At 32.8% G+C, this 144,179-nt stretch overlaps 1 pseudogene; it reads left to right on the forward strand.

Moving 5' to 3' along the window:
* The first annotated feature begins 18,214 nt into the window (after window positions 1–18,214).
* Window positions 18,215–93,917, forward strand: LOC149552127 (inorganic pyrophosphatase TTM1-like; annotated as a pseudogene).
* Window positions 93,918–144,179: the final 50,262 nt, after the last annotated feature.

Here is a 144,179-nt window from a genome sequence, read left to right on the forward strand (position 1 = left end):
TTCAAAGCCAAAAATACCTTCTCTAAACAATTGCCTAGACCTCTTCTTATCTAGCTTCTCTAAACCCACATAACTATCACACATGGACAGTTGGCATGACATAGTTACTTCATTTCAAAGGTTTGTGGTCTTGTTTGGATGAGGATTAACCTCTATTTTAGATTCCATTTCACACATTTCAACACAAAAATAAGATGGATGATGCCATGGGTCTTATCTCTCTTAGTATTATAGACAACTTTTAGTTTCATCTTGATTGAGTGTACTACTCCTTGGGAGATGTAGCTAAAGTTTAAGACCTTGTTTCATATAGTCAATGAGTTCAAGGAACTTCAACTTGAGGTAGAGCTTATGTCACTTGTACCTAATTCATTTCCCACCATTGAAGACTTTCTAATGAAATTCAAGAAATAGAGATCATTGTTACAGGGTTGTGGCAAGATGAAGAGAGATAAAGAGTTCATTTTATTAATCCTATCTAAGCTTCAGGGAAAATTTTATATTTTCTCCTCTAATTTTCACTTCACTATGGATGCATTCGGTACTAATTTCATCACGGTAAAATTTGAGGAATTATGTGATCATTTGACTAGAAAACAAGCCAAGCTTTCCTAGTTGGATTCTTTATCCAGATCAAAGATCATGACATTGGTTGCACAATTAGCTATAGTGAAGAAGAAGTAGACACCAAATACCAAGAAAGATTTAGTTGGTCATGAGTATTCCTCCAAGCTATCTACACATTCTCCTTCCAAACCATAATCCAACCCTAAGAAGAGTAATTCTTCTAAGTCTGGCAAGTCTCCCTCCAAGACTAAGAAGTCCACAAGTGATCCTTACAATTTTTGTGGCAACGAAGAACATCCAATTTCTAGATGTTGGAAATAGTTAGAGGCTTTAAAGGATGCCATAAATTAGCATCACATCTCCTCTCCTCATCCACCTTCCTGGAGAAGGATCATGCTCTTCATGCACGAGCCTTGTCTTCAGGATTATTTTAGATCATTGATTTTGGTGCTTCACACCATATGAATCATTCAAAGGATTTGATCACAACACTTATTCATAGTGCTACATCACATATTGTAGTTGGTGACTCTACATAGCTCCCAATTCTTAGTTCAAGTTCTATTTCACTAGATGGTGGTTCTCTTGAGAATGCTCTTCTAGTTCTTGACATTTCTATGAACCTTCTTTTAGTTTATCAAATTTTCCTTTCTAGCTCTTGTAAGATAATTGAGTTTTCACTATATGATGTGGTTTTTCAAGATCACTTTGATCCTCATCCAGTTATTTCTACTAGCAGTGTGAATCTCTACTCTCATGTATACTAGTTTGATGGCTTTGAGAGTTCAAATGGTTTGGATTCTTCTCTTATTACTCATACAAACTCTATGAGCAAGCTTTGGCATGAGCTTTTGGGCCATGTGAAATACAACTATTTATAATAGATGAGTACACAAGCACTTATTTATGGGCTAAAATAGATCTCTTTCACTGATGGTGTTTGTCATAGATACATTGTCAACAAACATCATGAATATCCCTTTCCTTTGGGAATAGCCACTCATGCTAAGGCACCCTTGGAGTTGGTCCACAATGATCGTACATCCATTCCTACTCCTTCTTTTTCAAGTGCCTACAATATGCTCACATTCCTTGATGACTTCTCTAGATGCACTTGGGTGTACTTTCTCAAGTACAAATCTAATGCTTTTTATTCCTTATGAATCTTTAAGACATTTGTGGAGAAGCAATCTAGTTTTTCTCTCACACAAATATGCACATATAATGGGGGGAGTATTTGAATCAGGAATTTAGAGATTTTTTCACTAAGCATGTCTTACTACATTAGCTTTTAGTTCCACACACCCATCAACAAAATGGTGTTTCTAAGAGAAAGATCATAACCTTACGAGAGATGGAAAATTGCATGATTTAGTCACTGGATATGCAGTCTTCATTTTGAGCTGATGTAGTCAATTGAGCCAACTACATCTAGAATTAGATGCCCTGTAAGGCATTACAACAAATAACTCCTAAGGAGGCTTGGTCTCATGCCAAGCACAATGTTTCCATATTTTTAGTTTTTGGCAGTAAGGCATAGTATTTTATTCCTAATGCTCAGATAAAATCTATGGAGAAGAACAGTCAACCACTCATCTTTGTTGGCTACTGTAAGGATGTGAAGGTGTATAGGTTGTTTGATCCTAAGTCCAAAGAGGTCTTTTTTTGATGATATGTCTATTTTGATGAGTGATTCCCCTTCCAGATTCTCCATCCTTAGATTCCTCCTTATTGCCTACTCCTTCCTCTTCATCTCTTGGGGGTGTTCCATCTTCAGAGGATGATGTAGATGATGATCCACCACATCCATCTTCTCCTCCACCACTAGTTTCTCCACCTTTTCACACATGGTCTCATGTTATAGTTGAGTCAGATGGTCTTTTGGAAAGAGATTCTATAGATACCCATCATACTCAAGCTTAGGCATCTAGGTCTAGTCTTCTAAGTCGTGCTATTTTCATAGATCCTCAGAGATTTTCAAAGGAAACTGGACATCTAGAGTGGGATTTGGCTATGGATGAGGAGTGTTCTTCTTTGATGAAGAATCACACATGGGATCTTTGTACTCTTCAAAAAATAAAAGGAAGAAAGTTGGTTTGATGCAAGTGGTTGTACCATACCAAGTATGTTGCAGATGGTTCTATTGATAAGTCTAAGGAACATGTTGTTGCAAAGGGATTCTCATAGGTTGAGGGTATTGATTACTTTGATACTATTTCCCCCATCACCAATATGAACCCTATTTGTTTTGTCCTTTCACTAGAAGCTTCACATGGATGGCTAGTCTTTCAAATGGATGTGAAGAGTGCATTCTTGCATGGTGATCTTCATGAGGAGATTTATATGTAGTAGCCTTAGGGATTTTTGCAAGACTCTTCATTAGTTTGTAGGCTTTGACATTCATTGTATGGTCTCAAACAAGCTCCTTAGGCTTGGTATGAGAAGATGGACTTGTTGTTTCTTATGTTCACTTCACACACTATCATTCTAATCATACAATATATATTCAGTGTCAAGGGGTTGATATTGTGATACTTGTGCTCTATGTTGATGATCTCATCATTACTGGTTGCTTATCCTCCATGATTTGGAGTATTTAGAGAGCATTGATGGAATAGTTTGAGATGATAGATCTCAGTCTTCTACACTATTTTTTGGTCCTACAAGTTACTTAGACTTCTAGTGGCATTTACATCTTGTTGGTAAATAGATTTTTCTTTTTCTTTTACTCTTTAGATGCTAAATATTTGTGAACAATAACTAATTACAATAGTTGGGAAGTTTTTACTAAGTGCTTAACCTCCCTCTAAATTATTAGGTACAACTCCCTTTTTAATTTTTGATTTGCAATGAATTATGTTTGTTCCTAAGTCTAAATGGGGTATTTTATTAACCTGAGAACAAGAAAGGTGAACCAAGTTAGGCCTAAATAGGAACTAACTTAGGTGAGGATTTTAGTCTTAGGATAGTCAAAATTGTGGATTCATACATCTTATAAACTTGCAAAGTTTGACAATTTAGTAATGAATACTATCTACAACTAAACTGATATTAGTAAGATTCTAATTCTAAGGAATGGAAAAGACTAACTTGAAAGAAAAGCATGGAAAAGATTCTCTTTCAAACTTCCAATAACAATATTATTATCTTCAGCTAGCTGTTTTGAAATAGGGGAATAAAACTTTGTTCATTCCTTGATTTAATTCAGACCAAAAGAGAAAACATAAAACTAATATAGGAATGAATGGAATAGAAAATGATTGACACAAAATACCCTCAAATTGTCTTTGCAACATCAAGTATTTCACACCAAAAATTAGTTGACCTTTTATTATTATTTCATTTTAGTACAAATAGGATTCTAAGATGACTATTAAAAAATGGGATTCAAATCAATTCGTCTCCTCAAAATTGACAAATGGCAAGGAGCCAATTGTTAGTTACAATCATTACATCATAATGTGAAAGGGTGGAATATGAATCACTTTGCCTTCTTTCATTTTTCTAACTTCACCCTATAGGCTTTGGTAGAAACAATGATTGGGATCAACTCCTCATGTCTATGAACATGAATGTTAGTGTATCTCAAGAGCCACTTGGAATTATCTTAGGCTAAATCTTTGGCAATACTCAACCGCTCTCATATTTGCTCCATAGCCACATTTATACACCTACCAAGTTTTTGGAGCTTGAACACTCTATTTTACTGATCATATGATATCTCTGTTAAGCTATCTAGATAATTGGAGAAACTCTTTTTCATGATAACCACTCCAATTATCCCTTTTCCTTGTTTACTAGCTTGGGAATCTGTATGTAGACATCTTAATAGTTCATAGTCTCTATCTCAATCCTTTTTAACTTTAGCTTATGTTTCCTTCAATCCTTATTTTGCCACTAGGATCATCTCAAATTTGAATTGCATGCTCTAAAGGCCATTCAAATAAGGGCTCATCTCCCCAAGGTAGGATCTTTGCCTCTATAGATTCCTTATCCTTCATATGAATGATCATCTTCAACAAGGAAATGCAATCTTTGCTTTTAGCTTTCCCTGCTGCTAGGGTAGCTCAGTTAGCTGAGATGTTCTCCTTCTCTATTTTGAGCCTTAGTACTACATTTCCAATTTGTTCTATGATTAAAAATCCCTCAAACTTGAGTTTTTTGCTCCACTCTCTACCAATTTGTCCAAAGTTCTTGTCTTCCTATAATTGGGAGATGATAGCTTGAATGTTATTAGCAATAGGATCACTGGTGGTTGACATTCCTGATATGCTTACAAGTAGGGTGACTAATTTCCAGATGAAGCCTTCATTCTAACTTTAGCTAGCTTAAGACTTTTCAGTTTCATCTTTATCACATCATTTGTTGACTTCCATAGGCCCACTTAGTGTAATGTCTAACTTCTCTGAGATCCACAAAATGTAAGGTGGAATCCTCTGTAGACATGTCTTCAATCCTCCCTTCTTTAGTAGGCTTGGAAATCTCCATAGTTAGATGCCCTGCATCAGGATCTTGTCCAAGAATTGATAGGGTCTTTTGCTTCTTGACTTTACTCAATGTTGATCCTGAGCAGATAGCTAGAGATAAAGTCTCTTTGTTGGGAACTCCCTCTTCTTTCCTCTTCCTCTTTTTGTCCAAGGTGTCCTCTAGCCATGATTCTATGTTAATCACCTTGGATGTAGTCCTGATTGTGTCTATACTGAACATCTTTCTTTTGACCAGGGTTAATGTCTTCATAGTTGAAGAGAAAGGATTCTTTGAGACCTTTCTCTACTTTTGTAGTCTTCTTTGTAGCTTCATTGGACTTAGTAGACTCACTTTTACTACTTCCACCATCTCCAACATACACCACTTGTACTTGGGGACTACTTAGTAGGAGTAGTGTAGCCCTCATAGATGAGATCAAACTACTATGGGGGAAGAGAGCCACTGTGACTATGTTATCTTTCAATTCCTCCACCTTTTTCTTCTTGGCTTCTATATTTGTTCCAATTACTGGTAGAAAACTATCTTAGCAAGTTTTGGAAAAATGAATACTCTTGTTAGGGAGTTGGTCACCTCCACCTAATGGTTGTGTAAGCCCTTGAGTAATAGACAAGGGTCTACCTAGTGCACCACTCTGAGAAGAGGAATTCACTGCTACTTTTGGAGAAGCCTAAGAAAATGTGCCTTTGCTCTAACTTCTCCAAGATGGGGTCCATTTGACCCATTTTTTGGCCCTCTTGTAGATTTGAGAAATCATTATATCTATCTCTTCCCCAACATCTTCATTAGGCTCTAAGCTTATGGGAGTGCTTCTAAGCTTAGTCAGGTAAGTGTTGCTATACATATTTTACTCATAATTTTCCATCCCTTCCACATCAATGTTAACTTTGTAGATTCTCACCTGATCAACTATTAGTTTAGTGAAGTTTTGATCATGGCTCTCAAACTCATCGTTGTAGTCGATCCAATAATATTCAATGGTGGTGATATGTTTTATCACACTTCCTATCTGCAAAACATCCCTGGCATACCCATTTGGGTTGAACATGGGCCTTAGGACTTTGTATATGTCCAACTTATACTTATTCTCAAATGCCTTCAACATATTATTTGCATCAGAGTAGGTGTCACAGCTAAAAGAACCCACCTTCATGTAAAATTTGTACCCTTTCTTCTTCAAGCTCTCACTCAATTTGTTTACTTGAAGAACTTTCCACACAACCTTGATCAGCATGAGCATGTCATCAGGATACCTTGGTAGCTTCAAGGGGAATCCATCAAAGGCTGCAAGATGCAAATAAGAGAAAGATGAGAATTAAATTAAATAGCTCCCAAACTAGTTGATAGTGGCCATGGCTCTAGGATTGAATCTCCTCTCTAGGCATCCTTGTAACTCCTTGCAAATCCTCATAGTAAATGCATCATTTACTTTCGCATACTCTAGATAACTATTCTATAAATCTAAGCATGGATAAAACTCATAAGATTTCACATCATAAGGAAAAATCTCTAGTCTTGGGACACTGGGCCATAGTTGCAATGAGGCCAACATATAAATTAGGAAAGAAGACATATAGAGCATATTATAAAATTTGGCCTCTAGGAGAGTTTTGGACATAATTTCAGTTACCTCTTGAGCCTAATCAATGTATTGAGTGTCAAATAAAATAACTTGCACTAAAAAGAAATACTGCTCAACAAAATTCAAAGCTTCTACCTCACCTTTCAACCTATGTAGGAGAACCAAAATATCAATAATCTCTGGTTTGAGGTTGGTCCTGAACAAGGTTTTAGGAACATTACTCTTAGCACCTCGTGGTTTTTAGAACCATGTCTACATGATTTCTTTCCTCCAAATCATCTTCTTTACAGAAAACTCAAAGAAAACTCTCCCAAAGTTCAAGTCTAAAAATTCTTCCTATTCTAGTACATGGAGGTAATTTACCATAGTTTTCCTATCAATTGAAACTAACGCAATGTCATGAGGCAACACAATCTACCTTATCTCTGGGTTATAATGATGTATGGACTTGTAAATCAACTTTGGGGCTTGAACTGCAACCAAAAAACTAGTGGCTTCTACTAACCTACATCCCCAGAGTTTTTTGGTGATGGGGTGTATCCATTCAAACTTTACCCTCCTTTAATAATCCTCCATATCAAAGCAAAGGGAAGTATATGTGAAATTTTACAATTGGGATTTAATTCCTACCAATCCATTGAAACTTGTGAATCTAATTGCCACAATTTTGAGAACAAGATTCGAATTGAAGATGACAAAAGGAATAATGAATATAACAATTACTATTTTTTCAAAAGGCTATGTGCATTAAGAAAATAATAGTTCAAAGAAAAAGTGGTAGCTTATTCAACTGTTTATGCTTCTATATATGGGAGCCTTGATTCATCTGTTGTTCTTCAAAATTCATGCCACATGAATGGAATTTAAGGAAATACCCATTCAGTAGTAAATGTGAAAGCTCAATGGACCTTTTAGGGGTCTTTTCACTATTCCGTTGAACTTAATGGTAACTTTCTAGAAACACATTTATTACTTTTCTATTTTTCATAAGTTCTAGAAAAATAGCATCAGGGTACTCCGTGGGAGAATGTTCACCAATTGCGATCCTAAATATCATCTCTTTTCAATAATGGTTTGATTTTCTTTAGTATCATTCTAAGATGTTCTAAATACAACTTCTGAATCCAACTTGATCACTAACTTGATTTTTCTTTGAAATTTGGGAAACTATCTTGATCGATTAAAAACTCATCGAGGAGAAGATAGTTTCTATTTCTTCATTAATTCCTTTTACACTTGGATTTTGTACAATCCTCCTTTTTGAAGTTGAAAATTTTTATATGAGGTGCAAAGACCTTTCCAAGGACCAATTAACATATCTTTTTAGTCCAAACTAACTTTTCAAGAAAACTAACTTCATGGGTTGAAAACCGACCTAGGAGAAGTTAGTCTTCAGTCTTCTGCCAAGAACTATTATGTGGGTTACAATGAATTTGAACCATTTTCAAGATTCATAATTGTAGATGAAACATTTATTGTATGCATGATGCCTTGTTACTTGCATTTTTTTGATGTGTTTGCATCATTTAGTGCCCTTCATGGGAAATCTTCCTCATGGGTAGGAAACCCACTAAGGAGAAGATGATTTCCAAATTTTTGCCACCATCAGTTTTTCAAATAGTGATAAGCCATAAATGGATATAGCATGTAGTTAATCTATGAATGAATAAAATGAATCTCCACTGGACTAGGCACTAACCTACCCATGAGATCACTCAACAAAATTGAAAACCCACCTAGCTATGAATAAGGTGAGGAGAAATAGGAAAATCCAATAGAGACTCACCTAATTTAAAGGGACCTAGACCTAGACTCAAATGAGACTAAAACTACACTCTTTTCACTTATATACAAAAACTTACTTTTTCCAATCTGTTAGAAAACAAAAAGTGGGCAACACATCTATTAGTAGAAATATGCTCTTGATATGCTCTGACACTTCAACAGGCTTGATTGCAAGCCTGCCCCTACACCATTTTAGTCAAGTGTTTTCTTGTCTACCACTTGTCCTAATACTTTAGTGGATCCCACTTTATACTGATAGTTGGTTGGTAGTTTATTGTACCTGACATGTACTTGTCCTGATCTCTCCTGTGTAGTTGGTCTTTTTTCTTAGTTTTCCCATGATCCTCATGAGAGACATTGGCAAGATACCAAATGTATCCTGAGGTACATTTAAGGCTCTACACATTTTGGTATTTACTACACTACAATATCCCCATGTTGGCTTTATTGACTTAGATTGGGTCAGTGATGTTGATGATAGGAAGTCTACTTTTGGATTTGTTTTCTATCTTGGCTTTGGTCCTACCAAGTGGTCTTGTAAGAAGTAGTCTACTATTGCACTATCATCTACATAGGTCAAGTATTGAGCAGTGATGTTAGCTACACTAGCACATTTGGGTTCAATTTTCTACCTAAATCTTCAATGATAGGCCAATTTGGCTTGTCAAATTTTATTTTTTTTTAATATGATCCCAAAAATGTCAAAATTTTGATGATACTTAAGTATCTTGTCAAAATTTTGACAACACTTAAGTTTCTTGTTGAGGGTTTGATGAGACTTAAGTACTTTTGTCAAAATTTTGAGTTGTCAGGATATAAAGAAAAAAAAAAGTGAAACTTCATTTTAGTTTCACGTGGTAAAGTGTGGTGTAAAAAAGGGTTGAAGGGGAACCACTTCTTAGCACTATTCTAAAAGTTAATAAATTTTGATTTTTTACATTAACATGGTACTAATCCTCCCCTTCTTATCATCCATGTCTTTGCTAGCATACAACCTACAAATTTAGGATGCGTGGGAGTAGTAGGAGGCTAGGTCAGTATAAGTGTGTGGCTTACATGTTTGTTTCTTGTTTCTTGTTTGTTTTCATCCAAATCAAGTAATATTGTGGTCAATTCCTTGTGTAATCATGAGCAAATCATGTCAATTCACCTTTAACTTCATTGAAAATTGAACTAAAATTCTTGATAATTTTTAATATTTGATCCACACCAATCATTTTATATCAAGAAATTTTGCCTCATAGTGATAGGGAGGTTGCATGAGATATAGCAAAAATCAAATAATTAAACCATGGTATAATAGATTTACCTACAACAATAAATTGTATCTTTGTAAAAATAAACATACCATGAATGTTTCCATAATCATTTTGCTAGTAAACCATCTACCATGGAGAGCACACCGTGAACCAACTACAAATGTTGCAGTGTCAAAATACAAGTATACATGACCAGCGCTATACTTGCCAAAAAAATTGTGTCCTCAAGACCATATGTAAGATAATAACTATGAATTCAAAAATAATTATGTAAAGATAAGTGCACTATTTTTGGTACTAAACTAGTTGTTTGAATGTTGAAAGCTTATAAGGTTGGAGAGGAGAGCCAAAAAACTTGAGATAAATGGTTTTAAATTAGATTAAATAACAACTAAATTTCTTGATTGAGTAACAACTTTTGGAGACAACATCTATGCAAAATCACCTTTAATTATGCTAACCACCACAAACACAAACATATAATTGACCTTTTAGTTTTCCTTCTCGATACTTCTCTTGAGTGTTAATTGTGGATAATGATTATAAATCATGGTAGTAGGATTAGTGAGTGAAACTTCTATCCTTAGAGCTATAAATGTAGCTTGGGTAGAAAAGGTAGACTAATATAACCTCAAAACTAATTTCATTGTTAGTAATTAGGTGTAAAAGTTGTCATTGATTTCTTTTTCGCACTTAATTTTATCTTTCATATTAAAAAAGGTCTTAATGAAGATGATCATCCATGACTCCAATTGTTTAGCTTTACAATGTTTGACACTTTTCTCGGGAGGGTAACACGGTTCTTAGCATCCTCATGGAAGAATGCCTTTTTCAAGTTTGGTTTGTCAAAATTATGCTCCTTTTTAGGCCTCTTCATAAGTTCCTCATTGATATACATGGTGGAATCCTTCTCCAAATTGTAGTATCTATCTCCAAGGTCCACAATGACCTTGTGATACACCTTCATAGGTGGGGGTATGTGAACCAACAACTCTACATTGTGTGAGGTGATGTCCAAGATCACTTTCACTTCTCTCCCAAAGACTTTCATTTGATCCACTTTGTAGTTCTCTACACAGGCCATAACCAAATTCAAAGACTATAGGGAAATAGGAAAGCCTGTTACATTTGTTGGCCCAATATAGACCAAGGAGGTGGTCTTGAATGACATCCCCAAAGAGATTGGCTTTTTTGCTTGTGAACTCGCTCAAATCCATGTCCCCAAGTACTTATCAATAATCTCTTGGTTCCCATTACCCAACTTGAAGGGCTTTAGGTTTCCTTAAAAATTGTACTTCATTGTTGTTGTAGTTGACATATCTCCTTTTGTACCTATTGGAATTCTTTTGAATAACTAAGAGGGGGTTGAATCAATTATCCAAGGTCTAGATGTACAAATAAATTTTTTTAATGCTTAACAGATCCATATCCATAAAACCATAATATACATGCATCCATTAGATCATACAATATCTTAACTTAGTAGGTTACTTTCCTAGGTCAAAACATCTTTGCAGAAATATAGACATGAAATACCATAAGCACATTCACACAATTTAACATAAAGATTTTATGTAGAAACCAAATTAGGCAAAAAATCAATAACATGCTACCCAATTTCACTCTTCTAAAGTGATGCCTATGAAAGGCCAACCCTATTAAATGTTACAATACACATTGTTAAATGTGACTTAGTTAAAATATTTCAATCACCCTATTAGGAATGATCCTTTTTTGAGGACTTTATAACATTCCATTAGAATGTCACCTAGTTAAAGGATTTCTAAATGACTGTTAGGTCAACCTTAATCCAAAGGATTTTATCCATACTAGTACAGTTGTTAGAAATTAATAGTAGGACTTGGTCTAATAAAAATTTACAACTCACTTGTAGATTATAGATCTTTGATTTAGCCCTCCATTATGCTTGGCATTCATACTCTTCAACTTTGATGGCTTGTTCACCCTTCATGCATTCATCCCTTTAAGCCTTCTTGCTCTGTATACCAACTGCAGTCTCTTTTGTTTAGCCACTAGATGAAGCAATACCCTAGAATTATTTTCTTCCTTAGGTTCATGCACATGAAAACATTTTATTCTATCCAACTATCTCTATAAATAGAGAATTTAGATCATTTGTCGCTTAACCATAATCATCCATTTTAGGGTTAGGTAAGATTCAATGAATCTACCCTCTCTTCCATTTGAGTTCCTCTAGAAACTTCCTCTAAAATCTTCCTTGAATTTGACTTAAAATGGTTTACCTTGAATTATGTGTCACCAACTCATCATATTTATCTTCCACATGCTTCACATAATTCAAGAAATCAAATTAGCTAGCTCAAATTCATTAAATCTTTGATTTAAAACAGTTTATTGTCACTTGACATCTATACTATTATGTCACTTGACAAACACTAGTTCACTCAGAAAACACTAAAGTTTATTGATGCTCAACACCAACTAAACTTTACTTGGCATATAATAACATTCACTCAGCTTGCATTGTGTGTCTTCTTTAGTCAACACCTCTTGATTTTCACTTGACTTCTATTATTTTCTACTCGGCTTGCACTGATTCCTTGGCAAAGCTTAGTAGACACTTTTCTTACTTGATCTTCTTCTAGTATTTTCTTGAGTAACCTTTCATTATAGACTTTAAGTAGATAAACAATATACTCTAGTATCAATGTCTTACTTGGTCTTAGTGCTCCTTTTATACACTAAATAACTCAACCTTTCTCTAGGTTATCTTGTTATCTCCTCTTTTCAAATCCTCTTCATTAATCAACTAAATGATACTATTTGGACCAAAAAGAAATTGTCTCACTAGCAAGTAGCAAGTTTGACATCATTGACAAAATAATGATTGTTCGATTATAGGTTTTACACTTCAATATAATCTCATTTCAATAGCACCAAGCAAGAGGTAATAACTATTTGTCTATATATTCATCTAACTATCTTCCCACTGAAAGCAACCTATTCTAATGCATCATTAGCATCAAATGCTGAAAAAGGAACTTTATTCATTCACCTTAAGCCCTTACCATTCTTAGAAAAAAATTATAAGAAAAACAATATATTTGGCCTTCAAGGATACTAGAAAATGTGAACATATTGTGGTTGAGGATTTTAGCATCCTTGACATCTCATAGAAATGACCATTTATTTATAGCACATACCCTTTCAGGGAATTAGGATGTTCTTATCCCTGACCCTTTCAGAGTTTGAGGGTGGTGATACCCCTAAAAAGTTCAATGTAAAGATTTTAAATCCTTTTGGTATAAGCATAGGGTGAACCAACAATAATGGGTTCCACTTTAGTGGGATGAAGGAAAAAAAAATTGCAAAAAATAGAAATCGTATTTTACATACGTTCGCGCAAACATTTAAAACATGTTCACAGCGAATATATTTTAAAAAGTGTTCGCTATGAACACATTCAAAAAATTTAAAGAATGTTCACATGAACATTGTTAATTAATAATGTTCGCGCGAACATATTAAAACTAAATTCTAGCATAAAAATGTCATTTTTACCCCTTCATTGTTCATTATAATAGCTTTGAATAGAGGTTGGAGCGAATGTGCGATATTGGTGAGCGTCCCCCCGTCATTTTCCTTCAGATTCTCGTCCTCGCACTATTCAGGTATGTATACTATTATTATTTTAATTTTTTTTACATTTTTAGTGTTTTCAAAGCATATTTTAATGTTTTCAAAGCATATTTTAATGTTAATTTAATATGTTTATTGTTTATTTATGTTAAAATTATTTATGTTAATTTAGAGAACATTGTAAAAAACATTATAGAAAACATTAGAAAAAATTTTTAGAAAACATTAGAAAAACATTAGAAATTTTATAATAATATAACATTTAGAAAACAAATTTAGAAAAACATTAGAAAATTTATAATAATATAAAATTTAGAAAATGAATTTAGAAAAACATTAGAAAATTTATAATAATATAACATTAGAAAACAAATTTAGAAAAACATTAGAAAAAACATTACATTTAAATATTAGAAAAACATTAGAAAAATATTAGAATTTTATTTATTTTTAAATAGTTTAGAAAATATTAGAAAACTATCAGAAAATATTAGGATTTAAACATTAGAAAATATTAAAAAAAATGTTAGTCTTGAAAATTAGATAACATTAGAAAAATATTATAAAATATTAAAAATATATTTAAAAAACAATAGTGTAGAAAATAAAATTTAGAAAAATATTAGTTTTATTAGAAAAATATTAGTTTAATTAGAAACACATTTTTAGAAAAATATTAGTTTTATTTATAAAAACATTAGAAATTTTTTTGAGAAAAATATTAGTTTTATTAGAAAAACATTAGAAAAAAAATATTACATTTTTAGATATTAGGAAAACATTAGAAAATATATTTAAAAATATTAGTTTGAAAAAGATTTTAAAACTATGAGAAAATATTAGAAAAAACATCAGAAAATATTAGAAACATATTTTCAATATTCATATAAATTTATTAATGTTTATGTACATGTTATTTATCTTTTAATGTCTTAATCTTTTATGTTTATGTATATGTTTTATTCATGTTTCTGTATATGTTATTCATCTTAATGCCTTATTCATGTTTTCAACATTCATCTTTATGCCTTAATCTAAAGTGTGTAATTAACTATATTTAATGACATACATCTTAAGGGGAGATCCTAAATTATACATAAGAATGTAGATTAAAATGTACATATTTTATTTCATAGATATATGTATATATGTTCATGTTAAATGTAGACATGTATGTTTTCAATATTCATGTTTATGTATATGTTAAATTCATCTTAATGCCTTAATCTAAGTGTAATTAAATGACATGTCTTAAGGGTCCAAATCCTAAATTATACATAAGAATGTAGATTAAAATATATTTTTTATTTTGAACATAGATGTATTTATATTTGTTCATGTTAAAAGTAGACATGTATGTTTTCAATATTCACATTTTTATATGTATATGTTATTGATCTTAATGTCTTTATCTAAGTGTAATTAACTATATTTAATGACATGTCTTAAGGGGAGATCCTAAATTATACATAACAATGTAGATTAATGGATATTTTATTTCATAAATGTACATGTAAATATGTTCATGTTAAATGTAGACACATGTATGTTTTCAATATTCATGTTTATGTATATGTTATTATTTTTAATGCCTTAATCTAAGTATATAATTAACTATATTCAATGACATGTCTTAAGGGGAGATCCTAAATTATACATATATAAAAATGTAGATTAATGCATAGGTAAGAATATAACATACATGTACATAAGAACATATAAAAAATATGACCTAAAGAATACATGTTACAACATTTAATTAATAAAAGTTAATTATAAGAACATAACTTGATTATATACAAACATAAAGAATGTACATCATATAAGAACATAAAGATTATATACATAAATACATAACAACATTAACAATCATAAGAAAACATAAACAATGTTTGGACATAACCCTAAAACTAACTATAACTAGGCTAAAAGATTACACTAATCATAACCCTAACACTAACTAAAACTCTAACCCTAATTTATTACCCTAACTTGAAAACTCTAACCCTAATTTCTAGCGCTAACCCTAATTTCAAACTCCTACATATATTTACACTTTCTTAAGACCAATTATATATACATCCACACTAGTAGCTCGAAAACAAAGAGAGGTGCCTAGATCTACTTCTATTAAATATGTTAACAAAGAGAAGGAAGATATTATAGAAGAAGTTCATGCAAGGTTCACAACATTGTCTATCCATTTTAATTCTTTTGTATCTACCTAACTTAGTCATCACCATCATACTCATGGCTCTAAATGATCTAATTGTAAAGTTACCAGTGTTATGTTGCCCCTGGAAAAATAATAGTCAAAATGGAGTATGCACATGAGTTGTATTTGATATACCTAATCATTCACCAAAGATCATAATTCACAATTCCTTACTGTAAGTTTCTTCAATCCTCAACTAGATTCAATAAACATGATTTGATACCAAATGAGAGAGCTATAGAAATGTTTTGAATTGCACTTCTTAGAAAATTATAAAAACATATTACTTAAATAGAATAAGATGAACCCTTTATATTTCTTATACAATTAGTAATCAAACTACAAAATAGGAAAACTATATATATTTTAGAATTTAACTACTCCAAATATTTGATCTAAGGGATAAAATAAGATCTAATATCTTTAGATCATCTTATTTTATATATATTTTAAATGATGGATTATGGACCAAGGCGTTCAAATTAATAATTGATTAAATGTTTAGACTAAACTTAGAAGGATGACCAAATTCAAGTTATGAAAATTACAAACATAAATAATCCCCCAAGATTTTGGGAGTGTATAATTTCTCCTAGTCAATAATAAATAACCTCTTCTTGAATCTTTAACTCCTAGCCAAAGGAATATCCTTTTGATTCCCTCAAGCTTCTTGAGCCACATGTCAAGTATATGTAAGAGATACATGATATAGATAGCTAGGTAATTTTAATTAACTTCATGAGTATTTTGAGTTACTTGCATTACTAAGAAGATACCATTTCTAGGCTTAGATAAGGCTCTAGAGTCTAGAACAAATAAAATTTTCTACTTTACCAATAAAAAAGGGCATACCTAGAGATAAGAAGAAGTCCAGGATTGGAAATGTGGCTATGCTCTCCTAAAATTTTAACACCCATTATTATAGGCTCTAAGAACTATTATACCCCATTTTGGTGATTTTCAAGTGTAGATGTCTTTAATGTGTGTTTCTTGAATATATTGTTCGATTTCACTCCCTTCTTTTTATAACAATGCCAAGACTTGGCTAACTAGGTCTACATTTAGGTAATATTTAAGCCCAATGTGAGGGATCTTCTTCCCAATCTTTATGTTCTATCATGCTTACAATGTTGAATCCAAAATTTATATAAAAGGGGTTTTCCTCCTTTCACTTTCGATAACATGAAATCAATAGATCAATAAATTTAAATCTTCCATGAATTTTTCAAGTTTTTGTGTAATTGAAGACTTGTACTCAACATTTGAAGGAAAATGCCCAATTAAGGAACTTGAAGTCTTCATTTTTTTAAGATCCATTCAAAACATAGAAATATTCTACATCTGATGTACATTTTTCTTCATACATGATTACCAATTAGAATAATTCTCAAGAAATAAAGAAGATCTAAATTTATCCATTCTTCTTATCTCTTCTTTTTCATTGATGACCATAAAGAACACCAATATTCTAGATCTAAGATTGGAAAGTGTATATATAAACATGCATTTAAAAAGAAATCCTTGATTCAAAAATAGATTTCAAGCACATGTATTCGACCATACTTATGGATTTTATTTATTTCTTATTACTAAGAAGATACCATTTCTAGGTTCAAATCATGAAATTACTAAGAAACTATCTATACCAAATTTCTAGGTTGAAATCATGAAATTTTTTCTAGGACTAGGTTGACTAGATGTGATCCCACTCAAGGTAAGTTTACTCTTTCTATCTCACCTCTTGTGCCTACTTTTATACATTAGATGCAATATCATACCTTGCTATTTTCCAATTTCTTTTTTAGTATCACAAAATACTTTAATAATTTAATATATCATAAGCACATATTTATCTTAAAAGGAATACATCCTTGAATCTATATCTTGCACTAGAATCCCTCTATTCATTTTGGGTTGTGATAATTCACATTTGGTTTGAGGGTGAGCCTCAGATTGAGGTTTTTATGTTTTTATCACACCTAAAATTTGGTGAGTGATCATCACCATTTCATACTTCTCAAACATTCTTAGTTTTTATCATTTTCATCCTCAAATAATTAATATTTTCAAAAATACATTTCAAGTGTAATTCCAACACAATGACTTATCATTGATATATTGTGATGCTAAGTTGTCACAAAATCAACAAAGGGTATAAGTGTCAAATATACCCCTTGATGGATGATGATACTATTGCACAAGTGCAACACCATCGATTGTCACAAAATTCACAAGTACGATAACCAACTTTTGTGACACCACACATGATGTCTCAACAGAATGAAAGTAGATTATCATAAAATCGAGCAATATTTTGAATTGTTCAAACTTTTAATTGCATATTAGCAAGTTTTGATGAGCCACTCACTAGCTACTTTGAATCTTCATTAAAAATGACAAGTCTTAGAAACAATTTGTTTGCATGCAATTACTTTGAACCCTAATCTATCTCATGTTGAACCATTTAAGTCATTTACTTAGGTACTAATCTTTAATTCCTAAAGTCTTGAAAACCCAAGAACTCCCTAAATAACTCTAACTCTCATGTATGTATATGTGATCATATTTAAATATTATCAGATATGTACATGTTACAGATTATCTATACATGTGATGTATGTTCAATTACATGTATAATTTTTAATTTAAATAAAAAATTGTGTGTACAGTAGACTTAGCTCTTGATACATTTGTACAGATATGACTTCACATGATCAACTTGCTGCAGCTTTTGGTGTGGCTCCTTTTGCAACTCCTATCGTAGCTCCTGTTGCACCTCCTGCTGCAGCATCTGATGTAGTTCTTGTTGTGGTAGATGCAGTTCCTGTTCTGACTCCTCATATATTTTTTCATGTCATTCATGATGGGGCTCATGCTACAGCTCATGGTGTACCTCATCCTAGGGCTCATTGTGTGGCTCATTTTGCAGCTCCTAGCGTAGCTCCAGGTGGTGTAGGTCCTAGTGTGGTTCCTAGTTTGGCTCCTATTGGAGGTCAAGCTACACCTATAGCTCCTACTGGAGATCCTACTACACCACCTCCATGCATTGATATTGATGCATTATTTACATTTTCAGAGCAAGAGGTTGCTAGACTACAGCAGTCTATATTGTCCTCTGATGATGGTCTTTATAGAGACATATGTGCTACTATATGTAGGATTTTATAAGATTTGAATACTAGATTTAGAGATCACCATTCATTTACTCCTGACATATTAGCTTCCATATCTAGGGAGCTTAGGGCTGAGATTTCAGGAGATGCATCTTTTGATGATGTCTAGAGGGTGGCCCCCAAAGACATCATCAAAAGAGATATCTTTCCATCATATGAGGGAGCATGGGGTAGGGTGAGAGGCTATCAAGTCACATGATGTAGAGATCATGTTATTGCTAGCATGATCTATCCTCATTTTTTAGCTATACATGGTCATTATCCTAAGGATGACTAGATACCTCTTTATTTTGCACAACAGTTGTATGCTCAGTTCCTCATGGGGCTCAATGTCAACTACTTGGAGATTCCAAATTATTGTAGATAGGGGCATGGTCAGATTGCATATCATGACCAGTATCATAGTGCACAGCATCTACCACCTCCAAATGTCAGACATTTTGTTAAACAGAGACTGCCTCCAGTGACTCTAGCACTGGTGCTTATTACAAATAGAGTTGTCATTTCTTCCCAAAGGGGAGCAATTGACACTATTGGACATATTGATACTAGTATCACATCTGATTCTCTTGGTCATTATATTCATAGTCGACATCCTCATCCACCTAGTCGACCATCTTTAGAGGCATCTAGTAGCACCTCAGGCACCTCCTCTAATGATGCATATAGAGCTGCTGGGCTACCAGTACAAGGTGATGTTCATGCTTTTTTAGGAAATCACACATATATGGATTTAGCACTATGTTTTTTGGAGAATTTTTTGTAGAGTATCAGTTATATATTTGATACACAAGGGATGTCAATTCACTTAGTGATGGATGCCATTAGATAGCATCAGAGCCCTATAGTTCCATAGACACAGGCTGCCACGCCAATGATAGATGATACACCTATACGTAACTCACAATATTCGGCACCAAGCTCACAACACTCTACAAATCACTTGGGCATATGAGTTAGAGATGTCAAGATCATAGCTGAGGGTCTTGATGATTTTTGTGAGTAGTTACGAGGCCTGTCTAAGATTGATACTAGTTTGAGCATGGGTATTTCATCATACATGGACATGTTGTTCCAACCTGATAGCATTGATTTTACACCATTACCCAACTAGTTACACAGTCCACTTCACTCATCATTACTAGTAGTTGGACATGGTGCTAAGGGTGGTTTAGTAGGTGTTAGAGTTTTAGGAGGTGCATCAATAGATGATACAATGGAGTTTGCTAATCATCTTCCACCTTTGAAGACCTAGGTACATATATACATATATATATATACATACATATATACATACATACATACATACATATATATATAATTTATTTTTAAATTTAAATATATGAAATTAAAAAATATGAATTTTTATTTAAAAATTCAATTCAGATAGATATTTAATTTAATCTTTAACTATAATAAATCATGCAAGCACAAGTCACTTAGCACATGGTTACATCTAGTATTGGTTCAAGATATCATGTACGTGAGAGAGATGATTCTATTGAGACACCCGGTAGTTCTTAGGTACAAGTTTTAAATATTTTGTTTAAAGTTATTTATGTTTCAAACTAGATATATATATGCACTCATATTTAATTTGAATGTACACACATGTATATATATGTTTAGATATAACTCTAATGTCTATATATATTTATTTGTGGGCTCGATTGATGCGCCTCAAAAAGAGGATGTACAAGAGACTTGATTAGAGGGTCATTTTGTTCATATGCATCTTGAGGGGTCCCTCTACTAGTAGTAGATCTTTATATATCTTTTGATGCATGCTTATATATTGGAGACAGTTTACATACACATATATATGTGTATTTTAGTACCTTGATGACATGTATATAGATGTTTCACTATTTATTTGATTATTTAGTACTTCAGTAGTCAGATGGTCACATGTATATATGACTTTTTATATTTTTCTACATACATGTATTTATTTGAGATTTATAGTTTGCATATGTATGCATTTCAATTGTAGAGATGTATTAGATATAGATGTTTATTCTTGAGACGTGTATATGTGTATGTGTATTTTTTTTGTATTATAGCTATAGAACATGTTCGTGAGACGTGTACATGTATATACATGTGTTATTTTTTTGTATTATAGTAGAACATTCTTCATGAATTAGATTATAGCTTCTAATCTTTAGATTTTATTGTCATCATTATAAAATAATCAAATCAGCTTCTCTAAACACCTACTTCAATAGTTAAATATTCAAAGAAGTTCCAAATTGATCTATGAACCTAATTTAAAATTTTGAAAAATAATAATAATTTATAGGTTGATTGAATTGAATTAATATAGGTGCTTAAAACTACTAAATTACCCAAATGATTTAGATTATAAATTTAAAACATTATATTTATTTACATAATCATTATATGAAATAAACAATTAGTAGGACTAAAGATACATAAATTTGGTAAATCAATTAGTAGGAATAAAGATACAAATTTGTTAAATTGATTAGCAGGAAGTTAGAAACATACATATTTCTTAAATTATCAATTACTAACCCGCTAAAGATAAATTTTAGTTTTATGTGGATAGAAATATGTTAATTAGGTAAGCCAATACATTATTTTAGAAAACTTTTTTAAAATATAATATTTAAAAACATATTAATTTAAACTAATTTAAACTAAGAGTATGACCGTAGATGTAATAAACTAACATTAAAATATATAGTTTTTTAATAAACTAATGATAACTATGAACTTATAATCTTACAATTCTAAAAACACATTTAATTCACTTATGAAATTCAATACTTTGAAAAAATGTTGATAAATGATTTTTTTTTTAAATATTAAATTATCTTTGATATATACATATCTATCTTTAATGATTGTGTAAGTTTGAACTAACTTGTATTGCCTATTTATATCAAGTTGTTAAATTATTAAATTCATCCATTGTACAATTAATTTATTGTTAAATTATATAATTTTTTAATATATTAATGATAATTAAGAACTTATGATCGTACAATTAAAAACACATATAATACGAGATGAAATTCAATAGTTTGAAAAGAAGTTTATATTTAAGAATTTTAACATATTAAATTATCTTTGATACATATCTATAGATAATGATTGTATAAGTTCGAACTAACTTAGCTTATTTATATCAAGTTGTTAAATTATTAAATTCATCCATGGTACAATTAATATTATTAATTGATATAGTTTTTTAATAAACTAATGATAACTAAGAGTATGATAGTACAATTTAAAACATATTTAATTCAAGATGAAATTCAATAGTTTGAAATGAAGTTGATATTCAGATTATTATAAAATAAATCTCAAAGGTCAATTCAACCATGATGTACACTTATAACAAGTAATATCTTTTCATGATCTTCAAATTGTCTAGTCTCCACTTGCGATGTACACACTTAAGTTTGACTAGATGTAGACAAAGCTCGGTAGCAATGACTAGGTGGTTGTATTGTAAAACCTTGTTGTCAGGTTGATAATCAACAAAGTGTATTCCATGTTGGACTATTTTGTCTTGCTTCAAATATGTTTCCTCTATCACAACAAAACCTACACTACAAATTTAAGTATTTTAAAATTTGATAGATATAATATATATATATATATATATATATATATATATATATATATATATATATATATATATATATATATATATATATATATATATATGAAGTTGCCTATGGGAAACAAAATTCCATCACTCTCTTCAGGGTTATATAACTTTGTCCTCTTTGCATTACATCACAATAAATAATAACTGACACCTTCATGATTTACAAGCTCAGCAATCACTGCAAAGACATCTCCTACATAACAAGTATACATGTGTATGTGTACAATACATATATAAGACAACTCAAATTGATAATTAAATAACAAGTTAAGATTAATTTTTATGATACTTACCCACTTTTACCAATCTAGAGATATGATTATAATCATTAGAAATCAATGGAATATCATCAAAATTTTCATCATCTTTATCAAATGTATTAGTAACATCAAGTGGTACCAAAATCCATGCACCTGTATATAGACATATTTGATTTATGCATTTTTCATAATCTTCATCAATGCAACTGTCACAAAAACATGAATATTCTCTTGTCTTCAATGTCCAATTGCAATTATTTGTACTAATGACTAAATGTAAGGAACGTGTCTTTTCTATCCTCCTACAACCAAGCATGTTTTTTCTACTAACACCTAAAAGTTCATTAAATTGAAAATATGGACAGATTAAATTTAAACTTCAATGAATTGAAAAATAAAACATAACAATAAAATTTTATAACTTAACTGCATAAAAATTAGACAAATGTACACATCCATACTTGTTATCTCCCAAAAGACTCTATATGGTACCTGTTGATTTGTTGTTGATGATGTCCCAACCTCATCTAATGCAAAATGTGTCTTGCACCATTCAAAAGCATCATGTGCATAATTTACATGAACTCCTTGATAATTCATTTGATACTTTTGCAAAGCATGTTTGATGCAAGCTCCAACACCATCATGTTCACCTTTTCCATGGCCATTCTTGAAGAAATTCCATATGTGTTTTATATTATCATTGCAATGATATCTACATAATGCATAAAATGGTGTAGATGATTTGAATTGTGTGGCACATCCATCAAACCAAACATAATGTTTATCAACATTTATGTTTCTTTATTTCAAATAAGAAAATAACATATTGAAGCAATGTTCTACATAGTGAATGTCATGGTCTTTATCATCACTTATATAAAAATGATATTCCTTTTTAAATACTCATGCTTGAATAGTACTCTGAACACCATCCAAATCTAATTGTGCATGTCTATAAAAAACAGGTACCATAATAGTGACCTGCTTAGAAAAGTAATATTCTGATTGAATTTCTTTTTGATGAACAAAGGAATAGTTCTCTACAAAATCAACAACTGATACAATCGTTCCAAGTGGGAAATCAGCTCTCAAAGTTTGAAACTATTGTGCTTGCCACTTTGCAAAAAATGCGTGACGAATATAAGGTTGAATCAAACTCTTAAATCTGTCCATAAATGTTAGAACAAGTAACTCCTCTTCAACATATTCCAACTTTTTTGTCTCTTTCCCCAACTTTGTTTCATTCTTGACATACTTGTAACTTTTGTAATTCAATTTTTTTGTTGCATCAACGTTTTCAATTTTCAAAAGAAATAGAGCCAATTCACCACATGTTTCACATAATCCTTTGATACAATTTATTTGACCAACTGGATCATCTATTTTGTCATATACAATGGATGATATAAACTCACTTCTCCTACTAGGAGGAGCAACATGAAAACCATATGTATCTTCTACAAACTTTCAAAATACCTGATAGTGGAGATCAAACTCAATATTATGATGACAAAAACATGTTTCAAACACTTTATTTGAGCTCACAAAGTATGGCTTCAATTTTTCAAACAATTTTTTCCCAACTTTTACATTAGGATGTTCACTATAAAATGACACATATAACTCGTGTTGTGTCCAACCAATGTTTTGTATGATGTTCATATTGACCAAATGCAATCCTATGCCTGATAACATCTCTACTATTTGATGAAGGATGAGTGTTATCAATCCAAATTGATATGACTAAATTTTTTAATGACTCTTCAATCCTATTAGAATGAGGTGCTCTACACATAATTTCCCAATTACCCTCCATAGTACTATCATCCACAATTAATCTTCTCTTAACATATTAACTCATTGTTTTCCTACTAAAACCCATTTTAGATGAAATTGAAGATATTTGTCTATTTTGGGTGATATTCTTATTTACAACAGACATCAGCATCACTTTTCTTGCCATGGACTTATCTTTAGTTTGAGAGTATTTTCTTATGTTTCTCAAACCTTGTTTAACATTTTCAATCAGATCAGTTTGCATGCTAGAAAATCTTCTCTTCTTTGATGTTGTGTCTACACCTAACAATTTCAATGTTTCTTGCAACTTCTTTTGTGTAAGAAAAAGTGAAAGTAACTGAGCTTGTTCAAGTGTTTTAGTGTTATCAAATTGAGTCATAATTTCTCTTATCTTCTTATTCATTGACCTTTTCTTAGACAAACTTAATGGTTGAACAGTAGTTACAAGTCTTCTCAATTTATCCACATCCATTTTAAGTAAATAATCTAATTTTTTTGGAGAAATAGTATTCTTTACAGATTGGGAAATATTTAGGAGTTCATCCATACTAGTTCCTACACCTGATCCTAACCCTTCTCTGACTTTTGTTACTAGAATTTCTACAAGGAGTGATCTTGAGCCTTCTCCAACATTCATTGTTAAAGATTCTATAGGGAAAGATTCTAACCCTTCTCTGACTTCTATTTTCAAACCTCTATATTGAGCGATCTTGAACCTTCTTCAATATTCATTGTTTGAGATTTTGTAGGGAGTATCCCTAACCTCTCTCCCATATGCACTTCTTCTACTTCTGTTGAGCCTTCTTCAACATGTCCTTCACCTTGTTGCTTGGCTGCAACAAATTTATAAATAAATCAAATTAGATAAAAAATAAGATTGAAACATAATTAAATTCAAAACCATAAAAAAAACTAATATATATAATTACATACCTTGTTTAATTCAATGATAACGTGCCATAGCTTTTGAAGATTTCTTTATTCTGTTTCATCAAATCTCTTCCTTGAATATTTTTTTTGCCTTCCTTTCTTGTTTCCCATTATTAAATCATGAAAAAAAAAAAAAAAAATTACCCCTTGCCTCAAGATAAATTTTGTGCAATAACTATATAAATTTTGCGCAATAACTATATAAAAATGTCGTTGTACGAATTCACAGTATGGCTTCACTATTTTTAAGCTGACCTATCTAAAGCCAATGTCAACATTTTTATTTTTTACATGTGTGCACGAATGCCAAATATTAGATATGTTCATGTGAACATGTCTTGTTGAGTTTCTGGCAGTCAAAAATTTTTGGACCGCATGTTTGCTGCAAACATGTGTTCACAGTGAACATGCTCTAAATGTTCACTACCAACATCATGTTCGCACGAACATGTAAAACTAAAAAAAATTAGGCCCTTTTTTCTTTAAATTTTTTTGGCTTTTTTGACACCCATAATTCTAGATGAATGATCTCCTACTATAAAATAAAAAATGCCAAAATGTGCTGCTTGAAGCAAGCTTTCCAAAAACTATAATTGTAATACATATTTTAATCATTAAGACTTTCAAATATGAGTTTAACTCATCATAGGTTCATTACTGATTGAACATCAACTGACTTTGACACTTTGAGAAAATTAGTAAATTAGATCCAAAAAAAAATTTTAAATATCTAGGAAATAGCTTATTGAGATAGCTTTCTATTCAAAAAAAAAAAAAGATTTATGATAAATTGACTTCAAGTTATTTGTGTCAAAATGAACGTATGTCTGAATTACGATTGGTGTCACTTCAAAACTTCATAAACTATACAATATTCAACCAAATTGAATCAAACCAAATGCATCCTCTAGATATTGATGTTACAAACCCAACACCAAAAGAATTACCTCATTATCTTTTCTAGAAAAAAAGTTATGTGTGCCAAGAGGACTGTCACTCTTTAAAAATATTGAATTTTATTATGTACCACTTTTTGGAGGAGAAGAAAAAATTGACATAAATAAATTTTTTTTAGATTAAAAAATATGTTTAAAAAGTAGGAACAGAGTACTAAAAATCACTAGTTTATGTCATCTTGAAATTATTTATATTTTTAGGGATATAGTCACTCGAACGTGAGGTTTGTTTCAAAAATATTGATTTCAATGTCAAAATTGGTCAAAAAGTGGAACCCATTATTGTGGGATCACCCCATACTTTTGTAAAAATCATATCTGGGGATTAGGGATATTGACATCCCTAATCCCTGTCATGTGTTGGGACTTCAACTTCCTTGACAAATCTTAGAATCTAATCTCAAAGTACTAGTCCCTTGACCATTGATAAAGCTTTGGACAATTAGGCATCAGGAACTTGTAAATTTAGGACATATAATCCTTTAATCACCAAAATATCAATGGTGATCTTTTAGTGTTTGGGGGATAAGTGTTTCAAAGTTTCAAACTTAGTCAAATTGTGATCAAGCAATCAAAATTTAGTAGTTTTTCTTGTTATGTTTACGATTCAGAGGATTGATTTTAAATTGAATTCCCATGCTCCTTTGAGTTTTTTAATTGTTCATCTCACAAATTTTCCTAAGGCATAGATTTCCCAAGGATCCTACATAATTTCTTAGGTCAATAAGTGACAAAGTGACACTTTAATGACAACATGATGGTGTTTGGCCAAACCCCAACTATTTTTGGTACACAAAAAAATGTGTCTATACTCCATTGTGACATCATAACTATTCAATGCTACTTTCATTCTCCTCCATTTGTAGTTAACATTCTTGGTTTATAAATGACTTCTTTAAATTTTAAACACATTGAATAAAATCCATTTAAGTTTTCTCAATGGGACAAGCAAAGCATATAACAAGAAATTTTTTAGGAAACATTCATTTAATAAGAAAGTTTAGATGCATAATTTCATCATCTAAAGACATTCTTAATGATATTGTACAATTGATCTAAATATTCAGCCTACAAAAGTAACAAAATTGTGAATGTTGAAGACTTTAATTGTATCCTTAGCACAATGTACTCATGATTAAGAGTTCTTCACTACCTATGGACTCTATTGAATGTTTAGTGATTGATGCCTTTGTAGATGTTTGTTTCATTCTCATCTGTGTGTACAAAAATTTCACATGTTATTATGGTATGTTCATTTCTTATGGATTAAATCAAATTAGTTGTAGGTTAAATATGGATTAACTTCCATATATTCTCCAATCAAAACTAACAACAATAGGGAAAACATATGACGTCTACGCGTACAAATGATTTTCCACGAAGACACTACCTATATCTTTATGTAAAGTGGAATATTTATGTCTATATAGTGATTTTTTTAATGAAATCTTTTCTTATTATTATTATTATTATTATATTTATTTATTTATTTATATTGTATAATTTATTTTATTTTTTTAGATGCCACCCTTACTGAAGAGATATTAATATTTTTATTTTTTATTATATACAAGATAGTACTAATCATTGTATGTTTATACTTGATATAATTTTATAACTTGAATATTTTCCTGTGAAGAAAGTCCACACCTAACAATATGAACTAAGAACAAAATAAGGTGACAATTTCTAGATTGTGGTCTCAATTCAAAAGAAAGGGTGATTGAATATGTTATTATCCTTTCAAAAAATGCAAGGGCTTAAAGAATCGAGGAATTCTAATCACAATAGCTCAAAGACATTATAGGAAACATGATCACATTAAAGGGGAAAGGAATTTCATCCTTTAGTGAGTGTGGATTTTGAAATGGTGGAACATGGAGGTGTGAATATAGAACCAAAAGGTAATGCTCCCATGGAAGAAGATGATCCTAAGGTAGAGAATACAATTGAAGATGATGGTATTGGCACAACTGATAATGTGCTAGAGAATAGGATTGAAGAATATGTTACTGGCACAACTGATGAAGATGATGAAGATGATGATAGCCATGCATCTAATGATGATGATGAAGAGAACCTTGATATACCTATAATTGGAAAGGCATACAATCCCCTATACCAAGGCTCTCAAACAACACTTATCTCTATTGTATTGTTGTTGGTAACCATCAAGGTTATGAATGATATATACAATGTAGCAATCTCACGTATGCTAAGGTATAGTGTCATTTTGTCATCTTAGCATACCATTAATGTTCTTTATATTAAATTTTTCCATAGGTTGATAGGTGAGTGTTTGTTACCACCATCAAACATTTTATCTTGCTCTTACGAAGAATTATCAACCATTATGAAAGATATTGGAATGGAGTATAAAACAATACATGCATCTCCCAATGATCATATTACATATCATAAAAAATATGAATTTGTAACACAATTCCCTAATTGTCACATTAGTAGATATCGATCAAATCAAATAGCCAAAAAGGTATCTTACAAGATTCTTTATTGCATTCCTATTATTCCACATCTGCAATGATTATTCAGGTGCACTAGCTTGGCACAATTTATGGATTACCATGCATGCAATAGAAGTCAAGATGATATTATGAAAATGCATGTGGATGGTTTTTTATTTAAGAACATAGAAGATAGATGGTCATTATTTATATAATAATCTCATAATTTGAAGCTTTCATTGGTAGCAGACAATGTCAATCCATTTGGAGAGATGAGATCTATTTACTTAGACTAGCCTATTTTTGTTATTAACAATAACATTCCTCCTTGGATGTCAGTAAAGAGGGAGCACATAATGTTGGAAATTATTGTACCAGGTATTTTCTATTTAATATTCATCTAAATTAATTTATAAACACAATATCAAAATGATCATAATACATATGTTTTGTTTATGCTCATTCAACTAGGTAAGCACCAAGTGAAAGATATGAATGTATATATGGAGCCCTTGATTGATTGGTTTTTGGAGTTACGGAATGGGGTCGCTATGTATGAAATCTCTAAACCAATTGGTGAAAGATGATTTCAATTTTGTGCAATGCTTGTATAGACAATACATGATGCCCTTGGACTAACACATTTTGGTATGTAAAACTGTTAATGCATATTTTTGATATGTACTAGTGCTAACTCATTTTCATTTTATGTTTAAGTTGTGTGTGATGATTGTAAATATGAATCTTCTAGTACACATGTCATCAATTATTCATGATCTTGTAGGTCTTTAGACAAAGGGAAAATTTAAATGTTTAATTTGTGGTCTCATTCAAAATATTTAGAAAAGGTGTTCGATGAGCATAGACACTTTCTTCACAAAAATCATAAGTATTGAATTATCGAAAAATACATTTTCAATGGGAAAGAAGAGACAACATCAAAGCCATGAAGAATGACACCCCACATGTGGAAGTTGGAATACACTAGAATGAATTGTCAACATAATGTCATTCCATCTAATGTAGATTTTTATATGAAATTAAAATTTGGATACTATCCATTATTTAGTAATGATGTAATTGATGTCTGTGAATTTTGTCAAGGCATTGATGAACAATTTCCAAAAGGACTTAAAAGCTATCATAGACAATTTATTAGGTTGGTGTACTACAAGCAACTGTCAATTATGCATTTTTTTGATGCAATGCATATTGGAGAGAATGTAATAGAGACACTATGGAGAATATTGGATGGAAGGCATGAAAAAGAAAATTTGGTTAAAATTTGTAATGACATTGATGAATCCAATTATGCATTGAATTTTTTCCTTGAATCAAATAGCAATGAAAATTAGATTAATACGAGTGACATTCCTTGGTTATTAATATAGCAACAAATTGATGCCATGTTTGAAGCCATAAAAAAACTAAATTTCCCACAGGATTTGCTACAAACATAAGCAATCTCATATTAAAGAAAGGTGATTTTAGGCTAGGGTTGAAAATGCATGATTGGCATACCTTTGTCAAGGTAAGTCATGTTCTTCTTTATTTATGATAAATTTATAAAACATCATGTACTTTTGATTATTTTATTTTATAATATATTGAAAAGATCATTTTATTACTATTGCAATACGTTCTACCTCTATCTCTCCCACACAACTTCGACAACATGAGTGTCAAAAATGTTATTAAATGATCTTGGGAAATACATGAGGTTCAAAGTGTTATTGGTTAGATTTTTTGTATAGATATTATTTTACTTTGGCATTCCACATAAATCAGGTTGGTTATTTTTTGTTAGACATGATCCAAGAGGAAGACTAGTAAAGTATAATGTGATTAAAGAAGAAGATACAAAAGAAGTGAAAGATGAAGTAGATAATGATGATGGCAAAGATGAAGAAGGAGGTGGTGGTGGTGGTGGTGGTGGTGGTGGTGGTGGTGATGGTGATGGTGATGGTGATGGTGATGGGGATGATGGTGGTGGTGGTGGTGGTGATGGTGATGGTGATGGTGATGGTGATGGTGATGGGGATGATGATGATGATGGTGATAGTGATGATCATGGCCATTCTAACAATTTGGAAGATGATGTTCATGATGATGAGATAGATGAAGAAGATGATCAATGACATGATCATTGGAAATGTATTAGGTGCTGATTAGGTTGAAATATTTATTACAATGCTCAATTCTTGGTGTCGATTACTTATAATATATTTTTTGTAGAGGCAACAAATTAAAAAGTATACAATGACTATGATGTATGCATATTGTTCATGTTGTCCTCTACATAATTTATAGCATAAGTATCATATAATTTGTAATTAAATTAACACAAATGATTTACATATGCAAGAAACTATGTCCCTTTAACAAGGATCATACACAATGACATGGATAGGGAGGTATACATTTATTACATCCTTGCTTTCTCTTTACCTTCAACATTAACTTTAGGAAAACTTCATCAATATTAGCCTCGTTTTATAGAAAAATATTTTTCACCTTCAACTATTTCTCTAATTTGATGGGATACAGGTACCACCAAATAGGTATATGTCATATTTGTCTTCTTTGAGTGAGGGAAATGTGGGAATAGAAGAGGATAGTGAGACATGTAGTAGGTCTATAAAAGAGAGACAAACTAGAGGTCAAATGATTAGAAGAAAAATTAATAAACACATGTAATTTTTCCTTGCTCAAGGGGCATCGTGTTCTTATGATGATGAGACAAAGGGTGACATCAAGGTTACCATGAGCTACACATATCTTTAGAAAGAATGGGTACCCAAGGAATTACCTCCAATTAACACTAAATTTTGTGTTAACGAGAGGATATATCACATAGCTCCATCATCATTACATGGTTTGGGCCTATTTTCCATGGATGACATAAAGGTCAGTTATAAAAAAATTTGTTGAATTGATGGAGTATGTAGGACCTTGTTGCAATTACAATAATTGGATGCGGATAGTTCAATATAAAAAAAGTATGTGTAGGTATCCACTATCAAAAAATTATCTACAATGAAAAGAAAATAATCAAAGTAAAAGACTTGTTGTGTACATTGATGGAAGGCCAAAAGAAATAGGGAACATTGTAGGTTTTATAAATAGTATGCATCTTGGGTCAACTAATAAGCAACCCATTTGCATTTTCAAGGTGTGTGAGAGAAATTATGTTTTTGTATATGAGATAAAATCAATAAGTTTAGGAAAGACTTGCTAATAGATTACAATTTGAATCACATAGATACAAAGAAAGTTACTATCATGGGACTTGTAAGTACTAGATATGTAATATTTAAACTGATTACTTCTAATTAGAACTCAAATATATAATATACCATTTTATTAATAAGTATTTTGCTAAGTTGACTATTCCTTTCATTATGTGATTTTTTTATTTATATTCTTTGACATAGGGTGACATGGCTAATCTATTAGATGACAAAGGCAGGGATGTTTCTCCACCCCTTCTCCAGTACAGGTAAACCTTTTGTATAAAAATTTGAGTAATTATAATTTTACAAAATGTCATATTATTATGTTATTTTTGTTAAGGGGTTGGACTTTTTTTTATTGCTTTACTAATGTTTTTGTCACAATTTGATGCTTAGGGAAAGGGAAAAGAACATATTACACAAGAGCAAATAGTTGTTGATATGGCAGCCATAGTATTATGCGATGATGACATTACATATACCAATGACCCTATAAGAATGTGCAAAAAGAGCCTTAAGAGCATCAATCTCCAAATTCTTGGGCTTGTGATGGATCCAAATCTAATCAAAGAAAAAGAGGCAACAATAACTAAATTGTGTTAGAAAGCATATTGTCTAGAAGTAAGCAACAATTAATCTTTTTCTAGGATGATAGTTCAATAAAGCTTTATGTTTTATACTAATTTCTAGATCAAAATATGTATGTTTTGTTACAATAATTTTTGAGACCTTACTGATTTGTTCTACCTAATGAGGGTGCTAGTGTAGCTACTACATGTATGTGATTTCAATTTTAAATCATCAAAAGGAACATTATTCTCTTCATGATTATTATTGATAGTTTTATATTACTATTGTCATATTTTTTCAATCTATATTTTAAAAAGAAAATACATTGTATATAAATGTGACTATTTTTCAAGTGTTGATGATGTGCATATGCCTCTTTTCACAAGGTTGGAAAGCACTCTAGGATTGCTAACTATAGGATTGGCAACAAGGAACATGCAAACATCCACACCTACTACAACTAGAGCTAGTAAATCCTTGTTTTTCTACATTTTTTTATGTGTTAAATATGATTTGATTTGTAATTTCTTGTTCATTTGATCATAGTATGACATTAATTAACTTTTTATAGGGACATGTACACCTTCTCATGATGATAGAACATATACCAATACTAGTGATAATTTACCCGCCTTTCCTAGAGCAACCCATGATCATTGTTGATGATTGAAAAATATATGATTCCCTTAAAATTGCCTAAGATTCTAGGTACTTTAAAATTGTAATTATTTAGAGTGTAATTGTAGTTTAGTTACTCATAGCTCATTTTTTACTAATAATCCTATAATTATTTTGTAGAAAATTATCCTTTTATGAAACTTTTTATGATTTAACATTGAAGATATTTGGACCCACATTACATAAAAGGTGTGTAGCTTCATATAATTGGTTGCTACATTTTTCTATTCATTCATTTGTTGTAATATATTCAAGGTACATAGCTTGAACTAAATATTTTATCTAAAAATTTTATTTTTTGTTAAAAGGTACAATGATCAAGGCCTTGAATTAAAAGATCAACTCATAAAACTATGGAGGAGCTCTTTGGTCAAAATATTTTGAACAAAGTCCAAATTCTTAAAAAAATCTTCCAAACATATAAAGACTGTGAGAGAACAATATAGAAGGACTCTAAAGCTCAACCCAAAGTATGAACATCCTCTTATGGTTCTAGAGTTGGAGTGGAATAAAATCATTAAAGATGCAAAAGAGATAAGACTAAGATAAAGGAATTAACCCACTATCCCAAAAAAATAGGTATGTGGTAGTATTAATGTAATTTTTGCTCTTTATATTTATATAATCTAACATATTTCAAAGTTTACATATACAGGCTATAAAACACATCAAAGGCTACACAAGCTAGGAAAGAGAAGGTTGGTCAACATCGTCTTGGCTCAGGTAGATATATGAAAATTCACTCACAACTTGTAACTAGGAGTAAATAAAATTTCATATCAATTGTTTGATATAAAATAACAAATAAGAAATACATTCAATATTGATGATATTATGCAAAAAATTCAAGGCATTAAATTTAATTTAGCACCCACAGAAGAGGACAAACAAATTGGATTCAAGCAAGGCTATAAAGAAGTGGTTTCCCACCACTACACAAATTCCAATGGCCAAAGAGATGTAGAAGATTTTGGTGCACCGGTTCACACACAACTAAATAGGCCTAATGAATAATAACAATAATTGATAACTTCATGATAAATAATTTATTTGATGTTAATTTCAAACAATGATAACAACAGACATGACATTTCATTGCAGTCTTCTACTCCTTACATAGATCCTACTCATGATGACGAAGGCACAGATCCTACACATGATGGTCTTGATGTGCATCACAATTATACAGGTACATATTAAATTTCTATTGAAAATTAATTATGTAATTAATAATAATATTTAACATCTTAATTGTAATTGGTCTAACCTTTATGTGATAGTTTTTGAGTATGCAGAACATGATGTTAGTGTTGAGCATGTTGAGGTTGGGGCTGAACAAAATGTGATAGTAGATGATGTGCCACTATCAAGTAAATAAAAATCCATGTTATGTTGTTTAGATTAATGAAATACTTATAACATTTGAAAAAAAAATAGAATTAAACCCATTTATTTCTTATTCCACGGGCACATTAGCCTTGTCCCCAAAAGAAGAAGAGGAAGTCGCATGTCATAAGATAAAGACCACAAGAGCCACATGAGAATTATGAAGATAGTCATGATGTTCCTATTAGCCTTCATCTTCAACAAAAGAAGAAATGAATGTTAAAAACCTTGTTTAATGATGAAATTTTTTATGAATGTTAATTATTAATTAATTTTATGTCATGTTATTGAAGCTTGTTATGTGATTATAATGATTGACATGTTTACAAATTATTGATGAATATTTATACTTATTAATGAATTATATGTCATGTTAATGAATGTTATGTGAATATAATGATTGATGTGTTTAGGAATTACTGATGAATGTTTATATGTATTAATTAATTGTATGTTATGTTAATAAATGTTATGTGATTATAATAATTCAATGATATACTTCTTAAATGAATGAATGGAATATTTACTTAGTTGTTAATGGGAATTTAGAGTGATTATAGGGGGATGAGTCCAAATGAACTTCCACCTTAACGTGGTTGCCCTTGTTAAGTAGAGAATATGAAAGGATTCTTGAAACCAAGTGAAGCTCAAACTAACCCTATTAAAACTATACACCAACATATTGTCCTGTCAATTCTTCCCAAATGCCTTACCAACTTGACACTATAATAAATATTCACTAAATCATCATAACACCTTCAAAATAGGATTAAATAGATCAAAATCATTTGCTAATAAATAAGACCTTTATTAAAAAACTCCCAATGGAAGTTTTACCATTTACATCACAATCTGATTTGTATGTCATATTGTGACTACGACATAACAGTGACACATGAAAGGATACAAACCTTCCCAATGCACACTTCAAACCAAATAAATAACCTCAATGCACTTCAAGGTCAATCATAGTGTTTTGTTCCCAACCATATAGATCTGACCTTTAATGAATCAATATATTACTATGATTGGCATTGTCATGGTCAAGATAGTATGAAAATGTATTGTCTACACAAGGACTCAAAACAACTTAAAAGCCATTTCCATCCAATGTGAGGGTTCATCTCATTAAACTTCATGGAATAATAGGAGATTTTCATTTCTTCCATGCTAATGTTGACATGTCTAATTGACTCCTTTGGTCATCACCAAACTCCACCTAACAAACTTTTCTCAACTTTATAAAAATAGCCAATCTCACTGCCTAAAAATAATATTCTATTGTGAGATTGTACACATGCAAAGGCATTTTAGGGGTAAGATGGCTTGGGAATATTCTTCCTTGGCATTGTGAACATTCAATCCTTCTTACTACTCTTCATCTGGTCAGATATGTTCATTTTCATCATCACAACTGCATACATCTATAAACTCACCAAGTATGCTACCCAAAGACACTCGTTTGTCTTGTTAACAACAACATATCCATTCTCCATTCTTGGAGAATAAAAAACCTCCATTATCTTCTCATGACCCATCACCAACACTATTACATCCTTTTCACTAAGATAATTTCTTCTACCAAATTGTCACTTACCTCATGCCATTCCTTTTGGCATTTTAAGTCTTCAATCACATCAAGGTTACATCATTAGCCTCCATACTCTTTGTCATAGGGGTACTCTCTTCCATTATACCCTTCTCCTCACTTAAAGGACTCATCATTATTCCAAACACCACTAACTCATCATACTCAAGCCCCATAGGGCTTGCTTCCTTGTTGTCCTCACTAGCACCTTTGTCTTCTGCATCTACTTCAATACCTTGAACCTCTTTAGCACTAGGTTCTTCATATTTTTCACCATCCATCACTACTTAAAAATATTTAACCAACTCATTTTCAAGTTCTTTATCCTTTTGCTACTTCAACTCCATCTTCTTCTCTATGGAATCAAGCCTCATTATCTATCTCTTTCTTGGTAGTATAGCTCTACCTCTTTTCCTCACACAATTTTTTCCTCTTCTCATCTTGCTCTCTTTTCTTCTTTCCATTACTCAACATTCCCTTCAATTCTTTGTATGCTTCAAGTATATTTCTTTCTAATTTTATCAAACCCATCTTTTTCTTTCATAGACTTCCTCTTAACCTTCACCAACTTGCAAGGATATATTCCCTTGCTCTAATACAACCATGATGCAAAGCATAGTGGTTCAAAACATTTGTCCCATGTACAAGGATATATTCTTTAATTATTCCAATGAGATACAACTCCTCACATCAAACATATCCTCTTAAACTACTAAATTAATTGAACCAACACCAAGTCCCTTAACTAATCATCCAATCACTTAATGACTCTATTAAGACCTATTAATGATTACAACCTATCACAAAAAACTTTGTCCAACCACCATGCTCCACATATTGGTTTTCCATCAATATTTAATTATACCTAAGTACAAATCACAAAACAATTTATTGATTGTCATCCCTTTATTCTTATCACAACTTCATCCTTCAAATGTGTTAGAAATAGGGAATACTAGGGGGTGGGGGGTGGTGTGCTCAATCAATATTCTACAAACTTTTGTCACCAACTAGATATTATTAATTACTATGAACCATGCATAAGAAAGTAAACAAGTAATGTTGAATAGAAATAATAACCATGCATAAGGAGAACTCATAACACCATATTTTATTAACTAGGGAAACCCTAGCCAAGGGAAAACCTTGGTGGGGATGATACCCACTAGATAATATATTGATATATATGTTCCTTGTTAGAGGATGGACCCTGTTAGGAGTCAATGAGAAAATTTAGTATAGAGAGTCCTTGTTAGGAGACTTTGAATCCCTTTTAGGAGATTCCAACCATATTAGGATTTATAGTATAGTAGATGCTAGAAGAGCTCACTGCCCAAACATGCACTTCCAATTACAAGAAGAGCTCACTGCCCAAACAAGTAATTAGTCTTTAGGTACATAGGTGGTGTGTCTTCTTTCTTGACTGATCTATGACCTCATCTCAATCTTGGATCAAAAAATCAGGCTCTCAAAAACTTTGCATATATCACTTCACAAAAAGTTCGCATATCACTTATTACAATTCAATTGCACACTTCTTTTCACAAGATGTCCTTTGCATAAATACCATGCCTTTTCAAAAAAAATTGGTAGGTTAGCTAAGACCATAGTATACTTTTCCAACTTCAAGTAAACATCTAGGATGTCGGCCCTAATTGATCAAGTAATTATTTTGTAAATAAAATAATTCCTTTCCTTTGATTTTTCTATTCTTTTTCACTAGGTAAATCATGAATATCTCTTTTTCATATTTTTTGTACTAATGTATGAGGTTATACACATCATCATCAACATGTATGCTATCTCCATCTAACTTTGCTAGTCATAATATGACATGAGAAAAAATTTACAAATAAAAAAATATATTATTGTAAACCAATTTCATACTTAGACAATTTTATGAGTCTCAAAAGCTAAGTATCTTTATCTATGAGGTTAACTACAAGTACATTGTGTGTTGATATTAATGAAAACAATTACATCACTACATATAGCCAATTGTCAACAAAATGTGTCCTAATTCCACAAACTAGGACTCCAAAACCCTTGACAATTGTTTCTCTAGAAACAAATATCATTCGAAAGAATTCATTGTGCTTTCATCCACAAACAAATATGATTTAGGTACTAGCAAATCAAACATGAAAGAACCATTTTAAAGCATTTTTATATTATTCAAAACATATAAATATGCAAAAACTTGCCCTTAATTAATGCTCAAAACTCATTTGAACATCACATTTGTCATCAAGCTTTGACATCTTTTATAGGCCAATACAATCTACTGAAACCAACCTCCCTTTGTAACTACCCTATATGCATAATAGACTGATTTTGTTTCTTAATCCCTTATGTTGTGAATTTGACAACTTACACCATTTTTTCAACTTCAACATGTATTTCTTATTCCATTACATCAAATAGCCTCTTATTACCCCTTTAGACTCAAACATCAACTAAACTCTAATGCTATCCTTGAACCCATCTATTAGCCCTTGTTAGGCTTATTTTCCCATATTGGTAACCTTTAACATTTTGACATATTTTTTATTCAAACTTCATTCAAATGGCTCTAATGGTCATGATTACTTTGTTTTATGACCTTAAAGTCCTTATCAGTTTTCATTCTTCTTTTTGGATCACCTTGTAACCCTAGTGTTCCTCTTAACTCCCTACACCAACACTTCATACTTATATGTCCTTGAATTTGACCCATTGGATCATAAATATATCAATACCCTCTCAATAAATCAAAATTTGAACCATCTAGCCAATGAGAGAGGTATTTAATGAGATTTTTAAGGAGATTACATTTAGATGTTGACAATGTTGTCAAGCAACATTGAAATTTTTCTGCATTTTGCAACAAAATACATCCAAACCATTTCAAACCTCATATAATAGGTTCAATATGAATTGAAAATGTTCCCAACACCTAAGAATGCCAAATTCTACCCTTATCCCCTTGACTAGTTTGACCATGATGGCTTATATATGCAACTTAGGCAAATGATTTTATAATTTGGGTAATTATTACATATAACTTGTTCCATAAATTTTTATTTTGGATTAAATCTATATTTTGGATTAATTTGTTTCATCTATATTGGTTTCAGGCAATGCACAAGGAGACCCTAGTTCAATATGCAATCTTAATTGATATGCATAGGACATCAAGTAGAGCTCAAAAACACATGTTTGTATTTTGTATAGAAGTCATTAACGTAAATGTGTTGCATTTTTTGGCTCAGCCTATTTTCCATGCATATGGAACATTTTTTCATGTGCATTCTCAATTTTAGAGTGGTTTTAATTTCCTTGTTAAAAGTATTTTAGTTATAAATTATTTTTGTATCATGTCATCATTGTATCTAATAGGCATTATTGTCATTATTGTAGATGGGGATGCTCCAAATTTGAAGTCTCCAACATGGTCGGATCACTTTTATAAAAAAATAGGGATTGATCACTCTCCCCATAAAAATGTTGTAAGCACCATCATTGCACGTAATCATGTCTTTAATAGATATATCAAAGAATGTGTGGTCATTCATGTGTTGCTTCTCAGAATGTTTGTTTCACTTACTCTTTGATAGAAATCTTAGTTTTCTTTGGTAAAAGAAATTAGCTTGCAATATGTGAAGGATTTTTAAAAAATCACAAGGTGAATAGATACTTTCTTACTAACAATGAAGTTCCATTTTGTATAATTTATCAAGTGTAATTAAAGGGTGTATTATTTTCATTTTGCTAAGAAACTGAAGGATTCTTTGTTCATACAATTGAAAATGTGAGGAAACATAAAAGTGAAGAATTCCTAGATTATGAAATATCAAAGCATCACCAATTCCACACCATTGTAGAATTAGACAATATTAAAAAATAATCTATCAAATTATTTAGTTATCAACTACCAGGTATCTAGCTTCATTTAAGAAACAAAATAATGCACTAACACAAACCATGAAAATTAACCCAGGTTGTATTATGTAGTAAATGTGTTGTATCTTGATTCAACCCCTTAACTTCAATCTCAATATCCCACTTCATGAATTCTTTTACATCTCTCTCTCTCTCTCTCTCTCTCTCTCTCTCTCTCTCTCTCTCTCTCTCTCTCTCTTCATGGAATGAAGCCTTCAAGGTATTGTGGGTGTGTTGGAAGCTCCAACAGTTTTCAGGGTCTTCTCCTTGTGGCAATGGTCACATGAGTCTTAACAAGGGCTAGGTTGGAAGAAGCTACCAAAGCATGCTTTTTCATTGTGATGCCTCACCCTGACCCTTTGTAGCCTTAGTTGTTACACTATTATTTTGATACTCACAACTCGAGATGTCGAGACATTATCTGATGCTTAGAACATATTATATTATTTCATGTTGTGTGATGTTACTTCCAGATATTTGATGTTCATCATTTAAGGTTTTAGGTATAAGTATGTTGATGAATTAAGTAAAAGGTAGGATTAACATTTTGGTTTAAGATATTTTAAATGGTTAAGAATTGAATAGGATGAGAGGGACCCTGATTTTTGTTATAGATGGATGTTTTAATTTATGTGATTCCTGATACATATATATACATATGTACATGTGATTTTTGGGACTACTGATGTGTGCAATGAGTGTGCAGATATTTTAGCCAAGACAACTGATGGAGGAATAGAACTGATCCCTATGTGCTAATTTTGGAAACATTGTTGTTCATAATTCAAGTATTTTAATTGTGAGATGTATGTATGTATTTTCCTGTGATTAGTGAATGTTAATGTTTGTAACTGTGTTCTTTTAGTGTCACTTGACACTCGTAAATTGTTTATGCTCTTCAACGTGCTAGTTAGGGTTAGCTGTGTAACACTTGGACCAATTCAGATTAAGTTAGTATCTTTTGCTAATTTGGTTCTTAATCGAGTTTAGTCATCCCTAATCCAGATTAGTGCTTAATCTGTATTTTGAGTTGTTGGATGGTTCTATTTAATTCCTAGCTTTTGTTTGGCTCTAAACCTATTCCTAAGGCTTTAAAACATGAAATAATTATACCCAAGGGGTATGGGTATGGGTTGCGGGTCTTTTCCAACCCCTAAGCCCCTTTTATTGACTTTTGAGATCACTCAAAAAGTCTCTTTTTGCCTTTGTGCAAAAATTGACTATGGCTACCATGAGTTGTCTCACCTCACCTCCACTTAGTGATTAACCATAGTGTGGGTTGAGTTAGGAGTTTCTAGAATTGTAAGTGGGTGGGAGAAGTTATTGATCCTTTTGGTGGCTGAGTTTGAGGCTTATTTTAGAGGCCCTTCTTGGAGTAGTGGAGGTTGTTACCCAATCTCTACATTTAGAGAGGAGTCTTGGAAGATTGGAGCAAGGAAGGGAAAAGATCTACTCAAACTTATTCATTGCCATTACCTCTTTGTGAAGGTAGGAATTTTCATCTCCCTTATTCAGTTTTCATGTTTGTTTCATGCTTATGCTACCTTGTTGTTGTTTGAATGTTTGTATGTTTGTGGGTATGTTGGGAAGATTTGAAAACCATGTTATTTTGGATGATTTTCTTTCATGTTTATGTTTACAATTTTTGAGCTTATTTGTCTGGGTGTTTTGGCATTACTCACCCTTGGAGAGGGCAGAAGTGGCCAATTTTGAGAAAGGTCATTTTAGTTGGACTCCAACAGTGTAGAGTCTCTTCTCAGGATGACAAGAGGGAGAGAGGGTAGGGTGTTATGGGCCCCTACCTGTCAGCACAAACCACGTATGAGTTTTGGCATGTGAGAATGGAAGAATGGAAGTTCTTGATTTATAGCCCCGATTGGGCACTTGGTTTGGTGTTGTGTCTGACATCTCCTGTTGGAAAAATCCACCTTTCCCTTGTTTTGATTCATTGTGAATCCTATTGTGGAAGCCTTGTATGAATATACATGTTTGATTTGTTCTTGATCATGCTTGTGGTCACCTGATCAGATTTTGTTCCCTCCATGGTTCTAGAAATGTGTTACAGAAATTGTTATAAATCCCTTGATGAGGGTCATGAAGAAAATTCAATTAAATTTTTGTAATTTGGGATTGATATCCTATGAAATTTTTATTTCAAACTTTGTTGTAATGGCAACGAAGCTAGGTTTTCTTCTTGGTTCTTTCTCGGCTGAGCCTTTGAATCAGGTTTGCCAATAAAAATGGTGATTGAGTATAATTGTTTATCATGTGATTCAATCGTAATTTTAAATTAGATGGATGCACATCAAAAATAAGATGTTCTGATGATGGTTTAATTGAGCAAAATTTTCAAGTTTTCTTATATGTTCAAAATGAAAATTATGTTAAGGAAAGAAAATAATGGCTAAGGTTGATATGTTTCAATTCAAGTTGTATAGGAGATCAAATAAATATGGTGTTAATGTGACACAAACTATTGTATCAATGTTTTAAATCTATTCAAAAAATATACACCTTGAAAAAAAAAAAAAATACATTGCTTTGTAAATCTATACTTAGTAAAATTTTGACAAAAAAATGTATTCCAAGAGAGTAAAAAGCTCTCTGAAAAATGTATGGAGTGAAATTTTATTCTTCCAAGTGTACAGAGCATATTCTTGAAATGATTCCTTTCTTAAGCAAATACAATAACATAAATTAAATAAGAAATTAATGTAATCCTATAAACAAATCCGTTGATGCATGTAAACATATAAAATATACTAAATTTAATAATTATATTTATTTGCTTAACTTTTCCTACCATATTCACCTAATAAACTTTTTAAAGTTATTGCTCCTTTCTCTCTCCCTTACCCTTGCCTTATTATCCTATTGGAAGGCTAGGCATGGGTAACCCCATCCACCTACCATAGTAAGTATGCATGTCAAATTGACATGGGCATTAAGGGAGGTTGGTGTTGTACTTGTTTTAAAAAAATTGCTTACCTTTCAACTTTCATCCTACTACCCTATCCCCTTTCCCCAAGTGCTAGCCCTTTTTAAATCCCCCACTCACGCTTTGGAATGGGGCAGGCCTACACTGACGGGCTTAGGTCAGCGATCAGGCCTCATTGGGCAGCGCATTGTCCTTAAGGGGGGGCGACCCACTGTCTTGTGACATGGGAAGGAGGATAAGACTTAGGTTAGTCCTAGGGGTACTTTGGATTAGTGTTTGTAGGTAGCATAGGGATTTGAGTAGTTGCAGTCTAGGTTAGTTATAGGGATAGCTTAATATAAATTTATTTTCTTTAATTGTTTGTAGTATGTTAGTTGTTAAGTAAGTTAAGCTTTAGATTGATTTTGGATTAGTAAGTAGATGTAATAAAAAAATCTTTGGAATTTAGTTTGTTGTAATTTAAATGTTAAAATTATTATTATTATTTTGTTAAGTTAGAATTAATTGTTAGTTTAGTTTAGTTTAGTTATAGTTTTTTTTTAAACTGAAGTTTTAGAATATGTTTTGTTATGATTTAGATAGTTGTCATTTTAATATAATTTTGTAATAATAAGTTTAGTTTTTTTTTATATTTATGTTACTTTAGTTTGTTTTTTAATATTATTTAGTTTAAATCTAAAGGGTAGTTAGATAGTTAAGAATTGTTAGAATCTGATAAGATTAATAACCCAGAAACCTAGTGCAAAGAATAAATATCTAAACTATGAATGCAAATGATACAAAATCAAAATAGCATCATAGAGTTAGTCTCCAAGAGAGTAATGCAAATGCTGGAAGCAAAATAGCATTAAGAGGATGCAAAAACAAGAGATGCAAATACAAGCTAGGTAGCATGCTTATATAGGCTAGGAAGAGGGAGGAGGTGGCAACACCAACCAATGAGGAGCAACCATCTATCAGACTAAAGATAGCAAAGTATCTTCCCAAGATAGCTAATGGATGCTCACATGTAGGAAGGTGACACCTCACAACCATTCACTTAATAAGACATGCTTTATTAACCTAAGAGAGATTATTAAAAGTGTAGGAAAAACCTAGCAAAATAAGAAAAATAAAAAACTACACTAACACCCTCCCATAAGAGAAGCTTAGGTGGATGTAGAAATGGGTCCCGACAAGTCAAGCCTGATGAGGTACCCATGTACATAAAATTCCCCCAAAAGAGAGAGAAAAGAGACTCCCCAAAGAAAATTAGGACTCCAAGTGAGAGGAAGAGGCCCCCCCAAAAGATGAAGCATCCCACACCCCCAGTAAAGCTTGCAAATTTTGTCTAGTAGATCCACTTACATCGAACAAGTTTTCTTCCCTTAGGAAAATAGACAAGATCACAAGTGTGGTTCCTCATCAAGGAACTATACTCTTCCTACATAGCTATATCCCACTCAGAAATACCAAAAGCCTCATGAAAGGACTGTGGATTTGAGGCAGTAGAAATGAAGATATGTAGAGCATCCTGGAATTGTGAATGAATCTGCTTGGTGTCTGATGGATCCCCAACCTAATCACTTGCAAACTGCAAGGTCTGTCTAGCCCAAAGTGGAACAGAAGATGGAGAATCTAGAGGAGAATCATCAACTTGTAAATGATGACTAGGAGAGGAAGGAGGTGAGTCCTCTGAATCACTCTTTGCATTAGAAGTGGAGGTAGAAGACTGCTCAAATGAATCTGACCCATTAGAAGATCTATCATGTATTCCAAGTGACTCCAATGTCAAAGTAGAAGGAAACCTTGTGACCATGCTTTGTTGGTTAAGCTGATGCAAGTAGTGGAAGTTAAGATGGCCAAACTGCTCATGCCATAATCTGCTCACATCATTAGAGTGAGTGAGTGAAATAGTCAAAGGAGGATCAGGAACAATGTGAGAAAACATATAGAGTCATGACTGATGATCTGCTCTCCCAACTGCAACTGTAGAATCATTGTACAACTCACATATCTCCACTAAATTAGGAGTGAACTCAACTTGCTTGCCTAAACTTGTGTGAGTGATCTGGTGTACCGATAGGAGATTAGTTGACAATGAGGGTACACAAGGAACATCATAGAATGTGCCATCCCCCACATCAATAGACCCTCTCCCACACACCTCAACAAGAGTTTTATCACCCATCAAAATAGAAGGCATAGTACACGGCTCCAAGGATGCAAGTTCTTCCTTAGATAAAGCCATGTGGTGTGAAGCACCCGAATCAAGAACCCAAGTGGATGGTGAGGAAGCAACTGCAAAAAGGGCCTTGCCCTTTCCTTTCCCCTTGCTGTTTTCTTTTTTCTCTTTAGACCCTTCATTAGAACTTTGTTTAATAGACTCAAGAACACTGATATTATTCTTCTCAAGAATGTATGTCAAATGATCAAGTTGTTTCTGCAAACATTTATGTTCATCATGACTAGGTCTTTCAAAATAGGCACATTTGACCTTTTCTTTCTTAGGCTTATCACCCTTGGAAGATGGTGTATCAATAGTTGCTTTTGAAGAAATCGATATCTGATCCTTCTTCTCCTCGCTATTCTTTTGTTTCTTATCCTTACTATTGTTGTTACTATTTTGTCCTTGTTGTTCTTTTGTGCCTTGGTTGGCAGCTAAGGCATGTGACTTAGAGGACTTAAGAGTGCCCATCTGGATTAGCTTGTCCTGTTCTCGAGTGAGATTGATAGCAAAATCATCTAAAGATGGCATGGTGAATTGAGTACCAAGTGCACCCTTAGTAGCATAGAAGGTAGAGACAAACACAGAATATTCTGAACTTAGCTTAGAGAGAATACTAAGAATTAGTTGTTCATCTTTCTTTTCAATTCCACATTGTTTTAATTGCAGCCTTAGTGATTTTAATTTGGTGAAGAAATCTTGGATTGTGTTGAAATTGCCTGGACTCAAACTAATTAATTCATTTTCCAACATATGACCCCTCATTGAATCTTGTGTGCCAAATAGTGTTTCTAGCTTTGTCCACACTTCATTTGTGTATCCAAAGACTCAATGTGAAATAGCAAGTCAAGAGAAACAGACAAACACAATGTTCCAAATGCCTCATCACATTTGTTAAACCACTTAGGCTTATCTTCATCTTTAGCAGGTTCAGTTTCAAGTCCCATAGTTATCCTATTTAATCCAGCTTTCCTTAAGTGAATTTTCATGCGTGATTTCCACTCAAAGTAATTGTATGGAGTCAGGATGGGCATATTTGTTTGATCCATGATGAAGAAATGCTAAAAAGAAGAGAACCTAGCCACGACAATGCCCCCCACTTTTTACTTAATCAAAGAACCCCCCCCCCCCCAAAGAAATATGATTTGGCACTTTATTTTAGTGCATTTACAACTACCACTAGAAAGAAATACTTAGTGGTCTTGATTTCAATGCATTACAAACCCTCATGAAGAGCATATGCTAGAAGTGAAACTTGGGCACAATAATCAAGGAAACAAATAGTACCACTGCAATCTACTCAAAAAATCATGCACTTTCAAAAAAAGAATCACCTCGATACGAGGTCATATGAGAAAGTTATGATCCTCCAAAGTTTTCAAAATGAGAACTGTGCACAGTCATGACTGAGAATCTGCAATTTTTGAATAATTCATGCATGAAAATAAAAAAAAAACTCTAGTAGTGGATAGAGCACAAAAAAATAGCCAAGTTCATAACAAGAATCATCAAAATCGGAGTCCATATGAGCAAGAACGAGACATTTGAAAACTGCGTTCAAATCTGCGATTGCCAACGGAGAGGGGCATGGTTGTAGCTTTGCATGCTCGATTCTACAAACTATACACCTTGCATGCAAAATCTAAAAGATACCCAGATGGTTTTTCGAGGCTGCGAACAAAACTCAAAAAGCATTTTTCTTGCTGATGTAGAGAAGATGTTGTTGTAGTGTAAATCAGAGGCCTGTAACAGTAAAAAAATGGCTCCAAAAATCAAAAAATGACCCTAGCAACCAGAATATGACATGCAAATGCTGGATCAACTTCCTAAGTCCATTAATGGCATGCTGGAACCTGCAAAACTGATTGAAAACTCCAAATATGCAAGTTGGTTGTCAGATTTGAGATTGAAACCCCAGAGAAAAACTGCTTTTGTCAAAACTTTTCTGATTCTCAGGATCATCCAAAGATGCAAGAGAAGAGCATACTTCATTTTTCAAAAAATTACAATAAAGTTCATTTGCCTCCCCCCCGAATCTCTCAAATAAGGAAACTAAAATCTACTCTTGCACATAGAAAAGCTCTGATACCATGTTAGAATCTGATAAGATTAATAACCCAGAAAACTAGTGCAAAGAATAAATATCTAAACTATGAATGAAAATGATACAAAATCAAAATAGCATCATAGAGTTAGTCTCCAAGAGAGTAATGCAAATGCTGGAAGCAAAATAGCATTAAGAGGATGCAAAAACAAGAGATGCAAATACAAGCTAGGTAGCATGCTTATATAGGCTATGAAGAGGGAGGAGGTGGCAACACCAACCAATGAGGAGCAACCATCTATCGGACTAAAGATAGCAAAGTATCTTCCCAAGATAGCTAATGGATGCTCACATGTAGGAAGGTGACACCTCACAACCATTCACTTAATAAGACATGCTTTATTAACCTAAGCGAGATTATTAAAAGTGTAGGAAAAACCTAGCAAAATAAGAAAAATAAAAAACTACACTAACAAGAATTAATTAGTTAATTTTGTTTCGTAGTTAGCGTTATTTTATTTCAAAGTATATATAAGAATTATTTAATTGTTATTTGGTTTGATTATGTTAATTGTCGTCCTTAATGGAAATATCTTAATGAAGTTAGATTCTAAATTTAGATCTAATTTAATTGTTATTTCTTTATTGTAATCATAGCATTTTCTTAAATTGCTTAAATTATTATTGATAGATGTTTTTTTTTTATATAGCAAAGAGATTATAAAAATTATTTTTTTATGTTAACCTTGTATGAGATGAAAGATGTTATGTAATAAATGTTAAATCTATCTTTAATTAGATAGTTATAGAGGAAATTTAAATGTATTATTTTAAGATTAATCTGAAACAAAATAAACGCCGATATCAACCTAATAACAAGAGCATCAAATCTTAACGATGTATTCCTCCAAAATTTTATAACTTAAAATGTAATGTAATGAACCCTTTTTCCTTCATTGGAGATCACAACCTTATCGAACTTAGAGCATTTTAATTATTAATTCAAAAAAACAATTGTGTGTTTTTGCCCTCGTAGTTTGGGCATGACAGTCATGAAGGCCCAAGAAATCAAGGGTTGTGATGGACTTTGATAAGAATTTCCTTATAGAAAGACACTGGGAGAAGTCTTGCTTTACAAGTTTGTTAGTGATTTTTCTTTAACTATGGTTTTCATTGAAATTTTGAAGACCATTAGTTAATGTTTTAATGATGCCTTTCATCATTGGAATGACAAGCTCGTTGATAAAAATCTCCTAATCATTGATATTTCAATGAGGCCTTTCATCGAGGGTATGGAAAGCTTGTTGATAACAATTTCCTAAACTTCAAATTTTAGATGAGAACTATCATCGATAAGAATGTTGTAATTGTCAAAGTTTTAACGTTCCTAGTAGTGGTCTAACACCACTTCATGATAGAGATTGGGATCATTTTCAACAAGGTTGTCTGTTGATATATCGACAGCCTTACAATACATCAAATTTTGATAAAATCATAGTGACGCTATTTTTTGACCATTGTCTATCAAAATATCGACCAATGCTCATCATAAAATAGGTCAAAATTTACTAGTGTTAGGAGATTTTGTGGCTTCAACAATTGATGACTAAGTTTGGGTTTCCTCCTAATAGTCCCACTATGCTTTGGTGTGACAATCAAAGTACCATACATATTTCTCATAACCTAGTGGAGCATTAGAGTACGAAGCATATCAAGATCCACATGCACTTCATCCAACAATTGATTCAGGATGGTGTTCTCCTCTTGGAGTACATTCCTATAGAAGTGCAAGTTGTTAACATCTCACTAGCACATTTGCATCCATTTTTATACCAATGCTATGAATCCTCTTTATTTTTTGTTTTCATTCCTGCATTGGTTGAAAATTTATTTTTTCCCCCCCTTTGGTCAAAATTTCGACCAACATCAAATTACCCAAAGTTGGTCATAACAAATTTTTGACTAACCAACTTTGGATAAAGATGATGCAAAGACTAGAAATGCCAAATATTTGCCCGCATTTTTTGAGGTGAGTGTATGCCAAATATGTTTGCCTACATTTTTTGAACTTGGGTGAGTGCAGTCAGATTGGCATTTTGCATTGGGTTTGCCTATTTTGTTTGGTATGAGCACGCCATGATATTAGTAGTGGTGTTAATGAGGTCTCCACATGTTGAATCATGTTGTTTATGAGGGGATGCATAAGTTTTAGAGAATTTGACTACAGGAAGTTGGAGTTTGATGGGCAGAAGATATGGTTGGGAAGGCAGGATGAAATTGTGTCTTTTTTGGCCACATTTTCTAAACTTTGGTGAGTGCAAATATCAGATTGGCATTTCTCATAGGGTTTTCCCATGAAAAAATTTTCTTGCAGGTGCCCTATGTTGACTTGGCCCAGTGTGGAACCATTCTTTCAATACCACCTATGATCGACTAGTGAGAGTGAATAGCATTCGGGTGCTTGACCATAGCCTGTGTTAGATACTTGTTTCTCATTCTCATCAACATGACACACACGAGATTAGGATAATTGGTCCTCAAGCTATAGTGCATTTGCTTCCTAATGAGAATGAATTAGGAAATTGGGCATTCTTTTCTCATATAGAGGCCCTTGCATGTCCGCATACAGCAGTATTGCATTTGCTTCCACTTTTATTAAAAGGTAAAATAGTATAGTTGATGTGTTTTCATCATCCATTTAAGGGGAAAACTCCTTGTTTGGAAGCAGTCTATTTAGCTTAAAGAAGATCTGACATAAACTCTTCCAATATTGTATATAAAGCTGGATAAGTTGCTTCAAGATAGTTCAAAGAGTATAAACATAATTCATAAAGTTGAGCCGATCAATACGTTCTTGAATCAGATGCAAACAAACAAAATTGTTTTCCCAAATTGGAAGTAGCAGTCTAGAATAGTAGTTGAACAGAGCATAACTTAATGGGTATTTATAAATTGATTATTACAGGGTTTACCAAGCAATATTGAAAAGTGGGTCCTTTTTCTTAAAGGAGAAATTTTGCATTTTCAGGGCACACGACTCTTACTAACCTAGTTAAGCATTCATGAGCCACCAAAGATCATTATTCAACATAAAACAAGCAAGGCTTCAGTGTGGGCTTGTTGGATAAGGTATGCACAGTTGGAAGACAAGGAGCTCTTTTTGTACTTTCTAATTTATGGTTTCCTTCAGTCATCCATATTAATTACAACTGCATAATCAAGTGAACATACCATCCTACAACATAGTTTGTAAATATACTTTTGTATACATTTCCTAAACACTAGCATAATACCAAGCAGTTGTCAGCTGCTTTTATCAATGTTTCAAATATGTATCTAGCTCATTTCAAACATATTCTTATCATATTGTTCTTTTGGACCCTCTAATAACATGTGTTGGTATTGATAATCACCCTTTCTGTAGTTAGCAAACACAAAAGAAATTAACTATTAAGGTCACTCAATAGTCATTCTTTGAACATTTGACAAGAAATGGACTTTTTGTAAGCTTCCTTCATAAATAACTTGACCAGTTCTTGAGAATAGTGCATACTAAATAGAGAATGAGTAGTCCAATCTCTTGAACTCCATTGTTAAAAATTACTATCAGGATCACAAATAAAATCCTAACCATTCCAATGTGAATTTAACATATGTGCACCTGCATAATTCTTGCAAATGCACACTCTTCCAATAAATCCAACAGACCCCTTCACAATTGGTGACTTAGTGCATACTACTTAGAGAATGACACTAGTACATTAGGCCCTCATTTTCAACCAAAATTTTCGACCAAAGGCCTACTTGGGTTGTTAAATTCTTTTTTTTTTTGAAAAAATGGGCCCGATATGGTCAAAATTTTGACCATGGTTAAATTGGTTGTTGAAATTTTGACCTTCAGAACATAAGATGTGATAATAAAAAAGGTCACGATAGTGTTAATTTTGTTTTGGTGCGCGCGGTGACTGCAGTGGGTGGGAGTTTGGTGCAGGGTCAACAAGGTTTGCGGAACAGCATTTTATAGCTTGTGTTTTACATTAACAGGTGTTGCTTTTGCCTTCTCTCTTTCCTTTTGAATGTTTGCCATCTCTTCTTTTCTAATTTCTCATTTTCTGCAACATTGTCAACTAGTTTTTTAATCTTCTTATTCCTTGCTTTCTTTGTTAGCTCTGATATAACCATTGCATACTTCTCTTCACATGTTCCAAACCTTTATGCCTTCAGATCAATAGGACTCTTTAACATTTCCTCAACATATTGATTTGTAATACCAAGGATGATCTCATATCCCATCGGTTGTATCCCCATTTCTCTCTATTTAACTTCTTCAGTACAACACTAGTTATTTTCCACCTTGAAGAAAATATAATTTGCATATCTCTCAACAATCTCTCTAGGAATTCTTTCTCTTCTATATTCTCTTCTGGAGCATCTAAAACTATCCTGAAAGTAGAATATCAATCTTATCTTATCTTGAGACCAATAAAATTGTGATATCTCATATGCTGCTGATACATCCTTTTTCCAAGTAACATCAAGATTGAAATTCATCAAGTAGATAAATATGTGCACAATCAAAGAACCATACTTGAATGTATTTGATCTTTTCTTCTTGATCTTATTAAGCTTTCCAACAAATTAGTTCTCAAAATCTCACAAATATCAAACATATGTAATCTTTCAACATTTGCTAAGCTATGTAAATAATAGTTGCTGAAATAAAATTAAGGCTCCTACTACAACATACCTTGTAACCGAGAATCACAAAGGAAAGTTTGGCATCTAGTTGAGTGATATCATTGATTGTCATTACTCTCCAGCCCATCTTGGCTTAGTAAGCTATTTCGCAATCTTTTTTTTGGTAGGTTTCAGATTAGGGGCCACTGGTGGCACTAAATCCAGTGACTTCTTGAATTATCTCCTTTGAGATCTTGATTGGCTGATCACCAATCCAAATAAAATGATGATGATTTCTGCTTCTGGTTCTTTGAACTCCATAGAGTCTTTAAATTTCTTGTGAATATCCAAACTACCAATTTCTCCAATTTGTAATTGATGTATGCATGAATGTCCTCAACATGCATCCACAATGTTGCACATGCAAAAATGTGTCTTCAGGGTCATCTTCTATCGATTTAAAATTGGTGCAATTTGAATTCACACCTAGGTTTCTCCAAATCACTAGTAATTTGTGGTGTATCCAGAGTTATGTTGAAGATAGATGTGATTTTCTGTATTGACTACCTTTTCAACTTTGCTAGGGTTTTCTTGTAATTTTGATAAATTTCTCAAACCAAACATGAAATCATGTTCTCTTAAAAGCTCTCAAGTTGTATTATAAAGTAATCTGACTTCTTATCCTCTTTTTACCCTTTGATATGATCAATTCGGTTGTTAAATGTTGTTCATGTTGTAACCTCCAAAAGAATGATAAAAACTAGTTTACTAAAAAATCCTTTGTGATCATCGATATGACAATATCTCTTCCTACAATCCAAGATGTAGCATTCTAGGATCAATCTCCAACTAAACTTAATGCTACATCAAAAACCGATGCCATCTCCAAGGGTCTTTAGATTTTATGCTATATTCTCCGCATTTAGGTCTTTGACCTAATTAGGTTGTTGATGAAGAATTCACATCAAGGACTAGTGTGATATATCATGTAGAGTCTATCTACTCTCTCTTAACCCATGTCATCTTCATTTCATCCTTTACTTCACTTACATCAATTTTCTTTCCTCTATCATCACTATTTGCATTGCTCTTCTTAACTAAACCATTTATTCTTGTTTCATTACCTCTATCTCTACAATTCTTAGCAATATGTCCATAGATATTGCATTTGTAATAAACAACATTCTAATTTACATACCTTTGATTGTTCAGATTAGTCCTCAACCTGAAATTTCTTGCAATGTGTCCAAAGTTGTTATATTTGTAGCATGTATGGTTTCCTCCATTCCTATTAAGTCTCACCTCTGGTCTAGATCTGATCTGCATTCTCTGGATCTATGTCCATATTGTCAGCTTGGGAATAATATTTGGAAAAGGGTATAGCATTTGAATTTCTTTGGCATTCCTTTGCCTTATGATCAAGCTTGTTGCATATAAAACATTTTCCATTGAATTTCTATATGTTGGTCTGATTTGTAGGCATCTCATTAGGTTTCTCAATCTAATATGCTCTAAATTTTGTAGACATATACTTAATTTATTTAACATATACTTAATTTATGATATTAATTGCAATTGTCACATGTTGTAATATAATAGTTTTGAATTTTGAATGCTTTGCAAGAAATATTAAATGTTGTCTAGGAATTGCCTGAACTAAAGTTTAGAGCTGGCTAACATCTTATGTGAATTATTTTCTAGGGATGTTGAAGTTCCATCATCTAAGATTTTTATGTTTCAGAGACTGATCAAAGCTAGTATTTTATGATGGTTTTTAATGTTTCTTTTGCATATGGTACCCATTTGGTGATACATAACATAATTAATTGTACTTGGAACAAATACAAATGTCAGTTTCACTACCATTTCTGTGAACAATATATTTGTTGTGCTCACAATCAATGTCCCTTACTAATGTTTTTCATCCTAATTGTATAAACTTGTATAAGTCTTTTCTTGTGAACCATATTGAATTAAAGGATGCTTTTCCTTGAACAAGGTTTTTATGATTTTAGCAAATGTATAAACTATTACTGTTGGAGCTCTATTTCTCATGATAGATTTTGAGTTTTTGATCACTTCATGTATAAATCTTTCAGGCTCTGAAGAAATTTCTAGATGGAGATGCCATATTAACGTTAGATCCAAAAATAAATAGAAACCCTACTACAAACTTGGTGATAGAGAAAGTGCTATTAAGGAGTGCTTAAAAGGCTTGGCAATGATTTGATTTTGATCAATCAGGTATGCTTCATGTGTCTACACTTTTTCTACTCATAATTTAGCTCTTGTTTATGGCCTATTATTATTATGAGCTTTATAAGTTTATATAGTTCATTTCTCTATTAAAAAATGCTATTACATTTTGATTTTCTTTGTGTTGTACATAATCCAAATTAAACCCATTTATTTCTTATTACAGGGCCGCATCAGCCTTATGCTTGAAAAAAGAAAGGAAGCCTCATGTTATAAGAGTAGAACCACAAGAGCCATAGGAGAATGTCGAAGATAGTCATGATGTGCCTATTACCGTCATGACTATCTTTGGCATTCTCCTATGGCTCATAAGGGATATTAGCTAGCGAAGATGATATGTTAGCTTTTAATATGCTTCATCGATGAGATTGCATTATATGAGATTCATTACTACACTCCAAAATGGGGTCATCTTCAATCTTCAGAAGGTTGAAGATGAGCCCATTCCCAAGTGTAGTAATGAATCTCAAAGATCCTTCAGCCCGAGCATATCATGTCCTTTGGATGATCTTTCTGAAGCTGCATCAACATTGTATACTTCAGGTGTTTGATTCTTCATCTTTCTTCTTTATTATTCTATAGAACAATTCTTATGGTTTAAGTTTTTTAGCATCAATTTGTAATTTCAGCTGGAAATCTCTATATATCTTTTCTTTCCAGACAGGGTTGCTTATTTTTTATGCAAATGTCTTTGCTTTTGCAACTTGGACTTGAATTCACCACCAATGTTCTTTATACTCAGCGAACAATATATTTGTACCAAGTATAGTGCATTGTAATGGTATTGTTCATACAATGTTGATGTTTACTCAAGAAGACTATTTTTATTTAGTTTTATTCGCCAAGTTTCCTTTTCAACTTGATTTTGAGCTAGTGACACTTGAGACTCAAATGCCTACAAATGCTTCATGCAGTGTACAGTCTCAAGCCCTGATCACTAGGCAAGCTCCTAGCTCTTATTATAGTTTTCTTACTACAATGTCACATCCAGTTTGCATGTGATTCTATTGACCTAACGGATCCTTAACCACAAACAACAGTAGTCTCCTCTACCCAAGATAATACAACTTTGTTTGGATTTAAATAAGAAAATCACAGCAGCATTATTAGTGAGGATATGTGTCTACTCAGAAACTTCTTATCTAAGAAAGCCTTCCTCAGGGTTGTGAGCTTGTGTACTTCTCCTTTAGATCAAAGTTTCAATGCGAGCATGTTGCTAAGACCCTGCCCAAGGTTACAAATGCAAAGTGAACTAGTTTTTAATGCTTCTCACTAGTAATAAAGCATGTTTTATTAGCCCATTATCTAGCTAGTTCACCTTTATTTCAAATTTAATGTAGGGACGAGGAGTTTCTTGGTCAAGGTCTTGCATTGAATGATGAATTAGATTGTGTGCTAAGGAAATACGACTCCATTACTATAGGGTCTCCTGTGACATGAAAAAGAACATCAACTCATGCGACTCCTCTTGTTAGTGTCAACTCATACAGCGCATGATGCATCTTTTCAATACAACTTCGTAAGTTACATTTTCTATTTATGATTTTCATTTGGAATCCATTGTTTTAGTTATGAGATGAATTTGGTAAAATTCTTTTTTAAATGAGTGAAAACTCCAAAATACTAGGATGTCCTTTGTAAGTTATTATTTTGAATACAGTTTTAGTTTTGTAACTTGATATTGTGAGTCACATGTATGAAATTTTGAGTGAATGATGTTGAAAATTGTTCATTGGAAATATAGGCACAACCCTGATGGAATGGAATCCTGAAGAAACTAAAAGAAGAGATCAAAGAAAGAAAATGAAGAGATGAAGATGATAAGGTTACCATACTTTTTTTTCTTTTTAAATCCGAGTTGTATTAGAATGCCATGATAAAATAGATTAGAGAATATTAATACATCAAATCATTTGCTATCCTTTATGTTATAAATTAGTATGAAGTCTCTTAATATGAATTGATCCATACTTATACTTGAGAGAATGTTCATTGCAAAATAAGAGTTTTTAAACTTGATATTTTTAACATATACTTGATGTACGGATGCACCATTAAGTTCCCCATTATACATGCTTTAGAAAAAATTCAAATGCACCTACTCTACCTCTGCCTACAATGTCGTACTCTAGATTCTAAATCCTCAAAAACCACAATGTTCTTTTTAAACAATCTAGCAAAAATCATGAATCAACAATACTTTATACTTCCTCTGAACTATACCAAGTATGTGCGCCTCAGATTTTACAAATTACTAGCCAACAAATGAGGATAGAGTATAGGAAATGACATGGTGATAATTCTAGGGGAGACCTCAAGTAGGTGAAAGCAGGAGACTAAGCCTCAAAGGCAGCACAAACAGAGCAAAGAGAACTAGATCCCTTACGAATTATGACATGAAGAAGATAAAAGGGTGCAATAAAAGCAATGGCAGAGACAATGACAACCTCAACGCATCTATACTTTCTTTTATAGGCCCACACATTAAGGGTCTACTTTCCACCACTATTGAGACTCTTTATAGCCATTTTCCTCCTCCACCATGTTTTCTTTGTTCCTTGCAATGTCTCAAGGGAAGAGCATCAACCTAAAAGTACTACTTGCAACAAAGAGAAGCACCATGCAGTTAGGATAGAAATGGGAAAACTTATGGTGCTACAACAATATAACCTTTAATATAGCAAGAAGTCCATATTGGGAAGGAATGCTATACACCTTAATAGTTGTCAACAAGGATTTTGAAACACTAGTGGTTAAGGATTTAATGGTTCACTACTAGAGGAAATCATGAACAAATATACTACTTTTAGTTGATGATCACCAAAAATGTATGGTGAAGACAGGGCTGCAACATTTTATAAAATGGCTGCATAGATGGGAAGAACAAGATCCTTCTTACCTTTTATGCAGCTTCAAAGGATACATTAAGGTTCTTCAAGTCCTTAGATGTCTCACATGAAGTCAAAAATATTGAGACTTTGTAACAACTTGTTGGACAAAGTGATTCAATAGGTTAGGGTTGAGAATTTTGCCAAGTCTCACAAAACACCAACTGTAGTCATGGAGTGACTTATTCAATATAGGCATCACACTATTTGTTGAACTCATAGTGCAACACATTATCTGGATCTGATGCTTAAGGACATCGAGAAGATTAAAAAGGGAAAAAATATGGATAAAGATAGTAGACAAATTAACAAACTTATCTACAGCCATACTTGGGTCCTTGACTCCTTAGTTTGATGGGAAAACATACAATGTACATGATTTGTCTCAATCATATAACTAATTATATATTCTTCATATTAGTTATTGTCGGTGTATTTCAAGTATTCTATAAAATAGTTCACATGCCTTGTGTATGATATGACATTTTGCATTCATCCTACACTGTCTCTCATCTGGCTGATGATGGATTATGTAGAGTGATCTAAAACCATGATGCTAAAAAACACACAATCAAATCCAAAATGAACTTGCACTATAAATGGATAGTGGAAATCTGATATTGGTAAAATTGCATGTATGTCTACTAAGACAATCACAACTTAAACATATATTTGTCTTGGTAGACATGCATGCAAAATTAACAATATTAGATTTCCACAATCCATTTGTAGTGCAAGTTCATTTTGGATTTAATTGTGTGTTTTTTAGAATCATGGTTTTAGATCACTCTGCGTAATCCATCATCAGCCAGATGAGAGAGTGTAGGATGCATGCAAAATGTCATATCATAGGCAAGGCATGTGAACTGTTTTATAAAATGCCTAAAAAAAATTTACACGTAGCTATTGGTGGAAATTTCCACCTTCATTGGTCAAAATTTCCACCAATGCCTAAAAAAAAATTTTTGACTTTGTTGGTTGAAATTGCCACCAACACCTATATTTTTTTCTACCTTTGTTGGTCAAAATTTCCACCTTCATTGGTCAAAATGTCTACCAACGTCTAAATTTTTTTCTACCTTTGTTGGTCAAAATTTCCACCTTCATTGGTCAAAATTTCTACCAACGTCTAAATTTTTTTTCTACCTTTGTTGGTCAAAATTTCCACCAATGCCTAAATTTTTTTCTACCTTTGTTGGTCGAAATTTCGACCTTCATTGGTCTAAATTTTGGCCAATTCCTGATTGAACCTAGACAATGGCTTTGGATGGTTTTTGACCAATACATTGGTCAAAATTTTGACCAACCCATTTTGATCGAAAAAATATCGACCAATGGGTTGGTCGAATTTGGTCAAAATTTGGTCCAAAATTGGGTCAAAATTTTGACCAATAAATGTCAAAAAATGAACCCAAATGTACTAGTGTCTTCACTTAATCTTATGCATCACCACACTATCTTCAATTGTCCACCATGCTTGGGGTGAAGCAAGTTTTCCTTGGGGGGTCTTAGTGATACCTTCCTTAATTTCATGTTTTTTAGCATGTTTTGTCATCTCTTTTTGGAGTAGAGTTTTTTCCATGTGGTTTTCTCTATTTCTCCACTTTATAGAGATTTGGATGTGATTAGGTACCTAATTAGGCATTTTTGTTAGGACCCAAGTTTCCTTTTGCATTGTAGTTTCCTTACTTTTGTTTGCATTGTTTGTAGTTTCATTATCGCTCATCTTGAGGGGGGAGGGTAGAGCAAAAGGTTTATTATCTTTTACTTACTCTTAAGATTTCACTATTGAAGTTTTGACTTTTGTCTCTTCATGAATGTGACATTTAATATTTGTTTTATTTTATTAAATGTCACATTATCTCTTTAGGGTTTCCTTTTTTAAATGGTTTATCTCCTTTTATAAGGATTGATCCCCTTGTATTTTGTAACACTTTTAATTTTTTATTTTCTCTCTTGAATATGTTTTCATCTTTGAGAGCCACTCTTCTCTCCTTTTCTTGTCTCTTCCTTGTAACAAGTTACAAGTATAAAGTTGTGTCACCTTTTAGGCTGACTTATCAGAACGACTGAATTTGAGTATTTCTATCCAAAAATCAATTTCATTCAAACATATGGTCTAGATAAACTTATTCTAGCTAAGTAATATATGGTTCTAAAATTTTCCAATTAGGAATGTCTATTAAATGCATGTTTTATACTAGTTTGTATCCAATTACTAAACAAATAAAATTATTTTAAAAAATTGACATTTCAATGATTCTTACAATTTTTTATCATATTTTTTTAGTAACATATAAACACCATTTTATAGAGCTCAAAATCAAGAATATTCTGATATAGAGTTTATAGTGTTTTAATTAGATATAGTATATTGTAATTAAAGAGTTCTACAAGAACATATTTTAACACTCGAAAAGATGTCAATTTTGAGAAAGAAAAAATATTAAATCATATTTTAAAAAAAATTAAATTATATGACATTCTAGAGGAGAGAGTCCTCTTCAAGAATGTATAATTTTTCTATTGGTTGGAATGGGTTTGCTTTAAAAAATGTGGTGGGAGATGAAAACTATCAATTTCAGGTGAGTTGAAATTTGAATCATTATAAAAGAGAAAATATAGGTCTAAAGTCATTTTTCATATTTGATTGTTCTAGCCATATATGTTATATATAACATAGTTTGAGCTCAAAAGGAAATAAGTTTATTTCCATATAGTTTTGTGGTGGGAACTGAACTCCTAATTTTTAGCATTTTTTAGCAACTAAAAAATTATTAATAAAAATTAGGAAAATATATCAATTCTTATTCCAAATAATTATTAAAAATTATAATCCCAAACTTCATCCATTTCTACACATTTCATTAGTTTACTTCATTTTCAAATTCTAAATAATAATACAAATTTTATGTCATTGAAGGTGAACAATTATAGTTTTGTTAGCCTTTTCCTTTACAAAAGGGTGATATAGGTTTGTGCTTTTACCCATTTACTTGCAAGTGATCTTTGTGGATTCTCTAGAGTTGGGTTTTGCATCATTTGTACACCAACTCCTACATAAAAGACATGATGTATGTTCCTAGGGGTTATAGGACCCCTATGACATATGTCATTATATAATGTGCCAATAGGGTTCATACATACCCTATAACCACTTTCAATCCATTCAAAAACATGATGTATGTCCCTAGGGCTCTTAGCACCCCTAGGAACATATGTTCTCATATAATGGATCGAAAGGCTTATGACCAATTTCAATCTATTTAAATACATGATGTGCATGTCCTTAGGGGTCATAATACCCCTAAGAACATATGTTATCATATAATGGGTTGAAAGGGGTCAAAGGGTACTTTATGACCCCTTTTGACTCATCTAAACACATGATATATGTTCCTAGGGGTCCTAGGAGCCCTATGAACATATGTTCTCATTGAATGGGTTAAAAGGGGTCATAGAACACATTCAAACACATGATGTATGTCCACATATGTTTTCATATAATGGGTTAAGAGGGATCATAGTGTACTCTATGACCCCTTTCAATCCATTCAAACACATGATGTATGTCCCTAGGGGACCTAGTAAGCCTCGTAATATATGTTTTCATACAATGGATCAAAAGAGGCCATAGAGTACCCTATGACCCCTTTTGATCCATTCAAATACTCAATAAATGTCCCTAGGGGTCCTAATACCCCTAAGAATACATATTGTCATATAATGAGTTGAAAGAGGTCATATGGTACTCTATGACCCCATTTGAATCATTTAAACACATGATATATGTTCCTAGGGTTCCTAGGACCCTTAGGAACATGTGTTATCATTTAATGGGTCAAAAGGGGTCATAGACTAACCTATGACCCCTTTCAACCAATTATATGAACACATATGTTCCTAGGGGTCTGACCCCTAGGGACATAAGTCATGTGTTTGAATGGGTCATAGGTTGACCTATCACCTATTTTGACTCATTTGAACACATGAACATATCTTATCATTTAATGGGTTGAAAGGCCCTACTACCCCATTTGACCCATTCAAACACATGATGTATCTCCCTAGGGTTGTTAGGACCCCTAGAAATATATGTTGTCATATAAAGTGTCGAGAGGGTTCATATTTGATTATTCTATAGAAAATTTAATATAATGTATTATTATGTAAATAATATGACAATCCAGACTATGACAAACAAAAAATAATTATGTTAAATCAATATCAGGGATAACTTTAAGAAACCCCTCCCTAGAAAAATATGTAAAATGCTAGCGAATTTAACATTAAATATGCAGGAAAAATTTCTAATTGAGGGTAATTTTTTCTTTCAAGGAAAGGGAGAAAATTATTTTCTATTAGCGAAATTTTCCTTTTCGTATCAAAATTTAATAATAATTATGGTGAATTAAAAAATAATAATTTGGTATGCAAATAAATGTAGGTGATTTTTTTTGTCGGTCATAAACATTTTTGTAATGTAAGAGGTGAATTAATTATTTCATATAACATAAAATATTAATATAGTTGGATAATGTGTATTTTCCAAAGAGAGATCATTTAATTTTTTGGTGAATTTATAGAATCGTAAGTGGTCCAATATGAAATGGACAATCTAACTATTTAAAATCAATAATTTAAAATTATCTTTATCTCATCATCTCTATCTCTTCCTCTCCATCTTACTTTACACACACACACACACACACATCTCTTGCTAATTCACACATTCTCCTTATCTACCTCCCTGTCCTTTCTTTTATAGTTTTAGTATACACTCATTTCTCCATTCCTATTTCTATATTATCTTACCCCTATCTTTGTCATTCACCTCTCACTGTTTATATTCTATTTACTCTATTTCTCTTTGATCTTGTATATATATTGATCTATACTCTATCTATCAACTCAAATATCTTCACTATATCTACTCATCTCTCCACTTTGTACTCACCTCTTCATATACCTCCCCATCCTACTTCATTCTTCTTTGACTTCCCTTCATATTTATTTTTGTCACACACAATCTCTCTCTCTCTCTCTCTCTCTCTCTCTCTCTCTCTCTCTCTCTCTCTCTCTCTCTCTCTTGCACGCATGTGCTCGCCCACACACACACTCTCTGTGTGGCCTCTCTCCCCTTATCTCTCCTTATATTTCCCTTCCACTCTAATTATCTTTTCATAAATGAAATGGACAACCTAGCCTTGTGAAATGCACACAAATGAAATGGACAACCTAACCTTGTGAAATGCATACAACATATTGTATTTCTATAAAATAAAATAAAACAAACATATACAAATCTATTGATTAATATAACTAAGCTATTTGATAAATGTATCTTTGTAAAAATGTTTCATTTTTTCTCTAATCATATTCAGGGTTGTTTGCTTTAAATTTAATTGAACTCTTCTCTAGCTTTAATCATTGCTAGAACTACAAAAAAAACTCTCATCTAAATTTATCCTTACTAATAAATCTATGTTTGAATTTTAGTCGCAATAACATCCCACATATAATCGAGCTTTGTTCCTAGGAGACAAATCTTGGACTCGGTGTTGATGGTTCATGAGGTTATTCATTCTTTAGAAGCTTCCAAGCGGGAAGGTATGTTGCTCAAACTGGATCTTTCAAAAGCCTATGATTGGGTGGACTGGTCCTTTCTTGGAAAGGTCCTTCAGGCCTTTGGTTTTGACAATAAAGTGTGTAAACTCATTTCTCAATTGGTGTCTACCACCTCTCTTGTTGTTATGATTAATGGAGCTCCCTCTAAGTTCTTCAAACCTTCTAGAGGTCTCAGGCAGGGAGACCCCCTATCACCTATCCTCTTCATTATTTTAGTTGATTGCATTGGGAGGCTTATTGAACGTAAAAAGTCTGATGGAAGTCTTATAGGGATTAAGCCTTCTTTGAGAAATGACCCCTTCACTCACCAGCAATTTGTGGATGACACTATTATGGGGGGGGAAGCTTCTGTGAAAGAAGCTAAGACTTTGAAAGAGGTTCTTGATACTTACTCCAGAGGGACTGATCAGCTGATTAACTAGAACAAAAGCTTGACCTTCTTTGTTAACACCCCTAAAGTAAGACAAAGGAAAATTACTAGAATCCTTGGTTGTGGGGTGGGCTCTCTCCCTTCATCCTATCTTGGACTCCCCTTGGGCTCTTCTCGCCCTGACTCTTTCTGGAATGGTATTCTGGATAGATTCAACAAGAAGATGGTTGGATGGAAAGGTGCCTCTCTCAGCCAAGCTGAGAAATGTCTATTGGTCAAATCCACTCTTCAGAACCTTCCCATTTATGCTCTGAGCCTTTTTGGAATTCCTGTGAAATTTGTAGAGAAAATGGAGAAAATCCAAAGAGACTTTCTATGGACCGGACTGGAAGGAGAGAAAAGGTACCCTCTTGTTGCCTAGGAGAAGGTCTACCTCCCCAAGAGGTATGGAGGTCTAGGAATCAGAAAGCTTACCCATCTCAATAAGGCGCTTCTTGCAAAACAAATTTGGCATATCTTCAATAACACTGGTGAATGGAGAGACATTCTAGAAAATAAATACCTCAGAAGACCCTCTCTCCATTTTACTTTATTCAATGAGGACATCCCTAAAGGGTCGACTATTTGGAATGGTATCCTAAAGGCTAGGGACCTGGCTAAGGCTAGGGTCTCTTGGAAACTAGGCAATGGGGAGGATATTCAGTTTTGGTCTGACAAGTGGTTATGTCAAGGCCCACTTTCTAACAACCCAATTTTTGAGAGATGGCTGCAAGAATGCACGGAGCTATATGGGTTTAAAGTAAGCAATTATAGGGTTGGTCAGGAATGGAGAGACCTTTCCCTCATTTTTGAGGACTTGAAACCAATAATGACTATGCTTAACGCTTTGATCCCTAGTAATAATAAGGATGAGATGGTCTGGAGGGATAATCCCAATGGAAGTTATTATGTTGCTTCTGGCTACAACTCTCTCTGGGGTTTAAAGGAGAAACCCCCTTGTGCAGATGCTTGGCTCTCGGTTCTCAATCCTAAGATCAACATATTTTATTCGTTGGCCCTTCAGAACAAAATTCTAATGCAAGATAACCTCATGAAGAGAGGCCATGTTATGCCCAGCAGATGCCCGCTCTATAAAAACTAGTCTGAGTTAGGAAATCATATCTTTATTCAATGTGACTTTGCTAGGGAGGTGTGGAATTCTCTTAATTAGGATATGGAGATTCTCTGGTGCTGGCCGAATAACCTCATCAACTTTTTCAGTCATTGGAAAAGCCTCTGTAAAATTACAGGCTAGCAAGATAATTATGCCTAGTTTTTGCCTCACTTCTATTGGAGTATCTAGAAGGAAAGGAACAACAGAATCTTCAGGGACAGAGAGGAGCCAGCTATAATTCTAGGAAGGAAGATTTTGAAAAACATAAAAGAAAACCTTCAAGTGATGAGGGAGGGGGAAGTTGATATAGGGGACAGGAAGACGGTCAAAGAAAAAGACAGGGATCCCAAAAGACAGGATGCCAGATGGATTCTACCCCTGGAAGGATGGTCAAAATCCAACTTCGATGGCACTTCTAAGGGCAACCCTGGCCCCTCTAGAAGTGGTGGAATTATAAGAAATAGTGGTGGGGAGGGGATTGCGGCCTTTTCTCTCCTGCTTGGAACCTAGACCAACCATTTGGCTGAAGCCAGAGCCGCGTGCAGTGTGGTTAAGCTGGCTTTTGAAGCTGGAGTTTCCAAACTTTTGCTTGAAGGGGACTCCAAAAACATAATTAACAATATTAATGGTATCTCCCCTCCCTTGTGGTTGATTTCAAATATAATTGATGAGACATGTGCCACTCTCACAAAATTTGAGAAGGTCCACGTCACTCATGCGTTTAGAGAGACAAACCCAGTTGCTGACTGGTTCGCTAAGAAAGGGGTGGGAGCAGACAAAGAGATGATCTGGCATTCCAAAAAAGATATCCCGATGGAGGCTAAGTCACTAATCGAGCTAGAGAAAATCCATGAAAGTACGGGTCAATCTAACTATAATCATGTTTAATAAAGAAAGAATGGATGTTGGTACGAGAAATAATATGTTTCTTGGTTTTCGTATTCTCAAAGGATTTTCTCCATCTCTTCGATACGTTTGGAGGATCGTTATCATTTTCACTCGCTATTGTATCAGAGAGGCGAACGATCATGAACCCAATAATAGAAACAAAGCCAAAATATTGGCTGGAAAATATTTGCAGAGATTGGGGCTCATGAGAATTGTTGAAGAAAAAATGGATGTCATGATTGGAGAATGGAGCAGAAAGGAGCCAGCAGGTGAAGTGGAGAAGTTGAAGAATATGGGCAAAGTCTGGAAAAATTTGGAAAAGGGCAGAGTTGCGAATTTTTTTGAGAAACTCCATGGTTTTGACCCTGAGGTCACCAACAGCATGGTGAACTCATGGAACAACAGCAAGGTCAAGGTGAATGGGGTTTCCTTCCAAATCACAGAGGAGGTGGTTGTAGAGGTCACTGGTATCCCTATGGAGGGTTTCAAATTCTACAGGGACAAGAAACTTTTGTCCAATGCGGTTAAGGAGTTCGTGAAAAATTTTGCAGAGATGAACAAGCTGGAAAAGAAAGAGTCTTTCTATGTGATGGAGACTATAAAGAAGTTATGGAGGTATGTTTTATATGCCCTCATTGATTATGTTACCCTAGACCCTAGGTTTGATTGGGTCAGAACTCACCATTTTGTGATTTTAAATCATTTTCGTCATAAGAAAAGAATTTCCATACCCTTTTACCTTCTCACTTCTATGAACAAGGAAATCTGTAGTTTCAAGAAGAAAGCCACTATTAACCCTGCTTTGCATGAGGGATTATTGCTCCTTGTCCATGAGCATTTCAAAGCTCAGTCTATATGCAAGAACCCTCCTCATGTTGAGGATGTTGACGAAGGAAGCTCTAGCTTTTCTTCTGACTCTGATGACATTGAGAGCACTAGCTCAGAGGAGGAGAATGTTTCCTCAGGAAAGAAGAAAAAAGGTCAAGCCAGGAAACTGTCCATTGCTACAACTCCCAGTAGGAAAAGCCCTAGGGATCACGGCCAAACTCATGCAAAAGAGGGTTATGCTAAGGAGGAGGAGGAAATGGATACGGAAGATTCTGACAAAGTGTCGGAGGAGGAGGTGGAAGAGGAGAAACTTGGGAAAAAATGGAAGAGGGAGGTTGTGAGAGATGAGGAGACTAGAAATTAGAGGATAGATGCTATTCCTCTTCCCCTCTCCCCTGTCCAGTCTCAGCCTCCTTCGGAGGAAAAAGTGAATGTCATCACTAGCAAGAACGAGGGGGAAATGCAGGTCAAAAATAGGATAAAGGCCTGGTAAAATTTTAATGCGAGGACTGCTACTATGGAGATTTTTAGGGAAGCTATGAACCCTCAGATCCTGGTGGACAACCTGGAGCAACCTAGGCTCAATGAGCTTATAGACCCATCTATCCTAGCCATCTCGGACAACGCAAGGGAGACTGGAATGAACCTTCTGAATAATGCCCGTAGTAGTATGATTGACAACTTCAGATCAATCAAATGGCTCTTCCATGAGCTGGAGGAAGTTAGAGAAAGGGTATCCTAGATGGAAAGTATTAAGAATAAGATAGGTAATGACAGCTAGGAGGATCAAGAAAATAGAGAAAGCTTAAATGAAAGGAGAATAAGAAATCTTGAAAACTATAACCACAACCTGGCAAGTCAAATGATTTATCTCCTGAGTTCGATGAATGACAACATCCAATCCCTTGCTGGTAAACTTAAGGACAGGGGCTTGCTGGAGGAGGGAGGACAGAATAGGGATAAGACCAGGTCGGATGATGACAAGGCCACAATCAGTACTCTCACCAGTATGGATCAGGGCATTGAGAAGGTCCAGGATCAAATGGCAAAGGAGCAGCAAAAGATAATCAAGGCAGCTCAAACTATGCAAGAAATGGAGAAGATAACTGAAGACTAGTTTTCTTGTCCTTTGTCTCTTTGTCTTCCTGGCTTTTGGCTTTTCGACAGGCTTTTTGTAGTCTATTTTAGTTTTTTTGTTTTTTGGCCTTTCTGTGGGCCTTTGTTTTGGGCTGGGCCTTTGGGTCTTTTTTCAGCTGTTGGACCTCTATTTTGGCTGGGCTTCGTTGGCTTATTATCAACCTTGTTTATGTAAAACTTTTGGGTTTCAAGATCTCGTAAAACCTATTTTTCTTATCAAAAACATCCCACATATAATGAAAATAAACCATATTAAAGCCTTTCAAAAAAAAATTATATACATTATAAAATACCAATTTATATCATTTAGAAATAAAATTATTCAAGAAAAACTTTTAAAATTACTATTTAAAACAGTTATTCTTCTTGCTATAAATAATTTCTAAAACATATTAAATTTGAAAAGATATAATATATCTAAATTTGCCCAAAATAAATAATTATAATTATTTAAAATAATTAAATATAATATTACTTTCAATTTCAAAACTTATTATAAAATACAATAATTTTAAGCATATAAATATATATACATAAGTGTAATTAATTTGAACAAAAACTAAATTTAAATTTCTAATTATTAACTACATTTATAAAGTAACATACATTATATAGAACCAACTTGTATAGATTAAGGCTCCAGTCAAATGGGAAAAGGCACCAAAATTTGAATTTCTAAGGAAATATATTAGATCTTTGGAAAGATCCACCATATAAAATTAGAAAAGAAGAGAGTAATAGTGAGAAAATTTCTTTAGCCACTAATACGTCTAAGACCATTGAATTAATAATTAGCCGATAGGCTATTATATGTGAGACTTTCATCTAAACCTGTCTGTAGCCTAAAACAACTAGTTGTTTTTGTTAATGGTTTGCATTGATTGCATATATTTCAATAACTGTGATATCTTTTATTAGATCACAATCTAATTTAAAAACTAGATATGTGATTCGATTGGAACATTTTTTCATTCGTTACCTACCTTTTGCACTTTGAAATCATAAAACGCACTTCAGTGACATTTCAAAAGTGATTATCAATATCATATTCGGCCTGGTGAAGGATGGGAGGGCAAGGAATTGAATGGCCCTAGTTTGCAAGAAATGGTGGGAGGTGGAGTGAGCAATGCGAGTGGAGCTATGTGCGGGGGGAAACATAAGCAATTCGTATTTTATACCATTCTATTTTTAGGGCATGACGACTCTAGACCTATGGAAAATTTCGCCATGGGGTTACCCTGTTTTGGATACCTCTTCTCCTGAGAGTCAAATAATTGGGCATCTTCTGAAGTAGGCCTTTCCCTCCATTTAGAGCATCACAATCTATGCTTGCACTGCCCGAAATATCGCCATGCTTGCGCAACTTTGGCCGCGAATCTGCCATGTCAAGCTTGTGAGATGGCAATAGCCCGTCAATGATCCAGGGTCTCCTCTTGGAGAGCTGTTGCCGCTTCTTCTCAATTGTGAATTGCTTAAAACCCTAGACCTCTCTCAGTTCTATTGCTAGACAAATGATGTTGTCCCTACTTTGCTCTATTCCCCCTCTATTTTTGTGTCTACCTCTGCGAATCTCTCATCTCTCAATTTGTTCATGCTTTCTACTGACGGTTTCAAAGCCCCCGAGCTCGTTGCCATTTCAAAGGCCTGCAGAAACCTCCAAGAGTTGTACGCTATCTATGTCTTTGATTCATGTTGAGCTATATTCCCTGAATTTCTCTCCTCTGTTTCTTATTTTTGTTATTCAGATCTGATGTCTCTAAAGGAAGACATTGATGTAAAATACGCTAGTTCTTCTTTATGTTGCGAGGATTAGTATTGTGGATGGTCTTTTGGCAATTCGTTAATATCTGCTACTTGAATGGTATTTGCAACTTGAATTGTCTTAGATGTAGAAATAATCGAGCTCTTTGGCTTAGCTTCAAGGATTGAATTAACATCTTTTGGACATTACTCATGGAAATCGTTTTCAATTCATATATGTTATCATAGCACTACTGGATAAGTGCTCTTGAAGTTTCTAATTTTTCACCATACTCTAATTTTTTTAGGTTGCATGAAAAACATACCACTTTTGGTTTAGTTCCAACATCTTTTTTATAGTAGTTGTGGTTCTTGTTTTCAGTTCTCATATATTTTGGACAACACTGTTCAATTCTTGCTACTATTGTTTCTAGTTTTTCTTTCATTGTTGATAATAGTCTTAGGTTTATGAAAAATCAACCTCTTTTAAGCTTAGCGCCAAGGGCTGAATCAACCTTTTTTGACGGTACTTGTGTTTCTTGTTTTGTTTTCACTTTACATATTTACTATCACAACACTATGGGATAGTTGTGTTTGTTATTTTTAATTTTATCCTTGTTCCTAAATGATTCCATCTTTTAACTTTAATTTCACACCTTCACAGTACTTCTATATAAATGAGGTATGCTATGGTTTCACAATTTCCACTTTACTTTATTCTGGTTTTTTCCCTCTTTCTTTTACATCAAGGTAATTTTTAGTCAAGGGACTATAGCAGCTCCATAAAACATCTTGAACTCTTTTACTTCTCTTTTGATTGAAGCAGCAATTTGGAGTTTTTCCTTCGCCCATACAAGCCTCAGGCCCCCCACTAATGAAAATGCAATTTCTTCGCACTTTTTTGAAGATAAGAAGACATCCATTTCTCAAGTTCTATTGATCTAAACTGGAATAAATTTAATGTTTTCCTAGTTCTGATAGGTAAAGGAAGCCAATGGCAATGCCCATTGTAGACTAGATATGGATAGTAAATTCTAGTTTTGTGTGACTTAAATTTGAGGTTGTCACTAAAAACCTTTTATTAAATATCAGATAGTGCACGAAGAATCATAAGAGATGAGGAGATGAGGTTGAGATTCTCTCACTCTTGAACTCTTAATCAATTCTGCTAATGTCTAAAATATTTGCACATTAATAGATTTATATAAAACTTATAAATCTTTTTCTTATATTGTTAGATATTAAAACACATTGTTCAATTTATATAAAATAAATTATTTTCAATATATTGGTACAATTATTTAAAAATACAATATTGACTTATTTATATTGCCAAAATATATATTCTAGGAGTCAACCCAAGATTTCATGTAACAACTCATTTCTCCCATTTGCAATGGAATTGGTAGCAAGGAGTGAAGGCAGCAATCAAAATTGGGCACAACCCATATGATTAACAAACATGTAAAGGAACCAGACATGGGAGTAATGATTGTTGCAAGGATTAATTGGGTACTCATTCGTGCAATCTAGAGCTTTCACTTGCAAAACATTATACAATGTTTGTTTATTAATCATGAATTGAAATGGTAAATTAAATTTGAAGCCAACATAAATTGAAACACTTGATTCCATCGCCACAGGGAAGTGCTTGGCCTCCCTAGCTGCCATTCTTAAGAGAGGCACCTCCAACACACTCTTGTACTCCACCTTGCTCTTACACTTAGTGTCAAGGAAAGGCCTGAAACTATGAGTTGAATGAAAGGCTGCTGGAGCTATTTCTCTCGAAATACTCACTACAATTGCATCGAAGCAACAAAATGAAAGCCATCAAGGCAGGGCAGTAGAAGCACAAAATAAAAATAGTTATATAATAAAAGCTTAGACCACGTACATAGTTTGTTCTTAAATTAAATTTTCTTGCAACTTCACATTGTTAGATATTTGGGCATTCCTTTCTTAGCCCAACCTTCTATTAATGATATATGGTTGTCTATCTTTTCTAAGATTGAAGACAAACATAAAAAATGGAAAATCCAATGGTTATATCTTGTTGGAAGGGTTCAGATTGTTTAAAAAGTTTTGGCATCTCACGAAATATATTACTTCTCTACTTGGATGTTTGCCAGTTATTAGTTCAATGTGCTAGAAAATATTTTAAGAGACTTTTTGTGGTTGTAGGATTGATGCTTCAAATAATAAAAATTGATATTGGTGTTAATTATTGTTAGTTGGACAGCTGTTATTTTTGACCCGGAAATAGCAGCACTATTTATGGGTAGCTTGGACAGCTGTTCGTCCTTATCTATGAATAGCGGTTGTATTTATGGGTGGTTTGGACAGCTATTTGTCCACTTGCCAAAAATTAGTAAATGGTTATTATTTACTAATTTTAGTGATTCCTTTTGGACACTTTGCAACCAATTCTATTATTGGTTGTCGAGTTGTCTTAATCTCAGCCGTTGGTTAGATTTAATCTCGGTCGTTGGTTTACCAATAGGAGTAGTATAGAAAGGGGTCATTGGGTCATTTGGATGTAAAGAAGCTTTTGTGAAGCAGTTTGCAGTGTTAGCAAACAGTCTTGCAGTGTTAGCAAGGGCATAGAAAGAAGCTTTTGTGAAGCAGTTTGCAATGTTAGCAAACAGTCTTGCAGTGTTAGCAAGGGCACAAAAAAGAAGCCTTTTGAATTAGGAGGTTGTCAGAGTTCTGCCAGTGTGAGGCAAAGAATTTTGTATCTCTTGATTTGCTAAAGTTTAATATAATTTCTCATCTGTAGAACTAGTTTTCCCTTAGGGGTTATTCCAGGGACAATTTGTCCGAAAATATTGTGTTGATTCTGTTGCGCATTTCTTTCCGTATTTTAAGTGAAGTTGCAGTTGTGTTATTTTTCGATATTAGCTGGGAATTTATTTTTAGCAGTTTAAAAATCATTTGTGATAGGAGATTAATAATCAGTGACTGCAATAGTTTGATTTTTCACATGGTATCAGAGCATTGTTAAGGGTAGAAGAGTTTTGCCCTAGGAAAGAAATTTTGATCTCTTTAGATTTATTATTGCTTTAAACCCTTGAGATGGCTTCAGCTGGTTTGAGAGATCAGGATAGATTGGATGGTGCCTCAAATTTTGGTGTCTGGAAGGCCAAAATTTCTTTATTGTTGGAAGAGAATGGTATCAAGGATTATGCTACCAGTGGTGTACCTGTACCAACGGATGCAACACAGCTTGCAGCATATAGGAAGGACGATGCCAAAGCGAGGAGGATTATCCTTGATGGTGTCAAGGATCATATTGTTCCACATATCTCGGAGCTAGATACAACAAAGAAGATGTGGGACGTCATTCTAAATCTGTACCAGAATGCTACCACTAACAGGAAGTTGATTCTCAGAGAGAAGCTAAAGAATACCCGGATGAATCAGGGAGAAGACGTCACAAGTTACCTCACCAGGCTCAGACTTGTCAAGGATGAGTTAGCAGCTGTTGGAGATAGCCCTAGTGATGATGAGCTAGTGAGAATAGCCCTAAATTGGTTTACTAAACAATGGAGTGTCTTTGTTCAAGTTGTCAGTGGACGAGATACTTTACTGAGTTGGGATCGACTATGGACTGATTTCACTCAGGAGGAGTTTAGACTAAGTCTTGTCAATGGGGCCAACAAGAGTCAGAAAAATGAGGTGGAACAAGAGAACGTTGCCCTAGCGGGTAAAGGGAAAGCAAAGAAGGGATCTAGCAAAGGATCAAATTCACAAAGTGAAAAGAAGAAGAAGGACCTTTCTAAGGTTAAGTGCTTTGGATGTCACGAGTTTGGCCACTATGTCAGTGATTGCCCAGAGAGGAAAAAGGGTAAGAAGCAGGTGGCAGCTTCAGCAAGTGCAGAAGAACTCTCCAGCAGAATGGAAGATGAGTTTGCACTTATAGCTTGTATGGTTAGCTCAACCTCACAGTGTGTTTGGTATATAGATAGTGGGGCGTCATTTCATATGACAGGAGTTAGAGAGTACTTCTCCAGTTACAAGGAGGAGGACACCAACATCCAGATTTCTATGGGAAACTTGTCCAAACTCAACCCTGTTGGGAAAGGGATTGTTCAATTTCAGAGGGAGAATGGAAAGATAATTCCTCTTCATGATGTGTTATATGTGTCGGGCTTAGTTATGAATTTGATTTATGTATATGTTCTTCGGGATAGGGGGTATAATGTACTCTTTAGAGGGACACATGTGTTGATTAAGCACAAGGATTGGAAATCACCCATAACTATTGGAGTTAGGAGTGGTCGCCTTTATAGATTGCAGTTTGATACTCCTAAGGCACTTATGAGCAACAATAATCCTAGAGATCTTGGAGAGCTATGGCATAGGAGGTTGGGCCATATTCATCATGAGGCACTTAGATTGCTTCGTGAGACCGTGACAGGTGTTCCAGAGGTGAGCACAGAGCATGACGATGTATGTAAGGGATGTGTGTTGGAGAAGTTTGCGAAAGCATCTTTTCCAAGGAGTGACACCAGATCTAAGGGTGTTCTTGATCTAGTACATTCAGATGTTTGTAGACCAATGTCAACGAAATCTCTCAGAGGATATGAGTACTATGTTACTTTTATTGATGACTTCTCTAGAAAGACTTGGATATACTTCTTGAAGACTAAAGATGAGGTTTTCAGTCGATTCCAAGAGTTCAAGGCTCTTGTGGAGAACTCGACAGGAAAGAAGATAAAGGTTCTTCGGTCAGACAATGGAGGCGAGTACAAAGGAAATGTCTTCCAGGAGTTCTACACCAGAGAAGGAATCAAGAGAGAATGGATTGTTCCTTACAATCCACAGCAGAATGGAGTTGCTGAGAGGAAGAACCGTTCTATATCGGAGGCAGCAAGAGCTATGCTACATGACCAGGACATGCCCCGTTACTTATGGGCAGAGGCGTGTAATACAACAGTCTACATTCAGAATAGAGTTCCACACAAGGTGCTAGGGAAGATGACACCAGAGGAGGCTTTCACAGGGAAGAAGCCAGATGTTAGTCACTTCAGGATATTCGGGAGTTTGGCATATTGTCATATTCCTGGAGATACACGTACAAAGTTAGATCAGACTGCAGAGAGGGGGTACTTTGTTAGGTACAGTGAGACCTCAAAGGCATACAGGATTTTCATTCCGGGGACTAAAAGAGTTATTGTCAGACGGGATGTCAAGTTCATGGAGGACAAGGCATTCAAGAGATCCAGAGATTTGCCAGCAGATGATCAGAGTGAGCAGCCAACAGAAGCTCCAAGACCAAGTCAAGGGCATCAAAGCTCAAGTACAGTTACCAGTACGAGTGTAGACTCAGTTAGTGAAGATTCACAGAGTATGGAGCAACAGGTGCAATAGGAAATGCATCTGGAAGACTTAGAGGTTGACATTTCATCCTCTACAGTTGGCAGTAGGAACCATGTGGTTCCAGATACACAAAGGGATACTCAGGAGTTTGTGGGAGCTCCTAGGAAGAGTACTAGACAGCGAAGACAACCAGCCAAGTTCAATGACTATGTGGCATTAGTTAGTCAGTTGGTAGATAGTGAGCCTTCTAGCTATCAGGAAGCTGCAGAACATCAGGTATGGCGAGATGCTATGGTTGAGGAATATTCTTCAATAATGCAGAATGATGTGTGGGAGGTAGTACCTAGACCAACAGATAGGGTTGTAGTTGGATCACGCTAGATCTATAAGATAAAGCACGGTGCAGATGGTAGCATCGAGAAATACAAGGCTAGGTTCGTGGCAAAGGGGTTCTCTCAGAAGGAGGGAATAGACTATGAGGAGACATTTGCTCCAGTTGCCAGGTATACTTCTATACGAGCTGTAATCTCACTTGTAGCACAGATGGGATGGCAGATCCATCAAATGGATGTCAAGACATCATTCCTCAATGGTGAGTTGAAGGAGGAGGTATACATAGAACAACCAGAAGGCTTTGTAGCACACAGCAAAGAGACCCACGTGTGCAAATTGAAGAAAGTTGTTCGACTACAATACATACCTACAGATGAGCAGGTAGCAGACATTCTGATGAAGGCTTTGGGAAATGCCAAATTTATCTTCTTCAGAGATAAGATGGGTGTCATGCAGAACAGCTTCCTCGCTAAGAGGGAGTGTTAATTATTGTTAGTTGGACAGCTGTTATTTCTGACCCGGAAATAGCAGCACTATTTATGGGTAGCTTGGACAGCTGTTCGTCCTTATCTATGAATAGCGGTTGTATTTATGGATGGTTTGGACAGCTGTTTGTCCACTTGCCAAAAATTAGTAAATGGTTATTATTTACTAATTTTAGTGATTCCTTTTGGACACTTTGCAACCAATTCTATTATTGGCTGTTGAGTTTTCTTAATCTCAGCCGTTGGTTAGATTTAATCTCGGTCTTTGGTTTACCAATAGGAGTAGTATAGAAAGGGGTCATTGGGTCATTTGGATGTAAAGAAGCTTTTGTGAAGTAGTTTGCAGTGTTAGCAAACAGTCTTGCAGTGTTAGCAAGGGCACAGAAAGAAGCTTTTGTGAAGCAGTTTGCAATGTTAGCAAACAGTCTTGCAGTGTTAGCAAGGGCACAGGAAGAAGCATTTTGGAGAAGCAGTCTTGCAGTGTTAGCAAGGGAACAGGCAGGAAGCTTTTGGAGAAGCAGTTTGCAGTGTTAGCAAACAGTCTTGCAGTATTAGCAAGGAAGCTTTTGGAGAAGCAGTTTGCAGTGTTAGCAAACAGTCTTGCAGTGTTAGCGAAGAAGCATTTTGGAGAAGGAGTTTGCAGTGTTAGCAAACAGTCTTGCAGTGTTAGCAAGGGCGCAGTGTTAGCGCAGGGATAGCAGTGAGAAATATCAGCGGGAGAAATTAGGAGGTTGTCGGAGTTCTGCCAGTGTGATGCAAGGAATTTTGTATCTCTTGATTTGCTGAAGTTTAATATAATTTCTCATCTGTAGAACTGGTTTTCCCTTAGGGGTTTTTCCAGGGACAATTTGTCCGAAAATATTGTGTTGATTCTGTTGCGCATTTCTTTCCATATTTTAAGTGAAGTTGCAGTTGTGTTATTTTTCGATATTAGCTGGGAATTTATTTTCAGCAGTTTAATAATCATTTGTGATAGGAGATTAATAATCAGTGACTGCAATAGTTTGATTTTTCACAATTGGTAACACAAAATGACAGGGTTTGACTTTTACAACTATATCAAGAGTTAAATCACTAGAGAACTCTCAAATAGAACTAACATTCTCCTTTCATCAATATGAATAAGAATGAAAAATAATCTATTACAATTATTAGAAGAAAAGAAGAATCTTGATTGCAATAACTCTCACTAGTGCTCCCTTAATATATATGAGTCTATGTGTGATACTTTATCAACTTTTAATTGGCTATGTTTATGCATTTGAATATTCTTTTTCCCCAATGAATAAAGTTGTGTTACAGACATTATGAGATGATGTCCCTTATGGTGATGGAAATCATTTTTTTAAAATAAATCAATTTCTTTTTGTTCCAAAAACAAACTACTCATTATCATCTAATGCATATAATGTATTAAACTTGCAACCAAAAATGTGGCTAAAAGATTCTACTATTTTCCTCGAAGATAGTTTATTTTGTGAACAAAATACATACCAATTTAACGATCTTTTATTTTTGTTTTCCCCTTCTACAATTCTTTTCATTTTATAATACATATATATATATATATATATATATATATATATATATATATATATATATGAATTTAAAAATAATTAAATTTAATTATTTCAAATTAAGAATAATTAATTTATTGTTTAGATCTGTAAGTTTCCTTTTATATTATATTATATGTCTAACAAAAAAAACAAATGTGAGCAATCATATTATATAGACTAACACCTTTAGTCATTATCGGCGTACCCCTTGCTCCTTCAAATGCAAGTGCTAGTTTAGCAACATATAAGAATCTGATAGTATTGTTCGTTGAATGAATTATTTAGGAAAATACAATCTATATCTCCGGAACAATTTTCTTAAAACTAAATTCAGAACTATAGACTTCTGCATTGTAAAGTGTCATTTAAATTTAAATTTCAAATGATTGAAAGCGATTGTTTTGAAGCAGAAACAAAAACAGTGAAATAGAAATTTGGTAAAACCAATGCACAATCTCTCTTCCAAGCAAGGAAAGCTTCGTAGATGCTCGACATTAGTGAAATCTACAGCATCACTGAAACATGTTATTTTCCTCAATGATTTTATTGTTACAAAATACCCAAGAGATTAAAAATCCGTTTCTAAATGGACGCATCCAATCCAACATATGTTCGACTGATGACTTCTCCACCAAAATTTGAAAACAAATTCACATAGAATCATACTTAGTGCTTGGAAAGCTTTATTACTTGTCTAATGTTTTGTTTCCGTCCTCGATGGAATCTATTTTAAACTCTCAATAATTTTAGAATTTTCTATTGACACTATATGTTGCTGCACACTTCTCTGACGGCTCTCTTACACAATGCATTCCATATATATAATTATAGAAATGTTATATATATATTCACCATTTCAAAAAACTGTGGAGATATATTTTGTCAGGGTGTTAGAGGGAAATATGTATAGAAATGTTACGCGTTCGAGATTTTAATGGGTTTTATGAAGGCAACAGGAGATGGGAAGATAATAATCTCAAGAACTCGTAGAGTTTGTTTTCTCAAAACTTGGGTTCCTGCAATCTAATGTAAATTTAATGGAAAAAGAAAAGATAGTCTTTTAAGCAAACTTAATTTTTGAAGGGAAAGGAAACACATAAATGATTCTTATAATGAAGTTATGCTTCATAAATAATGAAATATTGAAATATTTGATAGTGGAGGTATTATGTCGATTTTTCTTATATGGAGGTTGCTTCGGCCAACCGTTGGAGGTAGATTTTACATGTTTTCTTTTCTTTTGGGGGTCACCCTTAAACATCACACACTAAGGGAAGGATTAAGCTTGGGAAAAATAAGTCAACTTTGACTATTTAACACTTCTGGTCTAGGAATTAAGCTTAGTGTGTGATGTTTAAGCCACTCTCCTTTTGGGTGGATATTCTCAGTAAATGCTCCTTTCTTTACTTCGTCTTCCCCAACATTCTTTCTGTTGTATGTTTGATTGTCTCTAGGTGCAATGAAAGTAAGAAATTATTAGTATTATTATTATAATATTTATTATTTTCTAAATAAATTTATAAAGTTATATCACATATTAGATGCATTAATATATTTTATTTTTTTGTAATTAGCTGATAAAGAATTGATTAATCATTATTGATAGCTTCATCCATTACAAAAAGATTGATGTATTGCCATTATTTTGTGTTTGAGTAATATGTTAAAAGAGAGAGGATAAAATACCAATTCTCACTCTACTAAACAACCTAAATGAGAACTTATTCACTCAATCTTGAAAGTATTCAATTAATAAACTAGATCAAATGTAGATTAATACTGAGTAGGTTTTTATTATAAACTAGAGCTATATAGTTCTCATACAAATAATTTGATAAAGATGAAAAATATATCTATGTATTTAGGTGTCTCTATTACTTAACATTCCCAATTTCACTTAAAGACAATCGAATATAAAATATACTTGTGTTTCATTTCAAGTGTTGTGTGAGACTATTTAGTGTTGTGAAATTAGGGTTTACAATTTTCTTCATTTCAACAATGATTACAATAGTTTTTAAAAAAATGCAACATCATAAAGATGAATGTAAATATATTGAAGATATCTATAATATAAAATAATATATTAAAACTACAACAGTATTTAAATTGTAATAATATTATATTTTTAAAAAAGTAATAGTGATAATAGAAAATCTTAACATATTATAGTTATAATTAATTCTAGAGTGGTGACGTGCTTAATTCAAAACTCATAAGACCTAATTCAAAGCCATCTAATATAGAGCATTACATTGAGAGTATTCAAATTTAGAGGTACCTATTAACAACAATTTTAGATTTAACTTTGATCTTAACTTTTATTAAAAAAAATCTAATTAAGAACTGTATTATATTTTAATATTTATGAATGAGATGAATTCAAATTTAAGTTTAGAGAAATCAATATTAAAATTATATATGTAGAAATCTTAAGAGAATAAGATGAAATACTTTGACAAATTAAATATTGATATATTTGATAACTAGAGCAGATTTGTAAGTGTTTATTTTATTTTATTTTATAGAAGTATTATATATCGGGTGGACATGGATATATGGGAGGACAAGAGGAGAGAGGCCAGAGAGAGTGAATAAGATGAATAATATAAAGGGAGATAGAGAGGTGAAAAGTTTTGCATTGATTAAAAGTTAGAGAGATAAATATAAGGGAAAGACAAAGAAGTAGGAAGGAGGAGGGAGCGGTAGATGAAGACGAGAGAGCGTTGTAAGGGGATGAAGAGATATAATAAAGATATTTGAGGTGATAGATAGTATATAGATAGTTATATAATATTAGAGAGAAATTGAGAAAATAAAATATAGATAGTGAGAGTTAAAACTTAAAGAAAGGGGTATGATAAGATAGAGATTGGGGTAGACAAAAAAAGTGTATGTGTGTATAAGAAAGATATAAGGAAAGGATATGGAGGTAGATAGGGAGAGGGTGCAAATTAGAGAGAGATATGGATATAAAAACATAGAGATACATAAATATAGAGAAAGATGGAGATAAAAAGATATAGATGATGACATAACAATTTCAAATTGTTGATTTCAAATACTATAATATTAAATATATAATTATTCGTTAATTTGAATTCTAGGTGACAGTTGTGAGTTTTTTTCCTTACACGATTACATTTACCACTAGTAGATTTGAACCCAAGACCTCTTCGATAAGAGATTCACAATTTACCATTGTGTTGTAGGCTCTTGCCTATAGTATATTTTAAAGATTATTTCATATTATTTCATTTGAATTAATATTAAATTATTTTAATGTTATTTTATTTAAATAAATTTTGTTATTATATTTAGCAATTTTAAAATTGAAATTGATTTTTGTAATATTAAAATTTATAATTAAAATTTAGGTGATTATTATTTTTGTGTTAAAATTAATTGGTTGAGATTTATAGTAAGAGAGAGTGGGCATATGAGGGAAGGAATGGAAAACAAGAAGGAAGTGAGAGGGAGAGAAATAGGAACAGGAGACAGGAGAGTGGGAAGATGAAGAGATATAATTTGATAGAGATATGCAAGGTGATAAATAGTATATTATAGATAGATACACAGAGAAGATAAAAGATAAATAGAGAAAATGAAATATAAATAATGAGAGGTGAATGGTAAAGAGAGAGGTAAGATAAGATAGACATAAGGAAGGGGAAATGAGTTGATGTGTATATCAAAAAGATATGTAATGCCTACAATAGACATTTGGATAGAAGCAAGACTCGTCAATGGAGCGACTAGTGAAACCACATATATTATCTACAGAATGGGTACCAAACCACCAAACATGTCCATGCATGTTGTTATACGTTTTGAAAACTACAATGGACCGCCATGGAATCAAGAAGAGTCGATGGAATTGAAAGATAAGGACTCATTTTTACAACTATATCTAGAGTAAAAAAAAAATAGATGGTCTTCATATCCGACCTGCTTTCACTTTTGAAAGATACTCAAAAATGAAAAGCAATCCATATACAATTATACGCAAACAAAAGGAGGACCACCTATATCATATAGTTCTTCAGAAAAAGCATTTGTATTTTGAGTGTGACAAGAAATCAAAATAACACAACTGAATCAAACATATTACATAAAGAACATACTCAAGAAAATATTCAAAAGTACATAAGACTATCGGCATAACCCCTTGCATTATCAAAGGTGCAAGTGCTAGTATATTGAATATCTAAGATTGCTATTGTAGACTCAACACTAGATGATAATGCGGAAATGACATGGTCCTTTAGTCTAGTCATAGTTAAATTAATTGTTTGGATTTGTTCTTCTAATGCATCTTGTATTTCCTAATCAGTGAGAAACTAACATAGTGTCTCTGAATGGATCACCTTTAGAGTATGTTTTCAAATTGAAATGAGATTAGAAACAATGCGACTATGAATATATAATTTACAATAAAAGTACATACGTGCATTTATTTACAAAGGGGTATAAATATGCCTTAGCACCATAAAACTTGGACTTTTGGTCCCATTGTAACCCCATCATTTCTATTGCAATGTAGAATTTATGCATGATTGTGATCGTAAATTTCACTTCAAAGAAAATCACTTTATTTTTAAGTTAACAACTCAATACAACAACAATAGTAAAGGTATTAGGTACAATTGTTGCGATACAAATAAGTCCGACAAACTTTCTTCTTTCCAGCGTCCGACAATGTCAGAAACTCTAAAAAATCTGACCAAAGTCTCCTAGGGAGAAAGCCTATTGGCTTAATTAAAGGCTTATGGTTTTCTAGCCCAAATAAAAGTCTAAGAAATATTATTCTATTTAGCTAAAAGATAAGTTGCACTGGTAGATCCAACTGAGAGAATAATATATTATGTGATTTGTATGGATCTGATGTGGGTTTTGGGGGAATTTGTAGGAATTGAATAATAATTGCTTAGCATATGGGAGGTAAAGAAAATACTTTACTTTTCCCACTACATAATGATTTGGTGGCGAAGTATATTGATTTCTACAGACATAGAATCTTTGTCAAATGAGGTAAGCGTATATAATCTATATTTCTGACAAACCCATCTCTCATGAAAATGAATGAAAGACTTCGTGAAAAGTGTCTTGCAACTATTACTTGTAAACCGCATTTCCCAACTTGGCGGCACCGTCTTGAATAAGCCCAATTAGGACATGTTTGGAGGTTGTGTAGGAGTAAAGAGCAATTTCTTCGTTATTCCTGCAATACTAGCTGTAGAGATAATGTTGCCCTTTCTATTGGGTATCATAATTTGGGTTTTGTGTTTAATGTTGTGCAGCACACCTTTTACATCGATATTGATCACTCGCTCAAAATCCAACATATCATACTCTGCCATGCTTCCTCTCTGTGCCTAGATGATTCTTGCGTTACCATACAAAATGTCAAGTTTTCCGTGTTTTTCTATGGCCAAATCCATGACTGCTTACGCCACTCTCTGGATATATGTGACTGAAGCAGAGAGGAATTCAACGATTTTTGTACCGCCGTCGTCTCCAATGTCTGCAATAATGACTCTGTCTCCATGATTTACAAAGGATGGAGCTATTCTTCCGACAATTGCACCATTGATTTTTTCTGAAAATTACGAAAACACGCTGAATTTTACAAAAAAATCAGTATGGATTTCTGTTGATTTCAATAGTTAAATGCAGAAAACAACAACAAATCTGAAAAAAAAAGTGTGTTTTAGTAGATCTGAAGAAATTTGTTTTTGAAATATTTTGACTTTCACGTGCACTTTGTCCGGAGAACAGCCCACGCCATTTACAAATAGCTAAACAGTTGCCTCTCCAATGCCTCTTGAGCCGCATGTGATTATTGCAACCTTGCCTTGCAGTCTACATTTGTGAAAAACAGATTCATTAAAAAAATATTATCTCACGGGAGTTTGTTCTGTACTTGAAGACTTGAGAGTAAAATTTATCTTACAGGAATCACAGAACTGATCCAAATCATTTGTGAAAAACATACACAGTAGAATTTAGAAATAACAATGGAGAACAATCTAAATAAATATGTAGACTTGAAAAGTTAAGTCATAAGTCATTATGTATATGTTTGTTTTAGAAACTTTGACTTGAAGAGAATAATAATTTCATATCAGATAATTTATTAGGTGTTCATTCTGTTATACTTGTTTTAGGGTTCATCATGTTTTACTTCTTGTCTTCCATGTAGTCTTAGTATTAGTATTAAAGATAAGAAGAAAATACTTTCTAATTGAAAATTGAGCTCTTCATAAGAGTCTTTTACTTCTAATTTATGAAAATTTGAAACTCTAGCTTCTTGTCCTCTCTAATTAGTGTTTCATATGAGGAAGATTATGACACTAGTATTTCTAATTAAGAGGAGGATTGCAACACTGGGAATCAGAGTTGGAGGAAGAAGAGCATGTTCCTCCTAAAGAGAGTAAAATGAATGCAACTCCTATTCCCTTCACTACTAGAAAAGGAAAGATTAACCTTTGTTCAACCTCCTGATCTCAAGGCTGGTAAAAGTAAGTCTCAAGAAGAGTGTTTTCTCTTGTGAGTTGGTAAAGGTGAAGCCCCTACATTGGAAATGGAAACCCTTTAGCTAGTTCAACCAGGAGGTCTCTACTACCTTTTTCTTTCCAATTATTCGTATACTTTGTATCTAACTTTAGATAGTCTAAATAGACCTAGGTTTTCCATTGATTTTTGCTACAATTTTGTTTCCAATTAATCTTACACTGTATAGGGAAAATAGGTTGCCCATTGATTTGAGGGTTGACTCTTATTACCTTAAATTGTACTAGGAGTACCTTCATGGCATTCTGTCCACTACGAGGAATGGAGTGTTTGATTTCTTTAGGCTTATTAAGTGGGCTTTTTATGAGGTTAAAGATTTGAAACTTAAATAAAGGGCTATGTGTAGTAATCTTGTAAGTTAAGAAAATAAGTGGTGCAAAACAAGAAGCATGGAGAAGGATCTATAGACCGAGGAGGAAAATAAATATGTTGCGAAATGCCTAAAGAAAACCATGGGGGACATTGAAAAACTCAAAAGGTACTATGAAAGTAATGTTAATGGTTTTGATGAAAAATTGAACAAAATCAGGGATTCTCTATAGACTATTATGAACATTGGCCACAAATTCATCAAATTGACAATGGAGACCACGGGCACCATAGTGGATAATGTGGAAAATGCCTATCTAGATAAATTAATTATTGACTTCAAGATGGATAAGGAGAAAGGTAAAGAAGATATGTTCAAGGCCGAGAAAGAGGATGAGAGTGAACCTAAAAAGGAAGGCTAAGAACTTTCCCCAAGATATCCAAGAGCTCAAGAAAGTGGCTCATGACATGAACTAACATGAGGTTGAGGTGGTGGATACCTTGAAGACCCATGCTTAGTTCTGTATTTTTTTCTAGCTTTTTCTTTTTCTTTTTTTCTTTCTTCAATTGTTTGTTCACTATTAGATCTATTATTCTTTTATTTGAACAACTTTTTATCTTAGTTTGTAATGGTCAACATTTAATCTAGTAAAGATATGTTGTTAAAGGGTTTTTAGTCAAGTCAAACCCTATTTTTACCTTAATTATAAACAACATTTTCATCAATTTTATTTTTAAATGTTGCTCTAGTTAATAAATTTTTAGCTAATTTGTGAGTGAGGTATTGGGAATAAGGAAAATAATTGAAGCATTCAACCATATTAGTTATGAGAAGTGTAGAAGTGTTGTAAAAAACTTTTCCTATGGTGTGAAGGGTTTTTTTTATTTCCACATCATAGTCAGGCATCTAGCTTCTTCTTATGTCATGTTATTTTTTTTTAAATTTCCACAGCATACTTAGGCACTTAACTTTTTTTTATGTCATGTTAATTTTTTTTATTTCCAAATCATACTCAACCATTTAGCTTCATAAAACATCAAAGCCCCAGTGTCATTTTTATTTAGTGATTTTTGTTTTGTTATTGAGTTGCCTAGAAAAAATCAGTGTTACATTTGTGTTGGGAGTATTATATTCACGCATTAACATTACATATTTTCCCTTGATTTTATTGCTCCTAAAAATAAATAGAAGCATCATTATTTCATTCACTCCTAACAAAACCCTCACCTATGGCTTGACATTTTTCCCATTCATAGGCCTTATAATTTTCCACTGGTAAGGTGTGCTAGGATGATGGATGTTGTCAATGCATGCAAATATAAAGCAAGTCATGTAGTGCCTATTTCAAAATTTCTAAATTGGTTGATTCCTAGATGATAGCACCACTAGTGGTTTCTATTTGCTGGGATTCTTGCTAATAATTATATTGGAGAAACCTATTCATGTATGTAGCTTACTTTGAGCCACTTAATATTTATCATGAATATGTAAAAGAAAGTTTGTCTGATGTAATATTCACCCTTTTTAATGTGAAAAAAAATTCATATACCCTAAAATTTATGTAACCAATATTCTTTTGAAATCACATTTCTGGGTGAGAAAACACCTATTCATGAACATGGGTCAATAAGTTTGACTAAAAAGCTACATTGTTAAATACTGATAGCAATATCATAATTTGACTTTTTGTTAACAATATCTCCTAATTATCATAGACCATATCCTAAGACAACCCACAAAATTCGAATGGATAGTTGTACAATTTGTGGAATATGAAAATGAAAATTATACCAATAGGTTAAAATGTTGGTGTCTTGTGACAACTTAATCTTGAAAGGTCATTGTTGTGCTGAATTGCTTTGTTGTATAAATTACAACTTCTAGTGTGTCCATTTTAAGCTCTTGCATTTGACTATTAAAGTGAAAATATTAATATTTGCTAAATTTAAAGTTTGACATATAAATTATGTACTATTCAAATGATTAGCATGACTACAAAATCAAAACTCTTATCAACTAATTGTTCCATGCTCAAAAGCATTTGTAACAGAGAGAAATAATTTGACCTCTAAAGTTATAGTACAAACAATTATTTGAATGAAGTTTGGAGTGTATGTATAGAAGTATAGAGGTATGTGAAATTCAAAGGCTTATTGAAATTATTTAAACTATTCTTTGAAATAATATTGTTAGCTCAGAAAGGGGTAAATGTAATATTAATTGAAGTGAGTATTTTACAATCAGTGGTGATTTTATATAGAGAGATTTTCATATGATTTATCTATTTATAGATAATAATTATTGTAGAAAGCAATTATATGTTAATAAAATTATTTTAATAATAAATAAAGATTCTAGATGAAGTATAAATTGATTATTCATATAAATTGAGATTGATGATAAAATTAAATTAAATTAATCGAGGATATTAAATAGTTAAATGTGATATTTAGCTTGATTTGGAGCATGTTTTCTTATTGTAATTAATCTTCATGAGTGCCAAGTAATCCATTTCATTCTAGTTTTTACTTAGTCTACGCTAATTCGCTCACTGTGTGCATTTTGTTGTTTGGGCTACACTAATTCCAAAAATTCTGTTTTCTTCTTTCCATTTAGGTAAACCTAATTAAAACTAAACAATCTTAATGGCAATATCATAATGGAGAGTAGTTTTTGTTGTCATCATCTTGCTTGTTGACTTGCACACCATCATTTTTGGGCTTATAACATAAATTATCAACTTCTCTCCTATAGTTGATAGTGTCACATTTAAGGCTCAAGAATTTTTTAATTTTTTGTCTTTTGTTATTAGTTCTTTTGCTTTTTTATTCTGATTTATTGGACATATATGGTGGTCAAGCCATTTTCCGGAGATCTTAGTCTTGAATCTCTTTCATAAATTGAATAGTGGAGGACCCTTTCTTTATGAATGCAACTTCTTAACATTATATTACAACTGTTTACAACTGTTTGGACCATTTAAAGAGAATCTTGTATATGTTTTTAATCCCAATTTTGTTTCTTCCTTAAGGGAGACCAGAATGTGGTAGTCTTGGCTTTTATCTTGAGTCCTTGAGCTATTATAATGTCCTAAAGAAAGGTCAAGTATGTGTTATGGAATACTAGTGGTTTGCCTAAGGTGCCAAGAATTAAGATAGATCATAACGGTAAAGATCATTGAGAATGTGCCATAAAGAAATCAAAAAATTTCTTCAAAATTTTAATAGTTTTTGTGGACATTGGTTTTAGTGCAATAAAGAAATTGAGACAGTTTAATGAAATAAAAAGTGAAAAGATTATTTAGTATTCTTTGAGAGTTATTTGTTCTTCTTTATTAAATATGTCAATTTTTGAAGATAAGACTTGAAAACTGTAGAGGAATTTCTATACTGATCAGATGGTCAAAATCATTCTCTTAATTTTTGCAAATTCTTTGCTAGACATCTCTTTGAGTAATGTGCTTTGCAATTTGAAAACAGCTAACAACAATGCATCCATAATCATGGGTGATATTATTTGAATTCAACTATCTAGTTATTTCATTACAGTGTGCTTTTGCTTTGCTTTATTGTTATCTAGCTGAAGCTAATAGTTTGTTCTCATTTCCCAAATTGACATGAAAGTCACTAAATTTTTTCGTTTGGAAATTTTGGAATTCTTTCTCTACTTTCTGTTGCTGGGAATTCAGATTCAGATCTCAATATGAATGTTCTGATCAATTCTTAGATGATTTTGGATACAGAACATGCGTAGATATAGTACATTCTTATCTTTTTGCACATCCAAATTTAATGAGAAAAAGTTGACTGGTTATATTTTTATATTTTTCCTCCTATGTACTATTGGATTCCATTGACCTTTCTCTAAATACTACCAATTTTTCATGCACAAGTCTATTTTATTGGTGGGTAAAGATGGATGTTTGCATCTTTTACTGAGAAAAACAAATGTAGTCTCAATCATATTGTTAAGATTTCTCCCTATATTTTTATTGGCAGATCTAGCACTGACCAATTATGGTACTCTTCTTCAAAACATAAGGGATTTAAAAGATGGAAACTTATAAAAAAATCTTGTATATGATTTTAAGCTTAGCTATCACACTGGCTACAAGTTTGACTTAGTTTGCATGAAACATATTAATTGTAATTGTCACACGTTGTAATATAATAGTTTTGAATTTTGAGTGCATTGCAAGAAATATTAAATGTTGTTTAGGAATTTCTTGAACTAAAGTTTAGAGTTGGCTAACATCTTATGTCAATTATTTTCCAGGGATGTTGAAATTCCATCATCTAAGATTGTTATCATTGAGGGTATCCATGCTCTAAATGAACAATTATAGCCATTATTAGATCTTTGTGTGTTTGTCACTGGAGGTGTTCACTTTGATCTTGTCAAGTGGGTTCTTAGGGATATTGGTCGTTGTGATCAAGAACCTACAAAGCTCATTTCTCAAATATAAAAAATGATAGGTTGACTTTTCCTTATAAAGTTTGGCAAGGGGGTTCCTTTTGGGAACCAACATACCTAAATAGCAAGTTGAATAATCTCCTCTTTGTTGGTTCATTTATTTTTTTAAGGGCCATTACACAAGATAAATTATAGGGACAACATTTTTACATATTTAGTTTGATTATGCATGTGTTGTATGGCTGCTACATGCCAGTCTTTTGAGTATTTGAGTTTATACATTATATCTAATCATAAGTCTGCATCTTTTACTACAGGATGTGTAAGTGCACATAGCTAGCTTATTTGTACTTAAATGAGACATCTATTCTATTGTTATATGTTTTAAGAATCACAACATCACTGTCTTTAGTTTTCCATAGTCAATGACTATAGCATATTGATAACTTTACTAGGTCTTGTCATGCTTAAATCTCCTTTCTGTAGTACTGTGGGTAGGTGCACATACCAAATGCAAGACAAACATGCTCAATTCTAATTGGCATTAAATAACTACCAATAATAATTTTTGGCATATCTTTGAATTAGACCTATATACTTGAAAAAACAACTATCATAAATTCTACCTTTGTGATTAATGAAACTTTGTTGTCAAAATGCTTTTGTTTGGTCCTAGACCACACCTACATTTGTTTTTGCTCCCCATAGATGGTTTGGTGTACACTTTTCCCTTGAAGCTCAATACCAAAACACATCTCAGATGATTTGTAATTTTATTTTACTTTCCTCTTTAAAAAACATACTTAATTTTAACAAATATATAATATGATAATTACAGTAGAGCATAAAATCATTTTAACAAAAGCCTACTGATTGAGGAAGTGAGACATGGATGCATAGTTTTTGTTGGCATATTCAATGTATAATGGTTTAGGCATTCCTATTTTTCTACTATAGCCAATATCTGATGTCATGAATGTCATACTTTACTTCAAGATTTCTTCCATGAAACTCCTCATTTATCCAGGATTCAAGTGATGTCTTTTAAGCATGTATTGCTACTAATTGTGGATTCAAAACTTTCTTTCTAAATTTAGATTATTGTTAAACAATACATTAGCCTCTGGTCCAAAACCCATTGTCTTGTGTGACTGGAACCAAGATATGGAGTTCACTCCTAAAGCTTATATTACTTCTAAGAATTCCTTTTATAAGCATGGGTTATTGTTTGCCTTTGTCTTTTGTATATTGTTATTATTGATTGATCATTGGAATAAAGAAACAAGAGAACAATCTTCAAATTTTAATTTGCATTGCTGGTGGGATCTTATGTATTTTAAATGGCAATGATTCCCAAGAACAAAGTTGCTTGGTGTTTTTTCTCAAGAACTATAGTTTGGATTATTATTTATAGATATGTGTCTTTGTGTTCTCTAATGAGAGGCATTTACAAATGATATTTTTTTATTTTTTTATTAAATGTGAGAATGGATTTTGTAGGTTTATCCAATGTATAAGGTGCATATTGAACCTCAACTGGATAATGCACATATTAAAATTATCAATAAATTTAATCCATTTTTTGGGTTTCAACCCCCAACTTACATTTTGAAGGTATTATAATATAACATCTTATGATCTGATGTAGATCATAATTTAGCTAAGTTTCTCAATGGATAATTGTATTTAGACACTTTAGTTGCCTAATACATGTGCCTGCTACTTTTTTTGTAGTCTAGTCGTGTTATTATAGAGGACCAAATTAGGGAAGTTTTGTGCATAGAAGATCTTGGAAAAACTAAAGAAACTTATGACATCTATCTTTTGCCCCCTAGTGAAGATGTAGAGACATACCAGTCTTACCTAAGGATGTGAAGTAGAGAGGGAAAATACAACCTTATGTTTGAGGTAATTATGACTCTATCCCTCGCCTCAGTTTATAATAGGATCTAACATATTTTTTGAGTTGCAAATTCTGATATGTAAATTTTATGTTTGTAGTTGCAAATATCTTCCAATTTAAGAAAGATCCATTTCTTTCTTAGTAAAAGTGAAATCCACTTTATCCGAGAAGTTGTCTTTGAGATAGTGAAAGTCTTCATTTCAAACTAAAAGTAGTTGCTATGTCATTGGTACCTGGTGCACTTTACTTTTCTAAAATGATAGAATTTCATTGTTATAGTAGGAATAGGTTACAGATCATCCATTTATCATACCTCCAAGGATAACATTTGAAGTTGGTGTCCATCTTCTTGGAGGCTTGATGGCCCTAGGATACACAATAACTTCATCATTGAAGCAAACAAGTCATATATTCATATATGATAGAGTGATAGTGAAAGTTGATAAGCTTGAACAACTACAGTGGAAGTACGTACAGGTATTCAGCACATTTCAAAACTTTTTGGGCTAGCAAAGGTATCCATTTGAGAGGTACTGTTGTCTTTCTGATGTTTTGAAAATTGTTGATTTGAATTGTTGTGAATTCATCATCAAGTCCAGGGTAAGGATATGTCCTTAGTTACAGAGGTTTCTCGAAAACTAGGCCTTGATGGGTCATATATTCCTTGCTCCTATATTGAGCAAATACAACTTGAGAGGTTAATAGCTAAAATAAGGGTAGGGATTGAGTCACAAAGCTTCATATCATATTTTTATACACCAAACAAGTCACCAAGTTATCATTCAAGTTATATTTTGTACTTATGTATTGTGTGCTTTGACAGGCACTTCCCGATGACCTTAAGGCCAAGTGATTACAAAATGATTCTGAGGCTACTAGTCCCAGGTCATTTTCCTGGATATCTAATGCAAAGCCTGGGTTAAAGACTTAGTATAGTAAAAGGTATTTTTTTGAAATCATAAAAAGTGTTTTTGGCTATATCATTTTCACCATGTAGTAACATGAAGGCTTGTTTTCACATTCTTTTATGTATATATTTTATGTTTGTTAAATGGCTTAATTATCATAATTATTTCAATTAGTACTTTTTTATTTATGGTTAGTTGAAGCTAAGATACCTTGATCCTCCTTTTCTTTTTTTTAAACTGGAAATATAAAGACATACTATTAAACTTTGAGGTGTTTCCATTTGCTATATATTTTGGTTGGAAGATACTCTTTGCTTTTAACTATTTTGTTCCATTTTTATAGGATCTAGATTTGATTTCCATAGGATACATTGTTATCATTTTCACCATTGTTATTGGCCCACATGATCTGACATGATTGGTATTTTCAATCTCTTTGTTCATTGTGTCAAATATGAATTTATGGATTGGGTATCTCTCAGATTTTGATACTCGTCTTTCCTGTGTTCTTTTTCCGATACTAGATATTAGAGGTTTTTATTTTTATACAAAGAAAATAAGTATAGAATAGTACTGTGGTAGCAATTGAGAAGCGGTGTTTTAGTCATATCATGGGTTTTCTAGTTTGTTATTTGTTTGCAATATGTGAAGAATGTCACCTATGGATCATATTTCAAATTATATTGGAACTTTTGGAAGATAAGCTTTATGGAAGATTCATATTATAACAATCTTCTAAAGAGTATGTTTACTGAGCTTCTTTGATGGGCTCTAAATGATTGGTAGTGAAATTATTATTTTACTTTTTTTGTTCCACCTATAGTTTGAAATATCACTCAATAAAAACTTGCAAGACATACCATGATTTTTCAAGTCAAAAGTTGCCAAAAATTCACCAAAACTAAGCTAGGTGAGTTAATGTGTAGATTACTTCGCTATAAAATTAATTCACTACTTGTAAGATTCTTGATTACTGCAAGTTTCCAAATAATTGCTATCTGATTGGTTAACAGTTCCTAGTATATTTATGGAAATTATAGTTATTGCATTATTTTTATGATAGCTGATACTTTACCATGAATCTAAAAACTGTTGCTAATTCACAAGCATATTGATTTGTTCTTGTGTTGTTCATATTATATATTTTAGCCTTCATATATGTGCCTGATCTAATTTTTTGTTACAATAAGGTCCTGAATGTTGCTTACTATTTTTCTTTGTTTTTTTTTTCTAGGGACTGTATTTCTCATAGTTGTATCTTGATTTGAGATGTTTTGTTTGGATATATATTAAAACAGGTGGAAAACCATCTTAAGCGATTATGGGAGAATGAATCTCATATATGTTCGCTTATTTGGGATATACAACAAGGGAAGATAAAATGTTGGGGAAAACCTCTGAGTTATTCAATGTTCTTCTTGCATGCTCTCCTTGTGCCACCTAGCAAGTTTCAACCACCCAATAGAATGAATAATATGGTATGTGTTTATCTAAGTATACAAAGTGGATGGTATTCCATTTGTGAATATTATTCATATTTGGCTATGGATAAATCTACATTAATAAAAGTGATGCTTATATTTTTTAGTAGGTGATTCTTTTATATTTGTTTTTTATATGATATATCTAAATTTATTTGAGGGGCTGAATATTTAAAATAAACTTGGCAAAAATTTAGTTCATGCTTTCTGTTGTCAAATGAATTAATGAATGGAGAAACTTTAGTGATATGCACAAGACCAAGCTGCTAAGGGGACCAAGAGCCACAAAAGTAACATGATTTCAAATTTCTTCCGATGTGAGCTCTCTTGTTGTGAATCTTGACCAAGAAGTTTGTTGTTTGGTGAAGCCTGGCCTCCTCAAATAGCTCAGTCAAACTACTCACCTTCAAATTGTTTTCAAACTGATTATCGATATCCTTTTGGGTTGCACACTCTATAATTGAGTGTCATTTAATTTACTTTCAAGCAGTCCTTCACGACAAAAGATGGAAGTTCTGAGGAGACATGGTCCTCAATTGCATTAATAATTTTCTAGGTTTTACCTTAATTGTAGCCTTCAAATAGGTCTTTTCATCATGCTTCCTTATGGGGTTGACTTCTTTGATATAATGTGTTTTTCTCCGGCCATTTCATTTTGTCCACATAACAACTATGAATTTTTGTAGCACCAATTTTCTATCGCATCTTTAGAGTTGCAAGAATATTGCTAATGAATGTCTCGTTTGTCTATTCACTTGCCATTTTGCTTCCTCCAAGAATTGTACTGTGCCGACAGGTTTATCTATTTTTTCCACTTAACAAATGAATAATTTCTTATGCCTCCAATCAAGAATATATTAGCCTCAACTAAGAGGATCTCATAGGGTTGACTTCAAGGTTATTAACTACTTCACAACCATAGAGGAAAACTGACATGACCAAGAAACCAAAAAGAGTTTTCTTGGATTGGCAATCCCACAATTTGGCTTTCCTGCACCTGCTCTAAAGAAGGCAAACGACACTACATTCTTTTAGTCCTAAATGTAACTAAGCCTATTGTGGAAATTAATTACTAGGTTCTTGTATTCTACGACTATCTCCAAATATGCACACAAATTGTTCAGATGATATTATCCTTGGATAATTTTTTGGAACTTTATAATGGTCGGAAGAGGTATGTGTCTTTTGATTAAAAAGTACCTGATTGTTGAAGGGTGCTTAGCTACCTTTGTTCATTGGTCCAATCAGGCCAGTAGTTTATTTTCTATTTTTCCTCTTGCTTGGCTTAAGGAGGCCTTAAATGCTTAATGTGTAATGTCACATGACATACCCTATTTTACTGATAGCTTTTGGTCTTGTATGAAAATTGATCCATATTTATCTCTTCCATTCATCATTCATCATTCATCTTAGAATATTTTGAACAAGGGATTTTTTTCAAGTCTGATTCTTTTCTATATTTTTTTGATCTAATTGTTTCTAGTAAGTTTATAACTTTAATAGATTGTAGAGATTATGATTTTGTCTTTCTGGTTTTAAGCAAGTTTATCTTTTCTCTATATTCTCACAAAATTGGATGTGTGCTTTAGGTGGTGACCAAAGATGTCGAATCAGTTCAATTTACCTTTTATACAAATGAAGAGGTGTGATCTTCAAGTGTAAAGTGTATTACAAGTCCTATTTTATTTGATAACATGAACAGGCCTGCACTTGAGGGATTGTATGATCCAGCACTTGGTCGTCTTGATCAGTATGGTAGGTGAGTAATAGAGAGCTTGAGACACTGAGTTAAAAAATGTTGAATGTTCATGGTAATGGGGGTTCTATGTTTGCAAGTACAACTCTTTAAAGTGCAAAAAAGAAGATAGAATTGTTTTGAATATCTCAACTCTTAATTGCAAACATTTTACTTCAAATTCAGATTACTCTTATTATAGGTCTTTCCCAATATAAAATTCATAGCTAGCAATGAATAATCCATGCCTCTAAAAATGGTCCTTATTTGATGAAAAGGTTTTAATGTTTCATATTTTAAATTTTTTTTTGAATATCAAGCCCAAAATGCCAGCATTACCATACAAGAACAAAGCCTTCATTTTGGAACAACTTTGGTTGAAATGGAGAGCACAATTCTTTACTAGCCACAATGTCACCTAAAAATTGCTAGGAAAGTAGAGTTTGTTTTTGTGAATTTGCTTTTGCATTTGGAAATCAAACAACCAACTATTGCCTAGTCAACCATGGTAGGCGTGGAGCTTTTTGGTGAACTATTGGATTCCCTAGCTATTCAAAAATTATCTTGTTTAACTTTTTATTTTGTTTTTTATCTTGTCTACTAAGAAATTTGATTTTGGCTAAGTTACCAGTGCTTTAGAAAATCTGTTTATTGTCAAAATTATTTACCCTTGTTTTCCCTCTATTTTAGAGCATCTATATTGTATGTAAATTGATTTTTGTGTTTATTGAAAGTGGTTTTTGGATAACAAACAACCCATTGAAAATATCAAACCTAGATTGATATACATAATACTGTAAAATATCTCAAAATTGTTGTTGGTTTAGATGACGGGCATCCTATAATTTTTGAAAGTTATTGTCTTAGGATTTTCATTTCCAAAATGTTCTGCATATAGGAGATGAGATTACCTAATAGCTTTTTTTGCAAGAAGGGAAAATAAATTTAGTTTAATCTGTAGATTTATTTTTGCAATAGAGATTGGAACTTAACTCTTTATTGTCACAAAATAGCTCTGAACATAGTTTGAGGAAACTATAAATGATTGAGGTGAGCAGTTCTAGTGGGGATAAATCTCAATAAACGTAGGAAAAAATCACTTGTAGTTGAAACTTAACAAAAGTTCTTTGTAAATATATCTCTTTGTGATGGTATTTTTGGGCATCTTGTTATCACTAGGAATTTTAACACTCTAATAAAGGAGAAGAAATGAGATAGTATATTCTTAGAAGACCAATTTTTCTAGAAGTGCCTTCAAATCGTCTTATTATCATATTGTCAAACAACTAGATGTACCTAAGGACATTATTTTTTATCTAAGTTAGGCTTAGAAATTAATTTAATTTTTGTTATGAAGAGAATATGAATTTTTCCTCCTTGATCCAAAACTATATAACAAGGGGACATGAAGATTCAAAACATGCGAGTGGCTAAGGCTCTTGGTATTACAAAATGATGTATTTCATTTCTCAATTTTGTCTCTGAAGAACAAAACAAGAGGATTGAAGCACATCTTTGTTGCAGTCCATTGCAAAATGCCAAATCTCTCATGATTGAGGCATAAGGTTTGCATTGGACACATGTTGAGCACAAGCCTTAACTGTGACAATTTCCCTCCCAAATGGTTTGAAATGAAGATATTAAGGAATGCAAAGGAGGACCAATCCTACTCAAGAGGAGGGCACCCCATCAAGATAACTCATTTCAACTATCTAGTATTTGAGAGAAAGCACTAAGTTCACTTCAAAATCTTTAAATTCAATATCTGTAGTTTCATGTATTGTGCTGGTATACAATGTTAGAGGAAATGAAAGGAAATATTTTAGTGTCTTATAATTTCCTATGGAAAAAACATGCCAGTAAACTGCATTATGCTAGGTGGCTCACACACTACACAAATTTATAAATGAGCAAGATGTGTTATGTAGAAATTCAAATGAACTCAACAAGTTGTAATATCTTGGGTGCTTCATAGACCATCATTAGGGAGCATAAAAATGTTGGATCACAAACTAGCAAGCCATATTATGGTAGGTGATTAGGGTAATCATTTATTGGCCAAAAAGTTGCATTATGCCAGGTGATTTATAGACTACCATTGCTTAGGGAGCATATAAATGTGATGGATCACAAACTAGAAAGGTGCATTATGCTACTTGATCAAGCTAAGCTAGTGATGATAGCATCTTACTACTATATTAGCTATACCACCATTGAACTCTTCAGCTCAAAAGCTATATGAAATAATGTGGGGGGAGAAATAGAAAGAAGATTGGATAAGGCCATGTGGGAGAAACCAATCTTGAAGCACTTGAGATGGTTCACAATACTCCTAATTTTCTTCCATCAATGCATGTCATTTATAATATGTACTTCTTTGAATATTGTCTCCTACTAGGGTAGTGTTTGCAACTTTATGCACTTTTTTATTGGTTTGACCCTATGAGAGTGACCTCTTTTTGCTGCCCAACTAATGGTATTTTGTTAGAGCTTGTGGTAGGAGGCAGAAAAACATTTATCCCACCTTTTGAACTATGGTGCACTTCATTTTGAAACATTCTAGACATGCTTGCCTTCAACACTCATGAGAGAGAATTCACACTTGAGAAATTCCATCAACTATCATTTAGTGATAACCTTTGAGGTTATGATGGCTACTATATTCCATCAAAGTGCATGCTACTGCCAGAAAAAGTTTCTCTATCCTTCATTCTTGACCCCCATCTAACTTCTACCTTCTCTAACCAAAGTCAAGGTGAATAGAATATTTTCAAAGTAGAAAGATTATATCAACACAATTATATGGTTTACTATTTTTGATATCTCTCTTCTATGAATGTGATATCCACTAATCTGATCTCTTCTATCAACATGTGTTCCTAGCCACTCCATATCTTCCATCTCCTTGTCTACGTGTGCCCAAATCCTGTGTTGTTTAGCTTGAAACCTTTTTGAATAGAGGCAAGTTGAGTTCATTATTTTTTGACAGATCCTCTAAGATCATCAATGAAAAGTGATAGTGGCATCTTGACAAGGCATGATGTTTCCCTTTCTCCTTCTTTCTAGTTGTTTGATCAGTACCAATAGTCCTATATATAGATTGAGAATTGGTTGATAACACATAATAGCAATAATACAAAGATAAACAAAAGACAAATTAAAACCAAAAAAGAGTGGATGGCAAGCCACTATTCAGTAAGGATTGATCATGCATACCCTAGATGTAGCCCATAAATTCTAGTTGTCTTTATGGAGATTATCGTCACTTGCCATTTCTGCAACAGTTTTATCTTAAGCTCTCAATGGCCATTGAGAAGCAATAGAAAGTGTAAGTTTCATGTCCAGTTTCAGAATAGAGGTTAAAATAGTAATTTTTAGTTTTGATTATAATTAATAATCATTTGGCATATCAAGTAGAATTAAAATGGTTGAAGCAAAATTGCAAATCTGGTACTTCATGGTAGAATTTATGATGTCAACCTATAGAGTTTGTATATTTTTGTATCTAATATCTAGGAGAATGTGAGTAACAACTCTCTATATTTGCACTATCTCTATGATACAAGTTACCATGTTTCATGTTTTCCACTATATCCACCTAGTCTAAAAGTTCCAGTGTTCTAACTTGAAAGAAGTTGGAAAGTTTTCATTTTTCTCTGACTGAAACTGCATAGGAATCATTTCAAGTCTTAGTTTCTTTACCTCAAACCTTGCTTACATCAGTAAAGATAGAACAAAATGAATTTATTAGACTACTTACAAAATCCAAGGCATCAAATTCTATCCATGAAATCTTAGTATTTTCTATTGATATTATTGAATTTCCTATCCCAATCCATACTTATTCTTGATTGTCAATTGCATCATCATCGTAGTCTCAAGAGATGTAATCTACACATTTTCTCATTGACCCAACTTGGCAAATAAGGCAATAACATCTAGTTTTTCTATTAATACTCCCTTAGCATATCTCATCCAATGTAGCATCAAACGTGTCAAGTTCATTACTTTGTCATCAAGTGTACTGTGGAACAAAGTTGATTTCATAACACCTCTTTAATTTTTCCATGGAATTTGTTTTTATTACCATCCTATCAAATGGATCATGGCACACCTTGACTATTTAAAAACCATGAAGTCATTGGGATGAGAAAGAGAACATAAGGATTGAGTCATGAAATGATGACACCATTAAGGTAATACCTAATATGTTGGACTGCACTTTTGATGTTTCTAACTACTAATATCAGTGAGAAAGGTGTAATGTCTCCTTTTAGGATAAATAGGGATAATGGGATGATTATTCTAATTCCTTATATTTACATTATATAACTTTGTAATAAAATTGTGTAATTGGTAATATGCTACTTGCTATCCAATTGACAGTACACTATACAATTACACAAGTTGGAAGTTTTAAAGGTAAGAAGTCTCCAAGTCCAATGCTTTTTAAGCGTATTTACTGATTGTAATGTTTACTGGATTTTGTTTTCTAAAAATTTTGAGCTAAAAATCATAGACTCTGCATCAATGAAATGATTTTTATCCCTGTGAGTCAGTTGCTTTTGCCTACAATGCTCAAGTGTTGTTGTAATTGTTTCATGTTTGATAATTGCTTGCTTGTTGGTGAGACTTGCTCAACTATGCAACATTATGATGATTTATTTTCTAGTTTTATTGTAATATTAATCACTTTGAACTTGAAGTAATCTTTTTTACCCTACAAGGTTGATGTTGCAAGAATTTCATTATGTGTGCTTTTTTTAATCACACCTTTTGAGGATATATTTCCCCTTATTCCTGTTGTAAATAACCTGTGCAATTTTTTTCTTTTAAATGGGAGAATTTTTTTGTCTTTAATTAGGATTATTGTTTGGAGATTCTAGTGTGGAAGAGTGTGCTCATTACTTGGAGACAATAAAAACATACGATAACAAGCCAGCTTACAGTATTGTGGAGCATACTAACAATGACTATCTATCACGAATATTCTTCATACCTCTATTGAATAAAAGTTGTGCATTGTTCATGTAGATTCAAAACTTAGAAATATTCATTTCTTTTAGCTAGGAATAATAAAGATAAAATGACTGAAAGAAGAAATAGATTTAGAAGAACCTCTTTAAATGAATACAAGACATTTGTGTTAAATTTTTTTGTGTTTTGTCTAATTTGTATTGTATTTTTGAATGATCAATGGAAAAGATTTCTTATATCTGCATCCTTGAGTGAGAAGTGCCATTGTATGGGACATGTCTTGTGTCCCTTCATTTCCTTTTCTAATCACACCTTACCGTTACAAGTCTTCTAACCATAAGATCAGTTAGTATAACATTTTTTAATAATGAAGATTATATCCCTTCATGATCATTTCTAGATGCACCTTTTCCTTGTTAGATTTGCATTCTTTCATTCAATAATTAATCAGCCTTTAGTTATTGATTATAATATTCTCCTTATTGGATGCCAATAGTAATAATCTCACTAGTCAATGTGCATGAGCTAGTATAATAATATGGTTCATTGGTTCAATAGATCTCAAAGTTTGTCATTTTTTCACTTAATCATTATCATAACATAATTACTATTCCTCCATATCAGTATCGGTTATGAGTGTTGTATGCTTATTATTGCTCAGTCATATATTGATTGATGTCCTCTTGATTATTTATATTTATTGATATAGCTTCTCCTGATTTGTGTATCATTCTGTTACATAGTAATCATGGACCATCATTGGATATACATATGATCAATTATCAGTTATCACTTGGTTTTTGGTCTTCATAGTAGCTATAATACTTATCAGCACTTGGGAACCAGAATATCCATTATGGATTCCTCATTTTCTATCCTGTATCACTCCATATTGATTTAGTAATCAGTTCATTAACCAAATCACTTCTTCTCATGATGTTGATGTGTATTGACTGCTCTTCAACTTCTTCCATGTATGATGTAGATTGATATCTTAGCTACTAGTGAAAATAGTTCTAAATGATGATTTATCCATAGTTGTGATTCTCTAATATGAGTACTTTCCTTCATCTAGGAATGATTGCTCAATACTAGATGTCATGCTAAGGATCCTTCACCATTTGATCATGGATAATCTTGTGATGGTTATTTCTTTATAGTTTACATGATGACTAGTTTGAAGATGTCATGTTGACTGTCCTTTTGAATGGTTTACCCATACAACATAGAGGGTTTGATGCTAATGAAAGCTTATATATGAACTACTTGAGCTCGTCCTTTCCTCTTTTTGGCAGTTGTAATGATTTTTATGCATCCATTAACAAAATCCACATCAACCTCTGATTGAAGACAACACAATTTATAGTTTAGAAACTATCATGTGTATGCCTATTGCTTGATGAAGATAAATACTAAATTAATTCCTTTATTTTGTCATCTCCTATGATGCATCTTCTCAGTGTGAAAACAGAGGTTGTGATGTGTTTGACTATTTTTCATCTAGCGATGCTAATGTATGTAACTTGATATCTTTCTATTTTGATTTGTTTAATTTTGCTACAATATTAACTAGTTCCTGTTGTATTCAAATTGGTGGAGATTCTTACTCGTCTTTATATTCGAGTCATGGCATGGGTGGTGGATACTTAGGTGGTAGTGGCTCATCCTATTATTAAATTGTAAGTATAATTTTCAGATTTTCTACTGTAAAATTTTAGTCTTTGACAGTGAAGTATAATCTTTTGTTTGTGAGAGCTTACTGGGGTTTGAGTAGTAGACTACAGAGCTATCTTAGTATGATGTCTCTTTAACACATCTCTATGGCATACATATATGTGATCATGAGGTTGCCATAGGCTGGAATAAAATCAGGCTCTGGGAGGCATAACTTAATTTTTTAAAGGCAGCATTCTTTTTATATGAGAAGAGGCTCTTGTAGCTTGAGGTGGCTGAATGAGAATCGAAGTGCAAAAATATTATACAAGCTACTAGTTGGTAGCTTGAGAATTTGAAGAGATTCTGGTGGCAGCGTTTACTATTTCATAAATTAAAGATATTAATATCTCAGGTGTGGGAAGGCATAGGATGCAAGATGAGTAGCACATTATTCTTTGCTTGTATCTGGAACTTTGTTATTTTTGTAGGAATTTTCATAGAATGACTCTTGCAAATAGAGGTTCTATGCATTATCTCCAAGTGCATATTACAATTACATTTCAGTATTATGGATCTTATGCTGATCTACAAATGTTTGCATGCCTTTTTGGCACTTTTAATGATGGGATGTTGTTAGATCGGCAAGATATATCTAAGTTTGAATCGGTATATGGCAAACTAGAAGATTTCCTTTGTGATTGCTTCAAATTGCTTCATTATGCCCTTGATACTGTCAAAGCCTTCCATTAGAAAGAATGTTGGATGGTTTGATTATAATTGAGATACAAACCAAGTTGGTTTCCATTATGAGATAATTATTGGTTTTTAGATTTGAGGGAAAGGCATGTCAAATCCTCTAGTGTAATGCCCATGTTGCTACAGAAATTAAGTTGTTTAATCTAGACTGATTTTTGTTACGTTTAGAATGCATAGTGAATAATAAAGGAGGGAATTGAACCCTCCCTGAGGCTCACACTTGTTGAAGTCCACTTCAGAAATGGCCCTTCCTTTGAAATTGTTGTCTAAAACCTTTCTAATGAGATAATGTGTTATGAGCTCTTCATCAGTGGGATGGAACGTGAATCTAGGAGGTAGTTGCGCATCACCCATATCATGACTGTAACTAAAGTTAAGAGCCTCTATTATTGAATTCTCTTCCCTATCACCCATATTCATAGCAAAGGAAATGAATATGGGTGATAGGGAAGAGAATTCAATAATAGAGGCTCTTAACTTTAGTTACAGTCATGATATGGGTGATGCACAACTACCTCCTGGATTCACGTTTCATCCCACTGATGAAGAGCTCATAACACATTATCTCATTAGAAAGGTTTTAGACAGCAATTTCACAGGAAGGGCCATTGCTGAAGTGGACCTCAACAAGTGTGAGCCTCAAAAAAAATTGACCAAGCATTGGTCAAAATTTTGACCAATGCTTGGTAGAAAACTACCAAGCATTGGTCGAAATTTTGACCAATGCTTGGTAGAAATCATGCCAACAATTTTGTGTAGTTTTTGACCAATGGGTTGGTCAAATTTGGTCGAATTTGGTTGAAATTTGGTCAAAAATTTTGACCAATAAAGATCAGAAAATGACCTCAAATGTACTAGTGACATAACTCACTCATTGCAATGGATTCCACATTCTATACAAATAAATATGGTGTAAGTAAAATGTTGATACCCATATCTATGGATCATAAATTTATCATTGATACCTCTAATCTATAAACTTCATAAATATATTTTATTTATTGAGATAGTATATCATGTATAGTTTGTGTTATATACTTTATTTGCATTCGATGAGGTTTTGGTGTTCCCATTGCATGGGCAATATCCTTTTGGATAACTGTTATTCTAAATTAGTGTAATGTAAGTTACCTAATGAGGGTTTTAAAACTATTTAAAATTTGGCTCTTAGAGATAGTACCTTGTAGATGACTATCTATATGTTATATACTTTTGAGTGGGACAAGTATTAAATCTTTTGAAAATTAGCTAACTTTCTTATGGATTTTAGCCATTTTATGTGGCAATCAATTAATTTTCTTTGGGTCACATAGATTTTAGAAATAATTGAATTTATTTGATATTTCACTTGTCATGTGTTGAGTGAAGATTTAATGATTTGTATGATATTAAATTATTCTTTCATTAGATTTATGTAGAGGACATGTCAATATATGTTAGCCTCCATTCATAACTAACATAAATATTGATTTAAATTTAAAAAAACTATCATAGCAAACAACTTATATCTAGATATATGATTACAATATGATCATAAATAAATAACTTTTTTTACTCGATAAATAGAATTGAAAGAGTATCAACTACCTTTGCATATTTAGAAATTATTTTAACTAGAGAGAGAATTAGTAATGTCTAAGGCAAAACAATTATATTTGTTTTTAACTAAAATCAATAAATTTTAAATATACTAAATTGTATATTAAATTCTTAGTGAGATAATTTATTACAATAGTTTTGTAAGTTGAATTCAACTTAATTGCATCAAAAAATAATGTTCTAAATTGGCTTATTAACATAAATTTGTTTTGATAATATTTTGTATAAATTTATCTTTTTTATGTTAATTAAATGTTTAAGAAATCAATTTTTTAGAATGGTTTAAAAAAACCTCATGTTAAATGAGAATATATGATATTGTTTATAAAAACTAGACTTAAAATAAAATAAATGAAAATAATAAACTTTAAAATAAATAAAAAATATTATGTATTTTTCCAGATATCTCTCAACACATATTAAATAAATTATATAACTCTTATTGATAAAATTTACATAAATAAAATTTACACTTTAAAAGTAAATATTTTTTAATCAAGAAACATCAACTTTATTAAAAGCTATTAATAAGAACATAACTCTATTAAAATCTATCATAAAATTTGATGCCAAATTTAATTTACATGCATTAGTGGGAAGAGATTTCTGGGAGATTTTCTCTCAATTGGACTGACAGCCATAGTCATTGTATGGAATGGATAGTGATGCACGAATGACTCAATGGCATGGAAATAAGTTGGTTGCATAGCCATCTCCTTACATTTTGCACCTTCCATGTTGCATCTTCATGCTTAAGAGTGGGATTTGGAAACCTGTAATCTTTTGCATTGTAAGCTCTATAAATACAAGTATTTTCTTGAGGAATTGTGAGGAGAGTTGTTCATTTTATAGAGGTTATGAGGCTGGATTTCCTCTAAAGAAAATCAAGATGTTAATATTTTTCTTCAAACCTAGAGCCTAAAAATGCATTGTAACAATGATCTTTGTTGATTGATACATTCGTTTGATGCATTGGAGTAAGGGATTTATATCCAAAAGGGTTTTCCCATGTAAATTGGTGTTCTTTCTCTTTCTTCTCTTGTTCTTTCTTTTAGGTTATTAATTTACATGTTGGTATGCTAGTGGAATTTTACATAGATTTAGAGGTTGTATTATCTTTCCTCTAAGGGTTCCAAATGAGAAATCAACTATATTTTTTTTCTCTTTTAATGGCATAGTAGTATGTGTCTCTGTCAAGATGTGAAAACCTAATTTTAGAAAGAAGCCTAGGATACATGAAGTGTATATTGATTCTTAGAGGTCTTCATGGGATTCTTGCATTTCATCTCAATCAATATGATAGCTTAATTCCATGTCTTACAAGCATTACAAGTAATTTTTCATGTTATTTAAGATTTTGGATATTTCTTCCTTTTAAAGCTTCTTAGCTTGGAAGTCTTGAGGGTATCTTTTTCATAATGAATTGGTTGATGATTAATCCTTGCTTTAGTGAAAGTCTTGAAGTTGATCTTGATTTTGGTTTACAACAGGGATTTGAAGGATTACGAAAATGGATTTTTGTCGACTTGAGCATGTTCTTTTATTTAATGTGATATCAATTTTGAGCTACCATTTGATAACATATAATAAATCTAATGCATCTTGTTATTCTTACATTTTATGTTGTGTATAGAAATGCATTATGTTGGGTATTTATTTTTGACTCATTGGTCTAATGGAGAAACTTGGGCAGTCATGACTATGGTGTGATGTGCTTATCTTAGGTGCATGGTTTAAATTCTTGGACTCATAATGTACTATTGTATTGTCCATGAATGCATGTAGGCTATGGATTTGATCATTGGATGATTGTAATGTCCCATTTTTGTGTCCATTATTATAAATGATATTTAATGGAATTGCAATATTAATAATTTTCATTTTAGCTATCAAATGATGATACTAGTTGAATTTAGGACCGAGAGATATAGATGCTATCCAAGTTGCCTAGATGCCAAATGTGAAAATGAATTCCCTCAAAAGTTTATAGGTCCAAGTCCATATCACAAAAGATTATGGATTGTTGACCCCTACCCTATCTTGGGACAAAGATCCAATGGCTTGGGCTTAGACAAGCCCCTCCTTGGTAACATTGTAACCTTTTGATCACAATTCAAATAATAGCTTGAAAATCAATTCATAATTATTTAGTTATCTGTGTGTGTGTGTGTGTGTGTGTGTGTACATACATACATACATACATACATACATACATACATATATATATATATATATATATATATACACACACACACATACATATGTGTGTGTGTATGTGTATTTGTATATATGTATAAATATACATATATACATGTATACATACATATATATCTTTTCTTTTTGTATATACATATATATGTATGTACATATATATGCATATGTGTGTGTGTCTACATACACACACATATACATATATTCATTTTGATATGTGACATTCAATATAAATAAATAATTATATATATTTATGTACATATATACATCATTATAATCATATTTACTCTATAATTGTAATATTATTGATAATATTATATTTACATAGAATTGAACATTTATCATGTATTTAAATTAATTAATAAATGAAATGACATTAAATCATATTAATATATTTCTATCTTACTAAGAAAATTAGAAACATGCCTTCAAAATCTCAAATGAGCCTCACACGCTATAATTTTGGCCTTTTCCTTTTCCAAGTTTTATTATTATTATTTCTAATTCCAACGTGGGGTGCTAGGTAGGAAATTAAGTTTAAAATGGTTTTTGCAATTTAAGAATATATATTCAAGTGATTTTATTCCATGCTTTCAATAATGGGTGGTGCTTGATACCTGATAATGGTTGCTTTTCTCTATTCTTATTATTTTTATTTATGTTGACCTTTTTCGATTAAATCTTTCTAAGGCGTTTTTTGTCTGCTCATCAAATGGAATCCACATAGATTATTTTATCTTTTTTTCATTCCATCCTTTTGTCCTAACTTTAATCACATTTTATAATGTGCGGGTCTAGATTGGTTACGTCATTTTGTGACCAATCACAGGTCTCATATTTTTAGTTAATATATTTAATAGTGTTTATTTATTTAGTTAGTTTAGTTATTTTATATTTAAATTGATAAACAATTATTAGTTTAGTTTAATATTCAATTTAATTGGTTATCTATCAATCGATATTTAATTATAATATAAATTGTGTATTTATCAATCAATAAATTATTTTTATTAAATAATTATAGAAATTATTCAATTTTATTTTTAGATTATATTATTAGAGGGATATATCAATTATCTAGAAGCTTTGTAATAGTCCAGTTCCTCTATATGCATGTTTATGATAGTGATTGTAGAGTTGATTGAAAAATGGGCTTAGAGTTCCTAAAGCCTCTTCTTCCTATTTTGATTGGTTGCACTTGCATGTATCATCTTCATCTTGGTTGGTTTTGGGGGTTTTATAATTTTTTCCATTAAAAATCTATGGTTATGCTTATCTATGTTGTTCCACTAGTTTGGTATAATTATTTTAGTGTTTAGAGACTTGTGGATCTTCAAGATGATAAGTGGATATGGATTTTCATATGTGTTCATGAATATGATGGTTTTGTAGGTTTTATGTATTAACAACAATATGTGATTTTGATATATGTAATAGTTTCTTGTCAAATAATTTTTATATTTATAGGAATGGTTTATACTTCCTTGATTACAATGCTTATATGTGGATTTGTTTAGAGAAAAAAATCTAGTTGGTGGTCTAGTGTTTTGAGTCTTGAAATGTATAGGTTGTCCTCTTTGATATTTTAATTTTTCATGTTACTAATATGATGATGAGTTTGCAAGCCTCATTTCTTTCGGATGTATAAGTTGTATAGTTGGGTGGGTCATCTTTACCCACTAGTTGTGTTTAAGGTTTAGATGTGGATTGTCTATATCCACAAGATTGATTTAATGTTAATGGAGACTTCATTAATTGGCTTGTTTATGAGCATTTGTGCCATGACATGTCGCTTTGAAATGAGAGAGTGGATGTTATTTTAAGCTGCTAGAAAGTGGTCTATTGGGACTTGGAGCACGGTTATCATGATGTTATGTTAACTTGATTACAAAATATTGGTAGGAGCATGTGACAATATTATTTGATAGTGTTTCATCCTTACTTGGAGATGTTGTGATGTAGAGCCTAATCAAACTTGAAGGTTAATATTTTCTCGCTCTATTCATCGCTATTTCCCCCCACATTATTACTACAAGGGTTTGGGGGCAACACCCCAAAGTGCACTCCTTGTTGTAGTACAAGGTGGGGTCAAGGGGCAACACCACCATGGGGGTTTTCGAGGGCAACGCCCTAAAAAGCTCAAATGATTTTATTATTGTAAAAGGCATCGGTTGCTATTTTTTCTATTTGACGACTTATTCTAGCCCTAATTTTGTAAGTGGCAAAAAGCTTGTATAAAATGGCTTAGGGTTGGAGATTTCATAATGTATGATGATATTATAGCCTCTTGTGGCAGTATCGAGCCATAAGGGATTTTAAATTGTAATCATTGGATAATAATATTGGACTTGTTGGTGGGTTTAACCTAGGGATTGGGTGAACCACGTTAAATCTTTGTGTCTTGTGTTCTCTTATGTGCGATTTATTATTTTATATTATTGGTTATATTTGTGTGTAATTTTTATTTATGTCTGTGGTTAATCCTAATAGGGGATCTTAATATTACTCTAGTATTATTTGACGTTTCAGTTGTATATGTATAAACTTGGATGGTTTTTAGGTATCTTATTATGATGCTTGGAGAGCTTGGTATCACAATTTAGTGTGGGCTTTGGCAAAATTGTCAATTTATATTTTGGTGATGTATGATCTTATTTATTGTTGCAATTATTTTGAAGGAGATCCTAGATCCCATTTCTAGAGAAAGATTCTTTTTTATTTGTATGCTCACCATTTGGAGATAATTATCTTCTTGTAATTGGAGATGTTTCTTGGTTTAGTATATGTCTAATATTATGTTTTTTTTTACTCTAGATATCATTTTTGAGGTTTGACATTGTACAAATTCTTTTGAGTCTTGTTGCTCGATTACTAAAATTGTCTCAATTCTTATCTTATCAGTGCTATGGTTATTCTCAAAATATGCCTTGTTTTAATCATTAAAATGGTCATTTCCTCTCTGATTTTTTGAGAAAGTATGCCCTTCAATATCCTCAGCTTGTTCTTAGCTCTGCCCAGCACTTTGAATTTTCAAAATCTAGCTTTTGAGCCCAAAGTTATCGCAAGTTAATGGAGAGACCCAAAAATACGTGATTTCAATTTTATGATTAACCATTAACCTCTCAAAAGGTTAATGATAAGTTTCAAATTACATAGTTTGGAGGAGGTTAATTAACCTCTCCAAAATTATGTATTCTCTCTCTCACTTTTAACCTCTTAAAGAGAGGTTAATGTTTGAGTCCCAAATATGCATTTTTGAGACGGTTATTAACCTCTTGAATTTCTTGATGAAGGATTGGATATGTGAATGGCTTGAAATCAATGATCATAATAATTCATGTTTCCAGTAACACATTTGCTAAGATGTGGAGAGAGTTATTGCTAAGATGTGAAGAGAGTTACAAGTGGTTTGAAATAACAAGAATACGAATGCCAATGGACTGTATGACAGAGTGCCTCTAGACAACATGTGGGACTCCGAGTTCACAATGTAATTATAGAGGAAAAGTGTGGAATCATAGAATGCATGTGAGCTTTTTGGAATAATCGTTGACCGGCTGGTTGTTGAAGGAAGCCAAACACATATCGAGAGAGAGGAAACTTGTAATGGTAAAAGGAAAGAAGAAGAGTACGATGTTGGAGCCATATTATGGACTGAAGTTTTGTCTTAGAAATTGCTCACATTTTGAAGAGAAGGCAGTCATTTTCAAACCTTTGAATGCTCTTTGCCATTAAAATACATGTTGTGAATAAAGGCAACAAACAAACAAGAAATGATGATTATCAGTTATGGGAGCTCGGGTTTTTGAAGAGAAGAAAAGTCAATTAGAATGTGAATATAAACATGATAAAGGAACCCGATAAGGTGCAGATAGCTCAAGTTTTATGAAGATGTGAAGCTTCATGGATTAAAACACGACAAGTGTTTGACCAAATGCTTTGAAAACCATTTCTATTATCTCACTGCCAAGATTGCAGTATGTGACAAAGTTTTAAGTTTGAAATGAAATCCAAACACGTGAGTTGTACTTATATTTCCAGCTGCAATTATGCCTTCTCCTTCTAACCTATGAAGGATTCCTTGTTGTTTTTCTTCTTGCTATTATCGATGCTTTCCAAGGACTAGAAATATTAAACTTGTCATTGAGAAGATTGGAATTTCTAATGTTCTATTTGTCATTGTGGCTATCGTAATGTCTACCTTCTCCTTCTAACGTGAGCCATACTTATAAGCAGTTTAACAAATTTCTATGCCTATAGATGATATTGCCTCACTAATAGAGACACATGGGTTGTCTATCTTCTCAACATAGTGTCACCGAATGGTCTTCCTTGGTTATTGATAATCCATGTATAGAATGGAGTGTTGCATACATTATTCAAATCCTAGAGAAATGATAGGATGGACATGAAAAAATAATCACAAGGCAGTAACATCATAGCATTCAACAATAAAGATAATGGATACACCAAGGCGATATTAGAAGATTCACACAGAAATATTCAATTTATTACAATTTTTCAGTGTGAGTAAATGATCATCAACAATATCCTTGTGAATGCCCGATACGAGCTCCAAAACATGGTGATCCTCAATCAAATGCATAGTGGTAAGCTACATACATGCAAAATCTGAAATCATAGAGAATGTGATCAAATGATAGTCAAGGATTGATCAAGATATTATAGAATAATGTTGATAGATCTATTTGATAGAATGTCTGGTTTATCATTTTTAAGCTGGAAATAAAGAGGCAGTGTGGGGTTGAAGACATTTGGTGTAACTAAGAAAAAACATCAATAATTGAACCATGAAATACAAATATCAGATGCTAAAACTATGATGAAGCTTAGTTTGGTTGCAGTCACTTTGGAAGATTGCAACATTTCAGCCTATCGACAAGAGTCAAAAGAGATCCAGGATAAATAATTCACAACCAAACTTAGGATGGAGAATGTGTTCATTCCGAATTATGATTCAATGATGATTATCCTTGATGCTTATAGGGCTTTTTGGGAGAAGTCAATTATGTCCAGATAGATAGAGTTGATAGCTGGAAGACCAGTGATTGGATATATATACATCCTTAGAAATTCTAGCTAAAGTATTGTTTTTGAAAGTATTCCTTGTATAGGTTAATTTTATCAAGGTTAATTAAACTCTCCAAAATTACATATTTTGGAGGTGGTTATTAACCACAAAGAGGTAGTTATTAACCTCTATATCTATATAAGGGCTCTTTTGGGCTTTATAAAGGGACTTTTTTGGACTTTAGAAAAAGGAAGCACTATGCTAAAATTTTGATTAGAAGATGATATTTGGAAAGTATGTACAAATTTTGTCTTTATAATTAAGAATTCCTCTTAGGTTCTTGGTGCAAGAAAATAAAGAAATATGCAATTTGAGTTCCCTCCTTTTGAATCTAAATTGTTAGAAATGTTGATTCTCTTTGTAGTGAGAATTCTCACGATATTGTGTGGATGTTTATGAATCTTTGGAATAGCATTTTGCTAGTAATAGTTCTTAAGTGTAGATCTTGATTGTTGTTATTAGTGGTTATATGTTAATTCATGAAAGCTGTGAATTTGTGTGGTGCATTCGTCTTCATGAGCTTTCTCATCTTTTAAAGTTTGATTTCATATTTATTCAAAAAACTTCAAAATTATATCATACGAGGGAGTTGCCCCTCTAAACATAGAGGAAGACCACATACCAAGGGGCTATCCAACTATTGTGAATAGTTTGCCACATACACTCCATTGTGCCAATTTTACAGTAACAAGTTTGTTTACCAACAAGTCTAATATGTTTTCTTTGGTTGTGAGTGATCTCCTAGGAGATGTTTAAATCATGGTGCCATGACTATTCAATAGATTCATAGTTAAAATAATGACAATTGATCTTGTATGGTTCTCTTGGTATTAATTATTTAATCTCTCTTCATTAATTACATATGATGATGTTATGTTTCTTTTTTAATTTTGGTATAAATTGATTCATTATGATTTCTCATGGATACTAGGAGGTTGGTGATTACTTGTACTTAGAGACATTTGATGAATGACGGTTTTAATAAGAAGACCTATGAGCTTTCACCTAGTATGGACCTATGAAGAGATTGTTCTTGGAGATAATTTTCATGGTTTGATTAATTTTTGTAAGCACTCTCATTCCCACTTTTGGTCTAGTCAACACTTTTTCATCTAAAATGTTACTTGCTCATTCTTGTTTCATACAAATTTTTGTATGCTTAACTTTAATAGCTATAGTTCTTGAGCTATAGATGGACGGTTCTAAAGGATTAATTTTGAAGGATTGATTGCATTGTCATCTCCTTATGAAAATTGGCTCTTATGATGACATTCATTGATTGTGAGGATCTTAGGGGATAGTTTATGGGTTGGTTTCCTTCTTCAAAAGTGGCTAATTTGAGTTTGGTCTTCCTAGTGTGAGAAGCTTGCATCCATGTTGGTTATGTGATGCATATGTAATGTTTGATCCTTTTTATTGAACACTTGGTTTTTATTGTTATAGATTTTCTCTAGGAACCTTATGAACGAGATATGTATGTTTTCCATTCTACATGTATATGTTTTGTAGGATCTCTATTTAGTCTTGATTTTATTCCTAGATGTATGAATTTGTGTAACATTGTTTATTGAAATTTTGGGTGAAGCTGTGGTGATCACTAGTTTGTGGCCATAGATTGTCACTTGTACATCACTGGTTCTTTGGTGATGACATGGACGTTCTTTTATTTATTTCCTTTGTGGAGTGTAGTTGTCACTTGTACATCATTGGTTCTTTGGTGATTACATGGGTGTTCTTTTATCTCTTTCCTTTTTGTACTCAGAGTGGTTGCATATATTTATAGATGCTCCTTGGTGCTATATGATTACACTTTTTATGTGTTATTATTGGTAGACTTGCAAGTATGCCTTAATCTTCTCCAAATTTGCATTACCATTGTAATGGGGGTTCCTTGATGTGTATGACTTACAATGACATGTTTGTACACAAATATTGGTTTAAGTTTATGGGCTAGATATGTAATTGGCATATTCTTTTTATATTTTTGATAACTTAGAGGTAAGTATGATTTGATGGTTTAGAATTGTCATCGCTTCCATTTTCTAGTTATGTGGGTTGTTGAAATATTTGTGTTTGACCTTTCTCTTAAAGGATTGCTAGTCTGTTGAGTTGGGCTCTGGAGATGGGTTTCAAGTTGGATAGATGTTGATGCTTTGGATATAGCTTATGTAAGCACTATGGAGTAGTGGCAATATCATATGGCATTTTTTATCTCTTGGATTTGATACTAATGTTCTTTGGATTTGGTATCATGTTGAAGCATAAGAAAGTGTTGGAGATTCAGGTGATTTCTTGGATGGCAGTGTTGATGTGGTTTCCTTGTTTGGATCCTAACAATTAAAATCATGGTATTTTATTGGTTATTCAAATGTGTTCGACAAGAGGGATAATGTTAGGAATAAGGTATCTCAACAAGGAAATAGCTCAATGTTGCTAGAGACTAGCATTCTCAAAGACTTCGTGATCTAAAAGGGAGGACCTGAAACTAACAAACACATAAACCAACCCACAATGTTGGTAGAAATATACATTTTCCATCACATTTGGGCTAGAAACCACCACAAGGGAGGTCTTGGTACAAACAATGGGATGAGCTTTCACCTTCAAGAAAGCAGAGTTGGCAACTTAAGAAAACAATGTACCACTGATAGCAAAAATGGTGGGGGGGAGGAAAGTGAGGAACCCCAACCTTCATAGTATTGGAGAACCCTAACCTTCATAATAGTGGATACCCCATCTCTAGCAAAACCAAGAATATCTGAGTCCCCCATAGGCAAAACTATTACACAATTGTAGTGCGTGCCCCTAGTTTACATTTTTTTTTAATTGTTGAACTCTTTTAGGCCAGTTTTGTTGGAAATATTCAAGACTGAGCTAAGTTACTAAGAGGGGAGGGGTAAATCAGTAACTTCTAAATCTTCAACAATTTCAACTCTTAATTCAACAATCCAATTATTATTTAATTCATCACATATATTCTGATCTATGTGCATGCTTAAGAAACTGAAAACATGAATGCATTCATAACATTGTGACACAAAGATTTGGTGACCCAGAAACCTTCCAAATAGAAAGTAAAACTAGGGTGGGGTGATACTCACAGCTTTAGTAATACAAAATAAAGTTAGCCTATTAAAGCTTACATTGATCACTTCTAATGATCTACCCTGTTAGGAGCAATAAGGACTGTTAGGTCCATCTTGTGAAAGGATTTACAAACATATATTGAAGTATGCACTTGGTAAAGAGATTTACAAAAGACTATTAGGTCTACCTTATGAAAGGATTTGACTAATGCACCTATTAGGATGAAATAGTAGATGATCTCTGATCTATAACTTGGTTTGCTAAATGAGATTCCTTTAAGTATATAATCACCTTGCTATGATAGATATGTCTTTGATACTCCTTATACTATTGTGGCCTTTTCAATTCGCTCTTTCTACTCTTCTTTGATGATTAGATTGATTTCTCACTTATACTTCATATTGATATGATACAATACATTACATATATATACCAATCCAATTATACAAATTATAAAGTCAGCCACAATACAAGTTAACACAAATATTACAAAGTCAACCCACATGAAGAGACTCAGGTTCTGAAGACTAACTCAATGAGGTTATGATACTCAGCATCCACTATCAATGCTCGGCATCATCATGCACTCGGTAGATGTAGAAGCTTGGTCCATATTGATCACTTCAAGTAGTCTTGAACTCGGTCTGCACTGGTGACTCGGTAGATATTTTGAAACTCAGTATATAAACTAAATCACTTGTTTACCATGACATGACTCGATAAACATTCTCACCTCAAGCTCGATATAAAATGATTACTGAATAGCTTAGTTAACATTGGACTCGCATGGCATACACTAGAACTCGGTGAAACTGCATAGCTCGGCTTGCACTGGTAAACTTGGCATACACTGAGATGCATGGCTTACACTATTGATCTTCCCTATAACTGTGACTACTCAAAAACCACTAAGATTTGTCCAAAGGACTCAGTAGCAACTGTAGAACTCGGTGACAATTGAAATACTTGGCAAACATTGATAGTTGTACAATAAGCACAGTAGCTATATATAATCTAAATAAGTGTGGGTCACTAATAACAAACTTGACTGATATGTCAACAATCTCCCCCTTTGGCATTAGTAACAAAAACACTTATTAGCCAAAACTGAATTTAGAAAGTTTTCATAATACCTTTTATCCATTCCTTGTAATACTAGCTCAATAGAGTATACTGTTTTTGAGATTTTTCAAAATTGATTTTGTAAGGCATATATTTTTACATGATAAAGCTCTACTATATAGTATACTATACATTCTTCTTGCTATATATCACTTTGTACATATCTTACCCCACATACTGCATATGTTCTCCCCCATACCATATGTCTTTCTTTGCATGTTCTCCCCCATACTATATGTATTTCTCCCCCTTTTTGATAGTAATGCCAAAGACTTTACTTTATTTATTTACATAGTAACACCAAAATGAGATAGAAAGTCTGAATGTACCTTGAGAATGTTCACCAAGGTGTTATCCCAAATGTCTTGCACAATCTTGCATGTGTGAAGTGCATTTTGAATCTTTGCTGATAATTCTATCATATGATCTGCAATAGAGAAGTTATTGTAATGAATGAGAGATTTTAAATGTACAATATATTTCTATAGTGTAGCCATGGTGGAAAGAATCATATTTTTTATATTAATCAATGTGGATCTAATTCTTGCTTCTTCTCTAAGCAATTTTGATTGCATATCTGACAAAAATCTCATTTTCATGAAATGTGTGGAGCTTGTACTAGGGTCAAGTTGTAGTTGTTGGGCACTAGCCTTCAACTCTTCATCTATTTTGGACAATTTGTCCTTTATTTCCTTAGTAAACTCAGAAACATCACAAAGCTTTCCAAAAAGTGATGACACATTTGTACAAGATGCTTCTAAATTGCCCAAAATTGTAGAAAGATCTATCTGATAAATGGCTATCTACTGAGCAATGTGCTCCAACACTTTATTATCAAACTTTTTCTCATCTTTTTCTACTAACTTAGCTTGTCCCTTAGTGTGTTCGTTAAATTTTTGAACTGCCTCTGCTAGCTAATACAAAATTGGCTAAGATTCAACCTCAATACCTATAGCTTCTGCAAAAGTGTTCTTTGCATCTTCAATTATTTTAAATTCCTTATCTCTCTCTTCTCTTAGTTTTTGTTGTTTAGCCTTCTTCTAGAAGAGTTCACCAAATAACTACATTTGGTCTGAGGCAAGCTTGGAAATGTCCCAACTAGGGATAACAATTTCTTCATCTAAATCAATTTCTTCCTCTAGCTCTTTTCCCTTACTTAAAAATTTTGTGCTCGGTTGAACCTTGGACTCAACTGTCCTTATACTTACTGCTTTTGTACCCAGAATAGAAACAATAGTAGACACAGTGAAAACTGATACTATGCTAACTGAAGGAATATTTATAGAAATACCTGAAGAATCCAAAATTGGTGTGCTCAAAACTAAAGTACTCAACTCAGTAGATGAAGGAGGAATATGTAGCTTGGTAGATGAAATGGAGGTCACTTCTGTCAGTGATGTACTAAGCTAAGTAGGAGCAAAGAATGATTGGATGATTGGATTGGCACTAGTGGTCACAATCAAACTTTTTGGAGTTGTCTTCATGCTTGATGTGGTTACTGGTTTGCTTGGAGAGTGAGGAAGTGAGGCAATGACTATTGTAGCTATCTTAACTTGATCAGTCTCCTCATCATCTATCTTTGCTTCCTCGGTAGTCTCTTGTCCTTTATCCTCTTCATCTTCTTCATTGTCAAAATGAGTTACTTCTTCAACATTCTCTTCTTCATCTTTCTCCTTATCTTCTTCATCATCATCATCTTTCACATTAACTAGAAAATCACTTGGTTTATATAATAGATAAATTTTCTTCCAAGTGTTTGTGTTGTGTTCCTTACAACATGCTCAATGTCCTTAATCAAAACTAGACAAGTATTAAACTTTAGAGTCAATTTTTCTTCATTTTTCTTCAATGACTCTTTTATCTTAGCATCTGATATGCTTGGTAATAGCTACCTCAAATTTTTCCCATACATGTCTTTTACAGTTTGCATGGAAAAATCTCGTCTTGGCTTTGTCTTATTCATCAACTCATTGTAAATTTGAGAGGCAAGCTAGTCTGGTGAGTATTTCCATTTACCCATCTTATACATTAACAAGTCTTCAATCTACTTCTGCTCCTTTGTTGTCCTAATTTCATATTTTGATGATTTCAAATTTGTTATTCCTACCCCTGATTCTAGATCTTTTAGTCTATCTTGGAAGGTAGGTGGAGGTTTCTTGAATATAATATCTCCTCCTTCCTTGTCAAATTTCTTCCTTGAAGATCTCCTAGTGAAAAATGTAATGGATGGCTTGGTTGGCTTGGTAATAATTACCTTGCCTTTCTTCTTTAATGGCTCTTCTTCCTCAAATTTTTCTTCCTCCTCTACTTCCTCATCTTCACCTTTTCCCTTGGTTAACAAAAGGGTTGAATTGGATTTCAATTTTGCAATTCTCTTCTTCCCTTTGTTTACCGCCTAAGGAAGTTTTATTTCAAGTTCAATCTTGGCCTTTGCTTCATTATATGTTCCAAAGTATGCAGCCTTGGGATCAATTGGTTCATTGGCAAGTGCCTCAATGATATCCTTTGTTTCATCAATATTGACCTCATAACCAAGAGGTTTTACACACACAATTCTAGGCTAAACTACTTGAATGTACACTTTGTCACAATCCACCATGAAACATACATCATCCTTATAATCTTCTACTAGTTTCTTGGGGATTCAGAACCTATGGTTCATTTTCTCTTTGAATGCATCAAAATAATTATCCATAATGCTATTGTAATTTTCACCCATTTCTACAATATACTCATTTATCTGATAAAGCATAGGCACATCTTTTCTCCAAACCACAGTGCCTTTAGAAGGGAAGAATTTCTAAACATAGAAGAATAGACAAGTTAATAGGGAATTGAACTTACATGGGTTATTCTTTGAAGTCCTTATGCTTTCCATATTTTTGTTAAGTTGTTTCAACAATAGCTCAGCAAGGTCGAATGATAAGTTATTCTTTACCACCTTGTATGCCATGTCTACAGCTTCACATGACACATTATTCAACCTACTAGAGCTACAAATCTTATGTGTAATGATGTGAATACCAAACTTCAATTCCATATGAAAAACACTAGTGATTTTCATTCCTTTATTGTCCCATTCTGCTAGGGTTTTCTTTTCCAATTCTGCCTGACGTAGGGTTTTTGTCATTTTGGCCTTGGCTAGCATTGGGAGGTCAGTGATTTGATGAATCATCTTCTTTATGATTAACATTGGTTGTTCCAACCACAACTAACCATTATGCAATTGGCTTAGGATAAAACTAGTCCATTTAACTTGAAATTCATGGGGCATGTGAGGGATATGAGTTAAACCTTTGGTTTCCAAGTGTTGGTGCTCGGGTTTCAAAACTCCATTAACACAAAGTTGACCTAGGGAATCATCCATTTCCAATGTACCAATTTCTTGAATAACACATTTGAGATGTGTTCAAATATCATTAATCAAAAGTAACTTGGAGGGATTTGAGATTGAGCTCCACTCCAATCTAGGGTTTCAACGATCGCTGGAGTGAGCTTGAAGTCCGGTGCTTTCCATTCCACTCTACAAACCAACATGTCAAATCCTCACTTAACCTTGCTACTGTTGGATGTCATCTTCACTTAGTAGGGTTTGAGGAAATTTGAAAACTTTCATTGGAAATTCACTCAAATCACTTTGGTTTCACTGAAGATCACACTTTGCAATAGCATTCAAAATTTCACAATGAGAAATGACTTCGAATTCATGTTTTTTGTTAAAAAAATTCCATAAATGCTCGATACAAAGGTTGATCAACTAACATCATATTGGCAGACTATCATCCACTATGCTTGTATAGAACACTCAGTGAAGTCTTCGTGACTCGGTAATCGTAAGAATCTTTATCACTCCAGACCTTGCTCGGTAGAGTCTATGACCCAACCTCACTCAGTAGAGAAGGTAACTCAGTAGACACTTGTACTTGGTTATCCCTTTGTATCCTAAATACTGATTTGGATCATTTTGCTCTGTCAATCTGGAATTTTTTTGGATGTCTTCTTTGATAGCATAGTTCCAGTTTCTCCTTTGAGAACTTAAATTGAAATGATAGAGTCACCCAATTCTTGAGTCACTTGATCATTACTTGGACTTGAATCCTCAGTAGACTTAGGAACCCATTGTTGTTTCATTTTTTTTGAATGTTAGCAACGTTTTCCTTTTTCTCATCTTCAATTCTACCCGTATTCATGCAGTTCTTGGCAAGATGACCAAGTTCTATACAAATGAAACATCTTTTAGTAGTGTCTCTTTTCCTCAAATGATGTTTTACACAATTTATTCCAATGTGTCCAAATTCTCCAAAATAATGACATTTGCACCAGGTGTTGTAGTCCCAACCGAATATTATTTTCACAATTTTTTCTGTTGGATTCAATACCTTAGTTTTGCATTCTGATGACTTGTGTTCATGTTTCTTGCATTTGTGACATTTGCCTTCAAATCTTGGTTTCTCTTTGCATTCATTAGCCTTATGACCATGCTGATTGCAATTGTAGCATTTTCCATTGAATTTTGCTTTCCCATTGCTCCAACATTTGTTAGATGTATGATCTATCTTACCAAAGTGATTGCAAGTAGGTGTTTGATTCTTTTGAGCTCCTTGCTTGGATGATTCTCCTTCTTCTATGTATCTAATTCATGCTTTTCCTTTTTTCCTATAGAGTTTTTTCTCATACAATTGGTTCATGTCTGCTTGAGCCTTCATCATTCTTTCATTGATTTCCTTTTTAGAGTTTAGATCATTCCTCAATCTTTAATTTTCAAATCTTAGGCTCATGATTTCTTCATTTTCATTAGAGAGCTTATCAATAAGGTCTATTTTCTAAAGGGATAGGTGTTGGATTTCATTATTATTTCCTTCTATATCTTCTTTTATCTTGTTCTTTTCTTCCATGACTTCACATAGCCTTACTGCCTGAATTTCTTGCTTTCTTCTAAGTTTTCTTACTTCTTGTAGGGAACCATTATTTTTCAAAAGCTCTTTAATTGCATCATTTGCTTCATCTAAGCTACTTGAAGGATGAAAGTCTTCAATTCTTTCTTCAATGTAGAGATGATCATTCATTTGTAGTGCAAGTTTTTTTCTTCTTTTCAAGGATTGAGAGAGTTGCTCCTTTGCTTTCTTGAGTTGAGCAATAGTCATTTCCAAATCTAACTTTTCATTGCAAATAGCTTTGTCAAGTTTGAATATCTCCATGGCCTTGATCTTTGCTCAAGATGTTAAACTTTCTCCTAACAACCACTAAGCTCTGATACCAATTTTTGGAAATATTCAAGACTAAGCTAAGTTACTGATTGGGGAGGGGTGAATCGATAACTTCTAAATCTTCAACAATTTCAACTCTTAATTCAACAATCCAATTATTATTTAATTCATCACATATATTCGGATCTACTTGCATGCATAAGAAACTAAAAACATGAATGAATTGATAATATTGTGACACAAAGATTTGGTGACTTAGAAACCTTCCAAATAGAAAGTAAAACTGGGGTGGGGATGATACCCAAAACTTTAGTACTGTAATATAAAGTTAGCCTATTAAAGCTTACAATGCTCACTTCTGATGATCTATCCTATTAGGAGCAATAAGGACTGTTAGGTCCACCTTGTGAAAGGATTTACAAACATAAAATGAAGTATGCACTCAATAAAGAGATTTACAAAAGAATGTTAGGTCTACCTTGTGAAAGGATTTGACTAATCCACCTATTAGGATGACACAATAGATGATCTCTGATCTACAACTTGGTTTGTTGAATGAGATTTCTTTAAGTATTTAATCACTTTGTTGTGATAGATATGTCTTTGTTGCTTCTTATACTACTGTGGCCTTTTCAATTCGCTATTTCTGCTCTTCTCTAAGGATTACATTGATTTCTCGCTTATATTTCATATTGATATGATACAATACATTACATATATATACCAATCTAATTATACAAATTACAAAGTTGGCCATAATACAACTTAACACAAATATTACAAAGTTATCCCATCTAAAGATACTTGGGTTCTGAAGACTGACTCGGTGAGGTTTTGATACTCGGCATCCACTGTCAATGCTCGACATCGTTATGCACTCAGTAGATGTACAAGCTAGGTCCATATTAATCACTTCCAAGTAGTCTTGAACTCAATCTACATTGGTGACTCGGTAGATACTGTGAAACTCGGCATATAAACTAAATCACTTATTTACCATGACATGACTCAGTAAACATTCTCACCTCAAGCTTGGTATAAATCGAATCACTTGGTTAACACTGAATAGCTCAGTTAACACTAAACTCACATGACATACACTGCAAACTCAGTGAACACTGCACAGCTCGGCTTGCACTGGTAAACTCAACATACACTAAGATGCATGGTTTACACTATTGATCTTCACTATAACTATGACTACTCGATAACCACTAAGATTTGTCCAAAGGACTTGGTAGCAACTGTAGAACTCGGTGACAACTGAAATACTTAGCAAACACTAATAGTTGTACAATAAGCTCGGTAGCTATATATAATCCAAATAAGTGTGTGTCACTAATAAAAAACTTGACTAATATGTCAATAAGTTTATGCTTGTTGATCAATAGCATTATCTTTTAGATTATCAAATATTGTTTCATATTTAGTTGATTTTATGATGAGACTACTTGGTACTATTTACTTCATTTATGCATGATGATGATTATTATAGTGATTTCAGTTATTTGATGATGATTAGTTAGATGGATTATCATATGTGTTTTTTTATGCATAATTACCCCATACTGCATGTGTATGGTGTGCATGTATATTTTTTTTATGTATGACGTTTCTGATGTGGTTAAGGAAGGGAGTCATAGTCACCTACTAGTCAAGATCTACACGATGCACCACTTTTTGTAATTGTTAGTTTAACTTAGTATATATGTGTTTGTACATGCGTAGATTTTATGCAGGTTGTAGGTACCAGGTATCGACTTTCCTAAATTGTCAGGATGAGCGTACCTTATCGCATTATCTCAATGATAAGAGAGGGGAGATAAATTCTTGAGTCCAAATCCTAATCTTTAAACCCATTTGTTCTAGAAAATTAGGACAAGTATTTTACATGATTACCCTTTCAAATTCGTCATATCACATAAATTCGTGATTATAACCTTTGAGTTTGATCTTGTATGTGGTACTTTATGATGGGTTTTCTTATTTCGTCTTATAAGTCTTTGGTGATTTTTCTATTAATTAAGTCAAATTAAAAGATTAAATTAATGATTTAATTTAATGGAAATTATTATGATATTTTCAATATTTAATTATATTTAATTAATTGAAAAATTAAATAAATAAAAAGAATTAAATTTAAAGATAAAATTATAGTTTAAATTTAGAGTGTAATAATATTTATTTAATTTAATTATAATATATTTAAGAGATCATTTGTAAATAAATGTTAAATACTTTTATTACTTCAGTTAATAAATATTTTATCAATTAACGCTTCAAAAATAAATTAACGAATAAAAAAGATACTAATTTATTAAAGAGTTTTAAAATTGCATAAAGTATGCATGAGATTAAAATATAATAAATTAATGAAAAAGATAAGGCAAGTAAATTTAAATAAATATATTTAAAATTGCATAAAGTGTGCATGAAGTTTTGGAAAAGATAATAGAGAGTTAAAAAGTTGTGATCAAAGAGTTCCCTCAGGTGATTGAACAATTAGTGCCTCAAATTCAGGAGAGAACTCCTTATTAGCATTTGAGGGTTCATTTTTGAGGGACGAAAAAATTTGGCGATAGAATTTTCAGAGAGAAAGTTTTGAGAGAAGAAACTTCTCTCACAATCTTTTGGGTGTTTGTGATTTTAACATCAGAACCAAGGTAGATTTTTGTGTTTTGATTCACCCAATTAATTAAGTTATTTAAATATTCTTGTCTTCTTCGTGATTGTGAATTGTTTACCTGTTTTTTTTGTGACGAATCTTTCCATATTATAATTTGGAATTGCTAGTATGCATGTGGATTTCTTCTATATACATGGATATCAAAATATCATTAGAACCCTCTTTCAGTAGATTTAAAATTGAAAATTAAATTGGGAAGGGTTTCAAATAAAATAAAATCTTTTATATATATATATATACATATATATATATATATATATATATATATATATATATACATATATATACATATGTATATACATATGTATACATATGTATATACATATGTATACATATGTATATACATATGTATACATATGTATATACATATGTATACATATGTATATACATATGTATACATATGTATATACATATGTATACATATGTATATACATATGTATACATATGTATATACATATGTATACATATGTATATACATATATATGTACATACATATGTATATACATATGTATACATATGTATATACATATGTATACATATGTATATACATATGTATACATATATATATATACATATATATACATATATATGTATATATATATGTATATATATATATATAAAATTTGTGGGAGGGTTTTGTTTTAAATTTTTTAAAAAAAATAATAATAATAAATATTAAAAATAAAATAACATAAAATAAATTAAAATAAATATTAAATATTAAATGAGAGGGGGTGGGGATTCCCCACCCCCTTACATGTTGTCGCCATCTTTATGGCTGCAGTAGGTACACTGCTGCTCGCAGCAGCAGTAATATTGTTGCTCACAGTAGTAGTAATATTGTTGTCTATGGCAACAGTATAACTTGCCACTGCAGGGTATAAGGTTGGCAGGCCTTCAAAAAATGCATCGATTCATTTATGTATTTTGTTATTATGGTTTTAATATAATTTAATTTTATTAAATTTAATTATTAATTGCTTAAAAGATTATTTAAAATTTACTAATTATTAATTATTTAATTTTTTATATATAGATATATATATTATTAACATAGTTTGTTTTTAATAATTATTAGTTAATTTAATTGAATTTAGTTTTAGTTAAGTTGAATTAATAGTACGTATTTTTCTTAAATAAGTTTTAAATTTAATTAGTTTATTATTATTAATGATTTGATTTGTAATAATATGGTAATTATTTTAGATCAATAATTATTATTTTAATAATTTTATAAACAATTACCTTTAAAGTATTTAGAACATTTAATTGTAATAGGATAAGGGTAATTGTGCATTTTATTCAATTATAAGAAATGGGTTATATGGTTAAGGGTAAAACGTAAATTCATATGTTCGAAAACTTACATTGAACGAAAATACAAACCTTACTGTTAACTCAGCCATGTGTTTTCAAAATCAAACCAAACTATGAAACTACTCTGTTATCTGTACTTTGTCTATGTTTTGAGTTTGGGTTGACTAGAGTGTTGACCAATTTTAGGACATCTACCAAAGGCTTGGGAGTTCTGTGTTTGTGATATTATCATGAATTGATCTTTGATCTTTTAAACTCAACCACGGTAATGTGATTGGTATGCTCTATGATGAGTTTGGTTATATTATTGATTTTTGTTTTTAGTGTCCTTGCGGGATAATGAGATGGATGTTATGACATATTTGACTTAACCTTTTTGAGTCTTCGATCAGTATTTTTGGGATGTCTTCTAGTTTCTTGTAAAGAACTGATGGGTTATTGTGAATTATCTTTTGATGTTTTCCAGTCACTTATATAGGACTAAGGTGATATTCTATGATTCTTTGATTTGTGATTTCATGAGCTTAGGGTAGGTTATCTATATGTAATGTCGGGAAGTGACTTGCAATGGAGGTCAGGGCCCAAAATGGCTACCAAGGTAACCCATTGTAAGTTGTTTAATAAGTGAAAAAACTACACTAAATGGGAATAAAATGAACCTAATAAGAGTCTTTGTATGTTCACGCCCATGCCTCAAGTGCTTGTATAGACTAGGATGGGAGTAGAGAGAATGCTTGGTTGTGACCATGCATCATTAGTATGCCTTGTTAGTATGAAAGGATACTAGTGCCACATAGAGTCACTAGGAGGCTGAGGTCAAGTTAGGCTACCTGGGTAACTCTAGCGTTGATTCGTGCAATGAAACTTGCCCGCTTACATAGTAGAATTCCTACATGTATGTGTTTATCTCTGGGTCTAGATGTCAATTCATCTTGGAACCTTTTAGCTAGATTACTTTTAGGGTTTCCTTGACTTAGATATTACTTTTGATTTTTGGATTGATATCTAGTTTGGGACTTGAAACTATCTCCTCAGTGCAGTGGGAGTGGACCTTTTTGGATTATAACGAGGTCGGGTGGTAGTGTTTTTTACTCTTACCATTAAGATCCATCTATTGTTGTCGTGGCTGGAGTTTCTTGTCTACTTTTCCTTTCATTCTATCTTTGTGTATTATGATGGATGGTTATATCTATAATGCCTACCCTACTTGAATTTTTTGTTATATTATTGAATCCTTTTAGTTTAGTTTTTTGATCATGTTTTATGATTAGCGGTGGTGGATTACCAGAATTGATTAATTGTATTTCATATTTAGTTAATATATGCATTGAGTTACTTTAGTACTAGTTATTTTAGTAATTTCATGATTGTTTCGGTGATGATATATATGTTCATTTAGTGATTTTCAGTTATTTCATGATATTAGTTAGACAAATGATTTTTATGTGGATCCTATTGATACTTACCCCATACTTGCATGTGTATGGTGTGCGTGTATGTTCTCTTTATTTTTGACATTTCTGATCTAGTTGAGGGAGTCATAGTCACCTGCTAGTTAGGATCTACACAATGAACCACTTCTTGTCATTGCCTATTTAATTTAGAATATTGCATTTGTACATACATGGATTTTATGCAGATTGCAAGTATTGGGTATTGACTTCCCTGCATGAAGTTGGGAGGTTGAGAGTAATTAAGGCCAATAGGCACACTCAACTACAAAAACCACCATGCAAGAGTTAACACAATTGAAAAAAACACAAAAAGAATAGCACCATAGAGAGAGAGAGAGAGAGAGAGAGAGAGAGAGAGAGAGAGAGAGAACAATATTCTTTATTGATTCATGAAGATATCATCATACATGCTCAATTGTAAGGCCTTCTAGGTTACGGCCAAATACAAATACATTCATGATCTAAGATCCAACATCAAATTTGCACTTTCTAGTTCTGCTCTCCAATCCTCTCTTAAAACTATCTTAGCTCTAAGCCTAAACACTCTATTTATACTAGCCAAAATGGCTTACAGGTCATTCTAGAACATAGAGAAGCCACAAATCAGCTCTCGACAAATATTAAATACCTATCATGAAAATAAATCTAACATTGTCCAGAAAGTGTATGTCCGAGCAAAATCATGATATCTCCTAGCTCCGATTGAATTAGAACTCGTGCTCTGAATTGTGGGTAGAATTTTAGGTCCTCCACAATCCCTTAAGTGTGCAAAGGTTGATTCACTAAGGGTAAGTGCACATCCATCCCAAAAGTCAAGCATAGAAAACTGTCATGCAGAACTTCCAGAAATTGATACTCTAGAAGAATCGCCATACCTCCCAACTTATGAGGAATTAGAACTTGTGCCTTTAACACAAGGAATTACTCAAGCCCCTCTTCAATCCTTGAAAAGTGAATCCTCTCATTCATTATGCAAAATTAGTTACACGCTTTTCTATAAGCACCCAAAAATCAGAAAATACAGTTTCAGCAGCAAAGTAAAAATTGAAAACATGCAAGATAGCAGTGCAACCCAGGATGCTCCTACATCAAACAACCAAGGTTGGAAGAAATGATTCTATTGAATCATTGAGATGTCATAACCTAAGTTGAATCCAACTCAGATTGAGAAATCCATGAAGCATCTTCCATAGGTCTATTCTTCCACTTCACCAGATATTCATAATAATATTTTCCCCTTGTGCTCTTACCAACTCTCTAATCCAATATTTATTCAACTTTTTCAATCTACATCTTAGGATAGTCCTCCTATATAATAACTTCATTATCTAACTCACAGTACTTGTATAAATCAGCAACATTGAATATAGGAGATATATCCATGTCATCAGGTAACTCAATTTCATAAGAATTTCTATTGTAAATTTTTTTCAAGATCTTACAAGGTCCAAAAATTTTCATCTTCAGCTTACTATATGTTCCAACAAGAAATCTTCCTTATTCAAATGAACCATCACCTCATCACCAACTTGAAAATCATGATGTCTACTAGACTGATCAGTATTTTCCTTATACTTCTAATTACTTTGTTTTATCCTCAACTTCACTTCCTTATGTAAAGATTTCATAAAATCAGCAAATTCTTCTCTTGCAGTACTTTTTTTTTCTTCACTAGCAATATCTCTCAAATTTGATACTCCTCTAAGCTTAATTCCAGTAACAATCTCAAAAGGTGTCTTCCCTGTACTCCTATTCATAGAATTATTATATGCAAATTCAGCTTGTGCCAATACCATCTCTCAATTACTTGGCTTATTCCCAACTAAACATCTCAGCAAATTACCTAGGCTTCTATTCACAACCTCTATTAGTCCATCTGTCTGGGAATGGAATGTAGAACTAAATTTCAACTCAGTACCCATCTTCTTCCATAAATTCTTCCAAAAATAACCAACAAACTTATTGTCTCTATCAGAAATAATACTTCTTGGTAATCCATGCAATCTCACAATCTCTTTAAAGAAAAGTTTAGCAACATGCTCAGCATCTGATGTCTTCTTACATGGTATGAAATGAGTTATTTTAGAAAATCTGTCCACTACAACAAATATGGAATCATACCCCTTCACTGTCTTAGGTACTCCAAGAACAAAATCCATACTGATGTCACTCCAAAGTTTCTCACGAATAGTAATAGGTGTATACAAACCAGTATTTTAACTCACTCCTTTTTCAACTTGACAAACTCCACAACTCTTTACAAATTTTTGAACATCCTTATACATTTGTGGCCAATAATACTTCTCTTTCAAAAAACTCAATGTTTTATCAATTCCAAAATGTCTAACCAATCCACATTATGCTTTTCCTTAATCAAATTCAACCTCGTAGAACTTCTAGGAATATGCAACTGAATACCTTTGAACAACATACCTTCTTGAATGAAATAATCATCATACCTACTTATGTGATCCGTCAGATTTAGTGTCTTACACTCTCTCCATGCCTCAGAAAAATCAAGATTGGCATCATACAACTCTTTCATTTCATCACAACCAAGAACTTCAACCTTCATTTCAGTCAACGAACAATGTCTTCTACTCAATGCATCAACAACTCTAATAGCAACATCACTCTTGTGCTTAATTACAAATGTAAAACTCTGCAAATACTCAACCCACTTCATATGCCTCTGATTCAATTTATGTTGACTTCCCAAGTATTGTAAAGCTTTATAATCAGCATACAACACAAACTCCTTAGGAATCAAATAATGCCTCCACTTCTTTAAAGCTTGAACAATAGCATAAAATTCTTGATCATACATAGAATACTTTCTTTTAGAATCATTCAACTTTTCACTAAAGAAAGCAACAAGTTTACCTTCTTGACTTAATACAGCTCCTATTGCATTACCACTTGCATCACATTCAACTTGAAATACTTTGTTGAAATCAAACAAAGCCAATACAAGTAATTCAGCAACCTTTTGTTTCAAAGTCTCAAAACTCTTATCAGCTCCATGTGTCCACTTGAATTCCTTTTTATCTCCCCTCATTGTCTCAATCATAGCATTACAAACAGCACTGAAATTCTTTATAAACTTCTATATAAACTAGCCAAACCATGAAATGGTCTTACCTCACCCACATTCAAATCACCTTCTCTAATTTTGATCTGATGATAGCCATTCTTCAAATCAATCTTGGTAAAACACTTTGCTCCACTCAAACAATCCATTATGTCATCCATCCTCGACATAGGAAACCTGTATTTCATTGTGATCTTATTAAGAGCTCTAGAATCAGTACACGTTCTCCATTCTCCATTCCTTTTAGGTGCTAATACAGTAGGTACAACACATAGACTCAAACATTCTCTTATCAAACTTTTCTACAGCAACTCATGCACTTGTCTATTAAGTTCATCATTCTCTATAGGTTTCAATCTATATTGTGTTTTGTTTGCAAAACTAGCTCCAGGAATCATATCCATATAATGACTTATGCTTCTTACTGGAGATAAACCATTAGGGATATCTTTAGCAACAATATCTTTATACTCATTCAATAATTCTACAATTTCTGTTGTCACTCTATCGTTATTAACTTCTATTGCTCTATCATTATTGCCAACACTTGGTCCTCTAGGAACTATAGCAAAACAAACTTGATTCTTCTTTACTTCCTTTTCAAATTGCTTTCCACTAATCATGCAAACTTTTATTGCAGTACAACTGACCTTATCTAGACTTTCAATTAAAGGCAACAATATTTGTTTCTTCCCATTTACTCAAAAAGTATATTGATTCAATCTTCCATCATGCACATCATATCTTCATATTGCCAAGGTCTAGCCAACAAAATATGACAACAATCAATGTGCATAATATCACACAAAACTTCATCAAATTAATGTCCAATTTTGAACTTCACAATACATTGTTCACTTACCAATATCTTATGCTCATCTTTGATTCATAAAATATGATAAGGTTTGGGATGCTTCAACCTCTGCAAGTGCAACCAACTCTTCTGATGCCAAATTTGCTGAACTTCCACTATCAATGATCACCTTGTAGCATTTTTCATCCATCTTACATCTGGTCTTGAAAAGACTTCTTCTAAGGGCAGGTTTCTCATCACTTCCTTTATTACATAAGGTTCTTCTCACCATCAAATTTTCTCTGACCTCAAGTCCACTTGGTGAACTCTCAATGTCTCCTTGAATCACAACATTTCTATTTTTCTGCCCACTTTCAGAAGATCCACATTCAAAAGATATATGCCATTCTTTGCCATAGCTAAAAAAATTACCATGAAAACTACCTCTAGAATCAGAATTACCTCTTCCTCGGTAAGATCCAGTACCTCCTTGGTATGAACTACTACCTTTCCACTCGGTCTTGTTTTTGTCATCATTCTTCCATTCATATGTGTCTTTATCTTGCACAAAACTGTCAGATTTTCCACCTTCTCCATAAGATCTAACTTTGCCTCTTTAGAATCTACCACCTCTACCTCTTTGTCTTTGTTCATGCTTCTTTGTCAAGATCTCCTCAGCTTTTAAGGCATATTGATATGCTTCTTCCACACTTTCCAACTTCACAAAACTTATTTCATTTTGAATTCTAGATCTCAATCCATTTATGTACCTTGCAATTTTCTCAACATCATCATCCACATGTCCAGATCTAATGTCCAATCTATAGAATTCCTCAATATACTCTTTCACAATTATGTCATTTTGTCTCAAATTTTGCATATTTCTCAACGAGCTAACTTGGTAATCAATAAGAAGGGATTTGTTCTTTACCTTGTTCACCATCTTTGGCCAAGTTCTGATCTCCTCCTTTCCTCTTCTCTGTCTATCAGTTTGTAAATGCTCCCACCGCAGTGAGGCATGACCTTTCAACCTAGTAACTGCAATCTTCACCTTTTTATTATTAGGAGTATTTTCATACTCAAAGAACTTCTCCATATCTGAGCCAATCTAACACAGCATTGATATCCAATTTTCCATCATAAGGAACAACTTCTATAGCAGGCTTTGAATGTACCCTAGATAATACTCTCAACAATCTTTCCTTATCTTGATCTTCTTCAGGTTCTCATGGTTTGGTGTTGTTGCTTCATCATCACTTACATCATCAAGATGTGCTCCTCTCCTCTGGGTTGTCTCTACAGCATCTAATCTAGCTATAATTTGTCTCAATTGATCCAATATAGCATTATTAGCATTTCCTCTACCATGAACCATCTTTACAAATCAAGTTCCTATAAGATCATAACCCTCTGCAAGCTATAGGTCAAATCCATAGATCTGCAACCCCACAACCAAATCTGAAATAGGGTTCTACACAATCCAATCACCACAAGGATGAACCTCAAGCTCTAATACCACCTGATGTAGGGAGGCTAGGAGTAACTAAGGCTAATAGGCACACTCAGCTACCCAAACCACCATGCAAGAGTTAACACAATGGAAGCAAACACAAAAGAGAACAACACCATAAAGAGAGAACAATATTTTTTATTGATTCATAAACATATCATCATACATGCTCATTTGTAACACCTTCTGAGTTAATACCAGATACAAATACATTCATGATCTAAGATCCAACTTCAAATTCACACTTTCTAGTTCTACTCTCCAATCCTCTCTTAAAATTGCCTTAGGTCTAAGCCTAAACACTCTATTTAAACTAGCCAAAATGGCTTACAGATCATTCTAGAACACAGACAAGCCACAAGTCGGCTCTTAGCAAATATTAAATACCTATCATGAAAATAAACCTAACATTACATACTTGAAGAGCTACAAGTCAGCCTGTAACAACAATTAAATTCTAGAAATCGATGTCTGAGCAAAATCGCGATATAAAGTTCTGATTGAATTAGAACTCTCACTTCAAACAGTGGGTAGTATTTTAGGTCCTCTACAACCCCTTAAGTGTGCAAAAGCTAATTCACCAAGGATAAGTGTACATCCATCCTGAAAGTCAAGTACAGAAAACTATCATGCAGAACTTCCATAAATCGATACTCTAGGAGAATCACCATACCTTCCAACTTATGAGGAATTAGAACTTGCATCTTTGACACGAGGAAGTACTCAAGGTCCTCTTCAATCCCTGATAAGAGCATCCTCTCATTCATTGTGCAAAATTAGTTACATGGTCTACAACAGGCACCAAGAAACCAGAAAACATGATTTCAACAGCAAGGTAAAAACTGAAAACATGTAGGATAGCAATGCAACCCAGGATGCTCTTGCATCACTAAATTGCCAGGATAAGTGTATCCTATCACAGTATTTCAATGGTATAAGTGGGGAGATAACTCTTGAGTCCAAATCCTAAACCCTGAGCCAATTGTCCTAAAAAATAGGACATGTATCAGAGTTAGTTTACCCATTCAAATTCATTATGTGACGTGAATTTGTGATTTTGACCTTGGAGTTTGATTATGTTCTTTACCTTTAGTTGATTTGTCATTTTTGGTTTTGTGGGTATGTGGTGATTTTCTGTTATAATTGAATCAAATTAAAAGATAATTTAATGATTTAATTTAATAAAAAATTTATAAACAAATTTGATATTTAATCATATTTAATTAATTGAGAAATTAATTAAATAAAAAAATTAAATTTAAAGATTTTATTAAAGTTCTATTTTGGCGTATTTATTTTTATTTTATTTAATGATAATTATTTAGGAGTTTTATTTTAATAATAAACTCTAAATAATATTATTAATTAAGTTAATAAATATATTATTAAAAATGTCTCATGAATTAATTAAATGAAAGAATTAAATTTAAAAGATTAAAATAAAGTTCTAATTTTAGCATATTTATATTTATTTTATTTAATAATTATTTTTTAAGGGTTTTATTTTAATAATAAACTATAAATAATATTATTAGTTGAATAATAAATATTATTTGATTAAAAAGAAAATATTAAAACATGTGAATATGTGATTGATTAAAAACTAATTAAATTTATGCTTTAAATAAGAAGTCTAAATTTAGAAAATTGGTTAAAGAAAGATTAGAATATGATTTTATTTAATTAATTAAATATGTACTTCAGTTTAAAATATTTATTTTAAAAGTCAAATTTAAGTAGTTGGATAAAAATAGAATTAAAAGATCAAAAGATTAAAGATTTAATATTGTTTTATTATAATTATTTAATTATAATTATTAAATTAGAGTTGCATTTAAATAATGAACTTTAATCATTCTTATTAATTTAAATAATAAACTATGATTTAAATAGTGCTTGCACTAACTAATAAGTGAAGGAAAAGAAATTATAAAAGAATATTTTAATTTAAAAGTTCTTTAAAATGTGCATGAAAGAATTAAATTTAAAAGATTTGATTAAAGTTCTAATTTAGGCGTATTTATATTTATTTAATTTAATAATAATTTATTTGAGAATTTTTTAATAAACTTTAAATAATATTATTAGTTAAATAATAAATATTATATTAAAAATGTCGCATGATTTAATAAAGGAGAGAAAGCTTTAATTTAATAAAGTTTATTTTAATTAAATTGTATAAAGTGTGTGCATGAAAATTAAAATATAGTAATTAAAGACAAAGGGTTTTCGCATGATTGCATAATCAAAGCCTTGATTTGGGGGAAAAACTATTTTTTAAGAAAGTTGGAACTCATTTCTAGATACATAGGTTTGGAGGAGCCAATTTTCTAAAAGAGGATTTTTGAAGAAAAATGAAGATTCTCGCATGTTTGTACGTTCATTGTTTTAGCATCAAATCCAGGTAGGATCTTGTGGATTTGTGCAGTAGTTGTTCGTTTTTTAAATTCTTGTCTTCTTCGTGTCTATTGTGTTTATGTTTTTAGAAGTTCTCTGGGTTGAAACTCTTGTTTGAGAAAATTGATTTCCATTATAGAATTATCTATGATTTAATCTGAAAACTTTTAGTAAATATTGAACTTTAGGGTTTTCAAAACCTAATGAATTATGAAATTCACTTTTGTATGCACTTTGTGTGATGTGTGATTTACTAGTGTTGGGGTTTTCAGGTTTGACTTAGCTTTAGCTAGTCAGGATGTTTACCAAAGGCTCGGGAGTTCTATTTTGTGATGTCATGATGATGTTTTGATCTCGATCTTTTATACTTAACCATGGTAATGTGTCTGGTATGCTCTATGAGATGTTTTGATGCATTGATTGTTATTGCTTTTTAGTGTTCTTGTGTGAAACTAAAGTGAATGGTGTGACCTATCTGATATAACCTTTGAGTCTTCAATCAGTTATATTTGGATTATTTTTTAGTCGCTTGTATAGGACTGAGGTGTTTGTATGATTTGTTCTTGGTGATGTCATGTTATGACATGTATTGGTTTATGTATACTTGGTTTTGGGATCAGTCCTATTAGGATGATCATATTGGTGGAATCTGTGATTATGATCAGTGTTTTTGAATACTTGTTAGTTTCTTGTTTAAGAACTGATGTATGGTATGTGGTCATTTGTGATCATTTGATTTTACTGAGCTTAGGGTAGGTTATCTATATGTCATGTTGGGAAGTGGCTTGCAATGGAGGTCGGGGCCCAAAGTGGTTGCTAAGGTAACCCATTGTAGGTTATTTAATAAATGATAACATTTCATTAAATGGGTTTAAAATGAATTAACAAGATATTGGTACCACAGAAAGTCATTAAGAGGCTGGAGGGTTAAAAGACTAGCCGGGTAACCTTAGAGTTGACTCGTTAGTATGCTTTGTCAGTACGAAAGGATACTAGTGCCGCATAGAGTCACTAGGGGGTTAGAGGATTAAAAGACTAGCCGGGTAACCCTAGAGTTGGTTCATGTGATGACACTTGCCCACTTGCATAGTAGATTTCCTATGTGTCTGTGTTGCCACTGGGATTAATTGATACTTGTGTCTTGGTACCATTTGAGATAGTTTTCTTTCAGGTGATTCCTTAAATCTAGATGTTGGTTTTTGACTTTTGAGTTTGTTATCATGTTTGAGACTTAAGACTATCTCCTCAGTGCGGTGGGAGTGGGCCATTTAGGTTCCACGAGGTTCGGTGGTAGTGCATTTTTTTATACCATTAAGATCCGACTATCAGATGTCACTACTGGATGTGCTTATGCAAATGTTCCTTTCTATATGTTCTTGTATTTCTATGATGGATGGTTGTACTATTGTATTGTATTTGATTTCATAAGATCTTAAGAGATGATGTAGTTTATTTCATGATGTATATTATATTAGCCTTTCATGCCCTGTGACCTATACAGTGGATGGTTGTGCATTCTATTTATTGCCAAGTGGCATCATATATAATTGTATATTATTTAAATGGTTTCATACTAGTATATTATTATTTGATGTGGCTTTATTATATATTAGATTTATTATTAATTAAACTTAAATGTGATTCAATGTCATGGGACCCTTAAGAATTGTAATATGTTTCATGGTATGTGTTTATGTGAATGTTAATTGCTTCTACTATGTTATAACTGTTGTTGTTAAGTTATTATCTTTAACTTTTAAAAAAAATGTTTGACAAACTTAGTGAAAACTTTAGGTTAGTTCTTTTGGGTAACATGGCGGGGTGTTACAGTATCTTTATGATGGATGATTTTTACTTATTGTATTGTACTTTATTTCATCGATCTGAAAGGGATGATGTAACCTATTTTATAAATGTATATTATTTCAGCCTTTCATACCTTGTGACATGTACAGTGGATATTTGTGCATTCTAAATTGTATTGCCAAGTGGCATTCGAAACAAATGTATATTATTCAAATGGACTTGGACTTATAACTATTATTTCATGTGAATGTGGTATTTATTAGATTTAGTATTAATTAAAAATTAAATGTGACTCAACGTCTTGGGATCCTTAAGGAATGTAATTTATTATGTTTGCTTATGTATGATTGTATGTTATTGCTTTCGCTACTTTATGATTGTTGTTATATTTTATCAAAAAAAAAAGTTTGACAAACTTGGTAAAACTTTCGATTAATTCTTTTGGATCCCTTAGTGGGACGTTACATCTGGTATTAGAGACCGAGTTCTACATTGGGAGCTCTGGGAATATTGGAACGCCCCTAGTTATTAACTGGTTGAACTAAAATGAAATTTAAATTGTTATGTACATCTATTACAAACTAAAACTTGAACTAGTTGAACTGAAATAGAACTTAAACTTTTAGTTGTATATTTTCAAACTTGAACATTTAGACTTCAAAACTGGTTATACATAAACCTAAAATTAGGCAAAATTGAAAATTGAACTTATATTGTTTTCAAAACATGTGTCTTTTACATATACTACATAGTAGTATGTCTTATAGTTATTATAGCATCTTGTATCTTGGATATTATTATAGGATGGTATTTGGGATGAGATATTATGTCAGAGGTCGTAGCCTTGGTCATGGTAGAGGTTGTGGACGAGGCAGAAACATCAATGTACATGAGTTTGTCCATGAAGGCCCTATTCAGGAAGAGAATAGGGAACAACATGTCAGTGAGCATTAGGAAGAGAACCATAGAGAGTAGCAGTCCGACTCAAATGAAGTTGACCTGAGGCAAATGATGAAAACCATCATTGATCACCTACCTCATATTCATGGTCAAGATGGAGCACATCAAGCGGGACATGAGCATAGACCTAGGTCTAGGAGCCCTTGGAGGGATCGACAGAGATCAATTGTAGCTACTTAGATGAAGGACCTTCAAAGGTCCAAGGTCAAACCCTTTAATAAGATGGCTTCAGGTTATGTAGTCGAGTAGTGGCTTATTGCTCTTGACAGGGTTTTTACTATTCAGGACTTTGACACTAATGTCAAAGTGAGGTTTGTTATTACCAACCTGGAACTCTTTAGAGCCACTTGGTGGACTATCGAAGAGAATAAGTTGGGCATAAACATGAACAATGTCACATGGGAGTTATTACTGGAAAACTTCTATGAGCGATTCCTACCAAAGGAATGGAACCAGCATAGAGCAGATGAATTCCACAACCTAAAATAGTTCACTATGACTATAGCAAAGTATGAGCACAAATTCTATAAACTCATGCCCTATTAAGGAATTGGTGATAACCTAGCACAGTTGGCACAACATTTTATCAAAGGCTTGAACAACTGTCTAGTTGAGGCTGTTAAGGTATTTGAACCTAAAACCCTCAAAGATGTGGTACATCGAACCATTCTTGTAGAGCAGAGTGTTAACCTAGGACATGGGGGTTTTGTGGGAGTACCTACAGCATCAGGATCTAAGGGCGACCACAACTCAGGTGGTAGTAGGAAACCTCCTTTTGGAGGTAATCAACAGCTGGGAGGATCTTATCCTCCAACTCAAAGTGGTGACGGTGGTTCCATCTCTAAGAAATATCGCAACGTGTAGTGCAATAAGCGCAACCAGTATGACCGATCATCTTAGAGTATTCAGTCTTATCCTAGTGGGGGTAGTGTTCAATAGTCTAGTGTACCTAGAGTGCAGAAGAGTTTTGACAGAGAGTGTTTCTCATGCGCACAACGCAAACAGAAGTCATCACATTGCCCTCAAGGGAAATCACAATTCTCAAATCAGAGACCTTCAGCGTCAGATCCTATGGTTGCAGACATGGGTAGGTCCCAGAGAGTGTTCTTAGTGGAGTCATATCCTCCTACGGGGGGAAAGGGTCCAATGGGACCCGCATAGTGAGTTCTTTAGTTTTACCATTCTTGTAGGCTTCCAGGAGTAAGCCTAAGTCTAGGGGGTGGATGTAGTGTATGCCCTTAGTTTACATTTTATTATTATTGTTGAACTCTTTTAGGCCAGTTTATGCTTGTTGATTAGCAGCATTATCTTTCAGATTATTAGACATTGTTTCATATTTAGTTGATTTTATGATGAAACTACTTGGTATTATTTACTTCATTTATGCATGATGATGATGATTATTACAATGATTTCAGTTATTTGATGATGATTAGTTAGATGGATTATCATGCGTGTTTTCTTATGGATACTTACCCCATATTGCATGTGTATAATGTGTGTGTATATTTTCTTTATGTATGACGTTTCTGATGTGGTTAAAGAAGGGAGTTGTAGTCACCTGCTAGTCGGGATCTATACGATGCACGACTTCCTACCATTGCCTATTTAGCTTAGTATATATGTGTTTGTACATTTGTGAATTTTATGCAAATTGTAGATACTAGGTATTGACTTCCCTGAATTGCTAGGATAAGTGTACCCGATCACATTATCTCAATGGTAAGAGAGGGGAGATAAATTCTTGAGTCCAAGTCCTAACTTTTAAACCCATTTGTCCTAGAAAATTAGGACGAGTATCTAAGATGATTAACCTTCTGGATTCGTCGTATGACATAAATTCATAATTATAACCTTTGAGTTTGATCTTGTATGTGGTACTTTATGATGGGTTTTCGTATTTCGTCTTATAGGTCTTTGGTGATTTTTCTATTAATTAAGTCAAATTAAAAGATTAAATTAATGATTTAATTTAATAGAAATTATTATAATATTTTTGAATATTTAATTATATTTAATTAATTGAAAAATTAATTAAATATAAAGAATTCATTTTAAAGATAAAATTATAGTTTAAATTTAAAGCGTAATAATATTTATTTAATTTAATAATAATATATTTAGGAGATCACTTGTAAATAAATGTTAAATATTTTTATTACTTAAGTTAATAAATATTTTATCAATTAATGCTTCAAAAATAAATTAAAGAATGAAAAAGATACTAATTTATTAAAGAGTTTTAAAATTGCATAAAGTATGCATGAGATTAAAATATAATAAGTTAATTTAAAAAAGAAAGCAAGTAAATTTAAATAAAGATATTTAAAATTGCATAAAGTGTGCATGAAGTTTCGAAAAACATAATAGAGAGTTAAAAAATTGTGATCAAGGAGTTCGCTCGGGTGATCGCACAATTAGTGCCTTGAATTTAGGAGAGAACTTCTTATCAGCATTTGAGGGTTCATTTTCGAGGAATGGAGAATTTTGGAGAAGGAATTTTCAAAGAGAAGGTTTTGAGAGAAGAAATTTCTCTTACAATCTTTTGGATGTTTTCGATTTTAGCATCAGAACCAGGTAGATTCTTGTGTTTTGATTCACCCAATTAATTATGTTATTTAAATATCCTTGTCTTCTTCGTGATTGTGAATTGTTTACCCGAATTTCTTTGTGAGAAATCTTTCAATATTGTGATTTGGAATTACTTGTATGCATGTGGGTTTCTTCTATATACACGGAGATAAAAATATCATTAGAACCCTCTTTCAATAGATTTAAAATTGAAAATTAAACTAGGAAGGGTTTCAAACGGAATGAAAATTTTGTATTGAAAATTTGTATGGTTGTCGCATTTTTCCTATCAATGAATTGCTAGGATATATATATATATATATATATATATATATATATATATATATATATATATATATATATATATATGATTAACATTGTTTTTAATAATTATTAGTTAATTTAATTGAATTCAGTTTTAATTAAGTTGAATTAATAATACATATTTTTCTTAAATAAGTTTTAAATTTATTTAGTTTATTATTATTAATAATTTGATTTTTAATAATATGGTAATTATCTTAGATCAATAATTATTATTTTAATAATTTTATAAACAATTACCTTTAAAGTATTTTGAACATTTAATTGTAATCTGATAAGGGTAATTGTGCATTTTATTCAATTATAAGAAATGGGTTATATGGTCAAGGGTAAAACGTAAATTCATATGTTCAAAACCTTACATTGAACGAAAATACAAACCTTACTATTAACTCAACCATGTGTTTTCAAAATCAAACCAAACTATGAAACTACTCTGTTATCTGTATGTTGTCTATGTTTTGAGTTTGGGTTGGCTAGAGTGTTGACCAGTTTTAGGACGTCTACCAGAGGCTTGAGAGTTCTATGTTTGTCATATTATGATGAATTGATCTTGACCTTTTAAACTCAACCATGGTAATGTGATTAATATGCTCTATGATGAGTTTGGTTATTATTGGTTATTGCTTTCAGTGTCCTTGCGGGATAACAAGATAGATGTTATGACATATTTGACTTAACTTTTTCGAGTCTTCGATCATTATTTTTGAAATGTCTTCCAGTTGCTTGTAAAGAACTGATGGGTTATTGTGAATTATCTTTTGATGTTTTCTAGTCACTTGTATAGGAATAAGGTGATATACTATGATTCTTTGATTTGTGATTTCATGAGTTAAGGCAGGTTATCTATATGTAATGTCGAGAAGTGGCTTGCAATGGAGGTCAAGGCCCAAAGTGGTTGCCAGGGTAACCCATTGTAAGTTGTTTAATAAGTAAAAACACTACACTAAATGAAAATACAATGAACCTAATAAGAGTCTTTGTATATTCTCACTCATGCCTCAAGTGTTAGTATTAACAAGGATGGGAGTAGAGAGAATGTTTGGTTGCGACCATGCATCGTTAGTATGCATTGTTAATACGAAAAGATACTAGTGGCACATATAGTCACGAGGGGGTCGAGGTCAAGTTAGACTGCCAGGGTAACTATAGTGTCGATTCGTACGATGACACTTGCCTTCTTACATAGTAGAATTCCTATGTGTTTGTGTTTGCCTTTGGGTCTAGATGTCAATTTATCTTGGAACCTTTGAGTTAGATTACTTTTAGGGTTTCCTTTACTTGGATTGATATCTTGTTTGGGACTTGAGACTATCTCCTCGGCACAGTGGGAGTGGACCTTTTTGGGTTGCCACGAGGTCGGGTGGTAGTGATTTTTACTCTTACCATTGAGATCTATCTGTTGTTGCCGTAGCTGGAGTTTCTTGTCTACTTTTTCTTTCATTGTATTTTTGTGTATTAGGATGGATGGTTATATCTTTATGGTGGATGATTTTTACTTATTGTATTGTACTTTGTTTCATGGATTTGAAAAGGATGATATAACCTATTTTATAAATGTATATTCTTTTAGCCTTTCATACCCTATGACATGTATAGTGAATGATTGTGCATTCCAAATTTTATTGCCAAGCGACATTCAGAACAAATGTATATTATTTAAATGGACTTGGACTTGTAACTATTATTTCATGTGAATGTGGTATTTATTAGATTTAGTATTAATTAAAAATTAAATGTGACTCGACGTCTTGGGATCCTTAAGGAATGTAATCTCTTATGTTTGCTTATGTATAATTGTATGTTATTGCTTCTGCTACTTTATGATTGTTGTTATATGTTATCAAAAAAAATTTGTTTGACAAACTTAGTAAAACTTTAGGTTAATTTTTTTGGATCTCTTAGCGGGGCGTTACAACAATTGCAAAAGGTACATTCAATGTTATTACCAAATGCTCTAGCCCAAAAGTAGTTGTAACCTACAACGTTAGACAACAAAGGTCATAGGTAATTTCAAAATGGTTGTTGAATGGGAAGTGATTTCAACTAACATAGTAGACTCAAACGAGTCCATAAGAATTCAACAATAATTATTACAAATTTGGAAGTTGTTATTATATGTAGAGCTGTGCATTATGAAATTTTTCATTTCAAATTAAGCCTACATAGAATGTGAGCAACATTGGAGGTGTAGTTATTACATTTTGGTGGGTGCAAGTTTCTTGTGCAAGCCTGATAATAATTGGCGATTGCATATTTTGCATGAGTTGTCAACTAGGAAACTACATTTTCTATTTGTAATGTTTTTGGCACCTTCCATGTTGCATCTTCATACTTAGAGGGGATTTGGAAACATGTAATTTATGCATTGTAGGTTGTATAAATACAAGTGTTTGCTCACGTAGTGAGTGAGGAGAGCTGCTAATTTTATAGGAGTTATGCAACCAAATTTCCTCCAAATAAGAGAAAGATGTAAATCTCCATATTAAGCCTTAAGGTTTGTTTGGCAGCCAGAATATGAGTGGATTAGGCATATGTAATTTCTTAAAATTTCAAATTCACCGTTTGGGTGCACCAAATCAGAATTGTGAATAGGAATATGTATTCCAATTTTGGCCCAAAATGAGCAATTGCACTTCCACCTAAATAGGTGGGATTGGAATACATATTCCTATTCCAGTTTTAATTATTTTAGAAAACATAAAAAAATTTGGTCTAGTGTGTTCCCCATCAAATTTCAACAGAACAAGAATAGGAATACATATTCTTATTTCTTATTCTAGAATAACAATTCCATAATATGTATTCTTATTCTCGTAGCCAAATGGACCTAAAAGGGCCTATTTGGTGGTCAAAATTCGATGGGAATAGGAAAATCCAACTGCTAGAATTTGAAAATTCAGCGTTTGATTATAAACATGACAAGTAGAATTAGAATTTATTAATTCTAATTTTAGCCCAAAATGAGCATAGCGGAATTCCTACTCAAAAGGTGTAATAGGAATACCCTATTCCTATTCCATTTTTTTTAAAACCAAATTTTATATTTCGTCGGTCCGACCCTAGTTGCATAAGCCAAATTATTGGAGGGAAGTTATTTTGTGGTGAAATGTGGTGAGACATGCAATGACAAAGGCATAGTCGAGGAGTTCAAACAAATTTTTCTCAAATGTATTGAGCAAGTCCAACTCCAAAAAGACTCGTTAATGTCATTTGATGCTCACATTATGAAAAAAAAAAAAAAAAAAGCTTATTCCAATTCTGATTTCAATTCTTGCAACCAAACATAGAATATGCATCTTTCGACTCCTCTTCCAATTCCGCAAAAAGAGGGGTAAAAATTTATTAAGACAGAAAGGAATACAACAAGGAGAGCTCAACAAGGAGCTCGATCCTGAGCAACAAGATCATCAAATTCTTGCACCATCTCAAAGGACAGTTGCCTCCTATCCCTAATATTCCAACCCGGATCATGACTAGAAGCCCATTTGGCTAAACAATCAACAATTCTATTCCATTCACGAGGAATATACGTGAACCTAATGAACTGAAAAGAGGAAGAGAAGAAAAGAATCTGCTTAACAACAGTGGCCAGCTGCCAACTAACATCCTCAAGCTCTTGTGAAGAAAGCATGTTCACCACCACCTGGGAATCAGACTCACAGATAATCTTACTCCATCCCCGCAAGCAACACTGTTCCACAGCATATAAAATAGCCTGAGCTTCCATGAGATTGTTAGTATAATCACCCTTATGAACTGAGAAGAAAAATTTAACATCCCCAGAACTACAACAAGCCACTCCGCCAATACCAGCCGGACCAAGATTCCCACGGGAAGAACCATCAGTGTTAATTTTCAGAACTCCACAGGGAGGAGGAGTCCAATGCCCATCCCGATTAACCCGACCCTTCCTCTGATGGTGAAGTTGCCTGAACATAGAAGGAAACCTATGAGCTGCAGCCCCATCCTGCAGATGAAAATTGAGGCGATTACAGATAGCAAGATCAATCGGATCCATACCCCCATCAAGCTCACACTTCACAAGAATAGTTTCCTGAAAAGAATGTGATATTTTTCACCAAAGATGCAAAACACCAAGCCGAACATCTTGGAATATGCGACGATTCCTCTCCAACCAGATATGCCAAAGCATGAAAGATGGGCCAACAATCCAAGTAGCATGGAGAGAAGAAGACTTGGAGGGAGCACTACCCAAGCGGGCCTAGAACTCAGGCAAAGAGGAAGCATGCCGACAAGAGCAACCCCAAGCGCTCCACCAAAGGTGCCATATCTGAGTAGAATAGGAGCAATGGAAGAACAGATGGGAGACAGACTCCTCTCCATTACCACACAAAACACAATAAGAGGGGCCCTGAAATCCACGTTTACAAAGATTATCCCAGGTAAGACAACAGTTGTGAGCCACTAGCCACATGAAAAAATTGCACTTGGACCAAGAAACTTTATTCCAAACTTGCTTCCACCAAGGGACCTCAGCATCCCCAAATAACTGTCTAGTTATCTCCTGATACCCGGCAGAGACATGATATTTACCAGACAAGGTACCGCCCCAAGCCAAAACATCTGGACCAAGCAAAGAAGAACACTCTCTAGAGGCCAGAATTTGAGAAAGGTCCTGACGATCCATGTCTGTACCTCCAGGAGGCCAATCAGAAGAATGCTTCCGTCTGTAACCAACAACAGGTCCCAATTGATAAGGAGTCTTGTAATGAGCCACTTTATCCCATCCAGCGGCAAGAAAAGAGTCACAAAGAGGCTGAAGATGAGGGTATATGGATAAAATGGAAGGGAATCCATCCCAAGCATCAGACCAAAACAAAGCCTGAGAACCTCCTTTACATATCCAGAACAGACCCCTCTTCACCAACATCGCACCTGTCTTCAAAGTATGCCAAACCATTGAGCCACGACCTTCAAGAGGAAGTGCAGAAACAGAGCAAGGATCAGCACCATGAAAATATTTATGAGTGATAATACGAGCCCAAAGTTGATGTTGTCCAGAGCACCATCGCCAATAAAGTTTAGCAGCCAAAGCTTGACTACTCAATAGAGCAGATCGAAGACCAAGACCACCCTCCTTTTTAGGCCTACAAACAGTTGCCCAATTAACCAAGCTCCATTTAGTACTACGCAAATTACCACTCTAAAGGAATTGTCGAGAAAAAGCATCGAACTCCTTGAGAAAGTAAATAGGTGCAGCGTGAACCATGCTTCTATAAGTAGGAAGAGCTTGTATAACAGCTTGAAGAAGAGTAATCCGGGCAGCAGTAGAAAGCCATCTATGAGTCCAATGATTTACCTTATCCTGAAGCTTGGTAATCAAATTTTGCCAGAAGAGACGTGGCTGCCTAGAAACAGCAATAAGAATGCCAAGATAAGTCAAAGGAAGTGATCCTATCTGAAACCATAGGATACCAACAATCATGTGTTGAATAAAATCAAGAGTGTTAAAAAAGTAAATGGAAGATTTGTGCTCATTAACTTTCTGGCCTGAAGCTGCCAAATAAACGTCCAAAGCATGTCGAAAAGCTTCAACTTCCTTGATCCTAGCAAGACCGGCAAGAGCAGAATCATCAACAAATTGAAGATGGGAAAGAGAAGGTAAGCCATTACCCCACCGCCAACCTTGAATAGAATTCTGGGACACATG

Source organism: Cupressus sempervirens, chromosome 6 (assembly GCF_028749045.1).
Source record: "Cupressus sempervirens isolate cs-2001-9-10 chromosome 6, ASM2874904v1, whole genome shotgun sequence".
NCBI lineage: Eukaryota > Viridiplantae > Streptophyta > Pinopsida > Cupressales > Cupressaceae > Cupressus > Cupressus sempervirens.